Raw genomic sequence first — 130110 nt, forward strand, 5'->3', positions numbered from 1 at the left:
CCAACACAGGAAAGTCTTTCTAGGAAACACAGTAATTGAAAAGTCCTTACAGGCTCTTTGTAGAATCGTCTTTAAGACAGCTCTCACAAGAAAGAACATTTTCTCATTTTTTAAAAAATTAAAATGTTTTCAGTAAACACAAATTTATTTTCTCTCTTCTATCTGCCTCCTTACTGAAAGACTAAAACCAAGGCAATAACCCACAAGAAAAGTCTTGTTAACAAATATGCAAACTCAAGCAAAATCAATTCTTACATTGGTTACGTGCAAAAAATTTTTTGTCTCCGTCTGTATCCTGAATATATCACCACTGTCGGGAGGTATTTTATCATCTGCTCACATTCTTTCTCTCTGCTAGATCAAAGATAAGGAACACTCTCTCCCAGACTCCAAAGGGAAAAGTACCTCATTGCCAGATACTTAGAACAGTAATTCCAAACTGCTAGTCCCAAATGTCTTTTCTGCAATATTACATTTGGCTCTTAAAAGGGACCATAACAGTCTCTGTGGGAGAGTTTAGCAAAACAGGTGCTAACAATACTTTAAAATGAATTTCTATGTACAATATGCCCAGTTTAGTTAATCCCTTTCTTTATTCATGCATCTCTGTATTTATATAAATATAAAGTATGAATGCTGTTTCTGATTCTGCCTTTTCATTTCATATGACTTTATGTAGGTCTTTCCAGATTTCTTTCTTTTCCTCATGTTTATCAGTTATAATGGAACTCTGGCAGATAGAGCTGAAAATCAGGAAGGCCTGTCTGGGAATCACCTAATCTTTCTGTACACTCCGGACCAAAGGTGTCAAAAACAAGACCTCCTGAACTAGATTACAATGTAATTGGGAATTTTCTTACAAAATAAGTGAAAATACAATAAAACACAACTAACAACATTTTAAAACTAAGTCAATATGGGGCCCATGGAGATCCTTACGATAGGTTAGTGACCCCAATTTCCTTAATTTGCTGGAAAGGTGAGACTAGGCAAGTTCAAGGCTCTGTGGTGATAGTTGGTAGGTCTTTTAACTCTCCAAGGGCTTTGCTATGGGATAATGAATAGAAATGGGGAAGGGCAGCACTAATTTTTTTGGGGGTCAGGGCCATTGTTGCTGCTCTTGAAACCTGAATTCTCCCTATGCTGAGAGTTGGGACTGGTTTTATCATGACTGAAATCTTGTACAAGGACTAGCAATCTCAACTAAGTATTTATTTATTTATGATATTGACTTTATTTGAAATCTGTTCATCACATACTGTACTTTGGCAGAACTTCCTGTATGCAGTAGAATAACATGGGAAGTAGTATGGCATAGGGTCTCTGTCTTTCTTCCCCACTTTGGAAGTAGGGGAATGCTTTTTCTTATATAAAATCATAATAAAGAGCTGAAAGGTATTTGAGACCCTTCATTCCTACACCCTAATTTTAAAGATGGGGAAACCAAAGCCCTATTGTTAAGTCTTTCAGTGTGACATTCTTTCTCAAAAGGACATAGGATTTAGAATCTGAAGCTACTTCTGCATGAGATCTTGAACATGTCATTTAACAGCTGTATATCTGTTTGCTTGTTAAATGGCAATGCCTGTTTTGCCAGCCACACAGGGTTATGTGATTCAAATGACTGAAAGCACTTTGTAATTGTCAAGTATTGTTATACATATTTTGCTATGCTCAAACACCAGAATGTGTCAAATGACCAGGATTCTCCTCGCCTCCCCCTCTTCTCCCCTCCCCCCCCATTAAGCCCCTCTTAAAAATAGTGGGATGTAATTTTTTTTTTTTTTTTTGTAGATCTTGGGCATTGAATACATTTGTTCAGGTTTAATTCCCTTTAGGTTTGACTTCTAGCAAAACCCTAACCCCTCTGAAGCTTGTCTCCTCTAGTTCAAGGCTCTCCCTGCCTCCCAGGCCCTGTTCTGGATCCTGATCCCATTGGGCCAGCTGGAACAACATTCTAAAAAAGGATTCTCGAAGCCCTACAACTTTTAGGAGCTGCAGTAATGCATATGTGCAGGAGAATTTCAGATACTGAGCAGGGTGATAGGAAAATGAGTTTTTTAGTTCCTTTCAAATCATAACTTGTTTCCTTGATGGGTTTAGCTATGGGGATGAGGGGAGAAGGAAGGGTTGTCTGGTTCTTCATTCCAACACTTGATTGCTGAAACTCCCCTCTCCTTTCCACCTAGAATCCCGTAGAGCCTTTTTTTCAATGCTTTAAATATGAAATTGAAAAGGCTGCCCACCCAAAAGCCACTGTGTGGCTGTCACACTATTGTATTTGTGCACAAGAAATGGTAGACATTGAAGGCATTAAAAACCCCAAGGGAAAGACCCCTTTACCTTCCCACCCACCATTAGATTAGAAGATTTGTGCAAGGTTTTGGACAAGAACCACACATGATACTAAGAATCATATATGGATTGCAATCTGCACTGATAAAAAGGGAGTGCCCGTGGAAAGATTACGGATCCATTGACATAAATCAATTTCCTTAGAAAGGGCAAAGATGTCCTCCTCCCTTCCCCCCCTACAGTGACAAGCAAAGGACTGGGTGTTCATAAATATTCAATGAATGAGTCCCAAAGATTGGCCCAAAGGAGAGAGAGATGTACCCAGGGTACTCTTCAAGGTAAGGCTAAAATAATACCTAGGCATGAGTGGAGTTTGTCATGAGGCCAGAGACTTCCAAGTGCTTTATTAAACAGTGAACACTGTCCTGCCCTTCAGAAGGTGATATGGAAAAAATATTGACCACTTCATTTTTTTTTTCCCAGTGGAAGTTGCTTGTGTTTGCATTTGTAAAGAATACGAGGCTGGGATCCAGAGAACCTGGGTCCTCATTGAAGCCTTGTTGTGTGACTTTTTTGAGGTATTTTACTTCTCTTGAGGGACAGTTTGCCATCTGAGTGGCCTTAATCTTAAGGTTTGTTGAACTGATGCCTCCCCACTGCTTCCATGGTAGATGGGGTTGTTGGAGAATTGGATGAAGCGGAAGTACTTGTTCCATGTTCCCTTCAACCAGGTCAGGCTTCTTGGAGGAAAGTTCTACAACTGAAGTACAATCTTCCTTTTTCCTTTTGTCTTCTTTATGGCCTACACTATGAAGATGATGCTGGAACATGGATGGGGACAGGGTAGGGGCCATTCTTGTAGCTGGTCCTTGTACCCCATGTAGTTTTCCAACAGATTTTCCCTTTATTAATTCCCACGTTATTACTATACAATCATTCACAATCGTTCAGGAATCATAATTACAGAGCCAAGGGGCCCAGGGCATTAGCTACATCACCAAAGATAGTATTTGAGCCATGACATGAACAATCAAATTCATGCAAACCTGTGGTGAGTGAGAGGAAGGTTGACTGATCCCTCTCCTCTACTCTGTCCTCCTGCTGGGGCTCCAATAAGGCTCAAATCTGGCTAGTTCTCCAAAAGTCTATCTTCCCCTGACTACCCTCTATAAATCAGGGATTGGGGGAAGAGGGAGGGGCCAAGCTCAAGAAAAAAATAGACTATTTCCTTCTTTACACCATGAGGGTAAGGGAATTCCTTGTAAACAGTGCAGGTACACTAGATTACAGGAGTATTATCCTTCATAAGTGTCCTTAGCTCACTCTTCCCCAAGACAGAAGATTTGGAGTTGAAGCTCACAGCCCCTTTCAGATGCAGCCCCAGACTTGGCCTAATAACTCAAGAATTCCTGTTCCAGATGGCACCGGGGGCTTCTTCCACCAGGGGCTAGGCACTAGGGAGAATGGGGAACTCCTATGACAACAGGGAACGTGATTTTACTTAAGGCACTTGACTTCTGAAATCCAAACCTAACCATGGTCCCAGTAGAGTGGGGTGCTGAGATAGCTCATGCCTCTTCCCCACAACTACAGCAGCTAAAGGAAGCTGGATGACGAAGATCAGACTGGATCTGCTGCTGGTCCTGAGTTAGGGCTGCGGGGAGAGGGATCCCTCTTGTACTGGGCCCAAATGAAGTTGTATCAAGATGGAAGGAAGAGCTGGGTGGGGTGGAAAGTAAGCCTGTATCCCAGGAGAGCAATGGAAATGAGGTTTCAGGAAGAGTCAGAAAGTAGAAGAGATTAGGTCTGATGTCCCGGGCAGTGGCAGAATCAGCTGGTGAAGGCGGCGTATGCAGGCCCAGGCTAATGGCCTGGATTTGCTTTGCTGGAAGTCCTTTTCCTCCTGAGGCCCCAGCAGTTCTGAGGCCCGTGGCAAGACGGACCCTGTCTACCTACTCCTGTCGTTCCCCAGAGTCTCTTCTTTTGAGCCGGAGGGCTCAGAGTTTGGCTCGCGGGTGCTCCTGCAGCAGGGTGCGCATGTCCAGCAGGGCCTTCTCCAGGTAGTGAGCCAGACGGGCAGCGTTGGTCTCGGCACAGCTGTTGTAGGCGGAGACCACAAAGTTGATGTGCTCAGCCATGGGGTTGTAGCAGACTCCGTAACCATCAGGGACCACCGGCCCAAAGCACATGACACAGTCAGTTTTGGCAGGGACCTGGAGAGAGACACAGAGGACTAGAGAGGGAGCAGGCAAGTGGGCGCTGCAAGCCCTTATCTTCCTCTCTGACCCAGTTCTTTTCCCAAGTGCCCTGGGCTGGGGCTCATACTTAGGCATTCTGGGAGCAGGGTTTGGGAGGGGAGTGTCCAGTAGCCTCACCTGGCTGGTAGAAAGGTTAAAATGCATTGCAATGGCATAGGATGTGTCCATGAAGATCTCTGGGATGCTCACTAGATCCTCGATGGCCTGAAGTTTTAGGCCCAGTAGGTGACGGTCAATGGCTTCCCCTCGGATAGCCTAGGAGAGACGGGGTAAGGGGAAATCCTGGAAGTGGGGGGACAAGATTACCCACTGGTTTTTGGTGCATATAAGGCTGGCCTTATTTGTGCAAGAGGGTTGTGATAAAGGAGGTGGGAAGGAGCCTGAAGAGAGGTTGATTACCAACAGTTGCCAAAGTTATGGAAGCATGAACACAGGAAGTAACCTCAGAGATCCTATAATCCAATCTTTTTCTTTTATAGATAAATAAGGAAACGACTCAGAAATGATTTATTCAATGTCTCCTGACTCCTAATTCAGGCTGCAAATTTCTAGAGATCTTCCCTCCTATTCTCTACATCCGCTGTCCTCAGAGCATAGTACAAAGCTTTGGACATAATAGATATCCTCCAAAAGTCCATGGAATGAATGAATGAGTCAGTGGAGATTAGCAATAAGGACAAGACAAGAGGTTGAAAGGGTGACAAGCTCTGGCCCTGTATGCACTAACTGCATACATCCCTTCTTTCTCCATCCCTCTTACCCAAGGACCAGCCCAAGAAGAGAGCCCCAAAGCCTACTCACCTTGTCAGTGTAGGATCTGTGTGTCAACACGGCCTTCCTCAGCAGTTCCACCTTCATTTGCTCCTGTAGGAAGTCAGTGGTTCAGAGAGGGCTGGGGACCCTGGGATAGAATGCTAGTCTATCTCTGGACTTGGGGGATTCCAAGTGGGTGCAGAGAAATTCAGCAAACTCTCGGATTATAAGGGGCTCCAGCATGAGGATTCTGACCCAGGAATTGCTAGATTTTAGGGGCAAACCACCCCCTCCCACCCCCATCCAGCCCTGACTCACTGTCAAGTTAGAGTCGTCCATGGCTTTGACAAAGCGGAAGGAATCAACAGAGTTGGAACGGATGGTGTCAGTGCGGCCCAAGTGGAACATTCGGAGAGAGGCGCTCTCATAGGTGGAACAGGTATGGCCATAGATTCTGTACAGAGGGCAGAAGGAAAGAACTAGTCTTGTGCTCTCTAACCTAAACAGCACTTCGGGGTCTCTCCTCAGAGGTATATTCAATTCCTGTGGAACCTTAGCATTGCACTGCTTCCCCCTTCTTTGGATGGAGGTGGGTCTAACCTGTAATAGGCCAGCTGTAGGGCCATCTGGATGAAACCATCCGGGCTCATCTTCTCTGACTTGGGGAAATTCTTCCCAAAATGATGGAACACTAGCACTGTAAGGTCCAGGTCCTGCACCATGCTGCAGAAAGAGGAAGGAGTAGTTAAGTGAAGGGGATTTGGGGGAGGGAAGGACAGGCTGGGGTTCTAGTAAGGGAGAGCTAGAAGGGAAGAGAGGTGGCAAGGGTATATCTGTCCATGGGATAAGGAGGATTCTCGGGACCCTAAAGTCCTCCTTATCCCATGGAGGGAACAGGTAAGCGGGATGCTAAGTGATGCTTGACCCTTCAGTTTCCCAGAGCGCAGAGGGCTCACTTTGAGGAACTCACATGTTGAGGTTCTGCTTGGCCTTCTCAATGTCGCTCTTAATCTCGGGGCTGATGTTGAAGCGCAGCTTCTTGGGCATGGGTAGGGGGATCATGGGTGACCTCACAAGCTCTGGTTTCTTCCTGCATAGAAGAGTGGGACCTTAGTCTCTATCTAAAGCCCAAAGGTGGGGAGAGAAAGTGAATATGGGAAAGGTCCTATCCCAAAGTGGAAAGCAGACATACAAGCTGAGCCACCTTTACTTTATGGGGGGATGGGAAAGAGGAAAGAGATCTAGGATTCTAGAACCTTCAGGTCACCTAAGGGTTGAGGGAAGCCCCTTCAACTGGAGGGCTGAAAACAGAATGACTTTAATGTTTATGGGGCAAAAATTTTCTTGGAGAAAAATGTTCTTCCTCCTCTTCCTTAGATCATAGGCAGGGATCTTGTAAATGTGTGCCACTGGTCACAAGGGGAGCTGGTATGACTCAGCAACAGCCAGCTCCACTTTGGGAAGGATGGCTGTTCTACTTTTTAAGCCAATGGAAGGAAGGGCTCCTCACGAGAACTCCACGATGTGGTCTAGGAGCGCCACGATGGGGGGACCCTCTGCAGCAGCATGCTCATACACGAGGCCACAGGAGCCATCTTCTGCCACTATGAACTGGAGCACAAGAGGGGGGGAGGGCTGTTAGCTCAGGGCTTCAGAGGGCCTTTCTCCTCCACCTCTCGGGGGGGCCCAAGGCTCTCCCCCCAGCTGGCTGTTTTCCTCCACCCTCTTCTGATTCTGACCAGAGGCAGGGGGTCTGTGTCTAAATCCAGAACTTGCTAATGAGCTCTGGGATCCTGGCAAACAGCCTCAGCCCCCTTCCCACAGAAGGGGCTAACAGTACTTAACATTGCCTGCTGAACCAGACTGTCACTGGTCATGCAGCTAAGCCCGCACGGAGAGGTGGGGGGGTGGGGGAGGGAGAGAGCAAGGTTGGCTGAGGGGAGGAAGATGAGGGGCCTTCAGCAGTGTACTGTGCGGAGAGTCTCAGCTCTAGCTCCCTGAAACCCTTGTGCCTCTTAATGACAGGCCAATTGGTCAATAATTACAGCAGCAATGCCTACATCCCTGGAGCTCAAAGGACTTTATGAGCTGCCAGGTCTGCAGAGAAAACAGTGAGCCAACAGCCTCAGGCTGGGGCTGGACACCGATGGAGAAACCTGTCGGAGGAATGGCAGAGACCCACGCAGCCACCAGAACAGAGGAGGGCCATCGGCAGGAAAGGCCCAGGCCGGGGCACGGCCTTTAATGGAAAAAACACTGGAACAGGAGTTAAAACTTCTAGGCTTTACTCTCAGTTTGCAACAAACTCTCTGGCACTCCGGACCACTCTCTCCTCTCTGGGGTCAACTCTTCATCTAGAAGATGAAGGGGCAACAGGAACAGAGCCTTTTAAAAAAAGCTTGCTCAGCGCATTGTTCCAAAGCCCGTTTCTGAGCCAGGATTCTGGGTCTGAGCCTGGGGAGCGGTGGAGGTGCCGCAGGTCAGGTCAGAGTGTGAGCCCCACGGCCTCTACCTGCAGGGTTTTGTCGAACCAGCGGTTCCCGCTGTTCTGCTTGCTGCCTCCGCCGTGCAGCATCTGGCCGGCCACCCGGCTCTTGTAGATGTCGTCTGAGACCCGCGGCATGGGCGCGTCCAGGCAAACGGTGAAGATGCTCTTCTGTATCGAGCGCACGGAAGCCTTGTTTGTTTTGTCTGCATTGGGGATGGAGGGGCAGGGACAGACAGGGAAAAGGAGAAGGGGGAGGAGGAAATGAATCAACCAGCGGACTACTGCGTTTCTCTGTCCCCAGGCCTGCGCCAGGCTCCGTGGGGACACAGAGGCGTGAAACACACTCCCTGCCTTCAAGTCTCCTGGGAAGGCAGTGCACAGGGCCACAAGGCTGGGCAGGAGGTCAGAGGAGAGAGAGGGCAGGGCTGGCCGCGCTAGGGCTTAGTTAAGATGATACAGATTGGGACAGTTGAAGAGGGCAGCAGACCCAGTGCTGGAAGGGATGCTGCAGCCCCTGCTTTACAGAAGAGCAACTGAAGCTCAGGGAGATTGCCCAAGATACTGTAGGCAACAGTGGCCCGACTGGGATTCCCATCCCATCTCCTGAATCTTTGCACAGTACCATGCTGTGGTAACAAGGTGCAACTGTAGGTCCTTGAAGAGAGATCAGACTGTCCTGTTCTTTGAGAAGGAAGCCTGTATCTCAGATGGGCCACGACCAGGGCACTTTCCCGCCTCACCTAGCCCTGTTACTTCTCAGCACATCCAGAAGCCCAGGGTCTGGGTCTGGACAGGTCTGCTCTCCCTCCCTTCCTCCTGGCCAGCCTGACTCCTGCCCTTCTTTGGGGACTCAGGGTTTGGAGGACAGAGTAGTCCTTTTATCCAGACCTTTGATAAGGTTAGTGTAAGCTTTGGCCCAGGTGTTTCGGTGATTGGTGGTGAGAATGCCAATGGGCTCCTTATTGGTCTGCAAGGACGAGTTCCAGATCTTCTCCAGTTGTATGAAGATCTGGTCTGAGGTTAAGGGTGTCCCATCACTGTGGTACACGTCCAACTCAAAAAACTGAAACAAACAGAAGTGTGAAGGATGGTACAATACAAGAGGAAGGGAAGGATGAACTAAAAAGGCCCTTTGGGATTGCCAGCGGAAGACAACCCCCTGAGAGCAGGGAGACACAGCCTCTTCTGAAAGAACACTCTGGCCAAAAGGAACAAAGCCAGGTTTCCTGCACATTGTTCTAGGAATCAGATAGCTATGGTTGTTCAATGACTCAGAGGGAGGAGAGGAGCAGGTAGCACAGCTGATATCCTCAGAGAGGCCTCTTACCTCCTTTAGGCTGTGAGCTGTACCTCTGTGCCAGTTCCTATGCTTGACATTCATTTTAAACCAAATTTTCCTCACATAATACTGCTGGGGACCTACTTGGCTATATGTTTTTGGGAGTCACTTAAGCTAGGATGAACTTGGTCATAAGCAGTTTTCCACCCAGATCTCCTCTAAAGAGAAGCAGTCCCAGAATTAAGAGGCAGGGTAAATCGTACCCCTTTCCCTGTCTTTCGCTGCTGTCTGATATAAAAGAATGGGACAGCTTTTCTGCATAGGATGGGAGAATCCCTTATGATTCTAGGCTCTGAGGTAACTTCTGGGGACTGGAGAGGAAAAAATTGGGATCTGAGTTCTCCATGAATTGGTAAAGAGTAACAAGCAAGTGCTAATGACTTCCCTCCCTTCCTCCCAGCTCACCCCATCCACTGCCTTAGCTCAAACCTGGAAATTGTGCACAACGGTGATGTGTATAGGGGGCTTAGTTGTCTTGCTGAAGTTAATGACCGAGTCCTGCTTGGGGCCTGGGATTCGGCAGGAAGAGAGGATCTGGTAGTACTGGTTCATACACAGTGGCTTTCCTCCAAGATATTCCACTGGCAGAGTCTCACTGGAAAGGGGAAGGTAGGAATGGAGAGGGGTCCAGGGGATGGGTTATTGGGAGTAGTAGGGAGATGGTGCTCATGGTAATACCTCCTCCTAAGGACCTAGATGGGGCCCTACCATTTTCCCCCATATCACTGACATTTCCTTTCACTGCTGAGTTCCAGGACCTTCTGGCTGGATGCTTAGTGTGGCAAGAAGGGATCATTGGTGGGGATTTATATAACAATGCTCTAAGCTTCATTGTTTTAGAATTCTATGAAATCATTTCACTTCCCAAGAAAACCCAGAGTAGGAGATGACCCGGCTTACTCTGATTGGCAAATCCAGTTGTTCTAATTCCCAGTAACTAGATCCCACTCCTCCCAACTCAAGGAGGGGCCAGAAAACAGGAAGTAAAACTAAGCAAGGCTGAGAGAGCTGCACCACCTCCAGCCCAGGGTGGGGGGCGGAGAGTGCTTGGTGGCAGAGGGACCAAGCAGAGGGTGGCAGTAACAACAAGCCGAACTATAATTAGGCCGGGCCTTCCAGGCTTGGGGTTCCTGCATTGGCAGAAGACAGTGAGCTTCACTTGCCCCCTAACTTACTACCAAATCGCTGGGAGAGCAAAAGGAAGTGCCTGTGGGGTTAAGGGCTTTAGAATGGGGAGAGGAGAAAGAGATCAAAGGGCAAAGTTGGCAAAATGCATGCTCACTTGTCAATCATGGCCTTGAAATCCAGAGCTCCTTCTATGAGTTTGGCTGCAAACCTGCAGGGGCCAATTAGACATCAAATTAGAAATAAAATTTTGACAACTAGTAATAACAGTAATAGATCAGAGGGGAGGATCTCAGGCTTGGCCCCCTGCCTTACCACAAACTGGCTAAGGAAGATGTATGTCTGGCAGGTGGGGAAATTTCTGGCAGGGGAGAAGTTGATTTGGCATAGAAGAACAACTCATCCTAGCATAGACTGTTCTCAGTTCTGCTACAGGTAAGTGCCTAACTGAAGATGAGTCATTATCTCTTTTCTGGCCTCAGTTTTCCCATCTGTCAGATGAGGGGATTGGGTTGGATGGAATCCAGAGTCCCTTCTAGCTCTGACTTTTGATGATGGCGTGAGTACTGACTACAGGGTGGAGAGGGAAAAATCCTGTAGCTCCACTTTTACCAGAGTTCTTTTCACCTTCAAATGGATATAAAGGGCATCCACTCTTTGGCCAGTGGTGCTGGGCAGGAGAGGAATGTCTTGGAATTTCTCCTGACATATCAGAACCTTAGAACTAGGTGTAAGTACTTAAGTCTTTAAATTGTAGCCATGGGCAATTTCTTTTCCTCAAATGGGAAAACTGAAAGGAAGCAGTTATGTTCAGTAACAATGACACATCCTGTTGCAAAGGGCTGAGCCAGGAGCGTAGGAAGTATCTCTTCTCCCAGAGATGGGACCAGTTAGTGGTTTTCTTTCTTCACTGGGCCCTTACTTATTAAGAATCTATAACTGCAACCCGCATCAGCCTCCTGTCCGGGCCCGCTGTGAGGGGACACCTGTGCCTTTAAGGGTAAGTGGTCAGGCTGGGCAGGGGATCCCTACTGACTGGTATTTTTATCTAGAGCCAGACTAGAGTGGAGTGCTGGAGCAGGTGACAAGGGCTAAGTATGGAAAAGGTAACCCTGTACAAAGGTCACTCAAGAGGCAAGAAACATGAGAGTTGGGTTTCAAAGCAGGGGGAGGAGGGGACAATCAGTGACATGATATGAGGGGCAGAACAGACCTAGCATAAACTCAGGGAAGCAAAACTCCAGTGCAGAGGAGGGTGTCCAAGAGCTGAGACTGCCTCCAAGCCCCATGGCTGTGTGTCGGTGCTGTGGGTGGGGAGAGGTAGGGTGCAGGCGGGCACATATGCAGTGGGGAGGGGCTCCCCATCAAGGTGGCTGTAGATCTAGGTAGGCACTAATTTCCCTCAGCTCCCCCCAATGCTCTTATAGCCCTCCCGGGCTTGTGTCCGACCCCTGAAGTACCCTTGCACTCACCGAAGCTGACCCTGGGAATCCACAAAGTCTTGTTTGGGGAGCACCAGGCCTGGGCTAGAGTGGATCACCACAGGTTGTCGGTACTGGAGGTAGGCAGTCTTTAGCCACCACTCAGATAGCTGTGGAAAGTAGCAGAAAGGCGGGGACCTGTCACAGACCAGCTGGCTTAGACCTGGAGCCTCGCACAGGAAGCAGCTAAGGCTGAACTTTATGCCATTCAGTCTGGAGATAACTCATCCAAAGTTTAGTGAATTTTCCATTATCCACCTTCATTTATACAGACATCTTCCCCCACCTCAACCTATGACCATCATTTTTGCACCTGTTCTGACCAACATTAGCAAAAAAACCATTTTTCTCACCTCATTCACAAATCAGAATCCTAGAATTGGAAGACACCCAGAAATGAAATGTTCCAGCCCCATCATTTTATTTTATTGTCCTCCCCCTTAATTTTAGAGACAGAGAAATTGAAATCCAGAGCAAAGAGATGACTTTTTAAATCTCACACAGCTGTACAATGCTGAAGCAGAACCAGGACATGGGTTTCCTGATCATTAGTGTGACTTTCATATACCCATGGGACTTAGTCTGGGGCTCTCCTTGTAATGGGCCATCAATAAACACAGTCTGACTGACAGATCTCTTGGATAAGAATCACTCTGGGGGAAGACTGCTTTACTACAACAGACACTAGGGTGGGAATAGCATAAGGCCCTGTATCTCAGGTAAAGACTCTTCCTGACTCTGTGCCAGTTTCCCTTATAGTTTCTTCGTTAGATAAGATCTCAGTATGTCTGTCAGACTCTCAATTGAGAATCAACAATTGAAGTTAAATGACTTACCCAGGTTCACAAAACTATTAAGTGTATGAGGTCCTCCTAACTCCAGGGAGTTAGTAGTCTATATACTAGTTGCCCTGATAAGGTCTCTTTTAGTTTTAAAATCTATGAGATTATTAGCTCACCATTTGTCTGCTTCCAGGGTCCTCACAGTATCAAGACCATTTTGGAACACTCAATATGAATTAGCTAGATCTAGGAGGAGGAGAATCTTCTTGCCACAGAAGGTACAAAACATAATGAATCTCAAAGTTTTGCTCATAGAGGTAATGTGAACTGAGCACTAGAGAAGGAATCAGGAGATATGAATTCTAATCCTAACTCTTCACTAACCTGCTGTGTGACAGACAATAGGCAAATTCATTCCTCTCTCCAGGACTTAGCCTTTTCATTTGTTCATTGAAGGGCAGGACTAAGTGATATTTGAATCTCTTCCAGTTCTAGAAGTTCATTACTGGTACCATGAGAACTACTACCCCCATTAGAAGAATTGTAAGGGGTTTCCTCTCTGGTGAAAGTGGGGGTCTGAGTTCAGGAGAGAGTTTAGAAGCATAGAATCTTCCCATCTTGGGGCTTTCTGACTTTCTTGTAGAAGTCTCCCAACCAACTCTCTAGTAGGTACAGGCTTATGCAGGTGATGGCCTATCCCAGAGCTTTCCCCTATGTCAAGGTTAAATGGCAGAGTCAAAAGGAGGACAAAACAGTAGGAGTTCCTAGTTGGATAGATGGATGGGATTAAAGGTCTGAGACCATCAAAAATGTAACTTCTACTTCTCCATCAGAGGAGAAAGGAGGAGGGAGTTAGATTGGGGTGGGGGGGTCAAGATGAAGCAGCCAACAGCCCTTCTCAGCTCACATACCCAATTTTCTGTCTTTCTGGCTCTTCGTTCCAGGCTCTTCTGAAGGCGCTCTCCTACGCCTCCTGAACCTCGAAACTCCTCCACCAGCTGCTTGGTGTTGTTCCATTCCTCCTCGCTCACAATGGGTTGCAGGATCTGAAGGTAGTGATCCAGGGTCTGCTGCAGGGGAGGCACTGGCAATCTTGGCAGGGAGTTCTGGTGAGTCTGAAACCTGCCTGGCACTTTCCTCAAGGAGATTGGTTTGAGGAAGCCCAAGGGCTTGATCTGTAGGCAACAAAACATTCTTGTAGGTGCTAATGCCCCAAAGAACACTTTCGCCACACAACTGAAGCAGAACACCCTCACTATCCAGAGGTGCTGGACAGGGTCCATCCAGCGCATTTATGTCCGCATCTAAAGTATGCAAGAGGAAGCACCTGAACTGCCCCGCCCCATTCCCCAGGCCAAATAGGTGCTTCCACTTTGGAGGGGATGGAAGATGATAGCTGAGGATTCAAAGAGGAGGGGTAAAGGCTGGCCCCAAGTGTAGGAGGTGGGCTGAGCTAGTGCCATTGATCTTGGCACAGAGAAGGTACCATCTGGCTATGTGTCTTGCTCACCTCTAGAACAGGAAAGCTGAGATGACTCTTCTTCCTCCCCACCCCACCTCCACCCATCCCTCAGATTGAAAAAATATGACAGAGAAGGCATCAGAAATCAGAGAAAGCCCAGGGGTAAGTGCTACCTATAGAATTAGGAACATTAGCCCCTTCCCCAGAATGCTCTCTCCTGTTTTCCTTGAAAGCTGAAAAGAACCTTTGTTGGGGATTGGGGAAGAGAAAAAGCACAACTGGATATTCCCAGTGAACATTTCTTGTGCTTTGAGACAAGGAAACCCTGCAGGAGATGAAGGCCAAGGTAGTAAAACAGAAAATAAGATTAGAGAGAAAGTGGGAAGAGGGGGAATGGGAAGGCAAGGGATAGGAAGAGATTTGGGGGGGAGATAAAGAATGTCACTGATAATGATAGCCTTATGGCGTACCTTCTCTCCCTGATGCTGCCTCTCAGCCATGGCCGGGAGTGAGACTCTGAGCTCAACCTGTTTGTCTGTATGCCTCAGGTTCAGGCTCTGAGCCTAACCTGTGCTAGCATGCCATCGGACGGACGGATGGACTGGACGGACGAGTGGGACCTAGTGAATGAGCAGCCACCAGCCTCCTGGGCTGGAAAGAGAAGGCAAGAGCCAAGTTTAGGAGGGGCAGAGAATTAAGCTGGCTGGTTTTCTGGATGCTGTTCTACCTTCCTTGGTTGTGGGGAGCTCTGAATTTGAAATAGGTGTTGGGGTGTAATGTGCTTGTGAAGCAAGGTTGAGGGGAGTTCAGGAATGGGTGGGAGGGTACCTGCCTGGAAAATGCCTTATATCCTTTTTGAATTGGGCTGGCTCGACACTAAGCAGGTAGCCTGAGGCACCTGAAAAGCAAGTAAAAGCTCATTTGTTTGATTTTATGTCGGCTGGAAGAGGGAAATTGCCTTTTGCTAGAAACCACTTGGCATTGAGGGAATATCCGCCACTCATCTGGGCCAGCATTCCAAGGGGGATGGATACCTGGGATGTCCAGCTTATCCCTAAAATAGGGATGGAATCATTAAGGGAAGGGTCTTGGTGGCCAGAGATCCTGGCTAAGCTTCCTGTCACCAAAGCTATGCTAACCCCTGGCTTCCTCTTGACTTCCTCAAGAGGCTTCTCCATAGTTTTTATGATGTAGGTGTGTGTGCGTGCATGTCTGATCCCCATATGTGAAGTCCAGCCAGGGAGGTAAAAAGGGTGCACATTTGCCATGAAACTTTGCTTGATTCAAGAGACTTCCTGAGTAACATTGGTAACTTTACTGTTCAGGTGACTCTTAACTTTCCTTCTTTATAAACCATTTGGCTATATAATCTCTAATTCCTCTTCCAGCTAGGACAGTTGATGACTTAAAGTCATACCTGCTGAGATATTATGGGGATGATGCTTTAAGGAGGAACAAGGGAGAAAAAGAAGATTCCATTCAATTCAATACAACAAACCTTTCTCAGGGGTTTATCTTATGCAAGGCACAGTTTAGTTGCTGAGAATTCATAGATAAAATAAAACAGTACTTACCCTAAGATGCTTACAAGAAAACGTGTATAAAAATAACCTTGAGCAAGAGAAAATTTGGTAGAGACCCAAAATGCTACAAAAAATTTGATGAGAGATATTACTTTGGGGGTGTAATAGGATCACATGAGATGAGTTTAATGGAGGAGGTATTACCTGGGTTTAACTTTAAAGAAGGAAGAAATTTCAACAGGTCGAGATGGGAACATGGAAGAAACCCATTTGAGGCCTGAGGGACAACAGAAATATGAGAAGGCAGGGAAGTGAGTAATTTGTTTGGACATAATATAAAGAACTGTAAAATGTGATAAGATTGAAAAGGAAGATTGGAGTCAGATTGGGAAGAGACTAGAAAACCAGGAAAAAGAGTTTATACTTAATTTGTTAGGAAATAGAGAATTACTCAAGGTGGTTCTGAGAAGATATATGACATGATTAAAGCAGTGGTGAAGGAGGATAACTGGTCAATGACATAAAAGGAAGATTAAGTAGGAGGCTTTTAATTGTTCATTTGAGAGGTGATAAAGGTCTGCACTGAGGAGGAAGAGAGAATGGAAATCCAGAAGTAGGAGTTCTGTGTCTAAAGGTGATAACCTGTGGGAGGAAACCCTATTGCCAAAGGAGAAAGTATAGGAAGATTTAGAAGAGGAATAAGGACAGGGCTTTGGAGTACACCCACATTTAAAGGTGGGAGGAAAATGAAGAGTCAGAGGAGAGAAAGAAGTGGTCACAGTAGGAGGAGGGCCATCAGGGTACAGGCTCACAGAAGCCAAACGGAGAAAATATTTGTAGAAGCAATACTGCAGAGGATGAAGACTGTTGGATTTGGCAATTAGGAGGCCATTAACATGGGACTTTTGAAACAGCTGTTTCTGTGGAGTAATAGAATGGCAGCTAGATTGCAAGATGTTGAGGAGTAAAGAAAGTGGAGGCTTTATCTGGCTCAGAGAGTCTTTGAGATACCCATGGGTGCCTAAGCTTGGTCTTCAGGACTTGATTATTCTGCTAAGAAGTTGGGAGGATGTCCTGCTCTCTGGGGAATGAGGCTGGGGACTCTATTTTGGCTACTTTAACAGTCTCCTAATTGAGCTTCCAGCCTCTCCCTCTCCAATAAATCCTTCAAAGAGTTGACAATCTTCCTTATATCCTTCCATGGTTCCCTATTGCCTTTAGGACAAAATATGGACTTCCCTGTTTGAATAGCATATTGTCAAAAGATAGTCTATCTTTTTTTGCCTTCCCAGCCTTATTTAGCATTATCTTCTATCTATACTATCAGCCAAACTTTCCTAATTTTGCTTTTCCCTCTTTCCTCTCTGTACATTTGCCATGCCTAGAACTATCTTTTCCTTCCAAGGTCCAGCTCAGATGCTGTATCCTTTGTGAATTCTTCCTTATGCCTCCAGCTCAACGTGATTTCTTCCTTTTCAAATTTCCACTAGTTGCATTTAAGTCCCTCCTCTACTCTCATCTTATTCTATGTAGTGTACCCCGCTGGACTGAAAATTAATTGAAGATAAAAGACTGTGCCTTTTGATCTTTGTTTTTTCTGACCTGTCACTGGGTAGATATTTAATTAATTTAATAGAGGGGTGTCTATAAAGCATTGCATCATTTTCTGTAGCTGTCACTGACATTCCCAGGTATCTCCAATCCCTCCAGGCCAGATAGCATCATTTAACCAACTTTCTCAGAAGGGAGCAGGAGGAGACAAAATATAAAGTCTAAGAGATTACAAAGGAGTTATACAGGAAAAACATCTTTCCAGAAACATTTGAGACAGGATGACCATTCCCCAGAGACAATAGGGTAGAGCCTGGTGATCTAGCATTTTTAGATTTAGCATTTGGTGTTGAGGGGAAGAAGCAGCACCTTGAGTCTCTTGATGACTTGGCACCATGCTTGGCTCTCTTTCTTCTGAATTAATTGCAAAAGGATAGTTCTGCTTAGATGGTGGAATTAAGGGTAAGAATATTCCTTAATTTAATTGACAAGTTTTGGGGTCTTTTAGGAGTTCACTTTATCCGGAAAGGCAAACAATTTAGGAGATTATTAGAAAAACCAAAGTAGACTATGGTAAGAACACGGAACTACTTTTACTGACTCATGGGGTATTAGAGCTGGATGCGACTTCAATTCAATTAAAGTTTATCAAGGACCTACTATCACTAACACTTTGTTAAATGCTGGGGAGACAAAAAGAGGCAAAAGAAGGTGGAAAGGTGGAAGTGAGATTTTAGTTGGGACTTAAAGGAAGCCAGGGAGATAAATAGCGTGAGGGGAGAGGGAGAGACTTACACCAGGCATGGGAAATATTAATTAAGTGTCTGCTATGTGCCAGGCACTTTGTTAAATGCTGGGGATACCAAAAGAGGCAAAAAACAGGTCCTTCCCCTTGAGGAACTTACAATCTAATGGAAGAGACAATATGCAAACAATTATATGCAGCATAAATTATATATACAGGATAAAAAGAAAATCGAGAGGGAGGAAACCTGGAATTAAGGGGGTTTGGGAAGGTGGAAGCCAAGGTTTTAGTTGGGACTTAAAGGAAGCCAGGGAAGTCAGTAGTATGAGGAGGAAGGGAGTCTTAGACCAGGCATGAGAAACAGCCAGAGTAACTATTCAGAGCTGTGAGATGGAGTGTCTTGTTGACTAAACATTGTCTTCAGGCCAGCGGAGAGTAAAGACTAGAAAGGTAGGAAAGGGCAGGTTGCAGTGTTAGAATTAGAGACTAAGTTGTGCTCCCACATTTTCACTTAAAGTGGCCAGCCCAGTTTCGGCCCTGCATAGAGACACTTCATAAAAGGTCTGACTGAGTGAACGATTTACCATCCTTGGCTGCTGGGCCTCAGTTTCCCCAGCTGTAAAATAGGAGTTGAGCTAGATGATGGCAAAGGTGCCTCCCAGTTCTAAGAGTCTACGTCTGCCTCTCACAAGAAGGAAGGGTCATCCTTGACACAGCTGGCTTGTATAATCTTCCGGGACAGCCCGGTTGAATCATTCCCCTGGGGCCTCCGCATCGGTTCCAATTTCACTTGCTGCGTTGCAGCCAGATGGCTCATCCAGGCAGTAAGCCCTCAGTCCCCAAAGCCTCTGGCCGCGTTCGAGGCGCGGGGGTCACGGTCCCAGTCTCCCAAACCCTCCTTCAGGCCCTCCCCAGCGCAGACGGGGACTGCGAGCCGCTAGTTGCGCGCAGCAGCTCCCGGAACTTTCCAAGATCTCGTCTCCCTGCCCCGGATCGCCTCCTCCCTCAGTTGCCCCTTCCCCGGGGCTTTCCCGGTTCTGGTCCTTTCCTCCCGCCCCCGCCCCGGGCCCCAGAAGGCACGCACTCACCATGGTTCTCGCCGCAAAGGCCAGCATCTTGGTGACCCGCGGGCTGCCCGCTCCACCCACCTCGCACCGGCCAAAGTACGCGATACTCCAATAGATTTCGCAGCTTCTTTCCTCCTCTGCACGCACTCCTAGCTTCGGCCACCCAGGCCAAGGGCAGAGGACTGCAGGTCGTAGAGCCGCTCCCGCCGTAGCACCGCGGCCTCAGCCACCCCGTCGCCCCAGACCGGGAAGGCGTCCCCACCTCCTCCCCCCGCCCGCTCCTGCAGCCCGGGGAGGAGGAGGGACGGGGGCGGGGCGCCGAAACAGCTGTGGAAAGGGCAGCTGGAGTAGCTGGCCCAGGGCCTAGGGGTGGAGCCATGGTCCAGGGGGTGGGTTCAGATCCAAATGAGGGGCGGGGCCGAAGGTATGAGACTGGAGTCAGGAGCCCTGGGAACCGATGTCAGTGCTCTTCGGACCTCCTTTCCTACCTGTGTTCCTTCTGTCATTGTCGTTCCCCATTTTTATCTCTACAAGTTTACCCCTCAACTTAGGTAGTATTCCTCAACTTAGGTAGAAAGAATTAGTCATTTTTTCGTGGGGATGATTTCCTTGGTACATGATGGGGGAAAACTCGCTACTGCCCCACACAAAGATGGCAGTGCAGGCCCTTCTCGGAGAGATGTGAATGCCCCGCACCAACATGGCTACCTCCCTTAATAAATATGGCTTCCGCGAGCCCGCCCATTGGTGGATGCACTTCACAAGCGCTCCGGATCAACATGGCGGGCGTCTCAGGCCGGGTGACGCTCGGTCGCGGTTTTCGGTTATAGCGGGCGGGTGCCGGTTCCTTTTCGGTAAATTCTTCCCTTTCCACCCAGGGTGGAGCCAACAGGGGAGGCAAAGGGGAAAGGTGAGAGGTGACATCGGCGGGCGAGTGGACCGATCAGCTCAGGGAAGAAGATGGCAGAGAGCGGTCGGCAGCCGCCTTCAGGTAGGGCTTGGGCCTGGCCAAGGCATTCGGGGCAATGAGGAGCCCTGGGAGTAGGCTGCGGGTCAGCCATTCGATGAGGGGGAGAAACCGAGGGCCATACTAGCTTGAGGGGATGGGAGTCAGACGGAGGCCCGAGTGACTGAAGAAATAGCGAGGCAGAAAGAATTCTGACTGAGAGGAAAGGGGGCAGAAAAGGCCCAGGGACTGAGGGAATGGGAGGAGGCTCAGGGACCGAGGAGATGGGGGCGCGGGGGAAGAAGAGGCCTAGGGCCTGAAGGAATGAAAGAGGCCCAGGGGTTGAGGGGAAAGGGGGCATAAGAGACCCAGGGACTCAGGGAATGGAGGAGGCCCAGGGACTGAGGAGATGAGGGGGCAGCAGGCTCAGGGACCGAGGGAATGAAGGAGGCCCAGGGACTGAGGAGATGTGGGGGGGAGAGGCCCAGGCCTGAAGGAATGAAGGAGGCCCAGGGACTGAGGGGAAAGGGAGCCGAAGAGACCCAGGGACTCAGGAAATGAAGGAGGCCCAGGGACTGAGGAGATGAGGGGGCAGAGGAGTTCCAGGGACTGGGGGAATGGAGGAGGCCCAAGGGCTGAGGGGGATGGGGGGACAGGAGTCCCAGGGATTGAGGGGGATGGTGAGGCAGGAAGAGGCCTAAGGACTGTGAGGGAATTGTGGAGGGCGGCAAGAGGAGGTCCAGGATCTGAGGGGATTGGGGGACAGAAGGAGGCCCAAATACTGAGGGGATGGGGGTGGGGCAGGAGGAGACTTAAGGACTAAGGGGATGGGAGATAGGAGGCCCAAGGATTGAGAGGATGGAGAAGGAGGAGGCCTAGGGACTGAAGGGATGGGAGATAGGAGGAGGCCCAGGGACTGAGGGGATGAGGGGCAGGTGGTTCCAGGCAGGATTACAGGTCGGGGGGAAAAGACTAAGTTAGGACCCAGATTGAGGATCTGAGTTCCAATTCTGATGCTACTACTTTATATGATTGGCCAAATTGCTTAGCATCTTTGAACTTCAGTTTCCTTATTTGTAAAATGGAATTGGGCCATCTTTTAAAGTTTCCAGCTTGAAATCCTATGACTTTGTGAGATGAGGGGAAGATTTGTTTACTTGGAAGGCCAAATAGAAAGGATCTGGGGATTTAGAAGAGAGAATAATGAGGGATGGAAGGAGTTTGGTGACTTTGAAGAAGATAGGGTGTTAAAGGGGGAAGAGTTGGGTGATAGGGAGAAAATGATCTAGGAGCCTAGCTTCTTAAACTATGGTTTGAGACTCCATTTCATTACTGAATGTGGAATGATTTGTTATCAGTAAATGTTTGATTTGGATATCTATTTTATATATCTAGGATCATGTAAAAATTTCTTGGATAAAAGAAAAAGTTAAGATGCCCTAGAGAAAGACATTTTAGAGTGGGTTTATAGAGGTTGAAGGTTTGGTTAGCTGGAGGAAGAAGGCTGGATAGAAGGGGAGGAAATAATGAATTTTGTTCAGAGAATTGACTGGAGGAAACTAGTTATATTAATGATGAAAAGTTATGAGGAGAGAAGAATTACAATATTTTAAAGCTCAAAGAAATTTTAGAGTATCTCCTAAGTCTTATCCTTTATTTAACAGAAGTATGATCCTGACATAAAGTAGTTCAAGCCCCAAATTAGTGATGTCTTCTGGACTTGCTAAGACCCAAGTTTTTCCTTACCCTGTGGAAAACTCTCCTGCTTTTTGACAGTTAGCCTGAGATTGTAATGGACAAGCTAGTCATCCAAAAATGGAAGGTTTTCCAGGGATGGGCATTTTGGGGCAGAGGAAGTAATAGATAGCTTTAAAGTGGGCTAGTCACCTGAAGTAGAATTTGGTTAGATCTGTGAAAGGGACCACCTGATGTTGAACAAATAAATGTGAGAAATGATACTATGACATTTGTAAAAGCTACTATGCTCTTTTTCCTGGAATTCAACCTGTCCTGCCCTTACGACTTGATCCTTTTCCATGGTGTGATACACTCTTGTAGTTTTAAAGCATTTGAGAGAAGCTTCCCCTAATATTAAAACAACCCAATTTCAGATGGCTGATTATACAATAAGTTTGTAAGAAAAATCTTCTCATCCTCATCTTTGGGAACTACTTGAGGTAGCTAAGTGGTCTTTTCTAATTCTTTCATATGTTCTTTCAAAACAATATTCCTAAAGTGAACATCTGACTGTCATTTCCCTGCTGGTGAAGTTCAGTGGTTTCCTATTGCCTTTAGGATAGCATATGTACTTAATCCATGTGGTCTTTTTTTTTTTTTTTTTTTTTTAAATTAAAGCTTCTTATTTATAAAACATATGCATGGGGAATTTTTCAACATTGACCCTTGCAAAACCTTCTGTTCCAAATTTTCCCTCCTTCCCTCCACCCCGTTCCCTAGATGGCAGGTAATCCAATACATGTTAAATATGTTAAAATATATCTTAAATCCAATACATATATACATATTTATACAGTTATCTTGATGCATGAGAAAAATCAGATCAAGAAGGAAAAAAAACTGAGAAAGAAAATAAAATATAAGCAAATAACAACAGAAAGATTGAAAATACTATGTTGTGTTCCACACTCTGTTCCCACAGTTCTCTCTTTGGGTGTAGATGATTCTTTTCATTACTGAACAATTAGAACTAGTTTGAATCATCTCATTGTTGAGAGCCATGACCATCAGAATTGATCATTGTATAGTCTTGTTGTTGCTGTGTATAATATATCTCCTACTTATGCTCATTTCACTTAGCATCAGTTCATGTAATTCTCTCCAGGCCTCTCTGAAATCATCCTGCTAGTCGTTTCAAGAACAATACAGAAGAACAATAATATTCCATATCATTCATATACCATAACTTATTCAGCCATTCTCCAATTGATGAACATACATTCACTTTCCATTTTCTAGCCACTACAAAAAGGGCTGCCACAAACATTTTTGCACATGTGGGTCCCTTTTCTTCCTTTTAGATCTCTTTGAGATATAAGCCCAGTAGTAACACTGCTGGATCAAAGGGTATGCACCTTTTGATAACTTTTTGGGTATAGTTCTAAATTGCTCTCCAGAACGGTTGGATCTGTTCACAACTCCACCAACAATGCGTCAGTGTCCCAGTTTTTCCATATCCCCTCCAACACTCATTATCTTTTCCTGTCATCTTAGCCAATCTGAGAGGTGTGTAGTGGTATCTCATAGTTGTTTTAATTTGTATTTCTCTGATCAGTAGTGATTTGGAGCACCTTTTCATATGGCTAGAAATAGTTTCAATTTCTTCATCTGAAAATTGTGTGTTCATATCCTTGGACCATTTATCAATTGGAGAATATAAGAATGAATTCTTATGAATTTGAGTCAATTCTATATTTTAGAAATGAGGCCTTTATCGGAACCCTTGAATGTAAAATGTTTTCCCAGTTTATTGCTTCCCTTCTAATCTTATCTGCATTAGTTTTGTTTGTACAAAAACTTTTTAACTTAATATGATCAAAATTATCTATTTTATAATCAATAATGATCTCTAGTTCTTTTTTGGTCACACATTTCTCTCTCCTCCACAAATCTGAGAGGTAAACTATCCTATGTTCTTCCAATTTGTTTTATATCATTCTTTATATCTAGATCATGAACCCGTTTTGACCTTATCTTGGTATACAGTGTTAGATGTTATTTGGTCTTTAAAGCCCTTTTGATGATGATTGTACATTACTCCTTATCAGGTATTCAGTGTTGTAGTTAAATTGGCATATCTGCTGTTTGATGTAATATTACATCATTATCTCTTAATTTTATGTCTTTGAACAGGCATCATGATTCCCATGCCTAAATTTTTTTTTCTTCATCTCACATTTTGTAAACATTAGCTCCCTTCAAAGCTGAGTTCAAATGCCCATTTAAAGAAGTTCTTCTTTCTCACAATTAGTGTATCTTTCTCAGAAGTTTGTATTTACTTTGTACACATCTTGTAGTACTCATTTGTGAATATTCTAGTAGAATATGTTTCTTCAAGATAGGGACTATTTTACTTTTGCATTTGTATCTTCAGTGTCTATAAGTATTGATTGATTCCTGGACCAGGTATGCTGAACTGGATTCAGTATGACATTTTTCACATACTTGCATTTTTTTTTTATAGCTTTTTATTTACAAGATATATGCATAGGTAATTTTTCAGCATTGATAGTTGCAAATCCTTTTGTTCCATCTTTTTCCCTCCTTCCCCCCACCCCTTCCCCCAGATAGCAGGTTGACCAATACATGTTAAATTTGTTAAAGTATAAGTTAAATACAATGTATGTATATATGCCCAAACAGTTAATTTGCGGTATAAAAAGAGTTGGACTTTGAAATAGTGATGTACTTGCATTTTAAGGCTCATTTTAAGGCCTGCTTTTTGTTATTGCATGTCCAGATGTCACTTCTCTGTGTGTTATGATGATGCTGTCCCAGGGCTACCCAAGAATGACAAGCCCAGGTTGCTTTAGGAATTTCTCTTAATTAAGGGATCAGTGTCCCACTAAATACTATATTGAGTTTTATTTTGGAACTTGGCTAGCACTTTACATAGAAATGATGTTGTAAATATTGATAGGTGTAATGTCCAGAGGAGCTTTCTGGAGGATCTCTGATGGGCCTTGGTCTTTAGGTGGAGAAGTGATGAAGGCAGGAGAGCCACCACCAGGCTGGTCAAAGATGGAGTCTGGAATCTGGAGTCTGGAGTCTTCTCTGTGTCTGTGGCTGAGAGGCCCATTCCCAGTCTTCCCAACCCTTAAATACTTAAGTACAATTACATCACTACAGCAACAGCCATTACATCACCATGTCATATTAAATATATGTTTCAAGAACCATTATCTCACACTGAGTAGGTGCTTTACTATAAGCACCCTGCTATCCTTGATTCAAGTATACCTTTTCAGAGTTCTGGCCCTCTACAGATAGGTTCTTAGACTTAACAGATATTAATTAATAATAATTAAATTATTAAATAATAAATAATTAATTAATTTACTCAGAGAGTAAAATTGTTGAAATTAATAGTTCATTGCTAATAGCATTAGTTTAATTGTAGGTCTTGAGAGCAAGGGTCCATATTTCAGATAGCAGTGCCCATTGTAGGAAAAAAAGTATAGATCAAATGTGGCATTTTCTCATTTGCCATTCTTAGGTCTTCAGCCAGTCAGTGCCCTCATACTCTCCCTTCCCCAACTTTGCCACCCAACTCAAGTTTGTCCTATCACCTTGAATATTCTAAAACTACTAAATTGCCTACACTTCAAATAAAACTTTTCTTCAGTATAATAGATCTCAATTTGTGTATTAAGAAAAAATAATTGAATTAGACTAATAAATGCCAATGTGATTCGTTGATTTTTTTTTTTCAGAGATGATTCTATTTTTCAAGAGGAAGCTTACTAACTCAGAGGGTTCTTTTTAAGTGATAAAATTTCAGAAAGTAAAACAAAATGGAAGGGAATATCAGGATATGTGGAAGAAGGTATTTTTTGGCAAAGGATCACTAAAATAGACGTCTCAGTCCTACCTAGAAGCTTGTCCAGATTACCTCTCTTAAGCTATTTCTATTTTTTATAGCTTCTTCCCATTCTTGACTTTTGAATCCATAGATTCTTTAGAAGCCACTTTGTTTCCCATGGTGGTTTGTCTGAGATGGTTTACTGAGAGGAGAGGAGCCAAAAGTAAGTGATGCTCTTTTGTATGTGTTGGTCATACATTGAACAATCTATATTGTATATTTTCTTGCGAAGAAATCCAAAGGGAAAACATCATTGGCTTATTTTTGATCAAGTTTTCCCCTTAGATTTGAGAATAGGTGTCCAGGTTTATATTTGGGGAGTTAAGATTAAGAAGTATCAAGACCAGAGAAAGAATCTGACTTGATTCAAAAGCTATTTTCTTTTTCTTTTTTTTCCATTCAGACTCTTTGGAGGAGACCTCTACTACTACTCATAACTTCATGATTCCAAAGAAGGAGATAAATACAGTTCCTGACATGGGCAAGTGGAAACGGTCTCAGGTACAAGTGGGCTGGGTTGGTGGGGGAAATATTTCATGTTTTGGAAGCTATGGTAGGGTCAGAACTGAAATGGTGCTGGATTTTGTTCCAATAAATCATTCTTCTTTGTGAGTGAGGATTGGGGAATCAAGGTGCCAGCCTTACTTGCTTGGAGTTTGGACTATCTAAACATTAACTTCTTGTGACCCCATTTGAGGTTTTCTTGGCAGAGATACTGGAGTGGTTTCCCATTTCCTTCTCCAGATGAAGAACTGAGGCAAACTCAGAGTTAAATGACTTGCCTAGAGTCATCCAGCTTGAAAGTATCTGGGGTGGAATCTGAACTCACAAAGTGAACATCCTGAATTCATATGTGATGCTTTATCTATTGAGCTACCTAGCTGCCTAAACATTGTGAAAAAAACCATTATTTTATCTGCTACAAGAAAAGTACTCAGTTGCATAAACTTCTGTAGAAGATGTTTTGGGATTGGGACTTGGAAATCTGTCCTGGCTCTCGTAAGCCATTAATATACTTGCATTCTGCTTAACTTGCTGTATTACTGTATGAGAAACTAAATGATTAAGGACTGGGCATCCAAAACATAAATTTAGTCCTTTGCTTTCTTTTTGGAGTTTTGAAAAGTAGTCCTGAATATAGACCTGAAATTAAAATTTTAATTAAGCCATTTGGTAGACTTCTTCAACACCTAAATTCATTTCCCCCTTTTTAAGTAGCTGAATTGCCTCATTTTCTGGAATAGGATGAACCTTCTTCAACTGTCAAATCTCTGGAGATTTTGGTTGAGAAGCAAATAATGTTATGTTTTTGTGGATTAGAAGAGAAGAGGAACAGTTGTTTTTGCTAGTGTTGATTGTCAATCACTAGCTTTTTGTGGAGATGTTGTAATGATTATCTATTTTTCTTGTAATTGTATTTTGCTCAATAAAGCTATCTAAGGGGATGAAGTCAAGAATTCATTTTTTTGGGCACCAGAAGTAAGTTGTTTGACTTTTGTCACATACTGACTCTTATTCTCCCATAGGTTACATTAAATAGATTTGGAGTAGGATATTAGGGCTTGAATCGGCTTCAAGATTATTTTTTGAATGTGGAACAAAATTAATGGAAGGACCCCACAGGCATAGTATTTACAAACATATGTCCTCATTTTCTGTGGCAGGAGTTCCCAGAGATGTGTGGATCAGAGCAAGTCTCTCAGACTGATGATGCCATGCACCTTCTTTTTTGTTTGTTTCACTTATTTCCCTCTGTGTTTTTTAGACTTGAATTCTTATTACATCAGCACTTAGAAGATTCTCCAGGTACAGTCTAGTATGGTAGTTTTCTTTACATTTAGTTTTTGCCTTAGCACTTAATTCTTAGTTTGCTATATGTTCAGAAATTGAATCCATGGTGTTTCTTGAGGAAGGAAGTCTTTGGGGAGTTTTTATAGAAATCTACCTGACTCTGGCTTGTAGATTTTGTCCAGATTTTATTCTTTAATTATTGACCAAAGAGGATCAACACTGCTTTCCTAGATGATAATTATTTGTTAGTTCAGAGTGCTTCTGAAGAAGCATCTTATCATCTGGGCAGTGAGGGAAGGGAATGGGAGAAAAATGTGCCAAAGGGTCAGGCAGTAGGCAGACTAACTTTAGTAATTTTTTCTGGAACTTCTTAATATTAGGCATTTCAGAGGTTGTTTATCCCTGTGGTAGCTTTACCTTTAGATTTGAGGTAACATGAGGAACATAGCTAGAAACTCGGATATGTGTGAAGAGGAACCTGTTATTGGTTTGATGACAACAGGAGACTGCTTCTCACCCTCAGTGAAAGTAGCTCTGCCTCATTCATCCTTTATGGGATGGGCTAAAAGAAAGATGAAAAACATACAATTGTTGGAGGGCCTGGGTTGGGAGAAGGAGTCATGTGAGTGTGTGTCTTTGAGTGATTCATGTTTACCTAAAAGTGTCAATTGAAGGAATTTGTATTTGCAGAGAACCTAGAGTAGGGAGTTTGGCAGACGGAGGTGGATAGGAGTAGATGGGAGATTGACTTTAGATGCTATTTTCTTCTCTACAACCAGGGCTTAAAAGCATTGGAGCATTTTGTTGTAATGTATGCAGAATAATTAGAACTGAGAAAACCTCAGAAGCTTTCTTGTTAAAGTCATGGTGATAGGGCTGATTCTATCTCTCTCTTTCTCTGCAGGCATATGCAGATTACATTGGTTTCATCCTCACCTTAAATGAAGGAGTCAAGGGCAAGAAGTTGACCTGTGAATACAAAGTTTCTGAGGTAGGAGAAAGCAACTTCTATGCCAGTTTGAGGGTAGTTTTGGAGTTGGAGGGTGGGGAAGGAAGTTGGAGTGGGAAAGTGCTTTTTCTATTTGTTGATTATATAAATTTTTTAAATAGATAATATATTAGATATTAGAATCCTATAAGCTGTTTTGCCCCAGAGATTTTTAAATTATTTTACATTGTTTGGGTCTTGGCCTTCCCCTCTCTAATACCTTTACTCCAAGTTTCCCCAGTACATTTTTCATCATTTCCTGGAACATTAAGGCCAAAGCTGAGTTCTAATTGCTTACTGGTTAATAATCAATTTTGCATCTACAGCCTTAGTCTGTGTTAGATAATACTAGTAAAAAGTATTTAGTTTTGCTGTAGTTTTGCCACCTATTCTGCAGATTAGATAAGTTTCTTATTACTGGGAGAGGAATAAGTAGCTTGATTATACCATAAAATATCCTTGATTCCTAAGTATTGAATGGCTTTCTGATTTGTATAGATCTTTTAACATAGCCTGAGAAGACTTAGGCCAACTGCCCTGACAGTGTGCCATGTGGAATAGTGTTTGAATCGTTTTGTTCTCATCCTTTATCTCATCCAAACCCCTTTAAGCCTAGGGGTTGCGCCTTCTTGACAAACCAACATCTTTTGACATAGTTATTACCTTGGAGAAATGGGATTTGATATCACCACACTTTCCCCCTTAATTGTCATATGATTTTGGATAAGTTACTTCCTTCAATCTTGGTTTCCTCATCTGTGAAAGCTAGAGAATAACAGTTGTGTTTCTTTTTGTCGCCATAACTATGAGGAACATGTTTTATAAATCTTGAAGTGGAAGGCAGAGCCAAGATGGTGGAATAAAAGCAGAATCTCTTCTGAGCTCTCCCAAATTCCCCTCAATGCAGCTTTAAAAATATTGCCTCAAAATAATTCTGGAGCAGCAGAGCTAGCAAAAGGGATGAAACAATTTTCTAGCACAAGGCAACTTGGTCAGTAAGTCAGTAGAAAGGTCTATCTTACTAGGGTGAGAGTAAAACCTGGAAAACCAGCAGCAGGCCTTAGAGGCAACTGAAGCTTCTGGAGCTCTCAGCCCACAGAGAATAAGGGAGAGTGTCCTAAAAACTAGTTATGGAAGGAGGTTACAAGGGATACTCTGTTGGCTTTGGATGCTAGATTTTGTTGTGTTGTACATATGCAGTTCCAGATCTCAATCCTAGAGTGGAGGAAGAACACTAGTAAGAACAGAGACCCTGGTCACAGTTCCATGGTTGAAAAAAGAGCTTATGGGTGCTCATATATCAGAGCACAGGCCAGGAGAGCAGTAACTACATACATCTCTTCTTAGATTATACTATTTTGGAAGAACTAAAAACTTATAAACTCCGAAAACAACAACATGAAAAACTGGAAGCTCGCGACAACCTCAACCCCAAGAGCAGAGTCCAACTTTAACATAAAGTTAAAAGTCAAGAAAAAGGCTGGAGAAGAGAGAGAAGAAAAAATGAAGGCAAATTATTTCACATAAAAGAGGTTCAAAAGAACATTGAATCAAAGAAGAAATAACATGCCAACTCAGTTGGGTATAGAAATCAGTCATCCTATAGAGAAATAGAAAGGAAAGGGGATAAGAGAAGGGAATGGCGCTGATAAAAAGGAGGATAGATTGGGGGAAAACATTTTTGAAGAGGGACAGGATGAAAGGTGGGGACAGAGAAACAGAAAGAAAAGGAAAAAGAGAAATACACAGTAATCAAACCTGTGAATTGGATGAACTCATCTATAAAAGTGAAATGGATAGCAGAGTGGATTAAAAACTGGAATCTTACAAAAATTATTTTTCTGAAAAAGGCCTTAAGTTTATAAGAATAAGAGTCCTCCTCAGTTGATAAATGGTCAAAGGATCTGAACAAGCAGTTTTCAGAAGAAGAAATGAAAGCTATTTATAGTCATAAAAAAATGCTCACTATTGATTAAAGATAAAACAACTCTAAGGAGAGAATTATGGAGACTGAAGCAGATTGAAGCATACTATTTTTTTGGTTTGCTTTTTTTTTTCTTGTGGCTTTTCCCTTTTGTTCTGATTTTTCTTTTACAACATGACTAATAAGGAAATATGTTTAAAATGGTTGTGTGTGTATACATATATATAAATCCTAAATCAGATTGCTTACTGTCTTGGGAAGGGGGGGTGAGGTAAGGGAGGAAGGGAGGAAAAAAACCCTGGAACATAGAATCTTATAAAAATGAATGTTGAAAACTATCTTTACATGTAATTGGAAAAATAAAATATTAATGAAATTAAAAAAAAACAATTCTGAGTTACCACCTCACACCTATATCAAATTCAGTGATATGCAGATAAGGAAAATGACAAATGTTTTAAGGAAGGTGGAAAAACTGGGACACTAATGCATTGGTGGTGGTGGTGTGAATTGATCTAGCCATTCTGGAGGGCGATTTGGAACTATAGCTTAAATAATGATTTTTTTTTTAAAGGAGAAAGGATCTTTATATACAAAAATATTTAAATATTTATAGCAGCTTTTTGGGGGGGGTGGCAGAGAGTTGGAAATTGAGGGGATGCCCATAAATTGGGAAATTGGTTAAACAAGTTATCTATGATTTTGACGGAATATTATTGTGTTATAAGAAATGATGAGCAATATAGTTTCAGAAGAACCTGGAAGGATTTAGATGAACTGATGTGAGCAGAAGTGAGTATGAAGTGAACAGAACCAAGAGAACATTGTTATTAATGTTTAAATAGTATTTTATTTTTTTCAATTACATCTAAAGATAGTTTTCAACATTTTTAAAATAAAATTTTGAGTTTCATTTGAGGAGGGACAGGTGAAAAGAGAGAAGAATAGAATAAAAAGCGAAAATACAATTAGCAAGAATAATTGTGAAAAAAAAGTTGAATCAAGTTTCTCAGTTTTTGCTTATTTTTATTTTAAAATTTTATTTTCAAAACTTCTTCATAGTTAAGTTTTCTTATCTATTGATCTAATGAAACCTATTCATAGATAGGTTTCGACATTCATCCTTGCAAAACCTTGTGTTCCAAATGTTTTTCTCCCTCCCTTTCCTCACTCCCTCCCCTCCAATATATGTTAAACATGTGCACTTCTTTTATACTTATTTTTGCAATTATCATGTTGCACAAGAAAAATCAGATCAAAAAGGAAAAAAAATGAGAAAAAAAATGCAAATAAATAACAGCAAAAAAGGTGAGAATACTATGTTGTGATCCACATGCAGTTTCCAAAATCTTCTCTCTGGGTGTAGATGGCTCTCACAAGACTATTGGAACTGGCCTGAATTGCTTCGCTGTTGAAAAGATCCACATCCATTAGAATTGATCATTATATAATCTTGTTGTTACTGTGTACAATGTTCTCCTGGTTTTATTCACTTCACTCAGCATCAGTTCATGTAAGTCTCTCCAGGCTTCTCTGAAATCATCTTGCTGATTGCTGATTTTTTTAATAGAACAATGATATTCCATAACATTCATATACTATAACTTATTTAGCCATTCTCCAACGATGGGCATCCATTTAGTTTCCAGTTTCTAGCCACTACAAAAAAGGCTGCCAGAAACATTTTTGCACATGTGGATCCCTTTCCCCCTTTTTATGAGCTCTTTGGGTATAGGCTTGTAGAGACACTGCTGGATCAAAGAGTATGCACAATTTGATAGCCCTTTGGGCATAGTTCCAAATTGTTCTCCAGAATGGTTGAATCAGTTCACAACTCTACTAATAATGTAGTCGTTATTTTTTTCTGTCATCTTAGCCAATCTGAGAGGTGTGTAGTGGTACCTCAGGGTTGTCTTAATTTGCATTTCTCTGATCAATTGTGATTTAGAGCATTTTTTCATATACCTAGAAATGGTTTTAGTTTCTTCACCTGAAAATTGTTTATTCATATCCTTTGACCACTTATCAATTGGAGAATGGCTTGTATTTTTTTTCTTTTTTTGTTGGTGTTAAGTGACTTGCCTAGGGTCACACAGCTAGAAAGTGTTAAGTGTCTGAGTCCAGATTTGAACTCAGGTCCTCCTGACTTCAAGGCTGTCACCTAGCTGCCCCATGGCTTGTATTCTTATAAAGTTGAGTCAGTTCTCTATATTTTAGAAATGGGGCTTTTATCAGAACTCTTGGGCATAAAATTTTTTTCCCAGTTTATTGCTTTTCTTTTAATATTGTCTATGTTGGTTTTGTTTTATAAAACCTTTTTAATTTAATATAATCAAAATTATCTATTTTGCATTCCATAATGTACTTCATAAGTTCCTTCCTTTCTCCACAGATCTGAGAAGCAGACTATTTTATGGTTCTAACTTGCTTACAGTATCACTCTTTATGTCTAAATCATGAACCCTCAAGTTTCTCTGATAGAGGCTCATTTCTCAAACATATAGAAAACTGAGTCAGATTTATAAAAAATATTCTCCAAGTTTTCAGATAAAATAATTAAAGCTTTCTATAGTTATGAAAAAATGTTCTCAGTATTGATTTGAGAAATGGAAGTTAAAACAGTTCTGAAGTACCACATAGCTATTAGATTGACAAATAGGACAGAAAAAGAAAATGATAAATGTTGGAGGGGATGTAGGAAATCCCCTTTTGGTCAGAGGTATAGGTACTTTGTGAAAGAATTCACATATCCAAAGAATTTTAGGTGGTAAAAATGGAAGTTTATTGTTGGATAAGTATGGTGTTCTCTTCTTTTATATACTATATAATGGTTCTCTGTGAGAGCCAGTTTCTTGGGGAGGTTTTCTGGAGGCAGCCTTAGTATCAGTTCAAATTAATAATCACTTCAAATACAGCTAGCTGATAAAATCCAAAAGTTTATTTTCTCCTTCCAAGTCCTCCGAATTCTTCGTTCTGCCCGACTGTAGTCTCTAGCTTGTCAATCTTTCGAACTAACTGAATTCACTGACTCAGCTCCTTTTTATGGTCTCTCAAAGGTTGACGCCTCCTCCGGGAGTGGGATCATGGGAGGTGTGAATTCACCAAGTTACAAAGCTAACTTTGTGTATCTCCCATACTTGTGAACACTTGTGAATCTTCCAAACTTGTGAACTAATGTGTGTGAGCTAATGTGTGAACTCTCAAAGGTGCAAACCCAAGCGCACAAGCAATGCTTCTATCAATTCATTGAGTTATCACCTTGTTTCAAGTTCTGGCTCATGACATCTCCCTGTAGGATCAGATCAAACATCCACCATGCTAAATTAGATAATTATTGTCTCTATCAATTCTAATGACTTAACACTTTGTAAGGATTCCAACAGATAAGAAGTCAGCTTTTCTAAGAGACTGACTTCACAATGGCAAAGTCCTATTAGGGAAATGGAGGCTAGCACTGAGAAAAGAATGTCTTCTCAGTGGGCAGGGTCCCATGAGGCATCTATACCAAGGGGCATTTTGGACATTCTGCAAAGAAATGAGTTTAAAATTGCCCTTTAATAGGGAATCTTGAGACTCCAGTTTCAGGTTGAAAAGAAAGCCAAAGTCCTCAGGACTAGATCTCCAGTTGAATGGGAAATCACTTTTGAAGGTGTCTGGAATTTGGAATTTCCTGAAAAAGGGTATCAATGGAATGATTTGCCTCAGAAAAAGCCAGCCAGGAGGATATGCTCTCTTTCATAGACTCTCTGGTGTCTGGGATGCCAGGAATCAAAGGGGACAGAATTTCAGAGTGATAATTTTACAGATTAAGGGGAATACCATTTCATACTCCCATCAGTAGGAAAATTTGTAATTATGCCCATAGGACTATAAAGTCATATATACCTTTTGACCTTGCAATACCACTATTAGGTTTATATTCTCAAAGAGATAAATAACAAAAAGGAAAAGGACTTATATGTACAGTAATATTTACAACAGTTCCTTTTTGGGGGCAAAAAATTGGAAATTGAAAGTCAGCCCATCAGTTGGGAAATGGCTGAATAAATTGTGGTGTATGATGTATGATGGAGAACTATTGTACTATAAGAAATAGTGAGCAGATGATTTCAGAAAAATCTGAGCTGATGAAAGTGAAATGTACTTTGTACAAAGTAACAAAGTAGGGAGCAAGGAGCCAAGATGGTGGAGAAGACACACACATCATTCTAAGCTTACCTTCTACCCTCACTACTAATTACCAAATTCAGCCTCAGAAATAGTGCTTGACTGGTGAAATCCACGAATATTGGGAATAAAACAGATTATCAGCTGAAGATAATCTGGAAGATCTGGAAGATTGCCAGAAAAGGTTTGTCCTGATCTGTGGGAGCAGGCCAGCGCAAGCAGGGAGGCAGAAACAGAGGCTAGCACACTGAATGAATGGGGTGGGGGTGGTCTCATGGGTGGAAAATTTGCAGGAAGGACTCCACCACAGGTTGACTGCTCTGCTTTAATTGCAAAGCAGTAGATCAGCTGATAAGTTAAAGCCAAAGGTAGAATGTACTCCAGAAAACGCTAGAATATAACAGGATCTGGCTACACCCACCCAACATTGGAAGTGACTCAGCGTAGACTATAGCACAGCTGTGCAGCCCCATTCTGCAGCAGGAGGGCTTTTGCCTGGGGCAGTCACAAATCTGCACACCAGGAGGGCTCTGCCAGGGTCAATAGAACTTCCACAGTGCTTCCCAGGGCAGAAACACTTCCAGTCTGGAGCTCTTCCCAAGATAGCTGCTGATCTGCACAGCGGGGTTCTGCCTTTAGCAGTGACACTTTTGCTGCTAAGCCACTTGTCCCAGGGCAGCCACTGGTCTGCACAGCTCAGCAGGGCCCTTCCCAGGGCAGTAGTACTTCTGTAGTGTGGCTGCTCTTTCCAAGGTATCTCTGCAGCTCCGCAGCTCTTAGCAGTCCATTTGCAGTACAGCTACTGTCCATATATCTATCCCTGTTCTGCAGAGGAAGCTGTTAACCTCCTTGCCCTGAAGACAGACCCTAAGGGCTTTAAAAAAAAATGAGTAAAAAAGCCAAGCATATGCTAACCATTGATAGCTTCTATACAGAAAGAGAGCAGGTTTTCAACCCTGAGGACACTAATAGCAGACAGTCTCCAGACAAAAACCCAAAGGAGGATGTAACTCGGTTCCCATCACCACGGCTTTCCTAGAAGAAATTATAAAACATTAAAAGAGAGCTAGAAGAAAAATGGGGAAAGGAAAGAGAAGCTGTGCAAGAGAGTACAGAAAAGGCACATAATTCACTTAAAGAAAAATTTGATAAAGTGGAAAAAGAAACAACTTCCTGAAATGTGAACTGGAAAAGGTAAAGAACTCCCAGAAAAGTAGAATTTGTGAATTGGAAAACGAAAATAACTCATTAAAAAAAAATTAATGAAATGGAAAAAAATTCCATAGAACAAAGCAACTCACTTAAAAACTCAATTGGACATATGCAAAAAGTAAAAAAAGCTAATGAAGAAAATAACTCATTAAAAATCAGAACTGAACAAATAGAAATGAATGATTTGTTAAGACATCAAGAATCAGTCAAGCAAAACCAAAAAAATGAAAAAATAGAAAAAATGTTAAATATCTACTTGGAAAAACAACAGATCTGGAAAATAGATCTAGGAGAGATAAAATGAGGATTATTGGACTTCCTGAAAATGATGATGAAAAAAAGAGCCTAGAAACTATTTTATAGGAAATCATCAAAGAGAACTGCCCAGAGGTAATAGAATCAGAAGATAAAATAGGCATTGAAAATTCATCGAGCACCTTCTGAAAGAGATCCTAAAATATTCCTCCAAGGAATATTCTGGCTAAATTTCGGAACTATCAGACTAAGGAAAAAATATTACAAGCAGCCAGAAAAAAACAATTTAAATACTGAGAAGCCACAATAAGGATCATTTAGGATCTAGCTGCTTACACATTAAAGGATCTAAGGGCCTGGAATCTGATATTCTGAAAGGCAAAAGAAGTTGGAATGAAGCCAAGAATCAACTTACCCAGCTAAGCTGAGCATTTTCTTCCAGGGAAGAAGATGGACATTTAATGAAACAGGTGAATTCCATTTGTTTCTAATGAAAAAACCAGAACTAAACAAAAAATTTGACTTCCAACTATAGAACTCAAGAGAAGCAGAAAAAGGTAAAAAGAACTCTTGAGAACTGTATTTCTGTTATGGACATACATAAAGAGTGCATGCATAATTTCATTTTACTGATATAAAAAAAAGGGAAGTAGAAATGGAAAGAGGATGGTATCAGAAAAAGGGAAAAGGGGAGATAAAAAGAAGGAAACTACATTCCACAAAGAGGCAAAGTAAACCTATCATATCTGAGGGAATTTAGGGAGGGTGAGGAACATTGTGTGAATCTTACTCTCAATAGATTTGGCTCAAAGAGAAAATAACTGACATATATTTGGTTTACAGAGAAACTTCTCTCACCTCATTAAAAAGTGGGAGAGGAAAAGGGAAAAGGAAAAGAGTAATAAGGGAAAGGTATAAGAAAGAGGAATAGATTCAAAGATGGGAGGGATTCTAAAGAGGGAAGGCTGCGTGAGGCAGATGGTGCCCATAAATTTAATACTTGGAAGAAAGTTAAGGGGGGGCAAGAAAAAGGAAAGCATAATCTGGGGATAATAAGATGGCAGGAAATACAGAATTAGTCATTTTAACCATAAATGTGAATGGGATGAACTCTCTCATAAAGTGGAGGTGGATAGCAGACAGGATCAAATGCCAGAACCCTATAATATGTTGTTTACAGGAAACACATTTAAAGCAAGAAGATACATATAGAGTAAAGGTAAAAGGCTACAGCAGAATCTATTATGCTTCAGGTGAAGTAAAAAAAAGCAGGGGTAGCCATCCTTATCTCAGATCAAGCAAAAACAAAAATTGATCTAATTAAAAGGGATAAGGAAAGAAACTATCTTGCTAAAGGGTAGCATAGACAATGAAACAATATCAGTACTAAACATATATGCCCCAAATGGTATAGCATCTAACTTCCTAAAGGAGAAGTTGAGAGTTGCAAAAAGAAATAGACAGCAAAACTATAATAGTGGGAGATCTCAATCTTGCACTCTCAGAACTAGATAAATCAAACTACAAAACAAGTAAGAAAGAAGTTAAAGAGGTAAATAGAATATTAGAAAAGTTAGGTATGATAGATCTTTGGAGAAAACTGAATGGAGACAGAAAGGAGTGTATACTTTCTTCTCAGCAGTTCATGGAACCTATACAAAAATTGACCGTATATTAGGACATAAAGACCTCAAAATTAAGTGAAGAAAAGCAGAAATAGTAAATGCATTCTTTTCAGATCAAGACGTAATAAAAACTACATTCAACAAAAAACTAGGGGTAAATAGACCAAAAAGTAATTGGAAACTAAATAATCTTATCCTAAAGAATCAATGGATGAAAACAGCAAATCATAGACATAATTAATAATTTCACCAAGAGAATGACAACAATGAGACAACATACTAAAATTTGTGGGATGCAGCCAAAGTGGTAATAAGAGGACATTTTATATCTCTAGTGGCTCACTTGAATAAAATAAAGAGAAGATCAATGAATTGGGCTTGCAACTTAAACATCTAGAAAAAGACCAAATTAAAAACCCCCAATCAAATACTAAATTTGAAATTCTAAAATTAAAAGGAGAAATTGATAAAATTGAAGGTAAAAAAACTATTGAATTAATAAAAAAAACTAAGAGTTGGTTTTATGAAAAAACCAATAAAATAGATAAACCTTTGGTAAATCTGATTAGAAGAAGGAAAGAGGAAAAATCTAAATAAAATATTAGCAAAAAGATTACAGAAAATCATCCCTAGAATAATACACCATGACCAAGTAGGATTTATACCAGGAATACAGGGCTAGTTCAATATTAGGAAACTATTAGCATAATTGACTATATCAATAACCAAATTAACAAAAGCCATATGATCATCTCAATAGATGCAGAGAAAGCATTTGATAAAATCCAACATCCATTCCTATTAAAAACACTTGAGAGGATAGGAATAAATGGACTTTTCCTTAAAATAATCAGTAGCATCTATTTAAACCCATCAGTAAGCATCATATGTAATGGGGATAAACTGGAACCATTCCCAATAAGATCAGAAGTGAAAAAGATTGCCCACTATCACCATTACTATTCAATATTGTATTAGAAATGCTAGCTACGGCAATAAAAGTTGAGAAAGAGATTAAAGGAATTATAGTAGGTAATGAGGAAACCAAATTATCACTCTTTGCAGATGATATGATGGTATACTTAGAGAACCCCAGAGAATCACCTAAAAAGTTATTAGAGATGATCCACAACTTTAGCAAAAGTAGCAGGATACAAAATAAACCCACATAAGTCATCAGCATTCTTACATCACTAACAAAATCCAACAGTTAGCGTTACAAAGAGAAATTCCACTTAAAGTAACTGCTGATAGTATAAAATATCTGGGAATCTAAAACACTTTCCACACAAATAAAGTCAGATCTAACCAATTGAAAAAATATTAAGTGCTCTTGAATAGAATGGGCAAATATAATAAAGATGACAATACTACCTAATCTATTTATTTAGTGCTATACCAATCAGACTCCCCAAAAATTATTTTAATGACCTAGAAAAAATAACAAAATTCATCTGGAAGAACAAAAGGTCAAGAATTTCAAGGGAACTAATAAAAAAAAAAAAATCAAATGAAGGTGGCCTAGCTGTACCAAATCTAAAACTATATTATGAAGTAGCAGTTACCAAAACCATTTGATATTGGCTAAGAAATAGATTAGTTGATCAGTAGAATAAGTTAGATTCAAAGGACAAAATAGTCAATAACTTTAATAATCTTGTGTTTGACAAACCCAAATGCCCCAGCTTTTGAGATAAGAATTCACTGTTTGACTACAACTGCTGGAAAAATTGGAAATTAGCATGGCAAAAACTAGGCATTGACTCACACTTAACACTGTACACCAAGATAAGGTCAAAATGGGTTCATGATCTAGGCATAAAGAATAATATTATAAATAAATTGGAAGAACATAGGATAGATTACCTCTCAGACCTGTGGAGGAGGAAGGAATTTGTGACTAAAGAAGAACTACAGATCATTATTGATCACAAAATAGAAAATTTTGATTATATCAAATTGAAAAACTTTTGTACAGACAAAATTAATGCAGACAAGATTAGAAGGTAAATAAACTGGGAAACACTTTTACATTCAAAGGTTCTGACAAAGGCCTCATTTCCAAAATATATAGAGAATTGACTCTAATTTATAAAAAATCAAGGCATTCTCCAGTTGATAAATGGTCAAAGGATATGAATAGACAATTTTCAGATGAAGAAATTGAAACCATTTCTAGTCATATGAAAAAGTGCTGTAAATCACTATTGATTAGAGAAATGCAAATTAAGACAACTATGAAATACTACTATACACTTTTCAGATTGGCTAGGATGACAGGAAAAGATAATGGTGAATGTTGGAGGGGATATGAGAAAACTGAGACACTGATACATTGTTGGTGTAATTGTGAGTACATCCAGCCATTCTGGAGAGTGATTTGGAACTATGCTCAAAAAGTTATCAAACTGTGCATACCCTTTGACCCAGCAGTGTTACTACTGGGCTTACACCCCAAAGAGATCTTAAAGAAGGGGAAGAGACCTGTATGTGCAAGAATGTTTGTGGCAGCCCTCTTTGTAGTGGCCAGAAACTGGAAACTGAGTAGATGCCCATCAGTTGGAGAATGACTGAATAAATTGTGGTATATAAATAATATGGAATATTATTGTTTGGTAAGAAACGACCAACAGGATGATTTCAGAAAGGCCTGGAGAAACTTACACGAACTGATGCTGAGTAAAATGAACAGGACCAGAAGATCATTATATATTTCAACAACAATACTATATAATGATCAATTCTGATGGACCTGGCCATCTTCAGCAACAAGATGAACCAAATCAGTTCTAATGGAACAGTAATGAACTGAACCAGCAACACCCAGCGAAAGAATTCTGGAAATGACTAAGAACCATTACATTGAATTCCCAATCCCTATATTTTTGCCCACCTGCATTTTTGATTTCCTTCACAGGCTAACTGTACAATATTTTGGAATCCAATTCTTTTTATACAGCAAAATAATGATTTGGACATGTGTACTTATTTTGTATTTAATTTATACTCTAATATATTTAACATGTATTGGTCCTCCTGCCATCTAGGGGAGAAGGTGGGGGGAAGGAGGGGAAAAATTGGAACAAAAGGTTTGGCAATTGTCAATGCTGTAAAATTACCCATGTATATAACCTGTAAATAAAAAGCTATTAATAAAAAAAAGAAAAGAAATGACCAACAAAATGATTTCAGAAAGGCCTGGAGAGACTTACATGAACTGATGCTGAGTGAAAAGAGCAGGACCAGGAGATCATTATATACTTTAACAAAAATACCATATGATCAATTCTGATGGATGTGATTCTCTTCAACAATGAGATAAACCAAATCAGTTCCATTTGTTCAATAATAAATAGAACCAGCTATACCCAAAAAAAGAATTCTGGGAAGTAAATGTGAACCACTACTTAGCATTCCCAATCCCTCTAATTTTGTCCTCTTGTATTTTTGATTTCCTTCACAGGTTAATTGTACATTATTTCACAGTCTGATTCTTCTTACAACAAAATAACTATGGATATATATATATACATATATTATATTTAGCATATACTTTAACATATTTAACATGTATTGGTCTACCTGCCGTCTGGGGGAGGAAGGGGAGAGAAGGAGGGGAAAAATTGGAACAAGAAGTTTTGAAAGCTATAATTAAAAAAAAAAAACAAAACCCAAAGTAACAAAGTAAATATTATAAAATAAGCAGCTGTGAGTGATAAAACTTTTCAGCAATACAATTATTTAAGACAGCTCAGAAGGACTTATGAAAAGTGCTATCCATGCCCAGAGAAAGAACTAATGGTGTCTGACTGCAGATTGAAGCATACTTTTTAAAAACTTTATTTTTTTTTTCTTAAAAAATTTTTTTAAACTTTCTTTTTCTTTTCTTTCTTTCTTTCTTTCTTTTTTTTTTTTGGTCTGTCTTTTACAACATGACTATTATGGAAATGTTTTGCATGATTGTGCATTTATAACCTATGTTGAATTTTGTACATTCTTATTGGGGGTAGGAAAAGAGGAAAGGAAAGAATCTGGAACTTAATTTTTTTTTTATTAAAGCTTTTTAAATTCAAAATATATACATGGATAATTTTTGACATTCACACCTACAAAACCCTGTGTGGAACTTAAGGTTTGAAAAATGAATGTTAAAAATTGTTTTTATATGTAATGGGAAAAATAAAATACTGAGTAATTTTTTTCTTTTTTAAGTCTTTTATTTTCAAAACATATGCATGAATAATTTTTCAACATTGACCTTGCAAAACCTTGTGTCCCAAAGTTTCTCTCCTTTCCCCCCACTCTCCCCTAAATGGCAAGTGATCCAATACATGGTAAAAATATATGTTAAATCCAATATATGTATACATATTTATGCAGTTATCATACTTCACAAGACAAATCAGATCAAAAAGGAGAAAAATAAGAAAGAAAACAAAATGCAAACAGACAACAAAAAGAGTGAAAATGCTATGTTGTGATCCACACTCATTTCCCATAGTCTTCTCTCTGGGTGTTGATATCTCTTCATCACAAGACAATTGGAAGTGGCCTGAATCAGTTCATTGTTGAAAAGAGCCATGTCCATCAGAATTGATCAATATGTATAGTATAAGCTTATTGTTGCCATATACAGTAATTGGTTCTACTCACTTCATTTAGCATCAATTCATGTAAGTCTCTCAGGCCTTTCTGGAATCATACTGCTAATCGTTTCTTATAGAATAATAAATAATATTCCATAACATTCATATACCATAACTTATTCAGCCATTCTCCAACTGATGGCATTCACTCAGTTTTCAATTTCTAAGGCAGATTCTTTCTATAGAGAATGTTGAATATATACTTTCTGACTGCTTGGATTGCGTGAAGATTTCCTGTATTCAAACACTAATGAATGTCTCCTGAGGCCAAACTAGACACAGCACAGTATTGGAATTGTGATAGTGAAGCTTCTGTGCTGGGCTAGATTTCAAACCCTGGGGTGAAGACAAAACTGAATAAATTTAAAAAAAAAAATGAGCTCCAAATTTTTACTCCCATTCCCTCTCCTCAAGACAGCAAGCAACCTGATATAGGTTATACATGTGCAATCATATAAATATGTTTCCACATTAATCATGTTGTGAATGAAGAAACAAAAAAAAAGGGAAAAGCCAGGAGAGCATTGTAAACAATAATAGCAATATTTTATGATCATCATCTGTGAATGACTTAGGTATTCTTACAGTACAATGAGTCAAGAGAGTTCTGAAAGACTTATGATGAAAAATGCAGTCTTCCTTTAGGGAAAAACCTTGAGCAGATTGAAGTATAGTTTTTTAAAATTTTCTTTATTTTTTTCATTTTTTATCTGTATTTTCTTTCACAGTATAACTATATGGAAATATGTTTTATATGATTGTACATGTATAATCTTTATCAAATTGCTTGCCTTTTCAATTCAGGGGAGGGAAGAGAGGAAGGGAGAGAATTCAGAACTTATTTATTTATTTTTTATTATTATAGCTTTTTACAAAACATATGCATGGACGATTTTTCAACATTGACCCTTGCAAAACTTTCTGTTCCAAATTTTCCCCTCATTCCCCCGACTCTATCCCCTAGATGGCTGGTAGTCTAATAAATGTTAAATATGTGTTAAACCTAATATATGTATACATATTTATACAGTTATCTTGCTGCACAAGAAAAATCAGATCGAGAAAGAAAAAAAACTGTGAGAAGGAAAACAAAAATGCAATTCAAACAATAACAGAAAAAGTGAGTCTACAAGAATGCTATGTTTTGTGGTGCACACTCAGTTCCCACAGTCTTCTCTCTGGGTGTAGATGGCTCTCTTCATTACTGAACAAGTGGAACTGGTTTGAATCCTCTCATTGTTGAAGAGAGCCACGTACGCCAGAAGTAATCATCGCATAGTCTTCTTGTTGCTGTGTACAATATGATCTCCTGGTTCTGCTCATTTCATTCAGCATCAGTTCACGTAAATCTCTCCACACCTCTCTGCAAACATCCTGCTGGTCGTTTCTTTTAGAACAATAATATTCCATAACATTCATATACCTTAACTTATTCATCCATTCTCCAACTGATGGGCATTCATTCAGTTTCAGTTCCTTGCCACTACAAAAAGGGCTGCCACAAACATTTTTGCACATGTAGGTTCCTTTCCCTCTTTTAAGATCTCTTTGGGATACAAGTCCCAAAGTAGTATTACTACTTGGGTCTTAGGCATAATTGCTCTCCAGAATGCTTGGATTTATTCACAGAACTCAAAATTTTTAAAAATTAATGTTAAAAATTATTTTTTTTGTAATTGGAAAAAATAAAATAATTTAAAAAATGAAACATCTTTAAGTGTTATAGATGTGAGCTAAGGTCAGTGATGGGGAAAGAGTTAATTAAAGAGAAACTATAATTATTTAAGCAAATCCTTGGTTACCAAAGTGCTTTCTGGCTTTGATTGACTCCAGTATTAGGTGCTTTTTCCTCTTAGCTCTGATGTTTTTTGATTGAGACTATTCTAAAGGTAGGGAGGCAGAGGGGGTTTTTGCTTACTCTCCAGAAGTAAAGTTGCTGCTGCTACATGTAATGGGCAGTGTAGTTCAGTGTAGTTGACTTTGAGTTAAGGGCAGACAAGTGCGTGGGTTGTTGTACTATCTGCTGACAATTATGGAGTAGAATGACTAAAGAATGCTTTATGTTCCCTAATCTCCCTTTATCTCACTCCTCCTCCTTCCCCCTCCCCCGACCTCTCCCAGTTGATTGCATTTTGGTTCTGGGAAAAATTGGCAAAATGTTTAAGAGAAATGAAAAGCTGCACCCATTCTTTTTGGTAGGAGGGCCCCTGCAACCTGACAATAGGCAGGAGCCATCTCAATCATCTTTATATCTTGCCACTGGACCCAGATGTCTCTGAAGGACAAAGTGAGGCTAGTGATTTTGCACAGCCCTCCCTCACTTAAATTTTGCTCACCTGTCATGTCATCCCCTCCCAGATATCATGGTCCGCTTTGAGAACAAAGGACAAATAACAACCTCTGTGACTAGAGCTGTCCCACTGGGAATCTAACTGAACTAGTCAATTGGGCAACAAAGCTCTCTCTTGAGTCTTTCCTTTCTTTCCTTCATCATACCCTTACTGCTGGTACTCTGGTCAAAGGATTATAATTTTTTTTTTTTTTTTTTTGGATTGATGAAATCTTCTAGGGTTTTACCAGCTAGATTTCTTTCTCAGGGACCCTGTCTTCAATCCAGATTACTCTAGCTCTCATTGATTGGTCAACAATAGGTTCCAAGACAAGTACCATTTGGCCATTTTGGGGGCCCTGATTGACTCAAAGTGAATGTAAATTGCAGTTGTTTTCTGTTTTGGCACAGATTTTATTTTACTTTTTTTTGGACTAAGCCATTCTTTGTCCAAATCTAACCTGATCTTAATCATTGAATGGGTATTGCCTCAGTCAGACCAAGACCTGTTAAAGATCATAGCTTAAAAAGGCCCAAGTCTCCTATTTCATCTAGAGTCACCTCTAGTTGTCCTTATCTATGTCTGGTCACTGGACCCAGATGGCTCTGGAGGAGAAAATAAGGCAGGTGACCTGGCACAGCTCTCCCTTACTTACCTCCCATTCACTTGGATCTTGGCTTCATCTCTGGTCCTCTGAAAGAGGACTGACAATAGACTGTTTGCTCCTTTCAAAGAGATGTTCTCAGAAAAGATGGGGGCCTTTTAATTATTCAGCCTAGCCGAGCCAGTGGGTTCTAGTCAGTCACCACTTAATTCTTCCTTAATCCCCTTTAGCTCTCAGAAGGCCAGAGGCCTAGAGAAAATCCGGGTTTTGTTGGGTCTTTTTCAGTTTATAATAGCTGCCCTACTTTGTGCTGTGGAATTGTGTGGGGTGAATTGGGGTTTGTTTTCAGACCCTCTCAGTAATCTGGTTCTCTGTGCATTGAGGTCTAGGCAGCAATTCTTTTGAGTACTTCTTATGGAGGTACCTTATTTTTCCAAGTAGACATTGAGGAAAATTTCTCATGTTTCAGGGGTTCCAGATTTCTTTTGTTTGCAAAGCTAGTTGAAGCAGGAAGTATCCTTTATTTCATGAATCCAATGGAGAAAAATACTAGGTTATTGAAGTATATACTCTTTTTTTCTTTTCTTAAAATAATACCTTTTATTTTTCAAAATACATGCAAAAATAGTTTTCAACATTCATCCCTGCAAAACCTTGTGTTCCCAATTTTTTTCCTTCTCTCCTTTCCTCTTTCCCCAAGACAGCAAGTAATCCAATATAGACTAAACATGTGCAGTTCTTTTAGACATAATTCCACATTTATCTTGAGGCATATACTCTTGAAGGAGACTTAGTGCCTATCAAGGAGTATACTAATGTTGACTCATGCAGAGGATCCTGAAGAAACCACCTTGATTATTTCTACCTTTCTAAGGAAATTACTGCTTATATATACAAGCTTCCTATAAACTCATTGGTTCTCTGAAATTGCCCTTCTGGCTGATTCATTCTTTCTTTATCCTAAGTTTTGGTGTTGCCCATATCTTGGCAAATTTTGATTAGCTAGCTTTAGCTTGATTCAGTAATCCATTTTTGGTCTACTACTTACTTTTCCGGGTCTGACATTTAGCCTCATCTGCTTTCTTCATTCCATTGTTGAGACCTTTTGTTAGCTTTTGCAATGTTCTTGATGACAAACTTGTTTGTGTACAAATATTGTTTGTCCAGATACATTGGGACTGTCTCCTACCTTCTGATCATAATAATTTTCTTTCTTTCTTTCTTTCTTTTTTTTTTTTTTTTTTTTTTTTTGGTAGCTCTTCCTTTATTTAACTTGTGGAGCCAGACTCTTAGTGTGATGATGAGACAACTTTTATTGGGCTACATCTCCAAAATACTTTTCTTACCATATTCTTCTTATTTCCATTTTCCTAGATGCTCAGCTTGGAGTTTTAGGTTCCCTCTGTTTTTTATCGCTCAAGATGATTAGAAATCTCTCTCTGTTTTACAGGGGATCTGAGGTGAAGGATTTATCCTGATATTTTCCTCCAAATATAAAAAAGAAAGGATATTCTCTGGCTATATCATAAAGGACCTTTCCTTTTCTCTCTCTTTAGTTTTGAGACCTGAACTAAAACTTCAGATTCTAATTTTTCCTTTATTGGGCAGCGAGAGGAATCAGCTACAGGTTCTAAAGGAATTTGGTTATGTGTTATTGTGTTGTTTTTATTGAGGCCTTTCATTTTCACATCACTCCCTTCTTACTTGAAGTCTCCCTTTTAATAAAGAAAAATAACTAGGTAAAACTAACATAGGGGCTAAGTCTGACACCATATGCAACAGTCTTTATCCCTACTTTCTCACCTCTCTATCAAGGGAAGGAAATTGTATGTCATCATCTCTTTTCTGGGACTAAGATTAGACATCGTAATTAATTAGTTTTATTGATTTTTAGTTTTCCTTTTCATTGTTATAGTCATTGTGTATATTTTCTCATAGTTTTGCTTATTTTGCTTTGTATCAATTCAAACAAATTTTCCTCATGTTTTTCTCAATTCTTTTATTCATCATTTCTTATAATACAATACTTCATATAACAGAATTTTTTTAGCCATTGCCCAATTGGTGGGTAGTCATTTTGCTTTCAGTTTTTTGCTATCAGAAAATGTCCAAGCATCATAAACTCATAAATTTAGAACTGAAGAGAATTGAAGGCCTTCAAGTGCAATCCCTTCATTTTATAGAGAAGGACACTGAGAGAAACAGAGAGATCAAATGGTCTGCCTGAAATCATATATCTAGTATGGATCTGAGCAAGGATTTGACTTCTGGTCTTCCTGACTCCGAGTCCTATACTTTGTCTACCATATCAGGCTACCTTTCTTCATCTAGATCTAGTGCCTAATGTTTTGTATTGTGCTGTATGTTTGTGAAAGTATTGAATATATGAATGAATATCAAAACAGAAGAGGCTCTTAGAGGTAATAAAGTCCATATCCTCTCATTTTCCTTTGAGGACAAGAACCCAAAGAAATGAAGTAATGTTCCTCTGGTTACACGAGTTGCATGTTCGCAAAGCTGAGGTTTGAATCTAGTCTCTTTAACTCCAATTTCAGTGTTCTCTTTTACCATATTAAAAATCTTACATGTATGCAAAAGGGTTGTGCTTTTAAGGCACTTAGTGACATAAGTAGGGTTCTTCATTCAGTTTGTGATTAGAGTTCTGGAGTCTTGACTCCCTATCCAAGACTTGAAAAAACAAAGTCACCAGACCTAGTAGATCTTGCTTGGAGCTATTGATCTTGTTCATTGAATTCCCTGGTTGAAGGATTTGTAAAATATTTGTCTCATAAAAGGAATCTGGCAGGGTGCTTTTTCATTTTTGGGGAAAGAATAATTTGTGTAACATTGGTATAATTATTCTTTAAAAGTTTGATAGTATTCCCTAGTGAGTCCATTAGGACCAGTTTTTTCCCCCCTTTTAATAGTTCCTCTATATCTAATGCTTGCTACGTTCCATTCTTTCTGTCTTGCCTCATAACAGCCCATTAATAAGCTTGTCGCTCTTCTCAACACATTGGACAGATGGATTGATGAGACCCCTCCCATGGATCAGCCCTCCAGATTTGGGAACAAAGCCTTCAGGACTTGGTATGCCAAACTTGACCAGGTAAGCCTTTCATATCTTCTAGCCCAGTCAGGAGTGAGTGGTATAAACTGAAATTGAGACCTATCAGGGATCAAAATGTCCTGGCAGTTGTCAGTGGGAAGGAGGGATGTCTCTAGATACTGGATAAGCCTTAAACTATCTTTGAGCATATAAATATAATGCAAATCTTCAATTCTTTGGGAAGGGAAAAAAATCCTTTTAGTTTGCCTCACATTCTTCCTATTTGTTTAAAAAATGTATTAAGTGCTTACTGTATGCTTATTATTTTAAATATTAGGGAAGATAGGTTCATGGAAGTTGCAGTCTATGGAATTAAGATATGCTCACCATTATGGAAATGAATTAAAGAAATGCAAAGTAAAGTGATATCTTAGGGGAAAGTTGTAAAGAATATGACATTTGAATTGAACTTTAACCAATTAAAAGAAAGGCATTTTGGGAGTATTACAAAATAAAAGTGTAGAAGTTTTGGAAGTATTTTGGAAGTAGAGTAGTTCATTTTGAGTGGCATTTTATAAGGCATGAAATAATAAAAGGATTGGAAGGGTCAAATGCTGCCAGATTGTGGAGAACCTTATATATACCAGACAGAGGAGTTTGTACTTTAATCAGAAAGTGGTCTTCTACCCTCTGGAGTAAGGAAGTAGAGGCTTTACAGCAGAATTTTCTTATCTTTCCCTAAGATAGAACAAAAGTTCCTTCTAAAGTAGTTCTTTTGTCTACTATTTCAGTCATATACGTCAGTGAGAACTCCCTTCCTGCTATTTCCATAGTTTCTCTCCTTTGGACTCAACAGAGGCAGCCATTTATAATGGCCATGCAAGGGAATGAGGGATAAATGTAGAGGCTAGTCACCTAGTGGGGAGGCAAGTGGGATTGATGGTGGATGGTTTTTTTCTCTCCACCCTCCTGACTTTTTTTACTTTTATGTTTTTCAGCTGCTGAGAATTCTGAGTACTGAGCAATGTGGTACAAATTTTCTCTCTCTTGTTTTACCAGGAAGCAGAAAACCTAGTGGCTACAGTGGTCCCTAGTCAGATGGCAGCTGCTGTGCCTGAGGTTGCCCTTTACCTAAAGGAATCGGTGGGAAACCCTACCCGAATTGATTATGGCACAGGTAATTTACTCTTGCCTGGTAATTGTAACCTAAAGGGTTTTGAGTGACAGGAGATAGGGATTATTTTGCTTCATTTTTGTCCTTTCTATAGTTGCCTTTTTTCTTTGGTTTTAGCTGCCCTGCTGCCATTCCAGATAAGTAGCAGTCCTGGAAACTTTTGTAGCTTATGTCTGTGAAATAGAGCATTTATGAAGTCTTCTGTATTCCAGAAATGAAAATCTTTGGAAAAGAGCAACGTTTTGTCTTTGAACGTGGCTGGTGTGATGCAAGTTTGCTCCACCAGGGGGAAGTGTTGCCCAAAATGTGGATCCCTTGTAGTTTTTCTATTCTCTCTTTCAAGCTGGATCTTTGTTACTCTTACTGTGTGCTGCTTATGTTTCTTTTCCTCAGCATCTTCCAGCAGCATTCTGTAGAGCTCTGCACAGCTTCTAAAACAGCTAGTTTTCCTTGGGGTTTACTTGTGGTTTGACAAATGTTTTCCTTGAGGTTTTCTGTCTTCTTGATTGATGTTACTGGTTCCTTTTGGGGATTCCAGACTAACTTTCACCTCATGACTAAGGTGTCTTTGGACACCTTAAAAGAAGTATATTTCTCATGCCAGATACCCATATGCCCAGGAAAATTTGGAAGAAACGGACTTGTCCTTCTTCTCTTCTGAAATGTAGAGCCCCATGATTTCCTTGTGGTAGTGGTATCTCATGTCTCTGGCTTTGTGTAGTACCCAGGTTTTTAAAGTAAGCTAGAGAAAATCCAATTAGACCTAGGGCTCCTGAGTACATTTTGCTTTGACTTGTTCCCTGGATTGAATTGTACATTTGAGAGGGTTTGACCAAGACCAAAATTTAAAGACTCCAGGGAAACAAAGTGACTATATATACATCTTTTCAAGTCTCTGGTTTTTGATCATTACCATAGCCATTGATTGGTTGGTTGAGGCTTTGATTGGTTTGAGTCTAGTGTTGCTAAATAATGATATATATTGAGGACTTAAAATGTGGTAGGTCCAAAAAACATACATTGCACTAATAGTAATAACATTTATATAATGCTTACTGTATGTACCAAGTACCATGCTAAGTGCTTTACAAATATCTCATTTGATCCTCAAGTTCTGGGAGGTAGGTGCTATACTAAACCAAACAGATTAAGTGACTTGCTTAATTCATACAGCTACTGAATGTTGAAATTAGATTTGAACTTGGTCTCCAGGCCCAGTGTTCTATGTACTGCCCTAACTGCCTAAAACAAGGGGGAAAATCTTTGTGTGCGTGTGTGTGTGTGTGTGTGTGTGTGTGTGTGTTTTGTGTAAAAAGAGCAAATAATCAACAGGGAATTTATTGTTATCCTTGAGGTTGAACTTATCTAGGCAAAATCCTTTCAAGTTGATTTTGATCTGTCCAGTCTAATGTGATGATGGTAAGGAGTGGGAAAGTTGGAGTTCTTCGTATTTGGGTACAGGATAATTTATATATGTTAGATAATAGGTACGTCTATCTTTTTTTTTTTTTTAAGTTAACAGCACATATTTAGGAATGGGTTTACAATACTGTTAGAGCTAGAAAAGACCTGATTCCTTTTGAGTAGAGAAGAGCTTGAGTGAGAACGAGATTCTAACTCACTATATTATCTTTGGACAAGATACCTATTTCTTAATTTTTTGGGGACAGTCTAGAAAGGCAAGAAGAAATCTCTTCCTTTTTAAAATAGACGCTATGGTCTCTTTCAGCCTTTTTTTTCTCCTTTTTTTCCTTTTCCAGGTCATGAAGCAGCTTTTGCTGCCTTCCTTTGCTGCCTCTGCAAGATTGGGGTCCTCAGGGTAGATGACCAAATGGCTATTGTCTTCAAAGTGTTTAATCGGTAAGGGAAAGGAGGGGCTGAACCTTGTGGAGATGAAGTTTGTTTTCTTGATATTCTCATAGTGAGAATTAGGAATAAAGAGCTAGGGAGAGTAAGTAGTCTTAGTACAGCATTGTTCTTATCTTCTTCACACTTTCCCTCAATTGCTTAGATTTTCTGGTTGTCTCTTTTCTTCAAAATTTCATTTTATTGATATAATTTAATTATCTCCCAGGTAAACAGAAAGATTAAAAAAGTTCCTTGCCAGTAGTATTTTACCACCAAGTAGTATCTTAGCAAGCTTGAGCAGGGGGTCTCAGAGCTTTATGCCAAATGTTATTCTTTGGCTCATGGAGAAGTATTCACAGTGCTGACCATTTTAAGAGTAGCATTCTCTCCACTTTAGAAGATAAGGCACTTCTCAGAAACACCAAAAATTGATGAAACAGATGGATATATAATGTTTTAAGGGGGTAGAGGTGAGAAATAAAATGTTTAGCTTTAAAGGTAACAAGGTGATTATATGGAATTTAGAACTAGAAGAGATCTGACCTAGAAAAAAATAACAACAAAATTCATCTGGAAGAAAAGGTCAAGAATTTTAAGATGATTAATGAAAGAAAATCAAATGAAGATAGCCTAGCTGTACCAGATCTAAAACTATATTATGAAGCAGTGGTCATCAAAACAATTTGGTATTGGCTAAGAAATAGACTACTTAATCAATGGAATAGGTTCTGTTGAAATTAGATTTCAACTTGGGTCTCCAGGCCCATCTATTGAACAAAATAGTCAATGACTATAGCAATGACAAACCAAAGACCCCAGCTTTTGGGATAAGAATTCACTATTTGACAAAAACTGCTGGGAAAATTGGAAACTAGTATGGCAGAAACTAGGTATTGACCCACACCTGAGCAAGATAAGGTCACAGTGGGTTCGTGATCTAGACATAAAGAATGATATTATAAATAAATTAGAAGAACATAGAATAGTTTACCTCTCATACCTGTGGAGGAAGAAGGAATTTGTGGCCAAAGGAGAACTAGAAATCATTATTGATCACAAAATAGATAATTTTGATTATATTAATTTAAAAAGTTTTTGTACAAATAAAACTAATGCAGACAAGATTAGAAAGGAAGCAATAAACTGAGAAAACATTTTTGCATTCAAAGGTTCTGGTAAAAGCCTTATTTCTAAAATATATAGAGAATTGACTCAAATTTATAAGAAATCAAGGCATTCTCCAAATGATAAATGGTCTAAGGATATGAACAGACAATTTTCAGATGAAGAAATTGCAACTATTTCTAGTCATATGAAAAGGTGCTCCAAATCACTATTGATCAGAGAAATGCAAATTAATACAACTCTGAGATATCACTATACACCTCTCAGATTAACTAAGATAACAGGAAAGAATGATGAATGTTGGAGGGGATGTGGGAAAACTGGGACACTGATGCATTGTTGGTGGAGTTGTGAATGGATTCAACCATTCTGGAGAGCAGTTTGGGACTACGATCAAAAAGTTATCAAACTGTGCATATCCTTTAACCCAACAATGTTACTACTGGTATTATATCCCAAAGAGATTTTAAAGGAAGGAAAGGGATCTGTATGTGCAAGAATGTTTGTGGCAGCCCTTTTTTGTAGTGGCTAGAAACTGGAAACTGAGTGGATGCCTATCAGTTGGAGAATGGCTGAATAAATTATGGTATGTGAATGTTATGGAATATTATTGTTCTGTAAGAAGTGACCAGCAGGATGATTTCAGAGAGGCCAGGAGAGACTTACATGAACTGATGCTGAGTGAAATGAGCAGAACCAGGAGATCATTGTACACGGCAACAAGAAGACTATATGATGATCAATTCTGGTGGACATGGCTCTTTTCAACATTGAGATTATTTAAACCAGTTCCAATTGTTCAGTGATGAAGAGAGCCATCTACAGCCATAGAGAGGACCATGGAAACTGAGTGTGGACCACAACATAGCATTTTCACTCTTTCTGTTTTTGTTTGCTTGCATTTTTGTTTTCTTTCTCAGGTTTTTTCCTTTCTAGATCCAATTTTAAGTTTTTTTTTTAATCATAGCTTTTTATTGACAGAGCATATGCATGGGTAATTTTTCAACATTGTCTCTTGCAATCACTTCTGTTCCAACTTTTCTCTTCCTTCCCTCTACTCCTAAGTGACAGGCAGTCTCATACATGTTAAAGTATATCTTAAATACAATGTATATGTATATATTTATACAGTTCTCTTGTTGCACAAGAAAAATCAGATTTAGAAAGGTAAAAATAACCTGGAAGAAAAACAAAAATGCAAGCAGTCCACATTCATTTCCCAGTATTCTTTTCTCTGGGTGTAGCTGGTTCTGTTCATCACTGATCAATTGGAACTGAATTGAGATCCAATTTTTCTTGTGTAGCAAGATAACTGTATAACTATGTATACATATATTTGATTTAACATATATTTTAACATATTTAACATGTATTAGACTACCTGCCATCTAGGGGAAGGGGTGGGGGGAAAGAAGGGAAAATTTGGAACAGAAGCTTTTGCAAGGGTCATTGTTGAAAAATTACCCATGCATATGTTTTTTAAATAAAAAGCTATAATAAAATTAATTTTAAAAATTAATACCTTAAAAAATTAAAATTAATTTAAAAAATTAATAACTTAAAAAAAAGGAGAGACCTCTACAGACTAGTCTTTTTCATTTTATAGATGAAGGAATAGAGTTCCAGAAAGTTTGACTTGACCAAGGTCATATAGGAAGTCAGTGGCAGAGCCAGGATTAAGGTTTAGGTTTTCCTGACATGAGGAATAGGCCTTTCATCAATATCATATGAATTCTCAATGTATAAAAATGAATCAGACTTTTTTCATGTAGGTTTTACTCAAAATAGAAACTACTTGTTTCCAAGCTGTCTCTTTTGTCTCTTTGTTCTCTGGCATAGAAGGGTTGAGAATCTGTTTTGTACTTTTTCTTGTCTTCTCCACCTCAGGTACCTTGAAGTTATGAGGAAACTTCAGAAAACCTACAGGATGGAGCCGGCTGGGAGCCAAGGAGTATGGGGCCTGGATGACTTCCAGTTTTTGCCCTTCATCTGGGGCAGTTCTCAGCTTATAGGTACCAAAGAAGATGCTTCCTTCCTCATCTCCATGACTTTCCTCTATCTTCCTGCAGTCTCCCTCCTCCTTTCTCTTTCCTCTTTTACCTTCTGTCTAGAGCCCAGCACCTGGTAGACAGTGACAGCTTGTGAACCAGGGCATTAAACTAGGTATTGACTGAGGCTGTTTGTTGTTGACCTTCTGCTGTGAGCCTGTGTAGTGATGCTGTGGGAGGAAGAGGTAGAGCACTGCAGAGATAATGGGAAGTGACAAGGACTAAAGGAGCAAGGCTTTTTGCTTAGTGCTTAATGGGTTGATGTGAAAGTTAGACCCAGCTCCTGGTAGCAGCCTTGGTATTTTTATATATAAAATGAAGGATATTCTTGGCTTAGTGACCAGTAAGATCTAATGTCATCCTCTGTCATTATTGAACAGTATGCAGAACTCATTAAAAAAATAAGCCATTCCACCTTTCTTCTCCACTCCCCAATCTCCTCTCTGTTCCTAAACAGGGCTTCTTTCCCCCTTAATACAAGTCAGTTACTGATTTATTAAGGTCCATATCAAACTCAAGGTCAGGCATACTTTGACTCCCAACTTTTGGGTCAACTCATCTTGATTGAAGAGGAATAATTGGAGAAAAAGGTTGCTTTATTTCTTCTTTTGCTTGAAGTGAATCAACTTCAGATGATATTTCTAGATCAGCTACTGATATTTTGGAGTCCCTCATGGCCTTTATCTCTAATAGGCAGATAGATGATGAAGTAGATGAATACTGGACTTGGAGTCAAAAAGACCAGAGTTCAAATCTAGCTTCATATTCTTGCTAGCTATGTGACTGAGCAAGTCACATAACTTCTGTTTGCCCCAGTTTCCTTATCTATAAAAATGGGAAGAATAATAGTACCTAACTTCCAGGGCTGTTGTGAGGATAAAATGAGATAATATTTGTAAAAAACTTTGCAAACTTTAAAGCACTATATAAATGCTAGCTATCATCATTGTTATTCGTAGCTGGGTTGTAGAACTAGGTACAATGTGTGACTGGAATTGAAAAGGAAGCCATAGTTTCAAGGACCATTTTCTTCACTATGAGGTTTTCTACCTTTCTTAGAACACCCAAACCTGGAGCCTAGGCACTTTGTGGATGAGAAAGCAGTGAATGAGAATCACAAGGACTACATGTTCCTGGAATGCATCCTATTTATTACTGAGGTGAGGAGGACTTTGGTTTTCCTTGGGGGTGGAAAGAATGTGTAGATGACATTCTCTGGTTTAGAGTCCCAATGTCTGAACCTTCTTGTAAAACATGACCTTTCATAAAGATGATTTTTTTTTTTTTTTTTGGCTCAGGCAGTTGGGATTAAGTGACTTGCCTAGGGTCACACAGTTAGGAAGTATTAAGTGTCTGAGACCAGATTTGAACTCAGGTCCTCCTGACTTTAGGGCTGGTGCTCTAACCATTGCACCACCTGCTTCCCCAAGATGACTTTTTGATACTAAAATAGGAGATAGATTTGATCTGAGAGGCTTTCTATTCCTAGAGAAACTAAGAGGAGATAGCAAATAAAGATTAGTTATAGAGAAAGAAAACCAAAGAAACTCATTTCTAGTTTCTCTTTCAGTTATCATGTGGTGATTTGATGTTAGACATTTAACAGAACATTTATCTAGTGAGGTTCCTTTCCTTTAGGAGCTTTCATTCCCTTTGTAAATCCATAATTTCCTATGCTGGTACTATTAGTTTTGATTCTTTCTCCTCTTCAAAAAAAAATACAAGGGGGAGCTGGATGCACCAAGATATTTGAGCTGCTGGTACATGCATATGCCTAGAAGTCCTGGGTTCTCTAATAGCCAGCTTCTTAAATCGGTTTGCAACCCCATATGTGGGGTAGCAAAATTTTGATTTATTATCAGGAAGTGTTTAATTTAAATGTAAAATTTTTTCTGATGAAAAGGGGTTGCAAAGTAGAAAAAGTTTTAAGAAGTCCTATTCTAATAAATGTCTTCTTGTCTTCAGGCCCATGTTCTTGATTGATTGACAGAATTGTACACATTGTCACTCTTCTTGTGGCTTAGTCCCTCTGAGGTCTCAGCTTTTTAGGATTGATTGGTATATAATACAAAATTTATTCTGTGGTTGGCTCTGACTCTTCAGAAAAAGGAAAGACGTCCCCTTTCCCAAAATTAGCAAAGAGAATTTGGAGTTGATGGTTGCTTTGCCCATTCTTCATTACAAGAGATCAGTTTTCTGCATTGTAGTGAGACCAAGGGCATTGGGGATGGGGAAGACCTAGATGAGAGGATTCAATACTATCTGGCTCGCTGCTTTAAGAGATAAGTCACATGTTTTTTGTTTGTGTGTAAAGTGGAAATTGAAATGGGAAGAGCTAGGGTAGGAGAATTCAGTTTTGTCTTTTAGAAAGGTCTTTTTCTTCCTTGCAGTTTTTTCAGTGACTGAAAACTTAAGTGGGGCAGCTAGGTAGCACAGTGGATAGTGCTGGAGCTGGAGTCTGGAAGACTCATCTCCTGAGTTCAAATCTGGCCTCAGACACTTATTAGACCTGTGACCCTGAGCAAATCGCTTAATTCTTTCTTTACTTTCTCATTAATTTCAAACCACTCCAGTATCTCTGCCAAGAAAACCCCAAATAGAATCTATGAAGACTTGGAAACTGAAAAATGACTAAACAACGACAAAAACTTGAACAGTTTAGTAGCAGTAGCTAGCTCTCCCTGTTAACTATAGCCTTCTGGATCTAGACAAAACTGGGGTAGTCTGAAACTCACAGCATTTAGGAGAATACAGTTCATATTTCTGACAAGAAGCTTTTATTGCAATTCGAGTTGCCTAGTTTCCTACAACAAAAGGAAACCATTGACAGCCACTAGGTGGCATTGAAGGCATATTGAACACTTAGGATTTGGTGAAATTGAAGAGGGGTGGGAGCTGATGTATAAAAGGAAGGGGGAGGGTTAAAAGTTTTTCCTTTCTTTATACCTCTTTTTCTAGCTCTTTTTCTGTTTTTTTGACCTTAGTCTCCTTATTTCCTGTTTCAAAACAATATTAATAGTTGAACATTAGGAGTTATATTAGGTAAGGGCTGGATAATGCTGAGGATTAATTTTGATTTACACGTCTGCACGGAAGTATATGAATGTGACTAGTGGTTATTGTATATCTGATAGTTTCCCTCCAGTACTCTAATTTGTGCATCCTCTCTCTCCCTCCGCCTTATAGCACTATTAGTCCCATTTTCCCCATCAGTCCTGTACTCCTGTACAAATGTTGAGTGACCAAATCTTTTTTGTTACAATAAAAAGGAATGTATATAATACCTGAGGAAAAAGAACAATTCATTGTGGAAGCCAAGAGACTTTATTATCACACCTGGAGATGGAGGTTTTAGGCAAGAGTTGAGGAATTTGAATAAGTCCAATATTTTAATTTTAATTATATGGTTTGTGAATTTAAAAAATAAACAAACTCTTTAAAAACTAGTAAAATGGACTTCCCTCCAGAATTTTCCTAGAGAGAGAGTCATATACTAAGGAGGCTCTTAGGGGAAATCTCATTTCTTTGGTGATCCTGTGTGTCCTAGATATTGGAGACTATATTCTAGGAAGCCTGTTGCCCTGGGAAATGTAGTCCTGGTGCCTTTAAGAGCACAGGGCAGGCAGGAAAAGAATTTCAGTTTCAATCTGGCTTCTAAATTTGGAGTTTTGGGAAGGGAGGGATCAGATTTCAGCTGGAAGGGAAGGAGCTGACAGGAAGGCACTGCACAGAGCCTTCCCTCCCTCTTCTCCCCCTTCCCCTCCCCCCTTAGCTTCCCCCCTCCCCCCCAGTTACTGACAGAGGAACCATTTACAAAAGGCCGATTCTCTTGGGAGCAGAGAGGCAGGAACGCAGCGTCTGTGAGTAATTTCCTGCTCAATATGGCTGCTCTGACTCACTCAATTCCCCTGGGGTCACTGCGGGACTGCAGCTTGCTTGCTTGCTCTAGTGCGCGCTCTCTCTCTTCTCCCTTTGTGGCTAGAATGAGCTAATTTTTTTCTTCTCACCCCTATTCCTTCTCTTCTCTTCCCCTCTGCTTTCCCAAACAATTATAACTCTCCTTGCAGTGACCCAGCAATAGCCAACTCCCTCAGAAATGGGCCAGTTCCCACCATACTGGTTCTTTGATTATATTCTTGTTCTCTTCTATTTCCTTTTCAGCCTTTGTGGGGAGGGGATTTTGAGTCAGTGAGAGCATGGCCAATTCTTATTCCAGCAAACCAAAGAGGCATTTTTGGGAATATTTCGCCAAGATACAGTGTCCTAGATTGTGAGTGAGGTACCACAGAATTAGTTGGAGAGCTTTAATTTCTAACTTTCCTTTTGACTTTCATTTGAGGATATATATTTGCAGTGGGGTGGTTCTTAGAAGTCTATGAAATAAGGAATTTGACTTGCCACAGCAGGGTAAAGCATTAGGGTTCCAAAGAATTTCCCCATTCAACTAGTTTCAACAAGCATTTAAACTAATAATCTCTTCCTTAGGAATATTTTGTGTACTCAGCATTGTGGGGGCAATTAGGTGGCCCTGAGAATAAAGCAATAGATCTGAAGTGTGGAAGGCCTAAATTCAGTTTAGCTATATATCCTAGATGTGTGAATCTAGACAAATCACTTAATCTCTGTGAAATAATATTTGTAAAGCACTTCAAAAACTAGGAAACGGTGTACCAGTACTAGTTATCATCATCATCATCATCATCCTCATCCTCACAAAAGAATTAGGTAACCTGGTTGATCCCACCCCCCTTCCTCCCCAGGTCAAGTTGTGGTGACACAGACACTTGCAAATTAATTAAAAATCAAGCAGTATTCTATATGATTGCCAAGATGAATACTATAGATAGCTATGGGACACAAAAAAAAGGGAGAAGGAAAGTTCCATGAAGCTTATGTAAGCTGGACTTTGAAGGAAGAGTAAAATGTAGATTGATAAAAAAGAGTAGGAGGATGTTCTAGTCAGGGGAAAGCTGCACACAGTTATGGGTGGAAGCATGGTGTATTTAGGAGCTTTTGTCTTGGCACTGCTTCCTCTGCTTCTCTTGGAGTTAAGGAGTTGAATGTTCTGGAAATGGGGGACTGCTTCCTATTGACTGTAATTATTAGCTGTCACGGTCACTGAACTTGTATGTCCAGCATCTTTGGGGTCCTAATGCTTTGTATCTATCCTGTTGGGTGTGAAAGGTTATACTGGTAAAAAGAGATGCTTTTCTTGATTCAAATATTAAGTGGTCCATAAGTCATTGTAATTGGAAGGATGATGATGCTTCAGGGTATGATTCAAGAGCACCCTAAGTAACAATAAGAACAAGAGGAGATAGGACTGAATGAATAATATCTTGAATTTTAATCTTAATTCTGCCTTGGTGTCCATAAAACCTGTGCAAAATCATTATGTCCTAGTCAGGATAAACAAAGAGATAGTCCCCTCACTCCAAGGCCTGGGGTAGGAAGAGAGGGTCAGGGTCACATGAATGAGGAGAGAGAATCATGGTGAAGGATTTTGTTTATTTGCAGAACCTAAAAAGGAGCCCCACCAGATAGTAGGTTTAGTGCTCTTCTTTCATCCCTGGGAACAGGGTTAATGATAATGCTTTAGCTTAAGGCTGTTGCTATAATGTAGGACCTGACATACTCCCCATTTGTCATGCTGAGCTCTGCTCTGGGTCCAATTCTTTTGGCATATGTTCTGCAACAAGGTAGCCCTAGTATCACCAACTTTTCCATGAGATGGGGGTATCTAGATGTGCGTAAGGGTAGAGATTATTATTCAGTTAGTAAATAAAAATGTATTTGCCTCATGATGGTAGAAAAGTCTACTCAGGAAAATAAAAGCCTCTTGGCCCCCGTGCTGTGGTTTCTGATGTCATGGGAACTTCGCTCAGCAAAGCAGACTACTGAATTTTTTTTCTCTCCCTGAGGGTCTGAACCATTCTCCAAGGAGAAGGGGCCAAGGAGTAGAGTGGTCCTTATGATTGTGCCTGCTGCTTACAGCACTGGCAGGGCTCTTTCTACCTCTCTGGTTATGCCTGGCAGAGAATATTTAAGCTGGTTAAAAAAAAAAAAAAGATCTTCTCAACTCTGCTGTACTCCAAAGACCTTTCTGCCACATGGAGTGCTGTGTAATATCTGTTTTAGTTTCTTCATCCACCTCAATCATCCAAAGACAGAACCTCTCTGCCTTCTCTTCCCCCGCCCTTCCCTCCCAACTCCCCCTTTCTATGCCTACCTTGGGCTCTGTGACAGGTACCAGCTGAAAGCTTCTATCAGAGGGAAGTTATCCTTTGTATTGGGGTGTGTGTGTGTGTGTGTGTGTGTGTGTGTGTGTGTGTGTCTGTGTGTCTGTGTGTTTTGGTGGGGGGTTCTTAGGGGGAGTTGTTTATCTGAGTGAGAATGAGTCATAGTATTGGAAAGCTCATCAGTGTTGCACTAGGGGAATGGATGAAAGCTGCACCAACTGCTAGAATGGGAATTTTATCTTCCTGTGTCTGCTGTTTTGGTAGAGGTGGGGGAGACTATTTCTATCAGACAGGTATATGGGGCAGAAAGGTGGTTGTCAGAGGAGGAAAAGAATTCTTAAGTAAAGATGGAAAGGGGAAAAGCATATATAAGTATAGATTCAGGACCAGGGTCACCCTGAATGTTTGTTTGAAATCAGTGTGACTCTGAGTCACTGTGGCTGTGGATAAACTTCCCTGCTGGCTTGGTATGCCCTCTCCTCCCCATCCCCCATGTCACTGAACTCTTCCATTGTCCCTTCCAGATGAAGACCGGCCCCTTTGCTGAGCACTCCAACCAGCTGTGGAACATCAGTGCTGTACCTTCCTGGTCCAAAGTGAACCAAGGCCTCATCCGCATGTATAAAGCTGAGGTGAGTTTCAATGGGAGATTTAGTTAACTGCCTACTATCCCCTCTGCCCTTTCTTTCTCTTCATGATACAGTTCAATCCCTGGAAAAAATCCTTTCTTCTTCTTTATGGGTGAACCCTAAATTGGGAGTCAGAACATCTGGTTTCTTAGGGTCTTTTATCTTGTGACTTTAGTCAATTTTCTTAATCTCTTCTGTTTAAGTCCCTCTCCTTCTAAAATAAGGAGAACTTACCCCCCTCCCCTTTATTCCTTTAGGGGTCATTAGATTTAAAGGTACTTATACACTTCCCTTCCCCACCAAATGATAGGGAATATATTGTTTTTGCCCAATTTCCATTAGTGACCTCTGCATGGGGGTTTCCTCTGCCCTTAGCTAATGAGAATTTTAAAACTCAACTCTTCCTGCTTCAAGTCAGTGCTGAAACTATTTGCCATGCCTGAAGAGGTTTAGAACCGGTGGGATTGCTCTTCATGACTAGAGAAAGTAGAATTAGGCCTCAGGCTCCCTGCCCAGAGAACTGAAGAACATGGATCCTTGAGGGTCCCTTTTCAGGTCTCAGACTGGTCCTGGGGATTAGCTTCATTGTATCCCTTAACTGTCTATATGAGATGGTCTTTTTCCCTTGACTCTTAGGCATCTTGTTCTATTTCTGGAAAGAAATGCTCATTCTACTTTTCTATCTTAGAGGGTATAAAGATTATAAAGGTATAAAGGGTCCTGGGTTCAATGCCAAAAATTCTCTGAACTTAATCCAAACACCTGAAAGGGTTAATGGAGCTGGAGCTGACCAGGCCTAGCCCTCTCTCTCCCTTCCTTCCACCCCTCCCCCCTCCTCTTCCTCTGAACTTCACATCCTGTGTTTAGGTTCCAACCCACATACCTCTCTAATCTAAGAGGCGTCATTCGCAGGAGCTGTGCTGGCTCCTTCCGGCTGCAGCCTAGCTCTTTTCTCTCCCTTGTCAGGAGAATAATAGGGTCATCTTTCCCTGTCCCAACCTGATCTCTTCAGGTTTGGGTAGGGGGAGGTACTTGGCCTTTATGTCCTCACCTACTTCCCTTGTCGCCCCTCCTTTCCCTCACTCCCCTATAAAACATGTACCAGAGGCTACTTTATTCTCCAACAGTTGGTCTTTTAGTCCTGTTCTTCTTGCATGCTTGTTAGGGGGACTTCTCAGAATACAGAAGCTCTGGGATAGCTAAGACAAATATAATATGAGGCTTATCAGCATGGTTGCTTTTGGAAGGACTTTCATTAACTTGGTTCTCCAGAGTAGGCCTGTTTTGGTCCTTTTCTGGCCCCAACTTTTTCAATTGCTAGATTTTAAGAAAGACCTTTCTTTCTGATTCCTAGCTTGTGCCTTAGGCATGGAAGGATGTGGTAGGAGGAGGGAGTTCCCTGGATAGCAAGGGAACTGTTCTTACCCAGGCCCAGGGCGTTGGCCTCTGGGGGGACAATTAGCAAGGCTTGGCCTTGCTGAGTTACTATGTTGGCCAGGGGCTCCCATCTGCTCCATCCCCAAAGGATTAAATTTTCCTGTCCCCCAAAGCCACTTTTTTGCCCCTAGTCCGACTCCCCATTTCTATTGTTGCTCCAAGTGCCCTGCAGGCTTTGGCAGTGGGGGAGCTAAAACAACAGGATGTGCTTCCAAATTCTCTGGACTTGTTCTGAGCTTGATATGCCAGTGCCTGGTCCCCAAAGAAAGCATGATCTGGGATGAAGCATTGTGTGGGTGGAGCAGAGATATCTTCTGTGCCCTCACCAAGCAATTTTGGCTGATTCTCTTGACTGAGTTCTTGAAGCAAACTGACCTTTAACCCTTGTTAGAATTCCAGAGCCCTGTGGGGTGAGGGGTGAGGGAGGAGAGGCTTTTTAAACTCCTATTACTTTCTTGATGACATAAGTGCAATGGTAGCTGTCTTTGCTTCTGTCCCCTGTCATGTTCTTCTCTGGGAATGATTTCCCCCTTCCCTGCCCAACTGCTTGCTCTCTACTATCTGCTTACCCCCTGGAGTCTGACTGTGATTGAAATTGTCTTGTACCGTCATCTGGGGCTTCTCCTCTCCTTCAGCTTCAATATTCTGACATTTTATGAAGATACTCAAGCTGGTTTTCCCATTTCTAGTGAGACTTGGCCTAGCCCTTCTTTCTGGCCTCTTGAGGATGCTGGCCTATGAAATCTCAATTCCATGTGACTCAACCCCATGAAACATCTCCCTTCCTTTTGTAGCTAGCTGTTGAGGTGAGAAGATAAAGCTTTGTTGTTAGTCTTATTTCATGACTGTGGCTTGCTTTTGTCCCCTGGGACTTGGAGATCAAGGGCATATTTTGGCCTTTGCACTATTCCCGTCAGCAGTGGTGATCCATCTCTCGATCTTACCCAGGAGTCATACTCCCAATTTGTTAATGTGGCAGGAGGCATGAGAAGAGGCTTTATAGAGACCTTCATGCCTGAAATAACTCACCATTCAGAGCAAATGTATGGTTAGCAGTTAGGATTGCTATGGCTTTCTTTGGAACCCAGAATGGAGTTGGGAGATCTTAGGATAAGACAGATTGGTAGATTTAGATCAATTCAATAAGCACTAAGATATAAAGCACTGGGAATACAAATACAGATATGTAAAACAGTTCCTGTGGGGCAGCTATAAGTGTTGAAGTGGATAGAGTACCAGCCCTCAAGTCAGGAGGACCTGAGTTCAAATGTGGTCTCAGATATTTAACACTTCCCTGGGCAAGTCACTTAATCCCAAATGCCTCAGCAAAAAACAAAAACAAAAAAAACCCAAAACAGTTCTTGCCCTCAAGGAGCTTACAGTCTACTTTGTGAAACAAAATATAAGTAAGTAAGTAAATGCAGGATAGTACTCTTTCCTCAAGTTAACACTAGATGGACCAGGAAAAGTTTCACAGAGGAAGTAGTACCTGAACTAGCCTTTGAAAAAAGGTTAGGCATCTTAGTAGTAAAGACAAGGAGACAGTCCTCTACACTTGGGGGGTGAGGCATTTTCTGAGGGAGCTGATACATTGAAAGATACATTTTGAGGGTCTTTTCCTGAGTGCTTGTAGCTAGAGAGAACACTGCCTTGTGACTGCTAGCTTTCTATAGTTCTATTCCTTTTCCTTTGGTATATCTTCCTTCCATATTACCAGAGCCTTTGAGCTAAAGATCTGATTTACATAGTGTTTATGGTTCCCTTGCTTAGATTCTCTTTTCTTGTACAGTATATTATTAGGATGCTAGGAGTTATTGTTGGGCATAGGAGGATTTCAGTTGGTTCTTATTGTCTTATTTTGAAGTGCCCAGATGCCTTCAGTCTAATGAGCTTATTAGAATTGTGAAGCTTGGTCCCCGACTATTACCCTGTGGACTGGTGTGAAAATGATTTCTCACCTCATCTCCTGGGGACTCAAGATAGGAATCATCCACGTAATTCTGGGAGTTGTTCTCTTGATTTCTTGGGCTAGAACTTTTAGCTTTACTACTATTTCTTGTTTCTTGGTTTTCCTTTTTATTCATACTGTTTTTCCTTTTCCTGAAGGGATACTCTGGGTGGGATTGGGTTTCTCCCAATAGAATGTTCTCTTTTGGTAGCAGGAACTCCCAGAGCTCTAAGATGGAAGTTAGGTAGTTCATTGGGTAGAAGAGAAAAGTCATCAGGAAAGATGGGATCAACATTGAACCACCTACTATGTCCTCTGTGTAGTCCCAGAGGTGGAGAATCTTTTCCTCTAAACTTCCTCAGAGTGGCCATTGCTGATGCTCTAATTTAGGCTGTCACCTTCGGTCTCATGCTTACTTAGGCCTGATTTAGAAGTGTGACTCTTCTTCTCATAGGTAAACTAATGGTTTCAGAGATGTCCTTCTAGCTGCTAATATTAATTTATTTTTGTCATTCTTCTTTTTGTCTTTTGTGTGTAGTGTCTGGAGAAGTTTCCTGTGATCCAGCACTTTAAGTTTGGTAGCCTGCTGCCCATCCAACCTGTTACATCATCATAGAAGAGGTGGGGCAACAACCACCGCTACCCTGGAGGTCACCAGCTCCTTCACCCTGCTCCCTTCACTTTTCTAATACCACATCCCTGCTGATCTCTCTGGTCCTTGAGGCAATTCTCCAGGATACATGAACACCCACAGTGCAAGTGCTGAAGGACCCAGAATGGGAAGAATGACCAAAGTATGGCCAGTCTCCTGCCTTTCCCCCAGAGGCAAGATGAGGGTATATCTCTGGGGAAACAGGATCCTTATGGCTACCTGACCCCCACCCCGCCTCTGTCCTTACCCCACTCAAAATTCTCAGTCCCACTTCACGTGCTAAATCTGCTCTGTACCATCATTTGTGTGGGAGATTGATATGTTTTACTGTTTCCATTAACTTTCTTCCTACTTCCTGTTGCCTTTCTGAGTGTTGAGTAGCAGTTGCTCCTAGTGGGGGCAGGAGACCCTAGACCAATCCTCACCTCAGGGTACTCATGGACTAGAGAATGAGGGAGATCAGGAGGAGAGAGAAACCCTGGCTGTTTCGTGGCCATTTTTTGTGAGTTTGCTCCCTCCTTCCCAAGCTCTTCTTTTACAAATCTAGTGTTGATTTCAGGAGCTCAGTTTTCATATTTGATCTCCTGAGGCCTGAGAAGGGGGCCTTGAGCCAGGGACCAGTGAAAATACAAAGCTAGAGGCAATGCCAATATGTCCTGGCTGTGGTGAGGCAAAAAACAATTACAATCACACACATTCTAGCTCTTTTTCTCTGTGGTGCTCAGGTCTGCAATCCTCCCTGGGTATAGCCATATTGCTTTACTTTTTTTTTTTTTTTTTTTTTTTTTTTTTTTTTTTTTTGCTGCTGCTGCTGCTGCTGTGAGATTCTAGGATAATCCAGTTCCATTCTCAGCACTGGTAGTTGCCCTCTGAGGGGGTACTAGGCTTTGGGGAGGTGAGGGGAAAGACCTCATTAGATTAGACCTCAACAAATGGTAAGTGAGATATACTAGTAGGATTTGGACTGATCTAGTAGAGATCTTGGCTCCTGGATTCCTTCAGTCAAAGACATCTTCAAGGTTAGACTAATGCCATCCTACTGCTTGCAGCACTGTGCTGGCTACAGGTAAACTACTGTAGAGCCACTGAAAAAGAAGAACTTGTCATCTTCATTCTCTTTTTCCTCTGGAAAGCAATTGTATACCATTGGGTTTCTTCCAAATCCAAGGGCATAAGACAGAGGGGGGTAACAAGACCTTCTTTTGGGAAAGCTGGACTTAACACTATTTAGAGCCATTGTAGGGCTGAGGTAAGTGACTTGCTTGAGGGCCAAATTATAGCACTCTAGCTCTTGGACATTTGGGTTCAAGAATTGGGGTGGTGAACTGGGGTAGGAGTGATGCTGTCAGCACTTAAGTTCCATGTTTTCTTCAGCAAACATTTATTGAGCTCTTCCAGAGCTGTTAGTAAGAGCTGGGTTTTGCAGATTTTCCCTATTGAAGCCCCTTCTTCATTGTTTCTTCCTCTGCTCTTGATATCAGGGTTGTTTTTTCTTTTTCCTTTTAAAAAAAAAAGTTTGATTTAGCTGCCCAGGCCCATCTCCTCAGCTTCTTTCACACATCCCCAGGCATGGGTAGCACCCTGGCAAGCATAGTGCATTGGATTTCCTTTTTGGTCTTCTATGGTCCCATTGCCACCACTGTGGATTTGAGCTGGAATGTCATCCTGGGCCACTGATCCAGAGCAGTCTAAGGGCTTGAGCTGGGAGAGAAGACTGAAGTTGTATAAAGTTTTCCAAATGTCTTCTACTAGGGTCCCTCGTGGAGTTTTGTAGACTGTCACCTTCCTGGCCTTTCATGCAAGGGCCTTCCCACTGTGTGCCAACACCACTCCGTTTTGAGGCTGCTTCACCCTACCCCTTGGTCTTTCATTGCTGTTCTGATTAAAAATCTGTTTTGCATCTGGAGCTGATGTGGATGTCTGTCTTGTTGTATACCTTACACCATATGCCTGCCCTTTTTCCTCTTGGATAGATCTAGGATCCATTTCCCCTTATAGTTGCCTGGTCTTTAAGGTAGGTGACTTTAGATTAGCCTATTACAGCCATCTCCTGAGCTAAGCCTATTTTGATTACCTGTGTATTGCTGCTGTTGGGAAAGGACCATCCTAAAGTGCTTGGACTTCTTGGTTGACCTTTGACAGGGCTGGAATGAAGCTTGGGTCTGCACTGAATAGTTTAAATAGCCTGGCTGGTCCTACTACTAAGTACAGCTGGTCTTTTAGAAAAGACCATATTTTTATATCCCACCCATCAGCTCTGACCCTTCAAGCCAAACTTGGAGAGACTGGATAAAAATATTTTCCTTGGTAGTTGCTACACTTGTACAACTTTCCTTTCTCAAAGCTTTTCTATTTCTGTGGGTTTAGGCCCACTTAGACTATATCCCTTGGCTTTCTAGACTTTGAATCAGTTGAACAGAGAACTTGATGGAGACTCAGACTGCTAGAAACAGCTTGAATCTCATGAAAGTTACTAAGGGAATGAAAGTTCCAATTCTGGGAGTCAACCAAGACCGTTCTAAAGAGTATTAGGAAGTTAGGTAGTCCACTCAAGCACCAATAGATGTGATTGAGTTATTAATACAATAGTTGGTTCCAGTATTAAAATGATGATTGAGGTTTAGCGCAGACTCCTGAGGACATCCCATTTTACCTATTTTCCTGGCTCATAGTTGCAGGTCTGAGTGCCACCCATCCCAGACTTGTTGGGGGCAGGGGAAGGAGGCATTGCTGAGGTTGGCATAGAAGGATGAGGTTCCCACTACTTTGTTCCAAGTTTGACATTTCCTGAGTCCTCCCCTAAGTTATTGTTTGGGGAAAAAATGAACAGCTAGAGAATAGTAGGGCTATTTAATGAAATTACAAGTTAGGTTATCTGTTTTGAGGAATGAACATGAATTTGGTTTTAGACATAGGTTCAAAAATTTAGAGATGGATGGGATCTTGGATGTTAACTGAGGTACCAGTGGGACGTTTAGGTGAGATGTTAATTGAAGATAATGACCTAAGGAGTGAACATTTTTGTATTTTCTTTTTCCAAGTCTGCTTTGTGTTTGAGGAATTTCTCAAGAGGCTCAGGCCAAAGTCCCCAATCACAGCCCAAGTTTTAATACTTGCTAACAGTATTTCAGCTCTATCCATTAAGATCAAGGGATATAGGGAAAATCTGCCCACCTTTAAGGTCTCCTAGCCATTGATTTATTGAGTTCTGTGGACTTTAACTTCATTCTCATTCATGAAGCTACACTTGGAGTCCTGGATATTGGTGGTATTGAGGAACCCCACACGGGAGATATCTCAGTCATTTTGGGGACTGTTCTGTTGCTAGAGAGGAATTGGTGGTATTGAGGAACCCCACACGGGAGATATCTCAGTCATTTTGGGGACTGTTCTGTTGCTAGAGAGGACTTTGGCCTGAGCTTCTTGAGAAATCCCTCAAACACAAAGTAGACTTGGAAAAAGAAAATACAAAAATGTTCACTCCTTAGGCCATCCCAACTTGGCTCTTTAAAAGTTGTGTTTTTATAAAATAGGGTTCCATTGATTGGCAGAGGATTCTTTTCAGCCACTTTAATAAACTTGTTTCTTTCAGAACTAAAAGAATTGGATTGTGCTAATACATAGGGATTTTGAATAGGATACTCATACTCTACTGAGAGAACCTCTGAGAGTCATAGACTAAGCTGAAACCAACTTCAGGTCAGGAAACAGGCCTAAAGAGGCTTAAACTGCCTTTCCTCATTCATTTAGAAGCTTATTTCATTTTGTTTGCTCTAAACAAAATGGGAATGGATTTTTTTACTAAAGATCATTTATGGGGTGCTTTAGGTGTACAGTACTAGTGGAAAGACCTATGAGCTAGATGTTTATTTGGACATCTTAAGTTCCATGCATAATTCTATAAATCCATATTGTTCCCTGAATTCTTTTTCTTTTTTGGGGCCCAGTTTTCCTCTTCATATAAACTTCTTGCTTCTGGTACTGAACAACAGTGGATTAAAGTGGGTGTTGAGGGAACTGTGAAACAGACAAATATGACAAATGAAATGACATGGATGGAAGTATTTGTAAATTTTAACTTCCCCTACAACTAATCATTTTTGGAAAATGTGGGAGAGGAAGAAGGGCATTGTAGTATAAAGACCTATGCACAAGGAAGGCTGGGATAGGATTTTGTCCTTGAATCCCCAGTGCTTAGCATAGTGTCTGATGTTTAATAGGAGATGCATATTTGTTGATTGATTCCCCTTAAAATGAATTCAAGAAATATTTGAGCACCTATGTGCTTATCTCTGTTAGGCCCTGTGGATACTTAAAGGAAGTATGAAATATGGTTCCTGCCCTTCAGGAACTTAAAATTATTTAGAGAGTCAAGACTAAGAAAACCCATAAAGATACATGGCTACATTAAGATTGAGCCTAGTGAGGGTGTAGAGAGGATCAATACAATTGTTTCTGCCTTCTGGAAGAAACTGAGCCTGGGTTTGATTGAGAAACTCCTCAAGTGACTGGGAGAAAAGAGGGCGATTTTGATATTGAGAGTCTAGGGGAGTGTGTGTGGGTATGTAGGGGAGAGACACAGAGAGACAGGCAGAGACAGAGTGCCCATACTTCTTTTCCTGCCTGAATGTGCTGACATCATGATTAATTTATCAGGTGCTTATGAATATGCAAATAGAGGCTTCAGTTTCTAAGCGCCTGTTTCAGAGAGGCCGAGCTGGGACTGGGACTGTTGCTATCATCTAGGTTGTTAGGGAAAATGTAGCTAGAAGAGTTCTTGCAAACACTCTCCTTATCCTCAAACGCATGACCAAGACCCCAAACACTGCTACCTTATCCTGTCTTCCTCTCAATCCCTCTGCCAGAGACCATTGCTGGAGAAGGGAGTCCCCTTTAGGTAGAAGTAGCCTGCAAAGTGAATGATTAGGAGGGGGTGGGGGGGTGGGAAGAGCATTCTGTCAGGGAAGATGGGACCTCTGTGTAGAACATAATACTGTTCCTTAAGTTCCAGACTTTGGCCATGAATCCAGAAGAATAGGCTGAGACAACAGCTGGCTCTGTTTAATGAGTTAGGATGTTCACAGGAAGGCTATGGGTGAATGGGAAGACCTCTTATCAACAAGCATTTATTAAGCACCTATTGGATGCCAGGCATTTTATATGTGTGTGATACACACACACATATATATATATATATACACACACACACATGTATATACATATCCATCCCCATATATACATATATATGTATACACATAAATACAAGATAATTTCTGGGGGAGATAACTAACAGCTGGAAAAACTGGGGTAAACTTCCTTTAAAGGTAACATCTGAGCCAAGCTTTGAAGGAAACTAGTGGAGTGAATTCTAGATATGGAGGGTGAGGGAGGATAGGATGGGTGAAGAAGCTATATAAGGGCAGAGGGACTCCATTCCAATATTTTTTATCTTTTCACTAATAGCTACTATAATGCTACCATATAATCCATCTTCTTGCATATTATAGTTAATCTAAATTAATTGAGACAAGGCAGGGAAATTGTTAATTGAATTTTCTAAGGACTTCAATTGAAAAGGCATTAAGTGCAGACTGTATACTGAGGACACAGACAAAAACAAGTATTTCTCTTAACCAGCTTATATTTTACTGAGGGATACAATAAGTTTGTGCATAGGTAGGTAAACTTGAAGCAAGATAAGGATTTAGAGAGGTAGAGATGAAGTGGGGAGGGAAGTATGTCCCAGGCATGAAGAATTAAGCAGAAATCCCTATCATAGACTCCTAATCACATTGGGGGTCTGATAAACTTGGTCATTCCTTGGATTGGAAAAAATCTTAGAAATCATCTAGTTCAATGCCTTCATTCTGCAAATAAGGAAATAGAGATCTGTAGAGATGAATCATGATTTATGTTGCTTGTTAATTTCACTGATTTGTGAAGTGATTTGCTTAAGGGTTATACAGTGAATGCTCTTTCTGCCCACACCATACTTCTTTGTAAGTTCAGCTTTTGAGTACGAAAACATTTACAAAATGGATTTGTTAGATGCTTGTTGATAGTACTTTCCTGTGAATATTTCTTTCCAACTCTTTAAAATATAGCAGGGCCAAGTATTGCCTTAGTCCATTTTAATAGAGTATTTAATTTGATGTTACCTTTACAAACATTATCTTGAAGATCTTCTGATCTGGGATAGTTGGTGGTAGTGGTGGGAATCATAAAATTCAGAGTTAGAAGGGGCCTAGGAAAATCCCTAGTGTACTCTCAATTTATAGACAATGAAATTGAATTCCAGAGAGTTTACTCTAAGTCCATTAGATTGTGAGCTCCTTGTGGACAGGGACTGTCTTTTGCCTCGTTTTGTATTTCCAGTATTTAACACTGCATTTATATTCTTATATATATTTAAGCCTCTCCCCTCCACTGTGTGTCTCTATCTTTCTTTCTCTGACTGTCTCTCTCTCTCTGTGTCTTTAACTTTCAATCACTTCTGAAGGCCACATGTCTTTCTCTCCTTTTCTATGATCTTTTAGTTTTCTTTCCTTATTTCCCCATTTCTCTGCACCCCAATCTGACAGTAATCCGTGTTTGTTTTAAGACTTCCACCTGATTCCCCCTTCCCTCTCTGGGCTTCTTTCCATGTTTGTCTGCCTTTGTTTCTTTCATTCTAGTCAGAATAGCCTATTCCCTATGGCAGAGGCACAACATTCTCTCATCAGTTTACTGCTCTTGGTTCACCTCCTCCCAGAAGCCTAAGTAATCGCTCTTGTCTTTGGAGGCTTAAAGAATAACATATATTTTTGGCAATGCATTTAATCACTGTAGCAGTCTGGTTGCCTAGAGTAATGCTTTCAGCCAGAACTGAACAAGATAGGCCTCTAGTGTCTGGCACATAGCTGACCCTTAATACATTTTTACTGGTTGGTGTGATTTGCCCAGAGTTTTAAAGGTGGTAAACAGAAGTCAACATTTGAAACTAGGTCGTTTGATTCAAAATCCAGTACCACCACAGCATCTACTGCTTCTCTGGTTCTGATCAACAATTGTCATGATATAGTGCATGACGCCAGATCTATATATCCAGCCCTAGTCTTTCTCCTGAGTTTTAGTTCCTTTTCACCATCAGCCTATTTACATATTTTGGACTGTATCTCCAATAAGCATCTCAAGATCAACCTGCCCAAAACAAAATTCACCATTTACCCCAAATTTACTCTCTTCTGAACTTGTGAACACTATCTGTAGTCACGCCTGGAAGTCCAAACAACATCTTCCAAATGAGGCCTTTTTGTGATCCTTCCAATTGCTAGTGCCTTTTCCCAATTATTTTGATTTATAAATTTATTTTGTATATACTTATATATATGTTGTCTACCCCAATACAATGTGAGCTTCTTTCTGCCTTCAGGAAGGGTCTTAATTTTTGTATTGACATATCCAATACCTAGTACAGAACATAGCACATAATGAGTGCTTAATATTTATTGATCAGTTGATTTAACTGGAGAAAATGTAGGAGATTGGGCTAAATGAGTACTGGCCTCAAGATGCATCTGGCAGATGCTTTAAAAAATAAACCCTGTATGTGTACTTCTCTGTTGTCATGGGTCTTTTTTTTTTTTTAATATTTAAATAAAAGGGCAGGAGGAAAATTCCCATTCATTCATTTAGCAAACAATGTTCCAAATCCTGGTTTAGTGCTATAGAAGAAACAAAAGAAGACATGCTCCTTACACTGACAAAAACCTGACTATTTATTAGGGTTTCCGATTCATTGAAGTATTTATGCTGCAGACATATATACAACTACTGATATACAAGAAGCACACATACATGCTCTAGCACACATTTCCATTTCAACCAGCCCTGACAAGGACAGAAATAAATATTCAGACAATCACTACAGTGAAAGATACATATTGGTTTATAATGTTGAGGTGCCTATACATGCATGGAGAAACATCTGACACGAAGTCCCTCTGGCTGTTCCTTCCTCGAGGCCCAGGCCCTCCCCAGCCCAGGGTTTCTCTTGAGGCTAGAGGCAGATCCCTGAGGGTCTTGGCTCTTTCCACTGCAGCAGGCTAGTTGCCTGGAGCAAAGCTCTCAGCCAGGCCTGAGCAAGACATGTCAAGGGCAGCAAGACAGGCATAATCCCAGGGTACTGGAGAGCCTTACCTCTAGATGACCTGGGAAGATGGAATAGTCAAGGGCTCCCTGGGGGAGGGAGTACTTGTAGGCTGCTGGTGCTCTCCTTCTCTCTCCCACTCGCCTGTTACCAATTCCTTTCAGTCTGTCTCCCCAAACATCAGCCTATAGAGCCCTTCTAGAGTCCCCTAAATCAATCAAAAGCATTAAGCACTATGTGCTAGGCTTTGTGTTAAGGGCTAGAAAGACAACCCTTAGGGGACCAGCAAGAATGCATTTTAGGAGAAGGACCTTATTTGTGGGCTACAAAAGCCCTTCTGCTTTTGTGAGTTAGAAAAAACATCCAGTTTCTGCTTTGGGCTAACAGAAAAATCCAGTACAGGCAGTGTTCTCTAACTACTCTCAAGTTCTGAAGGCCAGATGGCTTTCTCTCCTTTTCTATTATCTTTCCTCTAGTCTCCCTCCCTTAGTTCCCCATTACCCTCCACCCTAACTTGACAATAACCTTTGTTTGTTTCAAGACTTCCACCTGATGCCCCTTTCCATGTTTGTCTGCCTTCTCCAACAGTCAGGCCTTTCTCTTTTCTGCTCTTTGTTTCACTCTGGTCAGAACAGCCTATTCCCTATGCAGAAACACCATCTTAATCTTTTCCTATCTCTGCTGTTGGCTCTCCTCCTCCCAGAAGTCTATTTTGGTTCCACAGGTAATCATCCTTGTCTTGGGAAGCTTAAAGGACGATGTATTTCAAGGACAATACCTGTCATCATTGAAAAAAGATAATTTTTTTTAAGCCAACTCCCAGAGAGCAAATGTCTTGATTGGGTAGTTGGGCTTTATGTCATTCATAATAAATTCTTAGGGCTTTTTAATAACAATGATAATCTGTTTGATGTCTGCATCCTGAGGGCAGGAGCTTTCTCTTCTGCTGCATATAAAATGTTGTGGAACAAAATGATATGTCGTGGAAAAACCATATTATGGTTAGTGATGAGACAGGAGTTAGGAAAGCAGAATAGCTTCTGTCATCTTTCCTTCCCCCTCCTAGTACCCCAAACCTCTTTGCCTTTCTTGCTTTCTGTTAGACCAGGCTGTTGAGACCAGTGGTTCTCAAACTTTTTGGTCTTGAAACAAAGAGATTTCGTTTGTTTATGTATGGGTTATAGCTTTAGATATTTGCCATGTTAGAAATTAAAATGTTTTATCATGATTATGAAAATAATTTTGACCTCATAGACCTCCTGAATAGATTTTGGAGTTTTCCAGGAGTTTCTGGGATCACTCTTTGAGAACTACTGTGTTAGCCTAATCAGGAAAAAGAGGGCCAATATACAAAGACCTGAGATTCCCAAGTTGGGATGGAAGGGATCCCATATCATCAGGGTGACAGACAGTCAAGTGTAGTGGAAAGACTCCCTGGAGCACAGGAAACTAGGTTCAAATTCCAGCTCAAGATCATTTACTTACTCCCTATGTGATCTTCACTAAGTCACTTAATCTCTTTGTCTTCTTATCTATAAAAGAATGGGGTGGGTTAGACAAGACCTGGGCTTCTTAAGTCTTTCTTCCATAATGGACCTCTGCCAATCTTGGGAAGCCCATAGAGCCCTTCTCAGAATTTTTTTTAAATTAATAATTGAAGGAAATGCTAAATTTCAGTTAGACATTAGTGAAAATAGAGATGTGATTTTTTTTCATCCAAATTCTCGGACCCCTGAAATCTTTCCAATAAGTTAAGAACCCCTACACTAGAAACTCTTCCATTCTAAATCCTACGACTCCACAGGCTAAGGCGGGGTGGAAGGGAGTGAGGGATGAGATTGGGTTTAGATGGGGGACTTCTTTATTCCCCCAACCTGTAAACCCAAAGCCCTGATTGGGAAGAGGAAAGACTTCCGAGAGGAGATAAATTGAATGAAGCTGGGAAAGAAAAAAATATTGGGGAGCTGTTTAGGGTGCCTTGCTGTCTTACTCTTGGCCTCTCTCTGCCCCTCTCCTTTTCCCTTTTCTCTGGCTATTCATATCCTCTGCCCACATTTCAGCGGCCTGGATCTCCCAACAAAGAGGCGCGAATCACAATTAGGGATCGTTCTGTCCGCCGAGGAGAAACATCTGTTTCTCTTCCCATTTCCCCATCGGGTTGTTTGCCCCCTATCCGGAAAAGAGGAGTTTGTGCTCCGGCAGGGAGGTCTCTTCCCCCTCCCCCGCCTGAGATAGGGCGGCGGACAGGGGGACGCTCAAATCAACTTCGCCTAGCGAAAGGCGATGGGAAGGGCGCTCTTTGCCCGGAACCCCATTCCCGGTCTCCCCCAACTCTCAGAACGAAGACTCGCTCCATTTTCCCTAAATGGACGCTAGGGGGAGCTCTGGCAACTGGCTTCGCCTTCTCCGCACGGCCCCTATCTGGGTTAGGTTGAGCTTAATAAAATATATATCTCACTATATATATTTCCACGGACTTGCAAAAAAAAAAAAAAAAAAAAAAAAAAAGGTGGTGGTCGGGATGGGGAAGGCATCAAATTTCCTCCCTCCCCTCCCAAGGAGCAGGGAGAAAGTTCCAGGGTGAAATCGTTTCCTTTCTCGACCCCGTTCCTCCCCGAGCGCCCAGGTGCCGGTGCCCCCCCACCCCCCCGCGGATTCGGTGCCCTGGGGAGAACGGGTGGCAACTTCGCCCGGGGCAGGACGGAGGCCGGCAGGGGAGCCCTGCTGCGGGGGCAGCGCGCTTCGGCGCTGAGGGCTAGGCTGCAGCAGGGGAGGGGCTGACAGGGCACACTTAGGACAGGGGTGGAGGGAGAGACACGCGGGGGACAGGGGGCGGTTAGTGCTGGGAAAGGCAGAGGCACACAGGAGAGAGTGACCGGGAGGAATGTGCCTGCGGGCCTCCTCGCCACCACCTCGCCCTGCACTCGCTCCCCAGCCCCGAAAACACAGAGAACCCCAACCCAAACAGCGGCAAAGGGCTTCGGATCCGTATTGATTTGGTTCTAGCTGGAAGGCTCAGGAGCTTGGCATGTAAACGCTCTTCCATGCTGAGGCTATACCATAGGTGGTCAAAGCAAGAGAATGCTTTTAGTGCCTTCATGGGGGGAGAGGGGGGACTTAAGGGAAAGGGAGAGAAAAAATTCTGCCTATATAGGTATGTGTGTATATATACATATATGCGTGTGTACACATATACAAACATATATATGTATGTATATATCACTACACCACCAAGTGGCACAGAGCAGTGATAACTAAACTTAGAAAACTTGCCCAAGTTACTGTCAAGGAGGTGAAGATATATCAATTTGACAGAAAAGCGCTTGAGAGAACCTACTGTCCTGCCTTTTTGGAGACAAAATCATCCCACCCTCTCCTGTTGTTCTCACGTAGACCTTTTTATTTTATTTTTAAAAAAGGATATTAGGAATCCTTTCTAGAGAGATTATTTTATGATCTTTGAGTGGGATTCATTTTTTAGATGATTCCTTCCCCCCTCCTCACCTTCTCCAAAACTTAGCTTCCTTAAAGCCAGGATTAGTAAACAGTTTTAATCAAACAATACCTCCAATCACCTCCACACTATACTATGTTTCTTACAATTGAACTTTGAGGAAGAGGTCAGGTAGGCTTCTCTATTTGGGCTGCTGGAGACATAAGTCTGGGCCTTTTAATTCTAAGGGATGGACATTTTGGAGACCCCCTTTCCTAGGAGAGGAGGGAGGGCTTCATGTGAGGAGCTCTAGAAAACTTCATCTCTCAGAGATGGATGAAGGAAGATCTGTAAATGAGAAGGTTGAATTAGATGCCAAGGTCCCCTTCAACCCTGACATTTCAATATTAGATACTGGGGGAAGAAGGGAATGGGAAGGAGAGAAAGCAGGAATAAGGTTCTTAGTGGAGTCATTCCTGCACTCTTTATGCGTAAAACCAAGCCTTCCTTGGATGTATGGTTAGCTCTCAGATACTCTGAGGTGAGAAGATTTGGGTAGCCTTTTCCAAGACTTCTACCTCAACTCTGATTTTCCCTTCCCCCAAATATCCCTGAAGAAAAAAGCATAGCCATCATATAATTGACTTTTTATTAAGATTATAAATTTAAACAAATAATCTGAACAGTTTTACCCGGTGATATACAATTTCATATGCACAAAATACAAGGATACAAACAAAGAGGGCAGTGAAGGGAATGTGTGTCAAACTAGCAACTTTTGGGTGAGGACACACAGTGGAGAGTGTGGCCTGTAAGACAGGCTGCCCAGAAACCCACCTTTTTACAACAAAAGGTCTTTAAACTAAACCAAAAAAATATTGATACATATCTGAAGACTACAGGACAGTACTCCTCACAAGACCAAAGGATGCTGGTTTTATGAAATCCGATTGAAGGCTCAAACCAGAACACTGAAACTTTAATAAACACACACACCACATTTGACCAGAGACTTGGTTAAAAGAAAAAAAAGTTCTAAGTCGACTACTTTTCCTGGCTTCCCCATGGAGGGTGAGAGAGGATGAATGAGTTACAGATCAAGGTGAAGGGATAAGTTTCCTCCCTTCCCTTATTGAATGAAAATTAAGTCTAAAGAAAAGGCCTTAGTGCTGTGCATGATGGGAAATGTAGTTTAGTTTACATGCCCTCCATTGGATTACCCCCCCTCCCCCCCAAACACAGTGTCCAGCTCATGGGAGGGTTCAAAGATTTCTGCAAAAGAACTAAGGTCAGAGAAGACTGAAGCCCCTCTGCTTATTTCCCCCAGAATTACAGTTGTGGAGGAAGGGAGGGAAGGAAGAAAGGAGTACACATAAAGATTGGGAGGGAGGGTGTTTTAAAAATAGCATTAAAAAGTTGAAATATTTTTATTTCTGCCTTCCTTTTGAAAATGCTAGCGATCCATCTAGAGTCAAAGGCTGGCCAGGAATGGAAGCATAGACTAAATGGAAGCCTTCCTCAAGCTATTCCTCTTTCTCTAATTTTTCCTTTTTGGACCAAATTTTTTCAAGAGGGGAAAATTTTTTTTTTAAGATCCACCTCTTACTCTTCCAGTACAGTTCCCTCAGCTGATTCTTGAATTCAGTTTAAAGAACTGACAGCTTTGATGTGGAATTGATCAGACACTAATCCTTCCAGGGATATGATAAATCTTCCCTCCATTTCTCCCTTAACTGGAGTGCCCCTAAGGGTAAGCCAGGCACTCCCCTTAACCGGGGTCAACACCAGAACCTAAGCAGAGTTTTTGGCCTCCGAGCAGAGATTGTAACCCATCTTTCCCCCCAAATTTCCTCTTACAGCAAGCAGCCCTCGCCTCACGTGGCTGCCTCCTCCACCGTTCACCATTGCAATCGATACAATTAAAAAGAGAAAGATAAACACAAAGAATATTTAAATAGGCGCTTTTTATCTCTGCAAAAATAAAGTCCAAGATCTTACATTTTTTATTTTACAATTTATAAAACATTAGCTGTCTCCCCTCCTCCCCCACAGAACACCCCATAACTCCCCAGGCACCCCCTCCCCTCTTTCCCCCATTTCCCCTAGTCTTTTGTCTCCCACTGTTCCCGCACCCCTAACTGTGGCCGGGCACTGTCTATCCCAAGCTCCCCTGGTCCCTAGAAGGCCACGATGGCCCGAGTCCAGGCTCCCAGACTGGCCAGAGCCTGCTTGCTGCACAACTGCCCGTTCAGAGACTGCTCCGAGTCCGGCTGCCGGCTCACTAGCCCAGTGAATCCCGAGCCAAAAATCGAGATCAAGTTTGATATGTTGGAAGTGTCCGGGGACGACTCTGGGCAAAAGTCCTCAAAGCGGGCACGCTTGCAAGGGGTAAAAGGGGGCCCGCCCCCGGGGGGATCTCCCCCCAGTTCCCCTCCCTCCTCCTCTTCCTCCTGTCCAGGGTAGTACTTGCGCTTGGTGCCTGGCAGCGCGGTCGGGGCCGGCACTGCGGGGCCCAGTCCCGGGGCGCCCTGCCCGCCGCCGCAGCAGCAGGGGCACTGCGCCGAAACGCAGCAGTCTTGGTGCAAGTAGCCGTTCTCCACTGTAGTCACCACGTGAGTGTCTAGGTCCAGGACGGTGGTCTGACTGCTACAGTGTAGACTTCCCCCAGCCACCGGGAGCGGGCTGCCACCGAAGTCCGAGGTGAGCGGGTATACGCCGCCCGGGGCGCAGCAACCACCGCTCCGGTAGAAGCCGGGGGAGGCAGTGGTGGAGGAAACAGCAGAAGAAGCAGCGACGGAAGAGGAAGAGGAAGGATTGGAGGAAGGGTCCCGGGTACACAAGGCTGGAGGCGGCGGCGGCTGTTGCTGTGGGGAAGGGTTCGGCTGGAGCGCCAAGGTCTCCTCCCGGTGGTGCGCGCCGGGCAAGAGCGCAGCGCACACGGGCTCCAACAGCTCCCCAGCGCCCCCGCCTCCGCTAGCTCCTCCCGCGGGCGCCCCGGCGGCGCAGCTCCGGTGCTGTTGCAGCTGCTGCTGGTGGTGGAGGTGGAGCTGATGAAGCTGGTGTAGTTGCTGCCGGGCTCCCGGATCCCGTTCCTCCGGGTCCCCGGGAAGTTGGAGAGGGCTGAACTCGGCCATTTCACCCGTGGAGCTCATCATCATGCCGCCACCGCCCGAGTATGGGTGCTGCTGCCGACGGTAGAGTTCGGCGTAGCGCTCGCTCAGGTAGAGCTGCCGCGCGTTGCGGAGCACGTAGGAGACCAAGAGGTTCTTGTGCAGCTTAATGCCACCGCGCTGGGTCCGCGAGCTATGGATCTTCCGCAGAGAGATGGTGATGAGGCTCTGAGCGTCCAGGGCGCACTCCATACTCCTCCGGAGGGACTCAGCACCACCAGCCGCCACCGCCTCCTGCCACCGCCGGGCGCATAGACACGCACAGCACCGCGCGGCGCGGGCACCGGGGAGACTTGGTGGGGAGAGCGAGGTTGGAAGAGATAGCGATGGGGGACTTGGGGAGGGGTGGGAAGCTGTGGGCAAAGGGTGGGGAGGGGTGGGAAGCTGTGGGCAAAGGGTGGGGATGGCTGCTTCCACAGCTCGCTGCAGCGATGTGGAAGAAGGAGGAAAAGGAAAGGGGAGTCTCCGTTCAGCGGGTCGACATCACTCGGATAGGCGCTGCCACCATCCCCACTGCGCGCCCCGTCCGAACCCGACCGCGCAAAGCAATGAGCCTTCGCCGGCCCCAACCCCCGCTATTTATCCGAACGCCAGCGCCCCGCCTCTCGCTCCCCAGGCCAACCAGAGCCCCAGTCGCGGTCGGAGTGACAGGGGCTGCCCGCCCCAGACTCGTCCGTCCGTCCAATCAGACCAAGGCGGTTCCTTTGTCCTATTCAAATAACGAACGGACCCAGGGCCGCTGCCGGCGCCGCAGTCAGCGCTGCCTGGAATGTTCTCAGGAGAGAGGGCTGTGGAGCTGCCGGAGCCCGGAAGGCTGAACCTGCAGCTGCCCCTTATCCAGGACCGCAGTGGCTGTAAGAGACACACCCCCAACCTCTCCGTGCTCCTCCGGTTGCGAAAATAAACAAAGAGAAACAAAGCCACTGCTATTCTTCCCTTCTCTTCCGCGACGCAGCCCTCCGGCTCCCCATGGAGTAGTACAGAGCGCTCACCTGCGCGACGGCTCCTCCCCTTCCCTACCGCTCAGTCTCACCTGCGGCAGGTGTGCTCGCGCGCCATTTCTCGCGTTCTCCTCAGGAGTAGGTTCCCGCCTATGGGCACGTGACCTGCCCCTCAGCGCTGCCTCTCTTGACACCCGCACAGGCTGAAGCTCGCACAGGTTTGGGTTTCTCTCAAAGCTCTCCTAGCGTGTGAGGTTGGCTCAAGGGCTTCATCCAGTTTCTTCCCTGACTTCTCCCCTTTATTCTCATCCTATGGACCTTTTCTTATCCCAAACGGCCTTTCCTGTTGCAGACTGCTTTCCATGTCTCAGCCACCATCACTTCAAATCTCTCCAATGGAGTTTCCTCCTCCCCTTCCTCTCAGACCCTATGCATACACAGTCCATTTTCAACCCTGACCCTTCCCATTAACTTGGACACACGAAGCTTTCATCTTATATGGGATCCAAGCAGCCCAGTAAACAAAAGAGTTGAGAAAACAGGAGGACCCAACTTTGGTTCAAAGTAAGAGAACTTGTCTTAGAGCTAAAAAAGACTTTAATTCGACAGATAAGGAAACAGGAGCAGTGAAGGTCTTCTGTAGACTAAGGTCCTATAGGTGCATTAGGAAAGTTTCTCTTCCAGACCAGTGTCATTTTATGTCACTCACAAGATAGAAACCACAGAAACCTTTTAAAGGTTTCTGGTTTGATAATTTTAGTCCAGAACATCTATTTATTACCTTAGTCTCCAATTTCTACTATTTCAGAGAGTGACCTCTGAGAATCCATAGTGAGAAGATGCCTCCACCATTTTGCAAATGGGAAAAATTGAGACCCAGAGATTAAAAAAATTTTTTTTAACTTAATTGTTTTTTATTATATTTTAATTTCTAAACTCTCCCTCCCATTCTCTCCCTCCCTCCTTCTCTTTCTTCTCTCTGTCTCTCTGTCTCTCTCTCACACACGCACACACAATACTCAAAATAATTGGGTCATTCATGGGTTTTTTTTTTTCCTTTCCTTTTTTTGATTATAACTTTTTATTGACAGTACCTATGCATGGGTAATTTTTTACATTATCCCTTGCACTCGCTTCTGTTTCGACTTTTCCCTTCCCTCCTTCCATCCCCTCCCCTAAATGGCAAGCAGTCTTATACATGTTAAATATGTTATAGTATATCATAAGTACAATATATGTGTGCAGAACTGTACAGTTCTCTTGTTGTACAAGAAGAATTGGATTCAGAAGGTAAAAAATAACCTGAGAAGACAAACAAAAGTGCAAGTAGTCCACATTCATTTCCCAGTGTTCCTTCTCTGGGTGTAGCTGTTTCTGTCCATCATTGATCAATTGGAACTGAATTAGATCTTGTCTTTGTCGAAGAAATCCACTTCCATCAGAATACATCCTCATACAGTATTATTGTTGACATATATAATGATCTCCTGGTTCTGCTCATTTCACTCAGCATCAGTTCATGTAAGTCTCTCCAAGACTCTCTGTATTCATCCTGCTGGTCATTTCTTACAGAACAATAATATTCCATAACGTTCATATGCCACAATTTACCCAGCCATTCTCCAATTGATGGGCATCCATTCATTTTCCAGTTTCTGGCCACTACAAACAGGGCTGCCACAAACATTCTTGCATATACAGGCCCCTTTCCCTTCTTTAGTATCTCTTTGGGATATAGGCCCAGTAGTAGCACTGCTGGATCAAAGGGTATGCACAGTTTGATAACTTTTTGGGCATAATTCCAGATTGCTCTCCAGAATGATTGGACTTGTTCACAACTCCACCAACAATGCATCAGTGTCCCAGTTTTCCCGCATCCCATTCATGGTTTTTCTTTGAGCAATATTGCAGTTATTGTATACAATATTTTCTTGGTTCTGCTCTTTGTTATTTCAAGCAAGCTTTTCCATTTCCCCCCAAGATCGTTTTTTACATAATTTCTTACAAGATTATCTGCAAGATTATTTTTGACAAGGGTTAAGTCAATGATATAAATTCAAGAGTATGCCACTTGTGAAATATTAGCCTTTCAACACAAACAGGCTAAGGGAATATCCTGAATTTTACTTAAAAGAGGTAGACTGAGACAAGAAAAAAGTATTTGGTGAGTCAATGGTCCCATTCCTTCATTTTCCAGTCTATTTTTACTCTCTGACAGAGCAATAAAAAGAGAGATATTAATTCAAAGTAGAAATTAAATGTCCATGCTTAAATTCTTTTGTCCCCAAAAGCAAATTATTCCTCAGCAAAGGTAATACTTTGTCCTCTTACTTTGAACTTAGGTTAGTTTCTTTTGTTTTCTCAATTTCTTTTGAACTTCTGGTCTTCTAGCAGTTATATTTCATGCTAGTGAAACTTGCTTCTTAATTTGGGTTTCTTCAACAACTGATCTACACTAGAGAAGGAGGAAGGGAGGAAATTCTCTAGGCTACCCCAGGAGGCAGCTCCGCTTTGGGGGCATCACCATGCTGTACCATAGAGACTTCCCACTTTAACCCAGTCTAATAATAAATTAGAATGATATAAATGATTTATGGATACAGATGAACATAAGGCAGATGTGCAGAAGTAAAACTTCAGGGGAAACATGATATTTGGATAGTGAGGGAGTTGGAAAGAAGAGAGAGAGAGAGAAGGGGAGGGAGAAAAAGGAGAGGAGAAACCATAGGTCCTCTTTTGCACTTGAGAAAGGGACACGCTGGTGTGGTGTGCAAAAAAATCATATAATGTAGAATGTAGAATGTAGAATGTAGAATTTCCAAACTAGAAAGGACCATAAAATACAAAATTTAGAGTATTAGGGTTGTAAGGCATCTTTTAATCTAAAACTTAGAACATTGGAAGCACTCAGAATGTTGACTGTGAGTGGTGAAAGGTAACTTAGAGGTCACCTATACCAAAGTGCTCATTTTAGCGGTAAAGAAATCGAAACAGTTTCACTTGAATCCTAATCCAGTGTTCTTTTTACTATAAGATACTTCACATTGTGATGCACATAGAAATAAAAATATACCTTTACCTTCTTCCTTCTATCTATATCAGAGTTGAAAAAGTATATTAACTACAATGATCTAAGACAATTTCAAAAGACTCATGATGGAAAAACTGCTATCCACCTTTAAAGAAAGAACAATGCTATTCACATCTAGAGTCTGGATTCAGATCCAAGTTATATTTTCATTTTCTTCCCTTTTTTTGTGGTTTTCCATTTTTGTTCTGATTCTTCTTGTACAACATGACTAATATGAAAATATGTTTAAAATGATTGTACATGAATAACCTATATCAGATTGCTTGTCCTCTTGGAAAAAGGAGAGAGAGGGGAGGGAGAGAGAGAGAGAAAAAAATTTTTTTGGAACTCAAAATCTTGTAAAAGTGAATGTTGAAAACTATCTTTACATGTAATTGAAAAAAATAAAATACTATTAAGTTTGTATGTGTGAATTATATTAACCCTCAAAACACTTCTGATAGGGTCAGATACACTTGTTTTATAGGTAGGATCATGGAGAGGCATAGGAAAAAAAGTGAAAACATTTGTTTAAGTTCTCCTAAAGTTAATCTACTAAGATAACTGGTACAGTGGAAATAACATTGATGGGTTTGAATCCTGCTTCCACTATTTACTAATTATGGGAACTTGGATATGTCACTTTATCTTTCCAAACCTGTTTCCTTATATACAAAATGGAGATTACATACTTATAATAGTACCTCACAGTGTTATGGGCAGAGAGTACTCTATAAAAGTTAGAATGCCATTTAAATGTAAATTATTATAAATATTGTTGGGTCCAGGGATCAAAACTCAATTCTGAGTTACAGAGAAATTGTTCAGTTTTACAATCTGAAACAATGCTATAACTATAGATTTCAGAAAATTTTACTTCACTTTTAAGTATATTCAAATAAAGTAGAAACAGAACAAAGACTTGAACCCAATAAGCATTTTGGCTTTCAGGTTAGGGTATTTTCTATCCAAAGGACTATGCCGTTTTCTTCCCCTTTTCCCATCTTTTAAAAAAAGAAAATCAGAGCAAATTCTCTATTTTTATCTTGAAGCTTCTGGAGTTAAGTGCTTGGGATAATTCTGGACACATAGTAGGTACTCAATAAATAACTTTTTTTTTTTAAATAGAGTTGAACAGCACTAATCTTCCATCTTCATTCTACTCTGATCCTGAAGTACTCCTTATAGAATTGTTGGGAGACTACTTCTGGCATCACTATTTTATTTTGCTTTTTGGGAAGTTCTGACATGCTGCATCTCTGTCTTTTGATTTTGTGGAACAGATTTCCTTATCTTGATTTCAGAGCAGAAAATCCATTCTGGGTCCTAGACCCTCCTTTCATCATCATCTCTTATTCTTGAGGATGTGAAGGATATATAGTGCCCGAGCAAATGGAGCTGATTAAATAAGCACCTACCTTTTGTAAGGTTTTTTTGGGGGGTTGGATGGAGCTTGGGGATATAGTAGGGGTTGCCTTTCGTGTTGTCTTTTGTAAGAAAATACTTGCCTAAGTAGTATTTTTTTTTAAGTTCTTAACTATTGGGATTCTTGCAGTGAATGATGGAAAAAATGGGTATGAGTAGAGTTTATCATCTCAGGCTTATAGAATGGAAATGGAAAAGACCAGATTTTAGTCAACTCCATAATATGAAGTCCAGGTGAGAAAGTATCTTCTAAAGTAAAAGGCAGGACTTGTTTATTTGGACTTCCTTTGGGGAATGAGGTTAGCCTTTTAGGATACTTAGGTATCCTAAGAGAGGAGGGGTTGAGGAAATAGTATAGTATTCTAGTTTAATTCTCTCCTATTTATGGAGGCAGCTAGGTGGCTCAGTGAGTTGAATGCTGGACCTGGAGTCAGAAAGACACAAGTTCAAATTCTGCCACAGGCATTAGTATGTGACCCTGGAAAAGTCACTTAACCTATTTGCCTTAATCCACTGGAGAAGGAAATGGCAAACTATTTCATTCAATGTGTTTGCCAGTAAAACCTCATACAGGTCACAAAGAGAATGAACAACAAGAGTAAATTGGAGGAAGGTCAGCTGGACCTTTAAAGAAGAGTAGGATTTGGACAGAAAAGAAGAAGGACATTCCAGCTAAAAAGGGCAGAACCTAAGAGAGTTATCTAATCTAGTTCTCTTATTTTCAGATTAAAAAAACCAAACATGCTGAATAAAATAATGAAAAGAGTGATGCTCTTAAGAGACAGAAAGACCTGGATTAAAATCTCATCCTTCACAGTTACTACCTGTGTCACCCTGAGGAAATCACTACCTTTCAAAACATGTTTTCTCATCTATTAGATGGAGGTAATAGCACTATTCACTGCAACTTCACATAGTCAATGAATAATTGTTGGTTGAATTATTAATGCCCAAAGTGCAAGAGAGGATATGTCAGAGAGGATATGGGTGACCTACTCTAGGTGCTGACCAGCATTCCCCAAATCAAATTCCCTGATTGATGACAGAGTTGTCAACTAAATTCTCATTCTGACAGCCTTGTTGTGAATCAAATAAAATAATATTTTTTCAAGCATTTTTCAAACTTAAAACACTATACACATGCTAGTCATTATTATTATTATTATCATTGTGAGTTGGAGATTGTTAGATTTGAAAGGAACTCTATAGCCAAGGAAACCAAGGCCCAGAGAGTGGAAAATGGCTACTCCAAAGGTTCCTAGTGAGTTAGTGACAGAGCCCAGAGTCTTAAACTCTCAATTTTCTCTAAATTGGGGCCAGAGAAACAGACCTGTTCAGTTCCCACACAGCAATGCCCTTACTTCTGCTATCCTTACAGAACCTTTTCTGATAACCGAGCAGATGGAAGGATGAAAAATTAGACTATTCTTTTTTAGCTTTGAGCTCCTTCTGCCTCTTCTACTCCCTACTGTGTCCCCTTGCAGTGTGACTGCACCTTTTGACAAAAGACAGCTCTTGCTCAGGCCCTTTGGAAACTGCTCTGTTGTCTACAGGGGTCACTGTTGAGGCCTCCTGCCTTTTTTCAGCTTGAGCTCTCCACTTTCACAAATTTTGATTTGGGGACCAAAGCAAAAACCCAATATTATACTGTAATTAGGAGTAGGACTGACTGCTGATTGGAATTTGGAAGTATATGAGAAGTTTGATTTGGGGAGCCTTGGGCAGCTCCCAGAGTAGATAGCATTCATCAGATTTTTTTCTAGCACTACCTGACAGATTTTGGGAGTTAATGATTCAACCAACAATTGTCCACTGAATGTCAGCCGTAGGCCTAGACCTTTGATAGGTACTGTGGGGAATTCAGGAGGAGGAGAAAATATGGTTTGTGCACTAAAAGATGGAGAGGAAAACAGGGCATCACATTTCCTGTGGTTCTCTAGGGTCTAGAAGGACTGAAAAATCCATTTCTTTGTTCTCTTGTCTCCGTTCAGACCCAGAGCTCCAGGTTGGGGGATAAAGAAAACCCTCAAAAACCGGTTCCCTCTTTGAGGGAGCCTCACCTAACTTTCCCTTATACCTTGGAATCCACACTCCCCTCTGGAATCTGCTATGTATTATAGATATTACCTACGTACTTTGTCTTCCTTACTAGATAAAATAATTCAGGGCAGTGACCACATTTTGGACTTTTTTTTATGTCTCCGTAATCTCCAGCACTTAGCTCCGTGTATAATAGAACTATGGAATAAATGAATTTTAGGGAGTGAGGGAATGTGAAGGAAGTTCTCTAGAAAGTGGTGTCTTATTGTGATCTAATAGAAAAAGCCTGGGATTAGGAGTCAGGAGAACAGAGTCTTCGCCCCCAGCTTTGCTGTTCGCTGGCTGAATTGTTTTAATCAAGTTGAATCACATCTTTGGGTATCTATGTTTAAAAGAACAGTAGTAGTTCTAATAGAGATGTAATACCTGCTTTGCCTTTGTAGAAGGGTTGTAGTAAAGATCAAATGGAAATGCCTTGAAAATTTCATAAATAGGTTATTATTAAAGTGAAGAGAGCTTTCCATTTATTGAATACACACATACCCATACATTATATATAGACAAGTCTATAGACTTTATCTATCTATCTATCTATCTATCTATCTATCTATCTATCTATCTATCTATCTATCTATCTATCTATCTATCTATCTATCTGCCTGCCTGCCTGCCTACCTACCTACCTACTTACCTACCTATCTATCCTAATTTCACTAGGAGGTATCAGATTTTCCAGTTGTCCAGCCTGAGAAAGGTTAATCCAGTTTGGCAAGAGTTAATCTCTGAATGTATCTGAAGAGTGGGAGGGAGAGGGTGGAGTTAGGGGAGGGAAAGGAGAGTATCTATGCTTCCTGGCTAAGAATTCTTATAACTTACTTAGTAGAGACCTTTGCTCCCAATACAGTGAGATACCAGAGCCTAGGTCTCCAGTAGTTCTAGTGAGCAACCTCTCCCCACATGAAATCCTAACGCTACTCTTTGGAAGGGGAAAGCCTCTTCCCCCTCCCTTTACCCGGTGAAGGAAACAGTCTCCTCTCTTAGTACTTATTCTTCCCTACCTCATTCCCAGACATTCCATCTCATGGCTCTGGTATTCTCTCTGGCTGTCCCCCATGTGGGGAATGCTCTCCTTTCTTATCTCCTCCTCCTGGCTTATCCCAATTAAAGTCCCACCATCTACAGAAAACCTTCCCCAACCCTTTTTAATTCTAGTGTTTCCCTCTGTTAATTATTTCCTTTATATCCTATGTTGTATACAGCTTATTTGTATATTTGTTTGCTTATTGTCTCCCCCATTACATTGTGAACTCTGTGAGGGCAGGGGCTGTCTTTTGCTTCTCTTTGTATCCCCAACATTTAGCACAGGGCCTGGCATAAATGGGCAGTAGGCATTTCATAAATATGCTTGTTGACCGAATTGGATTTTCTTTAGATTATGTTGGACCCAGATAAGGAGATAAAAGAGGAAACTTTGGGGTGAATTTGGCCATTGTAGATGTGGATGTGAAGATGTACCTCTATAGAGGTTTTCTCTTTGCTCTAATCAGCTAGAATTCACCAGCTCATAGAATCAGAGATTTAGAACTTAAAAATCATCTAGTCTAATTCCTTCATTTTACAATTGAGAAAAATGAGAATGAATGGTTAAGTACCAAAGTCACACAATGACAGGAATGATTGGAACCCCCAGTGCCCTTTCCAATAGGTTGTTCCCTCTGTCTTGATCTATTTACACAAACTCTTAACACTTGTTACACCATTTAGCACTTGACTCCATCCTCTTCTCCTCCTGTCTGGCTTTCCCTAACAATTCAATACATAAACCCTTGTTAATAATACTACCACCTTTGGTTTGTGTGGTGCTTTTAAATATTATATTTCATTTGAGGATCACAATAGCCTTGCAAAAGGGTCAGAGGAAATATTATTATGCTTATTTTACAAAGAAAGAAACAAACTTTAAAAACTGATTAGAAAAACAAACAAACCAGTAGCTTGCCTAAGGTGACACAAATCAATGGCAGAAGACTCAGATTTTCACCATAGTGTACTGGAAAGCTGAAGGTCAAGCAGGACCAAGCTCAGTCCCTTCTATGAACTAATATTAATGTTCATATTTCCATAGTACATTGAGATTTACAAGGTACTTTCCTCATAACAACCCTATGAAATAGACAATCCAACATTACTCTTTATTTGCATGTGTGGAAACTGAGGACCAGAGAGACTATGACTTGCTCAGTTCACACAACTTATAAGTGTCAGAACTAGGATTTGAATTCAGCTCTTTTCACTCCAAGACTACTTTCCATTACACTGTGCTGTTTCCCTTTTTGAATTGATTTTTAAAAATATAAATACTTATTGACAAATGTCTTAGAACCCTACCTTGCCTGATTGCCTGATCTGGCCAACATTGTAGCCTGGAAGGAAATTCTGATATAACCCTGTAGCTCTTACCCAACCTGGGTCTGCAGAAGAGGCATTAAAAACCTTGTGGTTTTCTTTCTCCCAATGGAAGAATAGTTTCTGCCAATTGAGGAGGGGGGCAGGCTGAATTGCTGCCAGGTTTTTCTTACAAAGGACAGAGATTCGGCTGCGGTCCTGAAAGTCCAGTCTTCTTATTCTAATCCTGCTTCCTGTCCCTCTGGATACCTCCTCTATAAAACTGGGGTTGTCTGGGACTCTGGGGAGAGGAAGAATTCCCAGAGAATGAGTCTGTGAAGGCCTTTCAGGATCTCAGAATCTTAGTCTCTGCATTCGAAGCATCTTCGATTCTAAGCCAGCTAAAGAGGTTGTTTTCATCCCTTGTTTATGAGCTTATTTATCTCTCTCATCTTTGATTCCTTCCTCTATTCCTCCCCACCCTATCCCTTTAATCAGTTCTGCCAACTAGACCTTTCACTCAAGCCCAGTGCACTCCTCTCCTCACTCCTCCCACTCTACCCTAGCACCCACCCTAGATCCCCTTTCTCTGATCCAAATACTCTTGCAATCTGTTCTAATGCTGGAAAGCATCAAGATGTTTTGTAGTCCCATCAGTCTCTCCTAAGTTGTGAATATTTAATGTTGCTTACACAATACAAACCAGGGTTTTTGTCGTTGTTTTGAGAGTTTTATTTTTTATTATTATTTTTTTTATCTTTGGTTTTGTTTGTGTGACATTCCAGTGAGTAACAATTTAGCAATCTCTATTTTATATCTCTGGGCAGATTTTTTTTTTCTTTTTTTTTAACAATTCCTGTTAGGATTTCACTTTCACAATTTTCTATAGGCACCATGGACTAGAGGGATGGAAGCTAGAAAGCAGATTAATCATTAATAGCTCCTTGAATTGTAAAAAATGTTTTCTTAGGACTTTTTTGTATAATAATTATTTGGAACTTTCCTTATTAGCTTAGTAAATTGTGGGCCACATTTAGGACAGGACCCAGTCATCTTTTATCTTTTTCTTTCATTACCTTTTCCTTGGATTTGCTTTCTTTCCCTCTTTGCCTCTCCCTTCCCCTTTGCACAGCTGCAAAATAATTTTCCTAAGGTACAGCTCTATCTGTATCACTTTCTTGCTCAAAATCCTTTAGAGTTTCCCAATTGCCTATGTAATAAAATTTAAGACCTTTCCATAATATGACTCCAACCTTCCTTTCTAACCTTCCCACACTACTTCCTCTCATGTGATCAATGTTCTAGTCAAACTGGTATCTTCCATATTCCCTGCCCCCATTCTGTCTTTTCCTGCCTCCATGCATTCATTCCAATAGGAATTCATTTTATTTATTCCTGAAAGGCACCTCTCCTTTCTTCTATTTCTTGGGGTATTTTTTTTTAAATCACATCCTACCTTGCATTATGCTTTTTCTTGCATATAAGCCATAGTCTTCTCCTCATTGAAGTGTCCCTTCCAGGGAGGACCTGTTTTGATTTTCAACCTTATATCTCTTGTACAGAGTCCTGAACATATCAGACACTCAATAAGCATTTGTTAAATTGGATTGAAAAGGGAATTGGTATTAATTAGCCAGGATGATATATTTTCCAAAGAAAGGGAATGAGAAGGGATCAGATTGAAGGGCAGGGTATAAACTTGGGCCAAGGGCTGGGGGGGTTGCATTGCCCACAAAGTTGTCTTGGGGGATCCCAAGAGATTATTCTAGGTATGATGCTGATCCTTTTCCTCTCATTCTATCTCCCAATCCCCAAGAGTTGGTCAGTGGTAGCAAAAAAAAAAAAAAAAAAAAAAAGCTCTGTATCTCCTAGATATGCAATCCATCACTCATTAATTCTTCTCTACCAATTTACTTTTGCTATGGATCTGTGATCTTATCAGTGTGAACAGTAGTGCAGGTCACCACCCATCTATGTCTTCTGAACCTTTGTAGCTCTTGACTGTCTTCTCTGGGTTAAGTGGACCACAGAAAGGTCCATTCAAGGTAGTGGAAGCCTTAACCATTATGTACATTCCAGTTGAGTACATGGGCTAACTACTGGCTAACCCTCACTCTTCATACCTGGCTACCAGACAACCTCATTCCTTTCTTCACTACTATATTTCATGCTACTTATCCTGCACGATTCTATATTGGTGATATGCTGCAGCCTTACTAAGCATCTCTTACTAGCCCTCTATATAACCTGTAGCTTTAATCCTTTGGAGGCTTTGGCATTTCATGCTGTATAAGACATCTAGCATCACTGAAGATAGCATGTCTATCACAGAATATAGCATACTGGTCTTGAAAAGACATGTGTTTGATTTAGGGAGAAGCTTTGAGCTGTTAAAAGCCCAGTGTATTTTTCTCAAATGCAATGTATCCCAGCCCATTATCCTCCTTCTCCTCTTCAATTCTGGGTCCAATTCCCCTGTCCAGCTGCAATTTCTGCCCAGCATATATTGATGAGCCAGCTCTATGGGCTGTTCTTCCAATTGAATATCATAGTCTGGAAAATAAACATCCTCCATTCACTTGTTTATTTTTTTTCTGTATGACTAGTTATGTCAAATTCTTTTGAATCATTATGGATCTGGTTAAGGAGAGTTTGATACTATTGGCCCACTGTTCTCCACATACAGTAGTTGAGAGTCTTCCCATTTTATAGGAATTCTTCCTCCATTAAGTCACTCCACTGGATAAGGTCCATGAGAATGACAAACATCTTGAAGTAGCATACATCTGACTTCATATTTATAATCAGAGGGCTGTTGAATCAAGTTATTTCTGTTGTTACATCTTTAATATAGTCGATCATTAAATCCTGCATCAATGTCAAAGTCACTTGTGTGGCTCTATCTTTCTTCTTTCCTTTCTTTTTATTTTCTCATCAGAAATATATGTCCCAGTTCAATAAACATTAATTTATCAACTATTTATCAAAGGTTTATTCTGTGCAAAGTCCTGTCTATTTTTATTCACATCAGATAAGGAGATCTCACTGAAGCTGATTGGCACAAAATAGATATATCTCCAGATACTTTGGAAATACATTCCTTAAGCCAGACCCCAGCATTGGTCAATATAACATGATTTTCTAATGCCTCATAGGCAAAGTTCTTCTATTCACCTTCTGCTAGCAAAGTCAAGCTTCAGAACTTGAAACTCTGTGTTTCTGAGGCTTACATAGCTCAAGAAAGACAGGCTCAAAACTAATTAGTGGTACTCCTCTTCCTGGGCAGAGGAGCTACCCTCAGTAATAGACAGTGGTGACAAAGGCAGAGGAGAGCAAAACCAGATATGTTCTCTGATTTAGTGGCCAGAGGAAGAGAGAATGAGCTAATGGGAAGTCCATTCAACAAACATTTATTAGTTACCCACTATGTATATTGGCCACTATAGTAGAGGAGGGAAGATAAAGATAAAATTATAAGTTATTGTCCTTAAGGAGCTTCAGTTTATTAGGGAAGATGAGGAGTCCATATGTAACATAAAATAAATTCTTCATCCCAGGGTCAAAAAGCAGGTGAAACTCCTGAGTATGGTAAGGACCAGACTAAAATGTAAATTTGAAAATGTTTAGCAAAATAAACAAAAATACAATCCAATATAAATGATGTTAATTTATGTTTTTCTAGATCAATATGTGACGGAGATCTTTTTCTATTTGAATTTATCAACACTGGATTATAAAGCACCTTGATTTTGGAACCTAAAGATTTGAATCTGATTTCTGAGTTCTGCTATTTATATTTGATGTAATCTTGGTCAAACTTGGTCACTTTTGTAAGATTCACTTTCCCTATTTATAAAATGAGAAGGAGTTAGATTAACTAACTTCAAATTTTCCATTGGCTTCTAAATTCTATTAATTTGTACCATGTACTCTCCTTTTGATAGTTTGAAAATTCCATGTTCTCTTCTTGGGTTTTGTGCCTTCTTGGTTATATTTTTCCATAAACCCTTGGTAGAAGTTCTACTCACCAAGGTGGAAGCATTGCATTTATTCTTTTAGTTGGACCAGAACTGTCCACACAATGGACAGCAATGCCAATTAAACATTAAGAATAATAAAAGGAGGTCCCTTTCATATGCCATAGGAAATTTAAGGAGGGGAAGATCCATTTCTGTCTGAAGTGGGAAGGTTCAAAGGAAGAGGTAGACTTGAGTTCCTTGAACTAAGTGGAGACTTTTAAGAGACAGTGAGTGGTAGAGGCCCTCGAACTCTGGATTTTAGGGCATGTGTTGGAGACTTTCTTGAAATAAAGCTGGAGAGGTTGGTTGGAGTCATATTGAAGCATATTTTGGATGCTAGGCTAAGAAAAATGATACTGGATGTTGGATTCTGACTAAAGATTTTGTTCAACTCATTTAGTATTCCTTTCTTAGGTGTCATTGACAGATCTAATCTCTGCTTAAAACAGCTGCAGTGACAGAAAGTTAATAATATCACATGCATCTGGTAAACTCTTTGAAGGCAGGAAAGGTGTCTCTATACCTGCATCCCATCCCCACCAATACCTAGTTCAGGGCCTTTCACATAGTAGATGCAAGTAATTATTTACTGAGTTGCTATTAATTGTTGGAAAAATAAAATTTCCTTTATTTCTGGTAGCTTCAAATACCTATTTTAGATTTCACCTATCCCAATTCCCAATTTCTTTTTCCTCTTTAGGAGAACTTATCAAATTCTTCCCATCCTCATCTAATGTATGATAGTCTTTTTTCTTTCTGTCTAGGATTATGTTTCCATTTCTCTGACCTGGAAGGGGAAGCAGGGGACATTTTTTTGTGAAATCAAATAAATTTGGATTTAGATGGTTTTCTTTGCTGCCTGGATAATAGTCAGAGATAGGTATTCATAGGACTTCATGGCTGACAGGACTGGATGGGAGTGGAATTTGGCCTAATATGCCCGTTAATGACTAAGGATGGGACTTTTGAGAACCGAGTGTCCACATAGATCTTGATGTTGTAAAAAGGCATAAAGATATTAGAGGAGGGATGAATTCCAGGGAAACCGCCCCCCTCCCCCAACACAATCAAATTTAGTTTTGATCATGGAAGAAGGTCATAAATGAGTTAATATGACATGAGCTTTATTTCTGAAGATTTTTAAAAGGAGGTAGGACTGAAACCTACAAATCATTCTTGTGAGGTAACAGTGTAGAGATGACTCCCAAAACCTGAGTTTCCTGAAGTTTCTATATTTTGGAATTACTTCTATGCATACAAATATTCTTGGACTAGATTTAGTCTAAGAGAACTCAGGCACTAGGTAAGCAGAAAAGGCATTTGAAGAAAATGTCCCTTATTTCAGTGCTGTTGATACTCCTGGTTCTGGGTAGAATGGTCCCAGAAATAGAAAGAATTGGTCAGTTGATGGTTTCTATAAACAGAAGCAATAGCTATATTTGACTATCAGAAGTAGTGTTGACTAAAAATGAATGTAGAACTGGGAATAGGGCAATATAATTCCTTTTTTTTAATTGTCTTTTAAAAAAATTTTAATAGCTTTTTTTATTTACAAGTTATATGCATGGGTAATTTTACAGCATTGACAATTGCCAAACCTTTTGTTCCAATTTTTCCCCTTCTTCCCTCTACTCCTTCCCCCTCCCCTAGATGGTAGGATGACCAATACATGTTAAATATATTAAAGTATAAATTAAATACAAAATAAGTATACATGTCCAAACCATTATTTTGCTGTACAAAAAGAATTGGATTCTGAAATAGGCAATATAATTTCTAATCCTGGTACAGTTTCAGGCCTTTGCTTTGCCTCCGTTTTTCTGACAAATGGGTACAATAACACCTGTTTCCTTACCTAGACCAATAATTTAAAGACACACAGACATACACACAAACACACACATATTTTGTCAGAATTAGTGAGATAATAAGTGGGAAGTGATTGAGGACCTTTGGGAAGGAAAATCTTATATGACCTGAAGTACTTCATACATTTTTTACTTTCATACATTTATTACATACTTAATAAATACTTTTTGATTGATTAATTGATTGAAAATTGGCAGATCTATCTTCTTCTCATGGCATTGCTACCTATAGGTAGCTTTGTGATGGGTAAGACATCTTTATTTTCAGAGGCTTAGAATTCAGATGTCTTTTGCAAAACAAAATTTCTGTCTGCTACCTTGTTTGCAGAGCTCAGGTTTTGTTTTTGTTTTTTAAAAAAATACAAATGCTTATAGCACCAGGATTTTGTAACCCAGGTAAATAAGTGGTAATTGTTTCTTTCTATTGCCCATTCCCTGCTTTTCCCCATATTAGACCCATATAAGTAACTTTGAAAACTATGGTGGACTTAAAAAAAAAAGCTAAAATTGAAACCTGCTAGATCTATTTTTTCTCCTATAATTTTTGACTTTGCTGAAGTGATTGTGGTTACATCAGATCTCTCCTGCAGGGTTTGTTATAATAAATATGAATGAATCCCTCAAATAAGAGTTAAAGTAGAAGGCTTAGCTAATTAATATTTGACTCATGCTGTGTATGTTTAGGAGTAGTTGTTGGGAGGACTATTTTCTGGGTTTTTTTTTTTTGGGGGGGGGGTTTCTCCTCACTCTCACATTCTCCTCTAGCAATTACTTCACTGGGTTGTCCTTTTTGGTAATAACATTTGCATTAAAAATTATGCTAGGGATCCCTTCTGGGGCAGTAAGCTTAAAAAATTCCTTTTCTATCTAGAATCATATCCATTTTCTTCAATGTCATTGGTTTTTAAGGAGTGGGAATATCATCCTTGAAGAAGAAGGAAACAAGAATCTTTGTGATCTGTAGGCTGCTTTCTTAAGATTCTAAAACCTCAGAATCCCTAATAATCATAGGATCATAGATGTATAATTTGAAGGGACTTTAGAGAGAGATAGTCTAACATCCTAATTTTACAAATGAGGAAATCAGGGCCTGAAGAGATTATGTGACTTGCCCAAAATCACAAAGGTAGTAGGTAACAGAGTGGGGATTTACACAGGTATTATGCAATCTCTCTTGATAATCCATATTTGTTCACAATTCAGTTCAATAGGCATTTATTAAGTATCTACTGTGAGCCAGACACTGGGTCCCACCACTAAAGAAATATGTTGTAGAATTTCTGTGCTATAAAAAACCTGCAAAGACTCACATGAACTGATGCAAAGTGAACTGAGCAGAATGAGAACATTGTACACAGTAATAGCAATATTGTATAATAATCAACTATAAATGACTTAGTTCTTCTCATCAAAATAATATCTAAGACAATTCCAAAGAATTTATGAGGAAAAATGTTATCCATCTCCAGAAAAAAACCCGATGGAATTTGAATGTAGATCAAAGCTTTATTTTTCCTATCCTCTATCTTTTTTGTTTTGTTTTGTTTTGTTTGTGTTTTCTTTTGCAACATGGCTGATATAGAAATATGTTTTGTATGACTACACATGTATAGCCTATATCAAGGTACTTGCCGTCTTAAAGAGGGGGGAAGATAAGGAAGGAGGGAATTTGGAACCCCCAAATTATAAAAGGTTCATTAAAATTGTTTTTACATGCAATTAAAAAATTAAAAAAAGAATCTCTCATTATTGAGTAGAGCTCCTTCCTACTTTCCTCTTTTCCCTCCCATCTAAGAAATAATGAAATTCATTATCCATTTTTCCTTAATCTATATTAATAATAATAAAGGTAGGTATATGGATTAAACCTATAATTTAATTAGTGTTGGGAACTTCTAGGCAAGAAAACTCCCTCTTATCAATGCAGGTCAGCATTATTCTTTGTAACTTATAGTCTTAGAGAGTCTCAGAGCATTGAGAAATTACATGACTTATTCAAGGTCTCATAGCCCAGCTTTTCCTGATTTGGAAACAGGGTCTCTGACATTGGGATACACTGCTTAAAAATGGTAATAATATCTAGCATTCACATAGTGTTTTTAATTTTACAAATTGATCTTATTTCTTCATTAAATCAATATGTTCAGGGAATACAGCATAATGGCAAATGTGTTACCAGCCCTGGGTTCTTACCCTGGCTGTGCTACAAACCAGCCAGGTGACTTCTGCAAGTTATTTTCTTTTTCTAAGGGGTCAGTTTTCTCATCTGTCAAATGAGGGGGTTTGACCAGACAGTCCCTAAAGTCTAGCAGTCTATGATTTTGTGAAAGTCTAACCTGGGAGGAAGTCTCTGAAAAATGAGTTTTAGAACCTGAGAGTGATGAGAGGGTCTTAGAATTTCTCTGGTCCAGTCCCACACCAGAGCAGTGCAAGGTTTGCTGTTCAGTTTTCAGTTTATATCAGAATACTTTGCTATCCTTAATTTGTACCTTCCTGCTTTGAAGGGGGAGTGTGAGGATTCCCATTTCTGTCTCAGGAGTACCTGGGGCTCCAGGGAGGAAGCAAGCATCACAAATGAATGCCCAGTAGGGAAGTGGGGCTATCTTTGGAACATAATACTGTCTAATGGCTAGCTTGAGGCACTTGAAGTTAGAGATTCTTGGCTTCTCTTTCCAGTTCTATTTCTGACTTACTGTGGGACCTTGGAGAAGCTTCATTTTCCTTTGTGCCTCCAGCCTCCATCTGTATTCCATGTTCTCTTCTGTAAAATGTAAGTTAAGGAAACAGAATATGGAGCAACTGGCATTACTGAATGATCTGGAGCACGATGACTGTCTTCATCTTCTTTCAGGGTCAGGCAGCAAGTTACTTCTTTCCCTAGTGACTTTTTAAATTTTTTCTCAATAAAATGGGTATTTTTGTCTGATCATCAGAAGGATCCCTCTATCTCTGAGTACTTTAGCAGGCCATCATTTTTGCTCCGGCTTGATTTTCTTCTCTTCCCTATCTCTATCCTTTAATTAATCAGTTTAACTTTCATTTTCCTCTACTATTGAATCACTTTCCATTTGTTTTATCCTGGATTAACACTTTGCCAAATCCAAACCACCATTTATCTCCTCTGTACCTATAAATGAGTCTAGAAATGAGAAATGCTGAATAGAACTGGAGGGAGGCTTGAAACTGTGCTGATTGAAAATGATCTAATATCAACTGGGCCCTCACCACAGCAAAGCAATCCTTTTGTTGCACCTAATGGACTTTTTATCTAGTGGTTGTTTCCTAATATATTTTCTCTCCTTGCACTTACTCATCTCATAGCTAAGGATCTCTCCTAGTTTACTAAGATAATAGGTATAAGAAAGAGACTTTTCACTGAGCTCCCTCTTCATCCCTTTGACATGGTGCCCTACTTTCTCCTCTCTTCTTCTAATCTCTGATCACAAGATGGTTCTTTTCTCTGCCAAGGTCAACCCTCTACATGTGTTCTTTTTTTTTTTTTTTTTTTTTTTAAATTTATTTTTTTACATGTGTTCTTGATCTTATTCCCTCCTATGTTACTCAGCAATCATTCCTTTTCTCTTACTTTCACTCTCTCCCTACATATTAGTTCCTTCCCTAATGCCTACAAACATGACAAGCCCCTCCACCCCATAAGAAATCTATCTTCGAGCAATCATTCTGAGCCAAACTCCTAGAAAATGCTGCCTTCATTTGCTGCTTCAATTCCTCATCTTTTTTCAACTCTTTGCCATCTGTGGTCCTCAGTGGTCTCCTAAAACGGCTTTCTCAGAGTTATCCAGGATCCCTTAGCTGCCCAGTCTGATCACCTTTTCTTAATTCTCAGCTTTCTTGAATTCTTTCTGTAGCGTTTTGATCCTGTTGACCTTTTGCTCCTTGGTGCCCTCTCCCCTCTGGGTTTGTGTGATATGACTCTCTCTTGAATCCCTACCTGTCTGTTTCCTTTGTTAGATCATTATATACATCCCAATCCCCAAACATAGGTGTGCCTGTGGCCTCTCTCTCCACATGCTCTATCTTAGTGACTTTGTCACTAGACCAGTCCTTCACTTTATAGTTAAAGGAGAATAAGTGATGAGCCCATATAGGTTTAATTGTCTCTATGCTGACAACTCTCAGATCTAAACATTCAAACATAGTCTCTCTCCTGAGAGCCAGAACTGTAGCATGAACTACTGAACATTTTGAATTGAATATCTCATAAGACTTTTCAAACTTAACATGTCCAAAATGGAACACATCATCTTCCTTCCTTCCCCAAACCTATTTCTCCTATGAAATTCCCTTTTAATGTTGAGGGTATCACCATTCTTCTAGTTACCAAGGTTCAAACTCTTAGTGTCTTCTTTGACTCCTCACTCACTCTCATTCATCCCACATCAATGTTGCCAAATCTTGTTCCTACCTCCACAACATCTTTCACTTTTGTCCCCTTCTCTCCAATCATATTGTTACCACTATAGTTCAGGTTTCTATCACTTTTTAACTGGAAATTTATGGTAGTCTCTTAACTAGTTTCTTCCTATTCCAGTCCATCTTCCACACAGATTTGAGTGATTTTCTTCAACCTCAGGATCTACTATGTTACTCTCTTATTCATTAAATTCTAGTGACTCCCTATTTCTCTTAGCATCAAACAAAAACTCTGTTTAAAATTTAAAGTTCTTTACAATCTGCCTTCATCTTACACTTCTAGCCTTATCACACATTACTTTTCTTCCTGTACTCTGAAGCTTTCTTAATGTTCCTCATTCAAACCCTCCATTTCCCATATCAATAATTTTCACTGGTTGTCCTTTATACCTGAAATGTAATTCTTCCTGACTTTTGCCTCTCAGAATCTCTAATGTCTTCCAAGGCTTTGCTCATTTGTCAATTCTTACATGAATGAAGCCTTCCTGATTCCTTTTTTTTTTTTTTAGCTACTGGTACCTTTTCCTCAAAATTATCTCATGCTTTTTTTTTTTTTTTTTTTTTTTTTTTAATATGTCTTTGGAGAGACTGAAAGCTTTTTGAAGGCAGGGATTGTTTCACTTTTAAGTTAAACAAGATAAAAGTAAAGATTAAAAAATAGTGTCTGGTACATAATAGTAGATGCTTAATAAATATTGATTTATTTATTGAGGCAATCATAGACTTTTAGGACTGGAAGGGGCCTTATGCAGTGATGGTACACCAGAGATCTAGCTAAAATCTTATAAAATCTTTGTTGAATACTAGAAGAGAATCTTTGAGACCCACTTTAATTCATTGAATTCCATTTCATAAAAAGCCTGAAAGGGTTAATAAAAAGTAACTTCTGCATTTGTATAATGCTTTATATTTTTCAAAACTCTCTCACCCAACATAATCTCATTTGCTAACCAACAATAACTACCAACAAAGTAGAGAGGGAGCAGGTGGTGTCTTTTCTATTTGACTGTTGAGGAAACTGAAAACCAGATTTTTCTGAAGTCACAGGAGGAAGCCCTCTTGGGGTTCTTGGAGTATCTTGAGGAATATTGGCAAAGATACTGGAATATTTCTTTTTCCAATTCATTTTATAGATATGGAAACTGAAGCAAACAGGGTTAAATGACTTGCCCAGGATCACACAACTTGGAAGTACCTGAGGTCAGATTTGAATTTAGAAAGTTGAGTCTTCCCTGTCTCTAGGCCAAATACTCTATCCATTGCACTACCAATTTGTTCTTTGACATTACTAGTACTACAATCCAGGTCTCCTATTTCATTTCCATTACACCATATTGTCTTCCAAAGTGCCTTTCTCTCAGTGAGTAAATTAAGGCGAATAACAAATGTCTACCATATGTTTCTCATAATTTGGAATCCATATTTTGAGGGGAAGGAGGTATGTATATGTAGATCTTAGGCAGGGCACTCAGAGGCTACTGCTCATCTCAGATATTTATTTATCCTAGAGGCAAAGGGAGCAGAATCCTGCTTGGACTGGAATAATATCCCTTCTTGACATAACTTGGACTGTTTCAGATTTTATCTCATTTGGCACAATTTTTCCTCCCTATAAAAAACATACTTTTCTTTAATTAGAAGGGACATATATGAGGATGAATAGATGTGTATATTGGTAACCATTTATTGAGTACTTCTTGTGGTAGATGTCCTTTCTACCCTTATGGAGCTTATAGTCTAATGGAAAGATGTGAGTCACCTGCCTAAGAAGCAATTATGACTGGTGTGAATATGAGGACCTTATTTTTATGACACAAAATCCATCATCACCATCCATCAAACATTTTGTAATAATAATAGCTTCTATGTGTAGAATATAGATAGTAAGAGCCAAAAAAGGGCCTTAGACCATTTTATTTTTAAAAATGGAGCCAGAATTCAAGAATTTGCATGTCATCCTTAAATGGAGGCCATGCTATTCTCTGTATGGTTCCACTTTTAGTTTTGTGCTGACAAAATGGGCACAGACACCATTTAATTTTATTCCTTTTACAGTCAAAGAAACTAGAGCCTAGGAAAGGGAAGGGACTAGTCCAGGTTACATGGTTAGCAAGTAGCATTATCTAATTTGATTTTTTTGAGAGTCTTTATTGTATGGAGTATCATGTGAAACTCGGAATAAAAACAAATTTCTGGCTGTACTAGCTTGTGGTCTTTTCCCCAAAACCCTCCTTTGGATTCCATGATTTCTATGGCAACCCACTTTCACACAACTTGTCATGTTGGAAACCTTGGAGTTATCTTTGACTTTTTCAATTAGCACACTTCTAGGCACTGGAGATACAGGTAAAAAGATTGAGAAAATCTTTGCGGTTTAGAGATGTCACTCTCAGGTAGCTGGAAAATTCTGCGGGTTCAGTGTCAGAACTATAGTCTTCCCTTTGTTCTGAGATTTATGCCCCTGTTATTTTGCTGCTGACTTTAGACTTTGCTAGAAGTTAGACCTTCATGGCACCTGGGTAGTGCAGTGGATAGAGCACCAGCTCTTAAGTCAGGAGGACCCAAGTTCAAATCTGATCTCAGACACTTACCACTTCCTGACTGTGTGACCCTGGGGTAGTCACTTAAAGCCCAATTGCCTCAAGGGAAAAAGAAGAAGAAGGAAAAGAAGAAGAAGAAAAAGAAGAAAATCAGCTAGACTTGAGAGCTTCAGAATCTTTGGCTGGAGACCTTGGAACTTTCAGTGCTTCTAAAGTGGTCTGACATGTTTGGGGACTTAGTTTGTTCCATGCTTAAGGCCTTTGACCTCTTCATCCTAGAAGGTCACTCCTAGATTGAAGTCTCCTCCTTAGTCTGCCCTAGACATATTCCCCAGAACAGGGTAGTGAGAAATAAAAGCTGCCACTTAGAACTTAATTCCTTCATTCTGCACAAGGATAACTCTCTCTGCTTTGATTTTGAGACCTCTTCTGTACAGTTTCTCCTTGCTCAGAGTTGTCTGTTCTTGGCTAAATCCTCTCCCTAGTATCTGTAGACTTTTTTTGTCTATTTGGATCTGGGTTGGAAATATGACTCGCTGTGATTTTTTCTTGGATTTTCTAATCATAATTTTGTTTGGTGCCTCTTCTAGGTTTCTTTGGAGGAGTTGTGGGGGAGGGAAGATTACTGTATTTCTTCCTGCTATTCTACCACTTTGCCTCTTTTTCTCCCAGTTTCAAAGATGGAGAGACTCAGACATAGGAAAGGGAAACATTAATCATCACCAGAAATATTTCATTCTTGTATCACGCCCAATTTCTCCATTGAGGTGTAAATACCTTGTTTTCTGTTTTATAACTCTTAAAAAAATTAATCTGACAAGCACATATGTAGAATTATTAACAGCTTCTCCAACATTTGCCATTTTCCTTTGTAAGGTTCCTTTTAGCTCTGACATTTTATATTCTGACATTCTATGTTCTAACATCCCATTCTGTACTGAAACATCTATGAGGTATGAATTTGTAAGGTGGGGTTTTCATACCTGTATAAACTGGCAAATAAGAAAGATTTAGTCTGTTTCCTGAGTGTAGCTAACCTGGATTGTTAGAGGTCACTGTTATTAGAGCTAGTTTTCTGGGGACCTGGATATGACCATTTTGGGTTTAGTTCTGCAGATTAAACCATGTCACACAGCTACCCAATAATGTAAATAACATTCACATTTATATGCTATAATTTATTCAATTAGATGTATACACATAGTAAGTACTCAAATAAATAAAATTTACTTGTCTTTAAAGGGGGTGTGAATAGGACTAAATGGTCTTGAAAGTTCAGTCAATTGATCAAATAAGCATTTATCAAGCACCTACAATGTGCTACCACTATGGTAGGCACTGGGTATAGAAATAAAATGAATGCAATAATTTTTAACAGCATGGAGCTTACATTCTAACAGGGAAGACAAAAACATTTACAGAATAAATATAAAGAGGATAAATACAAATAAATGGAAAGTAGTTCAATTTAAGATAGTTTGAGAGGGAGGGCACTAGCTTTTGAAAGGATTAGGAAATGCTGCTTGTAAAAGGTGATAGTCAAGCTGGGTCTTGAAGGAAGAGAGATTCTATGAGTCTGAGGTCAGGAGGGAATGCATTCAAGGCATGGGGTGACAGTCTGTGCAAAGTCTCATAGATGAGATTCCTGTCCTGTAGGTGGAACTGATATACAAATCTGGCCGGCTTGCAGAGGGGGAATGATGTATCATTAGGCTGCAAAGGTTCCCCCTAGTTCAAAAATTCTGTGGACTTGCCTTGAGGGCTTATCTCCTAATACAACAAATACAAAGTTATTGATATATTTTGAACTTAGTTGAAAAGTCCTTTATAATGCTAATATTGGTGAAATAGGCTCTATTATAGACTTCTACCACATGTAATTGTTACTTTGAAGGGAACTAGAGTATATCATATGAGATTACCTAGTGGATTCTGAAACATCATGGACTTGATGTTGGGACATCTAAGTTAATCATGATTCCGTCACTGTCACTGATTAGCCGTGTAATCTTGGCTTCTAATCTTTCCCATACCACTGAGCAGCAATGTGACCTTAAGTCATTTTACTTCGGGTTCTCAGCTTTTTCCTCTGAAAGGGTTGGATTAGATATTCTTTTTTTTTTAAATTTTAATTTTAATTTTTTAAATTTTTATTTAATGATTACTTTATATTGACAACATTATCCCTTGCACTTGTTTCTTTTCCGATTTTTTTCCCCTCCCTCCCTCCACCCCCTCCCCTAGATGGCAAGGGGAGATTAATTCCTTCATTCTGCACAAGGATAACTCTCTCTGCTTTGATTTTATATGTTGGATATGTTGCAGTATATCCTAGATACAATATATGTTTGCAGAACCGAACAGTTCTCTTGTTGCATAGGGAGAATTGGATTCAGAAGGTATAAATAACCTGGGAAGAAAAACAAAAATGCAGATAGTTCACATTCGTTTCCCAGTGTTCTTTCTTTGGGTGTAGCTGCTTTTGTCCATCATTGATCAATTGAAACTCAGTTAGGTCTCTTTGTCAAAGAAATCTACTTCCATCAAAATATGTCCTCATACAATATCGTTGTCGAAGTGTATAATGATCTCCTGGTTCTGCTCATTTCACTTAGCATCAGTTCATGTAAGTCTCGCCAGTCCTCTCTGTATTCATCCTGCTGGTCATTTCTTACAGAACAATAATATTCCATAACATTCATATACCACAATTTACCCAGCCATTCTCCAATTGATGGGCATCCATTCATTTTCCAGTTTCTAGCCACTACAAATAGGGCAGCTACAAACATTTTGGCACATACAGGTCCCTTTCCCTTCTCTAGTATCTCTTTGGGATATAAGCCCAATAGAAACACTGCTGGATCTTAACATTCTATGTCCTGAGTTCCCATCTTGTTTCAACACTATGTGCTCTAAGGTCCTTTTTGACTCTTATCTTGTACACTGTAGAATCGAATCCCTTCCATTTTTTTCCTTCACTTAACAAACATTTATTTTCTCTTCCTTCCACTTCATGCTTCTTCCTCATATGAAAGAAAACAAAAACTTTGTTAGTAAAGATAGCTAAGCAAAACAAATTGTCCTTGTCCAAAATTTTATTTCTTATTCTTCCTCTTGAATCTATCATCTCTGTTAAGAATAGGTAGCAGTTCTCTAGAATCATGATGGGTCATTGCATCCATTTTTTAAGTCTTTAAAAATTATTTGTCTTTATAATGTTGTTATTGTATAAATTGTTCTCCTGGTTCTACTCAGTCTGCATCATTTCTTGAAAATCTCTACAGATATCTCTGAACAATAGTATTATATTACATTTGTATGCTATAATTTGTTCAGTCATCCCCTATTGATGTGCATCCTTTTAATTTGTAATTCTTTGCATTTATAGAGTCCTTTTCTTCTTTATTTGCTCTCTCTCTGGGATTATTGATATATCAAAGTATATACATAGTTTAATAGCCACTACTGTCATGGGCAGGTAGGTAGCACAGTGGATAGAGCATTGGGCTTGGAATCAGGAAGACTTCTCTTCCTGAATTCAAAACTGGCCTCAGATACTTATTAGCTCTATGATATTAGGCAACTTAATTAACTGTTTTGCCTTAGTTTTGCAAACCACTCTGGTATCTTTGCCAAGAAAACCCCAAATGGGTCCACTAAGAGTTGGACATGATTGAAATAACTTAACAGCAAAATGACTTTCAAAAGATAGTTCCAAATTACTTTTTTGAATGTCTGGATCAATTCATAGCTCCACCAACAGTCATTTTTCCTTTGTAAGATTCCTTTTAGTTCTGACATTTTATGTTCTGACATTCTATATTCTAACATCCCATTCTGGACTGCAACATCTATGAGATATGAATTTATAAGATGCGTTTTTGATACCTGTATACCATATATTCAGTTCCTTTCTTGAATGGATCCAATCTGTTAGAGGTCACAGTTTTTGGAGCTAGTTTTCTTGGGATCTGGATATAACCATTGGGAGTTTAGTTCTGCAGGTCTAACCATGTTATCCGCACCCCTCTCCCCAACTCTAGTGACCACCTCCAAGATCAAACACAAAACCCTCTGTTTGGCATTCAAAGCTCTTTATAATCTAGCCCCCATCAACTTTCCAATCTTTTTACCTCTTACTCTCCATCATGTATTCTCTGATCCAATTGCACCAACCTCTTTGCTGCTGTAGGTATAAGGCACTCCCATTTCTTGATTCTGGGCATTTTCTCTGGCTGGAATGTTCTCTCTTCTCAGCTCTACTTATGACTTTCCTAGATTCTTTTAAATCTCAAATAAAATGCCATCTTCTACAAGATACCTTTCCCAATCTCTCTTAATTCTAGTGTCTTCCCTTTTAAAAATATTTTCCATTCATCCTGTATACCATTTGTACATATTTGTTTGTTTATTGTCTCTCCTATTAGTTTTTGAGCTCCTTAAGGGCACAAGACTATCTTTTGTCTCCTTTTGTGTGCCCTGAGCTTAGCACAGTGGCTACTACATAGGAGCTTAATAAATGCTTATTTATTGACTGACTTCCTGTAGGAAGCAGAGGTACCACAGGGTCCCTAAGTAAGCAAGGGAAATTGAAAGACTAGCCCTTGCTAGTATTATAATTTCCCCTTTTGGGCCTTGCTAAGAGGCTAATAATTAAACACATCAGCACATGGTTCAGCTAGAATGGTGTGGAAAGAGATGCAGGGAAAGTTTCCAGGGAAATTGAAAGCCAGTCTGTGCTCAGGAAAACAACTGCTCCAACTCCAACATAAGCAAGGTGTTCTGGGTTTATTTTCTGTTGACAATTTCCCATCAAGGGCTTGGAACCTCTGAAGGAGAGACAAATGCATCAATGTGAGGCTTAACTTGTAATGGAGAGAGCAAGAGGCTCTGATATTCCCTCCATCACTTGGGGTAGCAGCACGCACAGCAATCCTGGCTTGGGGTATTGTCCAGATGCAAAGGTGTTGTTGTTTTAAATCCAGTGTTGTAGGCTCTGGAGTTACATAGTCTATATGGGAAAAATTTGTCAGTAATTTTTTTTTTTTTGGTCAGTAAACTAAGCTGACATTACTAAGAAGATACTTGAGAAACTGCTCTGTGTAGTATCAAGGGGCTGATCTTAGAAGTAGTTAATGTTTATGAAGTGCTTCAGAGATGAAAATCACTACATAGTGCTGAGGATTTGCATGATTTTTCAGCTTATAATCTTTCCAGAAAAATGGCCTTCCCCGTTTTTCACCCTTTGAGATACTTGGTTGCAAAGCCCTAGCTGTGAGTGAAGGAGTGGAGAAGCTAGTTCGGACTCTTTTATTTAGAGGAAAGGACTGATGAGTTTTTGATGCTGGGGACACAATTCTTTAATGGGATAGAATGAAAAGAACATTTGATTTAGAGTCTAGAGTCCTGGATTCCAGACCTCACTCTACCACTTATTAGCTATGTAAATTTATGCAAATCAGTTCTCCTCCCAGGGCTTCAGTTTGCAGAATTAGGAAGTAGAAATATATGATCCTGAAGATTTCTTCCAGATTTAAAATTACATGTAGCTTTGTACATATAGAATCAGTTAGAAATTGAGATCTATTTTTAATAATAGTCGATGTTTACATAAGGTTTTAATGTTTTTAACGTGCTCTTTATATACTGTCTCATTTGACACTCATGATAACTCTGGAAGGTAAGTGCTACAGGTATTATTATCCCCATTTTATAGAAGAGGAAACAAGACTCAGAGAGAAAAAATGACTTACTTGCTTATGATCCCAAGGTGGATTTTTTAGACTTGGATATTTACTAACTCAGGACTGTAGATTTAAATTGGAAGTCACCTGGTTCAAACCTTTTACTTTATAAATGGAGAAACTGAATGAAACTGAGAGGGATTATGAGATGTGGTCATACAAGTAGTATATGGCAGAGTCAAGATTTGAGGTCTTCTGACTCCACATCCAGCACTCTTTCCATTCCATAGTTCTGGGATTCCAGTTCTAACACTCTTTCCTCTAAACTACCTGGGCTGATAGGGGAAAAAAGCTGAGATAATATATATAAAATCCTTTGTAAACATTAAAGCACTATATGAAGTCAGGTATTATTATGGGTTTTACCATACCATGCTGCCTTCTTAATTTGTGATGTAAAAGTCCCCTTAAATGTTTTATTCTCTCAAGGAGGTGATCCTGAGTTCTCACAGACTATACCATGGCATAATAAGCTGCTGCAAAGGTTTTTAGTATGACCTTGTTACAAACTGTGTTTTTGTAATTGAGGATTTGCCCAGATTAATGCACAGAGGCTGGGACAAGTAGGTTGACCACCAGCTCATCAGTTTTCCAGTGGAGACCATTGGTGAAAGGGCTAGATCATTGCAATAGCCTTCTGGTTAATCTGCTTCAACTCTCTCCCTACTTCAGTCCATCCTCCGTCAGTTATCAAGCTGATCTTCCTGAAGTCTGGGCATCTCACCTCCTCTTCAATAAACTCCAGTGTTTCCCCCTTTTGCCTTCAGAACCAAATATAAAATCCTCTGTCTGGCTTTTAAAACCCTTCATAAACTGGACCCTTCCTACTTTTCAGACTTATTAAATTTTACTTCCTTCCATGAACGCTGGGATCCGGAGACTCTGGCTTTCCTGTCCTTCCTCGGATACCTCCTCTGGAACCAGCATTTTCCCTGGCTGTCTTCCATGTCTGAAACGCTCTCCCTTCTTAGCTTTGCCACCCAGCTCCCCCGCCTTCCTTCCAGCTTCTCCTACAATTCCACCTGTTGCAAGAAGGCTTTCCCTGTCCCCCCGCTGGGATTATTGCCAATCTGGCTTATATCTTGCTTGTACATAACCGTTCTGTTGTCTCCCCTTCTCATGAACTGTTTTGAAGGCAGGGACTGTTTTTGCCTTTCTCGGTATTCTAGAATTTAGCGCAGTGTCCGACCCAGTAGTAAATGCTCCTTGGCTGAGAGTTCTAGGACTCTGGGTAAAGAGAAAGCTTCACAAACGGGCTGACACGTCGGTATGGAGTCTTTACAGTTTACAACCTTCTTTATCTAGTGGGCCGTGGATTCTTAGGCGACAGGCGGGGCCGTGTGCGTTACCCCTACTTTATATAGGAGAAAACACGCAGAGGGAAACGGACTTGTGATTAGTAAGGAGTTGATGGAAAATCTCCCGAGTTTCCCTCGCCTTTCCTCAGGAAGCTTACACTCTAGGCAGGAATCTGAGCAAGCCGCGGGAGAGCCCTTACAGAATTAAACGCTAGACTTGGGAGAACGCAGCATCCGTGGTCAGTCTCGGAGGAGATCCGGACTGGATTGGCACCTTAACGGGCAGGTAGGGTAGGGGTGGGGTCGGAGAGGAGGCGGGGTCGGGGAGAGGGTGGAGGGAGAAGGCTGTGATAGGAGAGGGATTGATGATTTGGGGTTCTACCGTTTCAGCCTCATCTTCTGAACTCTGACCGGGGGTACGTGCAAGGCACTCGCGGGAACTGCATCCACCCCCGCCCACTCTCCCGGGGTTGAGACTGAGAAACAAGAAGCGAAGGGTTAAACAAGGTTCTTTCCTTCTGCAAGAGAAAATGAGTTCCCAGGGAGGCGAGGCGCTCGGGAATGGGAGGAGCCCCAGCTTCGGCCGCACCTCCCAGAGGACGGCTTCTGGAACAACCTACAACTCCCCACCCGGGAAGGAGGGTCATCTTCCGCATGCTCTTCTCGGGTCCTCCAGACCCGACTTCTGCCCACGCGCAGAGTATTGTGGGAGTTGTAGTCCGGTGCCCTCTCTTTCCCTCTCCATTTCCCTGCCCTGGGAGGCTAAGGCTTTAGCAAGCTGTAGGGGAGGAGCCCAGGGAAGCAGCGTTTGCAGGATAGGCTGTATTAGGGGGAGGACCAAAGTTTGTTTGTTTGCTTTTTTTTGGAGGGGGCAGGGAGGGCGGTAGTTTAAAAAAAAAAAAATATCTTTGAATTAACCCTTCCCGAGCCCAGGATGACCCAAGCGTTTGGTAGATGATAGATATTCTCTCAGGGATCCTTTAAGGGGTGTGGTTTAGCTGCACGTGGTCCTGCTCTGGGACTCTTCTACCCTAAAGAGGTCTCCTGAGCAGAAGGGGGATTTTTCCTAGGGGGCCGGGGCCAAACCCCAGGCTTTTGGTTCCGTAGACTCGGTCTGGGGGTTTGGTGAATTTGTCCGATTGAAGATGTAAATGCAAGACTTTCCAGGAGAGAATTTTCTGCGGAAGAGCAGAAATGCTCATAGAATCACAGAGTCTTTGAGGCAGGAGGTTAATTCTTAGTTTAAAGCATCATGGGTTTAGAGCTTTCAGGAAGGGACGTAGAAAGAGTGAATCCCCACCTCCCAATTTTACTGATGAGGAAACTGAGGGCGAGGAGGTGAAGTGCCTTGGTGTTCATATTCAAATTGCTTGTGAGAAGCAGGTCTGGGGCCCTGCAATCCAGTGAAGGCTGTAATGACAATGGGGAAGTGCCCTCTTGTAGACCCAGGAGGAAATCCCCTTCAGAGCTCAGTTCCTTACATTTGTATATTCCCAGGAATAGTATGAGTCCAATTATTACACAATTCATGCATATATTATACTGCTGAGTCGAACCACCCCAAGGCATGAATCTCTTTCACAATCCTTCTCAGGTTGGGATCATTCAGCCTTAGTTCAAACACCTCTATTGACAGGAGACTCACCATCTCATTCCATTTCCAGACTTCCCAGATGAAACAAAGAGACCTGACTTGGCCCCATTTATAAGATATGGGTGCCGAACAGCTGTGGAGCTGAGGGCAGCCTAGGGAAGAAAGGAAGTGTTAAAATTTCTTTTTCTAATGAGCACTATAGTGTATAAAGGCACTTTTTAAACTCATCCCTTCCTGAGTGAATATTTCTACACCCAGTGACTGAAAAATTAAGAGAGAAGTATATTTTAATCTCCTTAGTCACTGTAGTGATCGTGAGACTGAGAAATAGGCAAGATTTTTTTTTTTTTTTTGCACTTTTTAGTTGTGGTAGAAACAGGGAGATTCAGACCAGATGTTAGAGGTCTGGAGGCACAGGGGAGATTAGCCAGATGTGGCACTGGATTGTGAGCCCTGGGGGAAGACCAACCTTCAAGATCCTAAATTCTCATTTTCCTGCTCTGGAAATTTTGTTGTCTCTTTTTCCTCCTGTAAAGTTTAAGGTTGGGATTATTACCATTATTATTGTCATGAAGTTTGCCTTCTAATTCCAAGGGAAGCTCCCTCTATTCTAATTACCAATAAAAGGAGAAATATTTAATGTATGCACAATGTTAACCTTGCCTTTATTTCTATTTTATATTAAATCTTGAAGGATTGATTTCAGTATAATCTCCTATAGACCAAAGACCTAAGACCTTAATGACCATCACTGGCATTGTTATCTTTACCCCATTCTCCAGACTGATTGCCAGAATACTCAAAGTATTTCCATTACTGTGTAAATTGCTTTGAGAAAACACCAATCAAAGAAAAGTTTTGCCCTTAAATTATTGATGTTGCTTTCAAGAGAGAGGAATTTTGAATATTTTAGAAATTAAAATTAGATTATGCACCTTCTGTGAGAGAGAGTGGGAAACCATGACCTGGCCTTCTCTATTCAGTATAAATAGTGTTTCTCTTATGTGATCCAATAGACCCACAAAATGCAGAACTAGATAGTACCCTAGAGGTCACTGGGTCCAATCCTTGCATTTTGAAGATGGAGACTGAAGAGTGAAGAAGTCAAGAACTATATGCTCGTCCCTTTTTTTCCCCTGGAGAATTTATTGTTGGACATTTACCAGAAAAGCTCTAGATTAAATCACTTGCCCATAGTCACGTAGGTAGAAAGTGACAGAGTCAGAATTATAATTGGTGTCCTCTGCCTTCAAATACAGGAAATGTTATTATTGACCATGCTTTATATATAGTAAATTATAAAACTGTAGAGGCAAGAATTACTTCATTTTGTCTTGTATTCTGAGAGCCTTAGTCCATTGGCTTATACACAGTAAGCACTTAATAAAGGTTTGTTCCATTAAACTGGAAAAAAAAAAAAAAAAGAGCTATATGCTTAGCCCTATATGCTGCCTATCTACTTTGGTAAATATAACAAATATAACCCCAGATTAACCAGATTAAAGAGTCTAGATTTAGTCTCATAGGCAGTAGTGAACCATTATGGACTTTTGAGCTCAGAAGTAGCTTGAAAAAAATTCTTATTTCTACCTCATATTTTCCTTTCCTAATGGAGCCTCAATTTTTCCATCTGAAGAAAGGAAATAATATTATTCTATTTCATTCAAATAGTTGGAATTAACATTTATAAAACACAAAGAGTTCATTTATTTTGTAATCATTTATTAAACTCCTGCTATATACCAGGCACTGCACTAGGTGCTAGGAATACAAAGACAAAAATGAAATTGTCTTTGCTTTCAGGAAACTTAAAGAGAAATAACATGAACACAAAGAAGTGACTGTAGTCTATATAAATTAGATACAAAGTAATTGGAAAGCTGAGTGGCACAGCAGATAAGAGTTCTGGGCTTGTAACTGGGAAGCTGGGAAGATTCCTTTTCCTAAGGTCAAATCTATTCTCAGACATTTGCTAGCTGTGTGATCCTGGGTAAGTCACTTAAACCTGTGTGTCTCAGTTTCCTCATCCGTAAAATGAACTGGAGAAGGAAATGGCAAACCGTATCTTTGCCAAAACAAACAAACAAACAAACAAAAAAACCAAATAAGGTCAGGAAGCGCCAAATGAGACTGAAAAATGGCTGAAGCTCTTAACCCCTGGGAGATAACAATGGGCTTTGTGGAGAAGTTAGCACTTGAACTGAATCTTGAGGGAAACTAGAGATTGCAAGAGACAAAGCTGAGGAGGAAGAGCATCTTAGCAAATGGGGCGTTTTATACATGAATTTGTTTGGAAGGGAGACTAAGTGGAACAATGTGGAATAAAACTTGGAGGCTAGGCTGGAACCAGATTGTGAAGGACTCTAAATGCTAAATAGAGTTGTTTGTATTTGATCTTACAGGCATTAAACAATCTCTGGAGTGGGAATGACTGCAAGAGAGATGCTTCAGGAATATCACTTAGAATAAAGAGGTGGTGATGTCCTATATTAGGGTCATGGGCCAAGCAGAGAAGAGAATAGATAGGAGAGCTATTATGGAAGTAGAATCAACTGGATTTGACTACTCACTGGATATGGGAGATTAAAAAGAGGAATGAATCAAGAAAGAATTTGAGTTTATGAATTCGGGAGACACATGGTAGTGTACTTAAGAGAAGGAAGTTAAAGAGGGGAGGATTGTGGGATAATGAATAACTGTGGATTCATAGGACATGTAGAAGCAAGAGATTATTTTGAAAATCCTGAGGTTTATATGAGAGAAAGCTTGGTTTAGTGGAAAGTAGAATCTGGAGTCAGGAATATCTGAGTACCTATCTGGCCTTTCACACTAGCCCCCTGTATTTTAGAGCACAATTATTTAATCTCTCAGTGCCTTAGAAAGTTTGCAAGGACCTTTCTTCCATGTCACACATATCACAAATTTGGTGGAGAGAGAGCTCATACTGGAAGCTCTCTACCTTGACAGATACTTTACCTGATGATCCACAGATTTGCATAATTCCAAATATTATACCAGGTTACTCTAGGTCTTAATAATAATAGTTAGAAAGACATAAAGATGGGATGAATTAATTCTTCCCTTGCCTATTTACCCTCAGTACTTAAGTTGGCAGAATTTGAAGGCAGTTTCTTTTCCTTTAACAGTTAGAGCTTCATGTCAGATGCTATTTACTTGGGGAAGCTAACATAACTAGCTTTGTAATTACATCCCAAGGCTTGATGTGTTACTTGTAAACATCTGTCCAGCTGTTAAGAATGTTCACAGGGATGGGTCAGTTGAACATACCTTAGATTTTCCAGGAGGGTAGTTGGTCAGTAATGGTTAAAATGAATTCTGTCTGTTTTTCTGGTTTTCAGGTTTAAGCATGCTTCATTTTTTTAAACCTGGGACCAGTTAAGGAAGCCTCATTAGGTTCACTTTGGGCAAGTTACTTATTATCTCTGGACCTCAGTTTTTTCATCTATAAAATGATGTTAGTTGAATCTCTAAATCAGATCCTAAAAATGATCTTAATCAGATTTTTGTCCCCTTTTGGGTGGAATGGGGTATGTTTGCAATTCTCTGACCACTTTGGTGAGGATTGGTCTGATCTAACAGGATCCTTTGAGGGAAATTAATTTGCTAGTGAGACTATTCTAATATTGAATGCTGATGGTCGTGGAAGGGGATGAGTAGGCAATGAAGGAAACTTTTGGATTTTAGAAGAAGATTCACAAAAGTGCTTCCTCAAAGAAGAGAGTCAATTTGTTCTGGAAGGAAAGGACCGGATTTGGAGTCAGAGGGTCTGACATTCACTTCCCATGTAACCATGACTAAGTCACCTAACCCCTCTGTGCCTCAATTCCTTCATCTTTAGAATGGGGGGAATAATAAAACTTATACATACAAACTTTACAAGGTTGCTGTAAGAAAAAAAGTGATTTTAAATAGTGGCCTTTAAATATGAATTACTACTGTTTTTTACTTGTAAACAAGGTACTTTCCAGTTAGACCTTTGGTTGGTCTTTCTTATGCTGCCTCTTGTCATTGCTTAGAATGGAGAAGGGCAGTTCATGCAGGACTCACCACAGAAAGATGGAAGAAGCTGGGATATATCTGTGCTACTGCTTATTTTCCTCTTAATATATATAAAAACACATATATGAATATGTATATATATGTATAGATATACACACACATCTATATTTATACACACACACACACACACACACACACACACTTCCCCCTCCCCCCCAACCCTCCCCTTTCAGGAAGAGACCAGCTTAAAATGATCCTCAAGACCATTCTTGGAAGAAAAAAATTACAAAAATACAACAGGCAGCCTGAATGGTCTGGGGACAAGGGGGAAAAGGGGAACAGAAGATGCTCTTTTCAGTAAGGGAGTATTGATTGGTTGACCAGATGTATGTGAACTTCAGGTTCCTTCCCTTTTGCCTTCTTCTCTCTCTTTTCCAGTTAACCAGATATTTCTCCCTCTGCTCTATTTTCCTGGGTTACTGCCCAAATAGGGTGGGCCCCTGAGAATGTGGGACTAGGCTGAGGTCAAGGAGGTCTTTTGGAAAGTGGTCACAGTATCAGAGTATCCAAATTAGAATCTTGTCTCTGTTTCAGCCTTATTTAAATCCCTTTAATTCTTTGAGTCCTAGCTTCCTTATCTACAAAGGGAGTTACTACCACTACCTACTTCCTAGGGCTAGTGAGGGAAAAGGGCTTTGTAGATCTTAAAAGTGCTATAGAAATGCAAACTATTGTTAAATTTAATTTATCCATGAATTCTCTACTTCGGTAAAAACTCAGGTCTGATTTCTATCCTTCCTTCTAATAACTTATTGGCCTACTAAGGTTAAGTATTAGATCCATGATGTTGTTGATAAAAGAAATCCCCAGATAAGTAAACTCCTTTTTACCAATGCAGGCCCAGATAAAGCTTGGACTTTTGATTTCATTGATATGTATGGGGAGTTCCTAGAAGAAGAAATCTCCACTACTGTTGTAGTTTTGATCTGCAACTTACAGAATTAATATGAGTTGCCCAGAAGTCTGAGAAATTCAGTGACTTTTCCAGGGTTACCTCAATAATTTGGATTAGAGAAAGGACTTGAATCAATTAATAAGCACTTATAAAGTACTTACCATGTATCAGACATGTAAAACTTGAGCTTCAATTCAAACTTGAACCCAAATCTTCCTGGCTTGTCCTCTATCCATTATCCTACACTGTCTCTTTGTTTGCTTAGTGAAAGGTTTAAGAGAATTTGTCTTTTTGGTTCTTTATCAAGTTGGGAAGATTAAGCCCTAGCCTCAGTTTTTGGCATTTGATCAGTTGAACTTAAATTGTGGGAATTTGTTTTTGGTGGTCTTTCAGTACCAAGTCAATTTGGCTTAATGCAGTTCAATCTTAATTAATCACTGGAGAACTGCTATGTTCCAAGCAACTGGTTAAGGTCCTGCAAAGATGACTTACTATGTTATGCATTTTTTTAAAAATATGCTTTTCACTATAATAGTGGATCTGTAATCTCATTTACATGGATGTTCTTTCTAGCAAAGCAGAGTGAAATCTATTCCATCCCACTTAATCTGTGTCATTCTCATCTATGTTCTTCTATAAATTCATGCAGGAGGTTTACTCAACTTTAGGAGCTTTCTTCCATATTCCTGGACTTTGATAAGATATGAGTGGAGCATATCAGCTGTTGTCCCTTTTAATTATCCCTCCTGTTGCCCTAAGACCAGATTTACTTTTTGTTTTGTTTTGTTTTAGCCTAGTTTCTTTTGAATTTCTCTGGTTTAAGCCCTTTACTCTATTTTTTTTTTTTTTGGTAGTTTTTTATTTGTTATGTGTTATGACCTGTTTGCACCCAATGTGTTTCTTTCCATTGTCCTCTGAGGGATAATTTATTTTTAATTCTTCCAGGCTCTGCTGTCCCATGTCTCAGAGTGAGGCAATAACAATGTTTTCTAAAATGTGAGCAAATAATTCTCTTCCTTTGTGAGGTTTTGACTTTGGCTTTCCACCACCACTTTATGGTCCACACTTATTTTAGCTGGACAATAAATGAATACAGAGATTTCTAGTATAATGTTTTCTGGTGGTACAGTTTTGAATTATCAAGTCATAGAATGCTCAAACTAAAAGGAGCTAACTTTTGGATCAGCCTCTTTTGTCAAACAGTAGTGCAAAGCTCCTTATCCTGAGGTCCTTACATCCTTACTTGTGGTCCTGTAGCTTCCCTGTTCAAATACCTTTAGGGTTTAGAAAGTTCTTTTTCAATCAAGTAGATGATGGGGTATGGGGGAATATGGGAAGATATGGAAGAAATCTAAGGAATGATTATGAATAAAAATATATTAACCTAGGAATATGAGAAACAAATATTATTACTTTTTCAAAAAAAATAACATAAATGTTACAAACCTAGATGAGACTCCTATTGTATAGATCAGTATACAGGAAGAAGTGATTGACTAATGAGTTAATTGACTGGAGGAATACTTTCTTCTTTAAGTGGTGAATGAGTCAGGAATAATTTTTATAGCTGGGAGGGACATCAGTAATTATCTAATCCAATCCCTTCCTTTTACAGCTGAGGAAACTGAGGCATAGAGACGTTTACATGATTTATTTAGAGACACAAAGTTGGTAAGCATCTGAGATATTACTTGAATTCAGGTTTTCCTGATTCCATGTCAAGTCCCCTATCTACTATCTGTTATCCAGTCCATAAAATGACTTTTTCAGGGTCAAGGGCCTTTTCAAGGTAGCGCCCAGGACCAGAACCCATGGTATAATGGTAAATGTTTAATAGCTAGTTCTCTGGGGGAAAAATACACATGTACCTTTTAATGTTTAATCTGATTATTAACATTTTCTTTATCACTTTCTTAAGTTTAGCAATCAACAAAACATTAAATCAAATTTCTAATTTGTAGGTTTTGCCAATTTCTGAGTGTGAATTGTCAAACTGAAAATTTAACAATCTGCTTTCTCCAGCACACCCTTGAATCTAGAACCCAAACTATCAGTTTCCTCCTCTTTACTATATCATGCTGCTGACTAACTCATCAGTTAAGATGAATTAAAATCTTTGTCTTTGTCATGCTTTCTAATGATGTTTTCTTTTCCAGCCTTACTTTCTATCACTCTCCTTCATATATTCTGCTTTCTGGATAAACTGTACTACTAGTTGCTTTCCATCTTGTTCTACTTTCTTTTTTTTTTTTATTTTTATTTTTATTAAAGCTTTTTAATTTTCAAAACATATGCATGGATAATTTTTCAACATTAACCCTTGCAAAACCTTGTGTTCCAATTTCTTCCCCTTCCCCCCACCCCCTCCCCATATGGCAAGTAATACAATATATGTTAAACATGGTAAGAATATGTTTGTTCTATTTTCTAACATGGACTTAGAAGGAGGATTCTCCTCCCTCCCTTCCAGAAAGATATTCTGGGAAAGAGTTTAGCCTATACCCAAAGGTGTGTTGGAGAATCAATTGTTAAATTCTTATGGTGAGCTTTCACACCTTGGAAATCAGCAACTACAGAGCAGAATGTCTACACTTTAAGAAATGTGATGAAAAATTATTAACATAGCATAATTATTAACATAGAGATTAAACTTAAAAGTGTCATATATATATTATTTTCTTCCAAAAATCTGGTTGTTAAACATTTACCCATATACCCCATGGTTTAACTAAATTTGACACAGGGGTCTTTCATGCAAAAGTAAAGAATCCTTAGACTACAACTTACTTCCTTCTTATCACTACATTTTGATTCACTCTCTTTTATGTGTATCACATATTATTCTGTATTTTACTTTGTTGCTGTTATGGTCCTTAAGTCTCCTCTTAGAGACCTCTCCACCTCTTTTCTGGAAAATTGGACTCTGCCTCTTGAACTACCCTGGGCTTTAATAAACAAACTTTGGCATTATTTTGTCCTTATCCAAATCTTTATATTACTTTCTCTATCCTCCTGCATCATATCACCTCTTCTTCCTCTCTCTAACCCTTCCCATTTTTAGTTCGTTTTTAATGTGTTGTCTTCTTCCAAAAGAATGTAACTTCCTTGAGGTCAGGCACTATCCTACTTGCTTATATTTGTACTTGGCACTTAGCACAACACTTGGAACATAGTAATCAATTAATAAATGCTACCCTTCTCTCTCTCTCTCTGTCTCTCTCTGTCTCTGTCTCTGTCTCTGTCTCTCTCTGTCTCTGTCTCTGTCTCTCCCCCTCCCCCTTCTCTTTCTCTCTTTTCCTTCCCCCTTTCTCTCTCCCTCTCTCTCTTTCTGTCTCCCTCCTTTTCTCTCTGTCTCTGTGTCTCTGCTTCTCTCAGTACCCAGCACTAGAATAGTACCTTGAGGAATGAATGAGTAAATTCTGTACCCTAAACTTACTTGAATTGTTTTTGACAGCTTAATTTTTATCACCCCCTAATCCTATGGATAGGAACAACAGTGAAAAGTCATTTAATTCGTTCCTGAAATTCTGAATATAACTTCCTTCTCTTCTATAGACTCACATCTTATTCTCTGCCACATACTTCTGGATCCAGTGGCATTAACCTTGTTGTTCCATGAAGAACATACCCTCTCTCTTCGATCCAGGCATTTTCCCTGGCTGTTCCCCCAAACTGGAATTCTGTCCCTCCTCATTTCTGTCTCCAAGCTTTCCTGGCCTCCTTTAAGTCTCAGCTAAAATCTTGTCTTCTCTAGGAAGCCTTTTCTAACCCCTCTTAATTCGATTGCTTTCTATTTATTATTTCTTGTTAATCCTGTTGTTATTGTTATTGATTAGTACTGTCTAACTCTTCATGGTCCCATTTGGAGTTTTCTTGGCAAAGATACTAGAGTGGTTTGCTAGTTCCTTCTCCAACTCATTTTACAGATAAGGAAACTGAGGTAAACAGGGCGAAGTAAGTGACTTTTCCAGAAGCACCAGATAGTAAATGTCTGAAGTTTGATTTGAACTTAAGTTTTCCTGACTTCATGCCTGGTGCTCCATCCGCATTTAGATTTATCTTGTCTTTGGTTGTTGTCTTCTCATTTAGAAAGTGAGCTTCCTGTGAGCTCCCCAGCACTGTCACATAGTAAACATTTAATAAATGTTTATTAATTGACTAGGATTTCACCCTTTTTAGAAGTTTTCAGGTGAGAAACACCTCATTAAAAGTATTTTCTTGAAGAAAGCACTTTTCTAGAGGATCTGGAACATAAGATCCCCATATTCTTAAATCTCATCGCTAAAGTCTTGCTTCCTGTTGTCCATCTTGAATCTGTTTCTATCAGTCTGTCTTTCCCCCCTGAAACCTTCTCTGCATTACCGAATCTCTGTTACAGGCTGCCAAAGGTCATGAAAGGACCATATACTCATAGAGGGTCACATAATCCTAATTGGAATAGCTGACATTTATAAAGAATTTTATGTATATGATCTCATTTCATCATCACAGTAATTCTTGAGTAAGGCAAAATCAATGTTTTTAATCCCCATTTTTATGGGTGAAGCTCAGGTAGGTTAAGTGATTTTTCTGAAGTTACAAAGCTGTTAAGGGAAGCGAAGAGAAGAATACTGTACCATACCTTGTTCCCTGAGAAGTATTAATCCTGAAAAAAAAAAGTCGAGTCTGATGAGAGGTACAAGCAACATACTGGAAAAATAGCTGGCTTGGGAGTCTGGCCATCTGGGTTTTAATACCATCTCTGCTACTAACTTGCTGTGTGATTGTGGACAAGTCACTTACCCTCTCTGAGTTTCCTAAAATGAGACAGTTGAATTAGGGCATGAGTTTATGACCTGGGATCTGTCAATTTGGCTTAAAAAACAACAACAATAACAACATTTTGAAGACTGTATTTCAATATAATTGATTTCCTTTTTGCTGATTTATTTTTTGAAGTTTACCTGTATTAGTGATGTGTCTAATAAGGACATTGGTTCCTTTTTGATCCCATTATTTTGGTTTATTCATTTAAAAACATTGTTCTGGGAAAGGGGCTATGGGAAGTGTGGGTGATATCATGACAAAAAAGGTTATGACCCTCTTGGGTGGAGGTTCTCTGAGGTCCTTTTTAGCTTTAACATTCTGAGCTTGCTTATGTTATGTGGATTCCTTGAATAAAAGAGAGGTCCTTTAGTTTATTCCCTCTGGTTCATTTTCTTCCCTGGTCTTTCTATTCTTAATAACCTCTTGGGAAAGCTTAGTAACAGTCCCTCTAAGTCAGGATAAGGCAAAGTGATTTAGACGGAAGAGGCCTGGCCTGGGTTGCAGGAAAGCTTGAGCCCAGTTGTGCCTCTCCTATTAACTTTCTGTGTGACCCGGTGGCCCCCTTTGGAACCACAATTTCCTCCTCTGTAAAATGAGAGGTTTGGGCTAGACAGGCTCTCCGGGTCCCCTCTTTGCTCTTGACATTTTGGAAAGTCCTGATTGCTTTCAACACTACTTCAGTTAAAGGCAGACAGAATGGAAACCAAACTGCAACTGGGCCATCCTTCCTCTGTGTTCTCCCGAGTCTTTCCCCCTCCACTGGATTGCTATTTAAAATTATGGTGGTTTGGCTCTCTCCCTTAAAAGAAAAAAAAGAGAAAAGGAAAAGGAAGAAAAGAAAATAAAATTTCCAGAACTAGAGCTGAGTTCCAGAAGGCCAGCTGTCACCCCTAAAAATGTCTGTGGTGTGACAACCACCGGCTGAGGAGGTAGGAGGACAAGCTGAGACCAGTGTGGATGGATTTAAAACCCAAGCAGCGGTGGGGGTGGGGAAGAGAAAAAGGAAGATTTTTGCATCTTTGTTTGGAAGTGTTTTAATCCTTCTTTGGTTTTTGCATATGCAAGCCTCTAGCTTTAGGAATGACCTGGGGAGGAATGAATGACAACTGGTTTTGGTGGCTGTTTTTAGTGGAGAGGCCGAGTTAGATCATTCCTGCCTTTGTTCTTCAGGAAGTCCTTTCCTGTTTCTCTGAAAGCTGGCTGGCCTTTGTTTCACTTCTGTGACGTGTTTCATCTCTGCATCTCAATGAGGTCTGCCCTCTCCTGGGGAAGGGTCCTCCTCTTTTCCCTGTAGTTCCCTCTCCCAATAGCTTGAGAAACTCTTTTCTTGGAGGTGAAGGAAAATTAATGCTCCAGAGAGTGGGAATATGCCTGAGGGCAGAGTTAATGTCCTACAGCCCTCCCTCCAAAGTGAGAGACACTCAACACTCTATAGAGTGGATAGAAATATGGCCTCTGGAAGGAGAAACGAGATCCGACTTGGGTTCAAGTCAAACACAGATTGGCTATTTGGCTTTGGGAAATTCATTGAATCTCTCATTGCTCTAGGTCACTCTCTAGGACTCAATTTCAGAGTAGGTGTCCACCTATCTTGGGAGAAGAAACTTCACTCAGGTATTCTTTCCACCACGAAAATCGCCAGTCCAGCCCCTATTCCTTCAGGTAGGGTTCTAAACGTAAGGAAGAAGGGGTGGCAATAACTCCCACTTTCCTTTTCAGCAGCTGTAAAATGAAGTTGGTCTTTAAGCATTTCTGAAGTCACAGATTTGTCTGTCTTTCCCTCCCAACCCAGCTTCTCCCTCCTTTCCCCTCCCACCCCAATCATAGAGCAATAAGAAAGTTAGGACCTCAGTCCAGGTTCTGGCTTGGAATAGTGGGGAAACACTATATTTTGGTGTCAGAGAATGGAGGTTCAAATCTTGTTTCCATAGCTTGGCCCAGCAACAGTTTCCTCACCAGGAAGTGAGGGTGGTTGGACTAACTTCCCCCTACGGTCTCTTCTGTGATTCCAAGCCCTGTATTCTTTCACTAGACCAGGCTGTTCTTTCCCTAAAAATTTGATTCTGGGAGATGGAAGGTGGGGGGCATTTGCAAGCCCCTTGTGCCTTCTCTGGTACAGGCTGCAGGGCCACTTGACTTGAGGGCAGGAGCCTGAAGGGTAACTGACTTAGATTTAGGAACACAGGGTTTCGCTGTGGTGGAGTAAGGGAAAGTAAGGGAAAGTGAAGGAAGCCTGCCTTGAGTCTCAGTTGCCTCCTTTGTAAAAAAGGAGAGAGTTGTGCTTGATGATCTCTAAGATTGTCTAGCCCAATTACTTTGTAGCTTGATGATGTCCGATGCTATACCAATCTCTTATTAAAAGAGAAAACTTGCCGTATTTTTCTCTTCATTCAAATAAACTCCTAAATTTGATGTTCAAGACCTTCCCCCAACTAATTTCACTTTATCTCTTCGACCTTTGCTCTCCACTCATTGTTCTCCAACCAAGACAATATACTTGTCCTGGCTATATACTTTGCACAAACCAGGTGTTCCCTCTTCCTCCTCTGACCTTCCAGATCCAGACTTAGCTCAAAACTCACCTCTCTCCTTCTGGGGTTAATTTTAACCAAATGAGATCATTCCTTTGACTCTTCTAAACAGTGAGTACCTATGTATTTAACTTGTATCTTATTTGATGTAGCATCATGGTAAAAGAATTTTAGTGCTCAGAGAAACATAAAGTCATAGCATGTTAGAGCTAGAAGAACCTTAAAAATCATCTAGCCCAAAGGTTCTTAAATAATTTTTGCCAATGGCTTAGCCTGTTTTCCTGTGTTTCAGTTGACATTGCGAGGACAGTCTTGCACATGCTCAGTTTTTCTTCATAGAAGGCAGCCATTATAAAACAATTCTTTGTTAGTTCTAGTTTGCATGTGTTGTAGGCAAATTTTATTTATTGTGTGAATTCCATATTTCTGTTACTATAAATTCTGGGTGAGTATATTAGGAAACTTTCTTTTTTTTCCTTCAAGAAAATCATATTCCAGATTTCACAGAATACCTTCTAACACTTGCAGCACACCTGTTTGGAATCATTGATCTTATCAGACCTTTCCTTTTACAGGGAAGGAATTTAGGGACTAGAGAGATAGATAACAACTTGCCAAACGTCATAGCTGTGACTTTAGCAATCTATGGCTCCAAAACTGTCAACATTCAATAAATGTTTATTAAGTAAAAGATTCTAGTTCAACCATCCGATTTATTAAAATTAAATTAATTCTAAAATTTTGTGACTTTTTATTGCTATCTTCTTTTATATATACCATTTTTATTTCTGAATATATTCCTCTTCCCTTCCCTCCCTAAGGAGTCATTCCTTTTAACAAAGAATGAAAAAGAAAGAAAAAAAAAAGCAGTTCAGCAAAACTAACCAAGCCAAAAAATAAGTCTTATAGCATTGGCTTTGTCCCACAAGCACAGGGGGACATCTCTGCAAAGAGGGGAGAGGGTTGGAATTTGCTCATGTTCTGTCTCTATCTCTGTCTCTTTCTGTCTGTCTCACCAAGCTTTGTCACTGTAATGCTATGTTAACTTTTATTTCTTTGCCCTTTCTATTTATATTGTTGTAGTCATTATATAGGTTTTCCTTCTTCTGACTCCATTCTATCTGACTATTCCATATTCACTTTTTCATATGGCAAGGCAATAGTCCATTACATTGATAAACCACAATTTTTTTATTGATATCTCCTAATTAGCCGACAACTATTTTAGGTTCTTTACTACTCTGAAAAGTACTTCCATGAACATTTTGTTGTCATCTCTCTGTCTCTCACCTTATTGGGATTTTTATCCCCCTTTTAGTATAGTTCCAAATTGCTTTCCACAATAGATGGATCAATTCACAGCTCCACCAATATTGTATTAATGTACTTATCTTTCTGTAGCCCCACCAATATTGAATTTTATTTGTCTTTATGCCATGAAGCAGCTAGATGGCTTGGTGGAAGAGCACCAGGCCTAGAGTTGGGAAGAGCTGAGTTCTAATCCAGCTTCCTACACTTAACTGTGTATCTGTGGGACTCTGGGCAAGTTACTTAACCTCTCTTTGCCCCTGGAGAAAGAAATGGCAAAGCACTTTACTATCCTTGCCAAGAAAACTCCATGAACAGTATTGATGTGATATGGTCCTCAGGGTTCAAGAAAAGTTGGAACCTCTGGATAACAACAGTCTTTTATGTCATCATTGCTAGGAGATAAAACCTCAGTTTTGTTTTGATTTATATTTCATTATCAGTGATTTAGAGCAGTTTTTCATGTGGATGTTAACAGTTTTTAGTTTTTCATTTACATTTGTTGCCCACTTATCTATTGGAGAATAGTGCTTAGTCATGTTTTTGTTTTAGTTCTTGGTATATGTAGAATATCAGACCTTTATTAGAGATATTCGATACAAAGATTCTCCCCCTCCCATGTCCTCTAGCTTCCCTTCCCTTCTTAGTTGCATTGATTTTGTTAATACATTTCATATAATGAAAATTACCTGTTCATCTTTTGGTGATTGTTTCTATCCCCTATATGCCAACTCTCTCATCTTATAGAAGTAGAACATGCTCTGAAGCTATTTTTTTCAATTCCCACTCTGACAGGTTTGATGTCCAAGAAGTAGGCTGCTACATTTCCCCTCAAAGCTCTAAAGGTAACACTGAGGGTCTGAGGAGGGGATCTTCTTAATAGCTCACAAGCCATCAGTGTTGTACTTCTCACCAAGCTACAAGTAAGACTTAAATAGAGGGAAAGTTGGTATATGACTTTTTGTTCTCAGATTGTGCACTCAATGCAGCCTCTGAAACTGAGATGCCACAAAGTATATTCAGAATAATTACCTGCTGCTTGTACTAATTTTGACCTACCAATTAACACCAAGAAAACAGAGGTTTTCCATCAGCCAGCACTGTATCATCCATACAGAGAACCATGGGGATGGCAACACAGATAATAAGGCTAACACACACATAAATTGCCAGAGCTAGCTTGTTGTTTGGGAGGGTCTGAAGGAAAATGTGGGAGAGAAGAGGTGGTCTAGAGAGTTGTTATTGATCTCATTATTGTAAGCCTGTGAAATCTGGACAGTATACCAGCACTGTGCCAGGAAACTGAATCACTTCCATTTGAATTGTTTTAGGAAGATTCTGAAGATCACCTGGCAAGATAAGGTGTTGGACCCTGAGGTTCTTTCTTAAGCTAAACTGCCAAGCATTCAAACTACTGCAGAGAGTGAAATCCCGGATGGGCTGGCCACATTGTTCGAATGCCAAATGTGTGTTTTCTTAAAAGACTGTTTATGGAAAACTCACAGAAGGCAAGTGCTCACATGGAGGTCAGAAGAAGCAATACAAGGACACTCTCAAGGTCTCTTAGAAGAATTTTGGAATTAGTTTTGAGACATGGGAAACACAGTCATAGGACTATCCAGCATGGTCCACTTCAAGAAAGTATTGTGCTCTGTAAGCAAAGTAGAATCGCGGTACCTTAAAGGAAACTTGAGTTGTGCAAATTTAGAAACATCTCCATTCCAAATATTAATATGGAATTTTTGTGCCTGACCTGTGGTAGAATCTTATAAGCTCATATCTGTCTGATTAGACACAATCAGATACAGTGTACCTTGATTCCAACATAGTAATGTCATTTTGATCCTTTTTGAGAACAAAGGACAACAACCTAAATGAAGAATCATTTAGTCAGCTAGACTTGTTGTTTGTTGTTGTTTTTCTTTGACCTTTGTTCTTGAAGATGACCAGTGATGACTTTTGGGTGAATTGGAGTTACGTGATTCTTTGCTGTGCAAAGTCATCAGCTTTATTTTTTCCTCCAGAATTCAGTAAGTTAAGATGGCTAGTGATGGCCCAGAGCTGGACTTAAATAGCTTTTTTTTTTTTTTTTAAATAATTTACTAAAATGACATTAGTTAATACAAAACATCTTCAACCACCCCCCTAAAATCCGACACATATTCTCACAAATACATACAGGGCCCAGGAGAAAGTTGATCCCAGTTTAGACAGCACATAAGGCAAAGCTCCCTTTTTTCTCCTCTATGGAATGTTTGTGAAGTTACCCTTAGGTGTGGAGTAATTTGTTTGTTGAAATCTTTGTAGAGATGTGCATTTGTATTTGGGCTTTCCTTGGTTTCCAATGCAGATTTTGCCACCAGGACACTTCTAGGAAAATGGGAAGTCTCAGATCCTCCAGACTCTTTGATGTTCACAATGTCCTCTTCCAGCCAAAGAATAGGGAAAAGAAGTAAAGGGCAAAGAGGAAGTGCTCTTCTCTTCTTCTCCTCCCTAACCCCTCAGTGAGTGATCTCCTCAGGAGTCTTCTCTGGAGCACTTACTTTATTCACTGCACATTAGTCTGATCTGGCTTGATATTTTATAGGTGACCCTGAGCTCATGACCAAATTTTCTCAGCCAGTCTGAATGCTCTTCCAATCCAATCACTTCAGTTCATCCAATGGCTCATCAGAGACTTCTAAATTGATCAAAGTCTTTTCATAATGCCTTGGATTAATTTGATTCATTGAAATCCATTCTTGCCTAGTTAAGGTGCCAAGGCTTAGCATTTTATAACTTATTTTAAGTGGGATGGGGGGAAGGGAGAAGAATAATTTGTCTGATTTACTAAATTGACCCCATCCTTCTGGAGATAAGGGACCTGTAGCCAAAAAAGGGGAATTGATTTTTCCAAAGCCACAAAGTGAGTGGCAGAGCTGAGACAAGCCTAGGACTTAATTCCATTTCTTCACTAGATTGCAAACTCCATATAGATAGGTACTATATGATATACAAACTTTCTATTTCTCCAACACCTACCACAATGGATGAATGACTAAATAAATCTCTTGTCAAGTCTGTTTCCTCTACCTCTTCCCCTTCCCCTTCCCCTTTCTATCTCCCCCCTCCCTTGTAGAAAGAATGCTGAAATTGTAGTCAAAGGACTTGAGTTTGAATTCTGCCTGGTTCTTGAAAAGACTTCTATTCTGAACTTGTCATTTACCCTCTCCAGAAGTCAGATTTTTTTTTTAAATTGGCAAAATATAGGGTTAGATAAATGATCTTTAAATAGCTTTTAAGCTCTGAATCTATGATTTAAAAAAAAGTGTTTCCAAATAATAACTAACACTTACATTGTTCAGTTATTTTTTTAAGTCATGTCTGACTCTCTGTGATCCCATTTGGGATTTTCTTGGCAGAGATGCTAGAGTAGTTTGCCATTTCCTTCTCCAGCTCATTTTGCAGATGAGGAAAATAAGGCAGATAGGGTTAAGTGACTTGGCCAGGGTCACATAGCTAGGAAGTGTCTGAGGTCAAGAAATGTCTTCTTGATTCCAAGCCCAGAGCTTTATCCATTGTGTCCCCTAGCCAATGCTTACTATAAGCCAGGTGTTGTGTTTTACAAATTGTACTTTATAACTTTATACTTTAGAAATTTGCAGCATTGTAATTCACAAATATTATCTCTGTTGTTCCTTACAACAACCCTGGGAGGTGGCTGTTATCATCAGCCCTATTTTACAGTTGAAGAAACAGGGGCAAAGTGATTTTTCCACAGTCACATAGTTGGTAAATGCCTGAGATTAGATTTGAACTCAGGTTTTCCTGATTCCAGATCCAGTGTTCTATCTACACCATAGTTGTGCTGTCTATTACTAACTTAGAATTTGAATCTGGGTCTGAAATCTTCTTCCTTTCTTTTTTGCTAAGCTCACCATGATGTTGGAAGCCATTATCCTGCCCTCTCCCATCGAAACAAGGTCTCAGAACAAAAGTCTTTCCCAAAATGCCTTACCTGTGTCATGTTCCTGGGACTTTTATGCTTGAAAGTTTTATTTCCATCTCAGCAGGTGGAGTAGGGAAAGAGAGGGAGGGAAGACCGAATGTTTAACTATCTGTTCAACCTCTCTCAGTGCTCCCCAAAACCCCAAAATAAATTAGACAGAATCAGAAATCAGCCTCTCTTCATCAAGAGAAATTACTCATTTCAAATATTTGCAGCCGCTTGAACTGAAATTTAGCGAGATGAGAATTTAGAGGAATAATCTGAATCCTTTTGAAAGACACTTTTTACTCAGCAGTTTTACTGAGATGCTCCATCCACTTCCCAACCCATCTTTCTCCCAACCCCTCCCTCCATCACACATTTCATGCCTCTCTGTCTACTTCCTCCTCCCATTCCCTTATAATTCATCCTTCTTGCCTCTCTATTCCCAGACCTTTACCCAGGACTTGTCTTGTGTGTGAGAAGAACTTATTATCATGTTTATTATAAAGATTATTGCTAGGCCAATGTAACAAGTTTTTATGTTTACAAAGTTTTAAAAATAATATTTATTATTTCTATTAATCATTGTTCTTCCCTGGCTCCTTGTAAGACAAAGAGCAATGGTAGTAATTCTCAGGGTGGTTTCCGAGAACCCACCTGACTTTTTTCTTCTAACTCTTATGACATTCAGGTCCTGAAGAGGGCAAATAGGCCTCTGAAGACAAATTTGTAGAAAGTGAGCTTGGGACTGCTGATGCTCACTGGGCAAGTGAGAGTGCAATATAAAAGAGGTCATAGAGGCAAATTGTACTTGGAATCTATCTCAGGCAATCTTAGAAAAAAGTTCTCTTTCTCGAGTTTTGGGTGTAAACAATACTTTTCTTCCATCTTATCATTGATGATTGCTGTGTTTGGAGAATGTGTCAGGGGAGTTTGAGTGTGTGTGTGTGTGTGTGTGTGTGTGTGTGTATGTGTATGTGTATGTGTGTGTGTGTGTGTGTGTGTATGTGTGAGAGAGAGAGAGAGAGACAGAGAGACAGAAAGAGAGAAAGAAAGAGACAGAGAGAAAAAGAAAAAAAGAGACAGAGAGACAGAAAATGAGAAGGAAGAGAAGGAAGAGAAGGAGGAGGAAGAGGAGGAAGAGAAAAAGAAGAAAGAGAAGAAGAAGAAGGAGGAGGAGGAGGAGGAGGAGGAAGAGGAGGAGGTGAGAAGAAGAGAGAGAGAGGGTGGGGAAAGAATAAGGGATAGAAAGACAGACAAAAAGAGAGTAGAGGGAACTTGAACAAAGACAAACTCCTAACTCAGGTGAAGCAATAATAACCT

General features: G+C 40.4%; 3 protein-coding genes, 1 long non-coding RNA gene and 1 other non-coding gene across 6 annotated transcripts; 2 read left to right on the top strand and 3 right to left on the bottom strand.

Moving 5' to 3' along the window:
* Positions 1 to 2662: 2662 nt before the first annotated feature.
* On the bottom strand, positions 2663 to 19520 carry CRAT (carnitine O-acetyltransferase). 2 transcript variants are annotated; one of them, XM_051980155.1, is made up of 15 exons: positions 19358 to 19520; positions 18891 to 19018; positions 13433 to 13696; positions 11731 to 11849; positions 10416 to 10469; positions 9563 to 9728; positions 8683 to 8857; positions 7819 to 7997; positions 6817 to 6917; positions 6277 to 6396; positions 5907 to 6029; positions 5625 to 5760; positions 5355 to 5417; positions 4671 to 4808; positions 2663 to 4508 (listed from the first exon to the last, which is right to left on the bottom strand). In XM_051980155.1, exons 1-15 carry the CDS (start codon positions 19386 to 19388, stop codon positions 4293 to 4295), a joined length of 2013 nt encoding a protein of 670 aa, XP_051836115.1. In that variant the 5' UTR covers positions 19389 to 19520; the 3' UTR covers positions 2663 to 4292. The 2 variants fall into 2 exon arrangements, with proteins under 2 accessions (XP_051836115.1, XP_051836116.1); XM_051980156.1 differs by lacking the exon at positions 19358 to 19520 and adding an exon at positions 14454 to 14634 and having other exon boundaries at positions 18891 to 18979.
* Positions 19521 to 19646: 126 nt separating this feature from the next.
* Positions 19647 to 72698, top strand: PTPA (protein phosphatase 2 phosphatase activator). Its single transcript, XM_051980157.1, has 10 exons — positions 19647 to 19860; positions 25818 to 25915; positions 28110 to 28196; positions 47940 to 48065; positions 49065 to 49182; positions 50940 to 51039; positions 54040 to 54164; positions 55260 to 55360; positions 60964 to 61071; positions 64992 to 72698. Exons 1-10 carry the CDS (start codon positions 19830 to 19832, stop codon positions 65067 to 65069), a joined length of 972 nt encoding a protein of 323 aa, XP_051836117.1. The 5' UTR covers positions 19647 to 19829; the 3' UTR covers positions 65070 to 72698.
* A 4603-nt stretch (positions 72699 to 77301) lies between these two features.
* Positions 77302 to 81355, bottom strand: IER5L (immediate early response 5 like). Its single transcript, XM_051980158.1, has one exon. It carries the CDS (start codon positions 80026 to 80028, stop codon positions 78844 to 78846), a length of 1185 nt encoding a protein of 394 aa, XP_051836118.1. The 5' UTR covers positions 80029 to 81355; the 3' UTR covers positions 77302 to 78843.
* A 20585-nt stretch (positions 81356 to 101940) lies between these two features.
* LOC127552625 (U6 spliceosomal RNA) lies at positions 101941 to 102042 on the bottom strand. The gene has a single exon (XR_007951483.1). It is a non-coding gene; the product is annotated as a U6 spliceosomal RNA (small nuclear RNA).
* Positions 102043 to 108937: 6895 nt separating this feature from the next.
* LOC127547071 (uncharacterized) lies at positions 108938 to 111841 on the top strand. Its single transcript, XR_007950061.1, has 2 exons — positions 108938 to 109889; positions 109994 to 111841. It is a non-coding gene; the product is annotated as an uncharacterized LOC127547071 (long non-coding RNA).
* The last annotated feature ends 18269 nt before the right edge of the window (positions 111842 to 130110 follow it).

Source organism: Antechinus flavipes, chromosome 2 (assembly GCF_016432865.1).
Source record: "Antechinus flavipes isolate AdamAnt ecotype Samford, QLD, Australia chromosome 2, AdamAnt_v2, whole genome shotgun sequence".
NCBI classification, from domain to species: domain Eukaryota; kingdom Metazoa; phylum Chordata; class Mammalia; order Dasyuromorphia; family Dasyuridae; genus Antechinus; species Antechinus flavipes.

What these genes read in the sequence shown, in the direction of transcription:
- CRAT (XM_051980155.1), bottom strand. Translation starts at nt 19,388, where the DNA reads ATGGGGAACGACAATGACAGAAGGAACACAG. An exon ending in CCAGAAAGACAGAAAATTGG is followed by an intron (nt 11,850 to 13,432) that starts GTATGTGAGCTG and finishes TACTTTCCACAG; the next exon opens with CTATCTGAGTGGTGGCTAAA. An exon ending in TTCAAGGCCATGATTGACAA is followed by an intron (nt 9,729 to 10,415) that starts GTGAGCATGCAT and finishes TCCCCTTTCCAG; the next exon opens with TGAGACTCTGCCAGTGGAAT.
- PTPA (XM_051980157.1), top strand. Translation starts at nt 19,830, where the DNA reads ATGGCAGAGAGCGGTCGGCAGCCGCCTTCAG. An exon ending in CGGTCGGCAGCCGCCTTCAG is followed by an intron (nt 19,861 to 25,817) that starts GTAGGGCTTGGG and finishes TTTTCCATTCAG; the next exon opens with ACTCTTTGGAGGAGACCTCT. An exon ending in GTGAATACAAAGTTTCTGAG is followed by an intron (nt 28,197 to 47,939) that starts GTAGGAGAAAGC and finishes GCCTCATAACAG; the next exon opens with CCCATTAATAAGCTTGTCGC.
- IER5L (XM_051980158.1), bottom strand. Translation starts at nt 80,028, where the DNA reads ATGGAGTGCGCCCTGGACGCTCAGAGCCTCATCACCATCTCTCTGCGG.